Genomic DNA, 144,179 nt, shown 5'->3' with positions numbered 1-144,179 from the left:
AATTAAACAGTTTACAGAACTCCTTCATCACTTTAGACATAAATGGGGGCTGTGGAAATGAGTTGTTGGGGCGGTTTTTTGACAGGTCAGGCAACACTTACTAATTTCCCTAACTCCTACATTTCCTGATATACTCCAGGCCACAAAAACTCCTGCGAAACCAGTTCCTGAGTTTTAACAGCCCTGAGGTGTCCCCCCCCCCCCCCCCCTATCAAGGACATAAGCATGAGCCAACTTTAACACTTTGGGGCTGACAGGCAGGGGTTCCATCAGTAGTTCAATCAATTTATTGTTTTCTTTGGTTACTCTGTAAAGCAAATCAGGTTTTACAGCGAAATGGGGGAATCCACATATCCGTTCCAGGTTGCGGTGGCTCACCATTTAGCTCTGTGACCTGTTCCCTAGTGTTTTTTTTTAGCTGAGCACAAAGAAAATCTTCCTGAAGCCCTCGAGATCTGACAGGCCTGGCTCAGAGAACAGATTCCCAGCTTCCAATCCTGCAAACACCTCCAGGGAACCTGGGTCAGTTTCTGCAAGTTCACATACTGTATCTTCTGACACATATCATTCTTATTGATAATCTTGGGGTATGGTATTCGCTACCTGACCCAAGAGTTCCTCCATTTTAGGGGAGGCACCTGGACCCTTCAGCTTCTGTTCATACAAGTCCCAAAATATGGGACAGTCTTGCCCAATCAACTAACTATGTAGAAATTGCGGGATCATCCTAGCTTTCAATGTTCCTACTGGGATGGACAAGGTTACACAGGCCACCGGACAGTCTTTGACGTCACCGTACACAAAGATGACACCAACCTGTTCTCCTGGTATCAGATTTCCCTGAAACCTGTCTGATTGGAGCAGGGGACCACACTCTCTGAGTCAAGGAGTGCCACAACCTCTTGTCCATTGACCAGTATCACACACTCATGCCAGTGATGTATTTAGGTTTTGTGCTGCCCTAGGCCTGACTAAACTCCCGCACCCCCAATTTAAATATGACCCCCCTCTTCCTGTCAAGGACACACCCATTCCTATTTAAGATCTGCCCTGTTATCTGCAAACCACACCCCTTTCTCTTTGCATTAAAAGTGGGTACCAAATCCCTACTTGTATATTTTGTTGTTTTGTATACCAGCCCTCACCAGTGCCCATCAATGCAGCCTCACTTACTTGCCCATCAGCACAGCCCCATCAGTGCCCATAAATGCAGCCTGATCAGTGTCCATCAGCGCAGCCTCATAAGTGCCCATCAATGCAACCTCATCAATGACTATCAGCACAGCCTCATCAGTGCTTATCAATGCAGCTTCACCAGTTCCCATCAATGCAGCTTCTCTAATGCCCATCAATGCAACCTCATCAGTGCCTATCAGCACAGCCTCACCAGTGCCCATCAGCGCAGCCTCACCAGTGCCCATCAATGCAGCCTCACCACTGCCCATCAGCGCAGCCTCAACAGTGCCCATCAGTGTTGGCCCATCAGTGCCCCTCAATGCAGCCTTATCAGTGCCCGTCAATGCAGCATCACCAGTGCCCAAAAAGGGTCTCCAATTGCATTCTAATCGTACCTGGCCTGGGGGTTCCCACTTGTCCTCGTCCTCCTCTCTCCTATTGACACAGAGCCCAGGTTGGGAAGAAGTTGTGATATATAAGGATGCCGCAGAGGAGGATAAGTGGAGTATTAGGCCCCGCCTCTGCCCTGTGCAAGTTAAGTGCGGCCAATCTGGCCAGTCACCGGCTGCTTTATGGAGGCGCCAGTCCCTGCCCCCCCCCCCCGGCCCAGTCTGCCCCATAATAACACTGCCACTACAGCAAGCCACTGCCCCCCCCCCCCCAAGGGGTGGGCATTTTTTCATGCCACCCTGGGCCTGGGCCTTGTTGGCCTTGGCAAAGACACAGCACTGACTCATGCAGATGCAGACTTTGCACCGCACATACTAGATAAGCATACATAGAGAGCTAGTATTTCTTTTAGCCGTTTATAATCTTGTGTCGACCCCGGGGCCAATTCACAGTATGCCTGTTGAAGATCTGCAGGAAAGGGGCTAGCACATCCGCCCAATCTTTCTCAGGCAGCCCTTCTCTTATTGCAACCCACTCACAAAGGGCCAAATAAGCTTTAATTTTATCTGTGGATGTCATCTTTTTTAGAGTCGGCTGCACAACCTTCCGCACGTCCCCTTTCGTAGCAGAGCTGTCTCTCATCCTTTTAGCCTCCTGGGTCACTGCTTCTGTAGACCGGCTAAATGTTCAACCAATAGGTGGTCTGTCTCTTTTTGAGCAGCAACTACCTGTGCCATGACCTGGTCATGGTGGGCCTGTGCCTGCGTATTAGCCAGTGCTAATTGCGTAATCAGTTCCTCCACAGTTTTTTGAATTCTTTCATAGCCTGTGTGACTTTAACGCGAGACATAGGACTGGCCTGTACCCATCACACTGCCCACTGTACAGGGAGTGCAGAATTATTAGGCAAATTAGTATTTTGACCACATCATCCTCTTTATGCATGTTGTCTTACTCCAAGCTGTATAGGCTCGAAAGCCTACTACCAATTAAGCATATTAGGTGATGTGCATCTCTGTAATGAGAAGGGGTGTGGTCTAATGACATCAACACCCTATATCAGGTGTGCATAATTATTAGGCAACTTCCTTTCCTTGGGCAAAATGGGTCAAAAGAAGGACTTGACAGGCTCAGAAAAGTCAAAAATAGTGAGATATCTTGCAGAGGGATGCAGCACTCTTAAAATTGCAAAGCTTCTGAAGCGTGATCATCGAACAATCAAGCATTTCATTCAAAATAGTCAACAGGGTCGCAAGAAGCGTGTGGAAAAACCAAGGCGCAAAATAACAGCCCATGAACTGAGAAAAGTCAAGCGTGCAGCAGCCAAGATGCCACTTGCCACCAGTTTGGCCATATTTCAGAGCTGCAACATCACTGGAGTGCCCAAAAGCACAAGGTGTGCAATACTCAGAGACATGGCCAAGGTAAGAAAGGCTGAAAGAGTGAAAAGAGCGAAGAAGTAGGGGGTGAGTAAGGGCCCATTCACACCAAAATGCAGTGTGGGAAAGCCACGTTTCTGTGCAGCTGCCCTTGCGATCTGCTGTAGGGGTCAGTTCAAGTTAACGACACCCCAAAAGCAGGTCACAAATGCAATGACTTTGCCTGCACCGGATGGCATGGTACAAAAGTACTATGCGATACGGTTGTTGCACATTTCAAAATTAAGTGCATGCACTACTTTTAGTGCAGTGCGATTTCAGGCCCAATCAAAATTAATGGGCCTGAAATCGCACTGCACTGAACTGCATGTGAAGCGCACAGGAACATTCAGCGTGACACCATGCTCCATCCAGCAAGATCCCATGGGAGAAAGAGCAGCCCAATCTTGCAAGAGGCATCTCTTACCCTGGACTGTTGTGTCTTTTTATAAGATGTAAGGTAATCATTGTTCCCCAGAAATTTCCATGGAGGGATAGTAACATCACTCCCTGTGATGCAGAAGGGGGCTGGTAAGTATATAATCCAAATTTTTAAGGTACATCTTTGCAATACCACGAGACAGCAATGAGGTTGGAAAAAAGAGGGTGGGTGTAGTGTATTAACACAGACAAGCTGTACAGGTTGCTTGCACATCACTGCACATCAGCATGCAACTAACTTCAGCCACACCCAGCTCCCAGACATATACATAATTGTAACATCTTGCAGACAGCAACTTAACCCGTTGCTTACCATACTACATTCCCTCCTCTCTTTGAATAAAACATAACATGCACAACGTATTAATAAGATTAACAAAATGCATGGATGAACAACTAAAAATGTAACCTATAAACTCCTGACTATACACATAGTCCTTAAGGTAGGCCGGTGGATTTGTTGCTCGTTTTTCTCTTGGCCATTCCGATGTGGATGGTTGTGGATTGAAGTCTGGATCACTGGCAGTATCATCACTACTCTTTGCCTGTTCGCCATCTTCCGATACTTGACCTTCTGACTCAATAAATTTCTTCACAAATGAGGAATTACGCACTTTTGTGTGTCCATCTAAATCCTCTAAAACCACTTGAGTACCTCTTTTCTCCTTTACAACATAAGGCTCAGGTTCAAAGGACGGAGCCAGTTTGTTAAACCAATCACTTTGAAGCAACACCTTATCACCCTGTTGAAGGCCACTAGGTTGACAATGGCGGCGGTGGTTTGCATACTGTTCAGCCCGGATCTTCCTTTCCTCATCAATATGCCGAAAAGGTTTCTGACTTGTAGGAGGACCCCCAATGTCTGGCAATTTTGTCCTGAATTTGCGACCACAAAGAAGTTCCGCAGGACTAACGCCAGTGACAGTATGCGGAGTTGTGCGATAAGCCAAAAGAAAACGCCACAGTTCCTTTTTCCAGTCTCTTCTCTCTAAATGAGCAATCCGCAAAGCTTTCAGCAAGGTTCGATTCTGGCGTTCCACTTCCCCGTTAGCCTGTGGCCAGTATGGAGTTGTACGATGATGTTCAATAGCATTTGATTTCAGATAATCCTGAAATTCCTGAGAAGTAAATTGGGCACCATTATCACTCACAATCCGTTTAGGCAACCCATGAGATGCAAAAATGCTCTCCAACCCCTCAATTACAGTTGATGATGTAGCTTTAGTGAGAACTACCACCTCTTGCCACCTTGAATAATAGTCCACAACAACTAAAAGATGGTGTCCAGATGGAATGTCGCACAGATCAATGGCTAAATCTTCCCATGGTCCCTCAGGTAGAACAGTGTTAGTTACTGGTTCTGGTTTAGGTTTGCTGCCCACCAACTGACATGCTCGACATGAAGAAACCAAACGTTCCACATCCTTGTCAATTCCTGGCCACCAGACTTTCTCACGTAATCTTTGTTTGGTGCGTACAATGCCTTGATGGCCCTCATGGGCTAAATGTAATGTACGTTTCCGTAAATCTTTAGGCATCACAATACGATTGCCACGTAGAACTAGTTGTCCTGCAATACTCAGCTCTTGTTTGATTCTGTGATAGCTTGGGTCACAATCCACCCAAACCCCTTGTCTTACACATTTTCTCAACCGAGCAATTTCCGGATCCACAGATGACAATTCTTCAACCTCCCGCGGTGTCAATGCCTGAGGCATGGCGTTAGTAGCCACAAAACGAATGTACTCTTCTGCCAGGTTATGAACAGGTGCAGAAGACTGAGGCAATCTGGAAAGTGCATCTGCCGCATTAGTCGGTCCAGGTCTGTACCGCACTGTAAAGCGATATGGTAACAATCTGAGAACCCATCTCTCAATTCTGGCGGATGGTTTTGAGCGTGGCGAATATATCACTTCCAGAGGCTTGTGGTCTGTGATGATTTCAAAATCAAGGCCGTAGAGATAGGTGTGAAACCTTTCACATCCCCAAACAACAGCCAAAGCTTCTTTCTCGGTCTGAGAATAACGTCTCTCTACATCAGTGAGGGATCTGCTTGCATACTGAATAGGCCTGTAATCGCCTGTGCATTGTCTCTGAACCAAGATGGCGCCTAACCCCACAGGGCTAGCATCGACAATAACTTGGGTGTGTGCAGTAGGATTGAAATAAGCCAAAGTTGTGGCGCAAGTCAGCCGTTTCTTAAGTTCATCAAATGCACCTTGTTCCAAAAAGCCCCACTTCCACGGGACTGCTTTGTGAGTCAACACTCTCAAAGGTTCACTGACAGTCGCCATATCTGGAATAAACTTGGCACAGTAATTCACTAGCCCAAGAAAACTGCGTACTTCTGCAGGGTTTTCAGGATTTCTGGCATCAGACACAGCTTTAATTTTACAGTCCTCCGGACCAATGCCCCTGTCAGACAGCACATGGCCCATAAAAGTCATTTTATTCATTTGAAATGTGCATTTCTTCTCATTTAATGTTAACCCTTTCTCCTTCAAGCGATTTAGCACTGCACGGAGACGTTCGTCGTGCTCCTGTGTGTTTGTTCCCCACACAATTATATCATCAGAAATGTTATGCGTGCCTTCACAACCATGTAGCACTTGCTGAATCACATGTTGATAGGCCTCCGGTGCGGACGATACGCCAAACATCAACCTCTTGTATCTAAAAAGACCTTTATGGCTTGCAAATGTAGTGATGACTCTAGATGCTGGGGTCAATTCAATCTGATGATAACCCCATTTCAAATCCAGTTTACTGAAGACACTTGTCCCATTCATTGCATGCAGAACATCTTCAATAGTGGGAATTGGATGTCTCTCTCTCTGCACAGCTTGGTTAGCACATCTCATGTCCACACAAATCCGAATATCTGTGCCCTTTGGTACAACAACTAACGGCGATACCCACGGAGTGGGCCCTTCCACAGGTTCAATAATGTCAAGGTCTAGCAGCTCTGCCAGTTTGTGCTCAACAGGTGATCTCAGGCTATAAGGAAGTCTGCGTACTGGCTGTGCAATAGGCTTTACATGTGGATCAATGTGAAGCTCCAACTGAAAATCCTTTAATTTTCCAAACCCAGAGAAGCAATCTTTAAATTCCTCTTTCAATGCAGAAATAGCAGGAGACACCATATTCACTCTTGCGCTGCCTACATCACGGCCAATCTGTAACACCCCTAGTGCCATTGCGGTTTGACGACCAAGCAGAGGCGACCCTGTGCCATCTACAACATAGAATTCGGTCTGCAATGGAGGACCAGTCTCATGTGTTTGAACAGAGGTATAAAATTTGCCTTTAAGTTGCAGTGGTGTACTGGAGCCATAAGTATAAATCTGTTTAGTGGTGTTACACAATTTAAGGTGATTTTCTCTGCCATTAAGACTGTGCCAAGAAGCCAAGTCCATAACATTGCATGTAGCTCCAGAGTCAATCAACACTGACACATCTGTATTTCCAATCTTAATGGTTAATGTCCCGGCTTGCAGAGAACACAGGGAGAATATAAATTCACAGTCAGGAGCACTCTCTTTATCCTCAGCTATAACATTTACTTGTGCAGATTGTCCTTTGGTTTTGTTATCTCTGGTTGTACTTCTACACACAGCTGCAAAATGACCTGTCTTTCCACAAGCATAGCACATTTTATTCTGTACCACAGTGCAGTCCTGACTTGTGTGTCCCGCCCTGCCACATTTATTGCAGGTGATATGTAAAGTCCTCTTTGGAAAACTCTCTTTCCTACTCCAGATATTCCTATTATTATAGGTAGGTTTGGAGACTGTATTGACAGATGCAGTGTTCTTGGTTTCAATATGCAGAGCCTGGAGCTCAGACAGTTCAATGGCTCTTGCAATCTCCTGCAGACTAGTAAGTGTGAGACTAGGTTCTCTCAATAATCTCCTCCTGAGGTGCACAGATGTGCATTTCTCTATGACCTGATCTCTGATTATCTCCTTAGTTACAGTCCCAAAATCACAAGACTTTGCCAGATATTTCAGCCTAGTCACATAACTGTCTGTGGTTTCTCCCAGTTCTTGCACAGCCTGCCTAAACTTATATCTTTCATAGGGAATATTTTTCTTTGGCTCAAAGTACTCACTCAGTCTATTCATGGCTGTCTCATAGTCTGAATCTTCCCCTGTTGCTCCCAGGGTTTCAAAAATGTCCTGAACTTGAGGTCCAGCTAGATGCAGCAGCATGGCTCTCTTCTGAGCAGGTGCAGTCACTCCTGTGGCTATAACATAGAGCTGAAATCCCTTCTTCCACTTGTCCCAGCGCTGTGAGAGACTAGTGTGGTCTCCAGACACATCAAACGGTCCGATAGCCGGTAAATCCAGAAAGCTAGCCATCCTCGTCGCCAAAATGTAGTGTATTAACACAGACAAGCTGTACAGGTTGCTTCTTTATTCACTGCACATCAGCATGCAACTAACTTCAGCCACACCCAGCTCCCAGACATATACATAATTGTAACATTTTGCAGACAACAACTTAACCCGTTGCTTACCATACTACATTCGGTCAGACCAAATAGGCAGACCTTGTATTGTTCTGCAGAGTCTGCTTTGAACATGAACTCCGGGAAGATATAAGTATATCTATATCACTTTAGACATAAAAAAAAATTAACTCATCCCTAAATGCATTTTTTTATTCAAAATACAAGCAATGCAAGTACCTAAATTGACTTAATATCAGTCTACATCAGTCCCTGTATGGCAAAGCTCAGACTGGGAGAAGGAGAAGCAGTACATGGGGCCAATCAGTTGTTCTGTGGTACACGGAACATGTTCATAGCAGGCTGATGAGGTCCTTCAGTGCACTGCTTCTACTTTCACTGTCCTGACACAGGGTGGGGGTTGGGAGAAGACCAGTAAGTGGGGCCAATCAGTTGTTCTGTGGTACACGGAACATGTTCATAGCAGGCTGATGAGGTCCTTCAGTGCGCTGCTTCTACTTTCACTGTCCTGACACAGGGTGGGGGTTGGGAGAAGACCAGTAAGTGCAAGAGCTCTTTCACACGGCCACTCAGTTTTTTTTTTCCGCTCCGGTGTTTTTTTTTTTGCACGGACACGTATGACACTTGTGTCATCCGCTCCGTATGTCCGCATATCATCCCATCCGTTTGTGGATGATATACGGACATAATTTATGTCTATGGGCATTGCGGATGTCAGCGGATGACACCGCTGACATCCGATTTTGCATCCGCTGACATCCGCAATCCCATAGACATTCATTATGTCTGTAAATCACCCGCAAACTGATGGGGTGATTTACAGACATACGGAACGAGCCCTTAAAGTGATATTAAAGCGGAGTTCTACTCATTTTTGTGTTTAAAATTAAAGTCAGCAGCTACAAAATGTGTAGCTCCTGACTTTTAATAAATACACACCCACCTGTCGCACAGTCCAACGATGCGGCCACCCGAAGCTTCACTCCTCTCCCTCTCCTCTCCATGGTGCTGACATTGCAAGTGTGGGCCCCGGCTGCAAAGCTGAGTGCGCACTGCGCATGCAAGAGCCACGCAGTGCCTTCCCATTGGTCGGGCAATCTTCTGGGACCTCTGACGTGTCCCAGAAGATGGAGCAGGTACCGGTCAAAACTAGGTACCTGTCCCCCCACAAAACAGACATGCCAAATATGGCATATTTGGAGGAGAGGAGTGCTTAAAGTGGAACTTCCCCTTTAGGGTGGAGCTCCACTTTAAAAGCATACTTACCTGCTCTGTGCAGTTGTTTTGCACAGAGCAGCCCCGATCCTCCTCTTCTCAGGTGGGCAGGAAGTCGAGTGAGAGCAACAAGGCCCCCACTCAACTCTTTGCCCCTGGAGGACCGGAGCGACATCAAATGCCACTTCCGCCCATCGGCCTTAAAGCGCCAATTTTTTTTAATGGCAAAAGTAAAATTAATGTAGCATCCTACTGGTAGGTTCTAGGTAAATGTATAGTGGGCCTTGTCTGCCTAACAGCAGGGCTGTGATTTGTTCAGTTAGGGTGTCATGGTTTTCAGTTGTGCCTGCTGAGAGGGAAGTCTCCCCACTGGCTCCTGTGAGAGGCTTCTCATAGGGCAGTGGAGGAAGCCCAATCAGGGGGCACATCCAAGCATGTAACTACCCCAGAAGGCAGATTATGCTGCAAAGGATTCTGGGAGTGGGTATAAGTTTGGGGGAAGTGCATGGCATGGTGTCTTTGGTGGGAGCAGTGTCCCAGGAAGGAGAGTGTGACGGTCTCTCCTCCTGTCTGAGGAAGCCGATATCTCGGGGTGTTGCCTGAGTATCCAGGGAGTGCTGAGATGAGCTGAGGGGATCCGGTGTGCCGAGAGCCTGCGGAGAGCGAGAGGGGTCCAGTCCCAGGGAAGCCTACACAGGTCGAGAGTACTGAGGATTGCCCCTGGGGGTCTGCCTAGAGTCAGAGGGGACCACTCCGGAAGAGGTTCTGGGATCCAGTGTCAGCTAGCTGCAAAGGGGGTACCTAGGTTGAGGACCCTGAAGTTACAGAGGGGGTACATAGTCAGTGAACCCCGAAGAGCTCAAGGTTAAAGGGGGCACCTGTATTTGGGCCCTGAATTGTACAGTTTGTCAGTTAAAGTTACAGTATTCAGTGACTTATGCAGTACAACAGTGTCAGCAGTTCTACAGTTCTCATTCCTGGATCTTCTGGACTATAAGTCAAGGATTCAGCGCTTCTTTTGCTCTACAGAGTGTTCTCAGTGTTAGTGAGCGTTGGCTGGTGCCGGCTGGCGTCAAGGAAGCGCAAACGGGCATTATCCAGAAGTAAAGTCCCAAGTGTAATTAGTTCAAGCCTCAAGGAGTATCCCACTCATTCCCTTCTCCCATTCCCTTAAACTACAATAAAAACCACAAACAAAGATGCCGGAGTCGTCGCTGCTTCAGTTATCACACCCAGGGTCGCAGCTCACATGGGCCGGAGAGATTACCAGTACTAATGGCAGACCCACATCAGGCCACAGGCCTGGAAACCTTGCTACATTCAATTTTTTTTTTGCTTTTACGTGTAAATGAGAGGTCTTTTTGACCCCAGTCCTCTCATTAAAGAAGACCTTTAATTCTTATTTCTATTTCAATAGGAATAAAAGTGATCAAAAAAATTGGATTTTTGACTTACCGTAAAATCCATTTCTCTGATGTTCATTAACAGATACATCTCCTGATATTCATAACCATTGGGTTATACTGCCCCCTACAGAAGTAGGACACTAGGCAGAAAATAATTCTGGCTACACCAATGGGCAGTCCCAGGGGGTAAACACCCTCTCTCTGCTATAGCCACTCAGTTTTGTTACAAGCAGCGTCCTCTTAAACAGCAGCCTGCAAAACCTTGCGGCCAAAAGAAGCATCCGCAGATGCCAACACATCCCCTTTATAAAACTTTGTAAAAGTGTGCACCAACCAGGTGGCCGCCTTGCAAACCTGCATCACTGGCGCCTGATGACAGAAAGCCCAGATGCACTAAGCGCCCTAGTAGAGTGTGCCTTGACAGGAAAAGGAGGAACCTGACCCCTGATGGAAAAGACCTGAACCACCGTCTGTCTGATCCATCTGGAAATGGTCGCAGAGGAAGCAGACACCCCTTTCTGAGGTCCGTCCGTGAGCACAAATAGAGAATGACTTCCTAAAAGAGTCCGTAGCTGCCAGGTACACCCTAATTGCTCGGACCACATCCAAGGTATGCAAGGCAATTTCCTTAGGATTTTTAGGCCTGGGACACAGGGAAGGCAACACAATGTCTTCATTTAAATGAAAATCAGAGACAATCTTTGGAAGTAAGGACGGTGTAAGAAGAGGTTTGCTATTCAAAGACGTTTTCCTGTTAAATCCCGCAGGGACTTGGCAAATGCGCATGCGCAAACGCGTGCAATCGCAAGCACGCGACGTGCGATAGATGCTGGCGCCAAATAGGCTATTTAAACCCAGTCTTTGCTCAGCTCCAGTAAAAAAACAGGGAATGGAGAGAACAAGAATCCCCCCAGAGAAGGAGTCAACTGGGGACACCGTTATGCAAGTAAACAAAAATAAACTTTATTAGGCACATGTGCCAGTGCAAGGTAGCAAAATCAGTGCAATAAGGTGTGACATAACATGAATAAAATCAGATTAAAAACACAGTATCATCCAAATAAAAAACATCAACCCGGGTTGGATAAATGAGCTCCAGTGCTGCTTTGTCTTCAGCCTTGGTTGACCTGTACCTGGAAACCTGTATCCTGTTTCCCAGTTGCAGACCCAGCTTGTCCTGACCATCCTCTGCTCTCCGCCTGCACCGACCCATGCTATTCCTTTGACCTTAGCTCCAGTCTGCTCCTTCTGGCTCCTGCATTACCGATTGGCTTCTGACCCGGCTTGTCTCACTACACTCCTGTCTTCTTCCAATCTGATCATCTGGCCAGTGAGGGTTCCGTCAGCCTACCCTGCTATCCTGACTCCTGCCTCCAGCACATGTTTCATTTAGCGCCTTGAGGTCCAGAATTGGATGTACCTTGCCTTCCTTCCAGGAAACTGTTAACAGGTTTGAGTAAAACTCCTGAAAACATTCCAAAGCCAGAAACGGTACAATCATCCCTTGAAGTAACAAGACCGCCGAAAAGAGACCCCGTAAGCGATCTGGAGACAAGCGCAGGTTGGAAAGGAAGAACCTTTTGGGGGGATAAGACCGAACTCGATCTTGTGGCCAGACTGACTGACTTTGTGGACCCATTTGTCTTTTACCAGAGAGGTCCACAAATCTGGAAACCAGCGAAGACGTCTCCCCACCCCAGATACAGGTGAGGGCTCCCCTTCATACAGAGAAAGCCTTGTCCGCAGGTCTGGAAGAGCCCGCTCGTGACTTGCAAGACCAGATCCTCCTGGAACCTCCGGTGGAGGCACTGAAGGGCTTAAATCGCTTGTCTTGAGACCCTGAGGGACGAAAAGGCCTCTTATGAGCCAAAAAGAAAGGTCCCCCTCTACGATGGGGCTCCTTGCCCTTGGAAGACTGCAGAAGAGTACTCTTCCCCCCTGTGAGGCCTTTAATGATGTCATCCAAGGAAGCTCCAAACAGGCAATCCCCCACAAATGGGAGATCAGCTAAGGCCTTCTTAGAAGTCTGATCCACAGACCAGCATTTCAGCCAGATAATACGCCGAAGGACCACTGCTGAGACAGACAGTCTGGAAATCAAGGGAGCCGCATCCAAAGAGGCATCACAGACACAGACAAACTGTAGCCCCTGGACCAATTGAACCGCCAGCTCTGCAAAGGCAGGGGGAAGCTGTTCCCCCTCCAGGTGCCGGCGTAAAAGTTTTGCACACTCGATCAAAGTCTGCGACACCAGGGCAATAGTAAATACCGGCCTAAGTGCTGAACCAGCCACAGTAAATATATGGGGTGTCAGAGCCTCTGGCCGCCTATTAGCCGGATCTTTAAAAGCCGGGGACTCCTCAGCCGGAATTAAGGTGGCTTTATTTAACCTAGAAACTGGCGAGTCCACTACAGCTGGGACCGTCCAGTTCTTAAGAAAGGAATCCTCATAAGGATATCGCATTGCAAAATGATGCGTTTTGGAGAACCCCACTGTTTAGTGACAATATTATCAAAGTAGTTGAGAAAGGGGAACACCCTCACCGCCTTGGAGGGCCTGTGGGTGCCAAAAGGGTGCCTCAGGTGCAGCATCAGCCGCATATTCCATCTTTAAAGTTCCACGCACTGACACAATCAGCGCATCCACTAGCGCCTTTTCATGCGCGGCTAGAGGAGTAGAGGAATCATTGTCACTGAGCATGCAGGGTGCTTGGACGCAGACCCAGAAGGGTAACTCGCATCCGCGGTGGCCGAATCAGATCAAGGATCTGATGAGACAGATGAAGCAGGTGAAGGCGGGGGGACACTTTTTTCTAGCCCATTTTCGCAGGACCAAATCCACTTTGGACACTAAGGACTCCAGGACTGCCATCAGTGCAGTCAGGGATAGATGGGACACGGAGGGCCCGGCAGCCTCTGAGAGGGGATCAGGTGGGGAAATGTGCTCCAGGGACTCCATTAGTGAAGAGGGGGACACACACAAAAAAGTGTATAACACTGCTAGGGATACCCCACACTGGCAGTACCACAGGGCCCAGCACAGGGCACTACCACTGCTATAGCAGAGAGAGGGAGAGAAAACACCACAAAAAGACTCACCACCACTGAGCAGTCACTTGCAGCACCAGGCTAACTGCACACCATCACTGGAAGAGATCTTCTTCCCTGACCTTGTCTTCCTGGGTAAATTCAATTTATATTATGCTCATGAAGGAGATGCAAGCTAGAGAACTTGACAAATGGGATAGGTTTGCCAAGCTTCGGCAGGTATGGATGCACTACGTCGCATCACAGAAGCTGTCAAACAGAATTCATTGATAATCCCAATCCTGTATTAATATAGAAGTTTATGAGAACCTGTCCTTAATATCTTTATTTTCCTCTTCCCTCTTTCACTTCTTCCTTCCCTTTACTTCTCTTTTCAGTTCATACCCCTACTTTTTACTCTGTGATTATAGCCACGAGCATAGTTTTGTATATGGTGTATACGTTTTTTCCCTTTTACACTGTGTGTATACTTTAACTAATACTACCTACATGACATTTTCGGTAGTAAGTTAACTAATGTAACAGCAGTACTCAAGTACACTTGTTCCATATCCTTTTCTCATGAATTGTTTTGTATTTCTACAATATACTCAACCGTAACTGCACACCATGTGGCGATCAGGAAGAGAAAGCACCAGGAGTCAGCACTAGGGGATGAGGAGGGGCTCCCACCACGAATCACCATCCATATAGCTTACAAAACATGACCACCGCTATTTTCAATGAGAAACCCTCATTAAGGCTAGGCTACACAAACATGGCTGCCGATCACAGCACAAAAAGGCCTCAAGAAAATGGCGGCACCCAAGAGCACCAAACACAATCCTAGCAGGAAGAGGGGCCCTGGCAGGAGCCCCCACCAGGTACAGCCCCCTCCCAAAAGTTGATCGTCCAGTCCCCGGGGGTGCGCCCCCCCACCCCCATTGCCAGCTCAATACCCCAGACCGACCTAGAAGGTTTGGCCACCCCATGGGAGGGGGGGTGTGGGCAGATGGGAGTTAACAAGTCCACAGGGGACCACGAGAAGGGGGGAATGCTGCCTGGGAAGGAGGGGAACCCGAGGGTCTGACCGTCCCAGGGAGGGGCCCATGTCCACCCCAAAAACCTCCAGCGTTAGAGGGGTGACAGCTACTTACAATAACAGGAACAGGGTGGGCATCGCTCCCGACAAACCACCACTCCATCGGAATAGGGGTGACTGTCGGCCAGGAGAAACACTGTGACTCAGGCCGAGCCCAGGTCGTATGCAATCTCGCAAGACTTTTAACTCACAGGCCAGCCCCTGTCCAGTGGGGCTATGTTGCGGTTGACCCAGCGTGGAGCTGTGGCCTGAGTGTGCTCGCTGTCCAGATTGGTGGGGACACTCTGGATCTAGATTATCCAGTCCGTCGCCCAGTCTGGCAGTTGATAGTAGATTCTCACAGGAACAAAATAACAAAGATAGAAAAAAAAAATCAACTTAAAAGGAAAAAATTGCCAGGACCAGAGATCCCAGCAAGGAACTAGGTACTTACTCCTTACTAGGCAGAAAAAAAACGGAGTGCCTATAGCTTAGAGTTGGAGTATACCCCCTGGGACTGCCCCATAGGCGTAGTCAAGCTTTTTCCTGCCTAGTGTCCTATTCCTGTAGGGGGCAGCATAACCCAACTTTCAAGAAGATAAGGAGCTGTGTCTGTCAATGAACTAAAGAGAAACAGACTTGGTCCTTAAAGCGGAGTTCCACTCAAAAATTGAACTTCCGCTATTTTGCTTCCTCCATTCCTCCGGTGCCACATTTGGCACCTTTCAGGGGGGAGGGGGGAACGGGTACCCGTTTTTGCAAGGTACCGGAAGTTCGGCCCCCTCCTCCTTCCCCCGCCGCCGAGCCAACAGAAATGTGCAGCGTGCTTCGCCCCGCAAGGCTTCACTTTTGGGTTCCCTTACTGGCAATGGCGGCAGCAGCACCCGACAGGTAAGTGCCGACATTGCTGGACTCCAGGACAGGTAAGTGTCCTAATATTAAAAGTCAGCAGCTACAGTATGTGTAGCTGCTGACTTTTAACTTTTGGAGGGGAAGGCGGAACTCCACTATAAGTGGTTAACCAATCTCATTCCAATATGAAAATAAAACTAGCTTTAGACATATTTCTTACTATTGTGCACCTACTGACACCTAGTGGTCGAATTGAAGTAGTGCTTCTGCTGTGGACAAACTCCTGATATTTCTCTACAATGATAAGACATAACAATGAGGCGGAGTCATTGTTCGCCATAAATAGTGCACAATAAGCCTGAACTAAACTCAATGAGCCCTGACCCTATTATGCCATCATAGTACGTATAGCTAGTACACGTTATGCTTAGAGAACGTCACACAGACAAGCCGGGTGAATTTATACCACGTAGAGTTCTCTATATCGCCTTAGTGTCTGCATCCCTTCTCCTCAGGCTTTGAAACTCCGACCCCGCCCCCTCACAACACTGATTGGCCGAGCTGTTCTCTGACTGACATCTCCACCTGGAACAGTCGTGAAGCTTCTCCTTAGCCCGCCCCCTCACAGCACTGATTGGCCGAGCCGTTCTTTGATTGACATCTCCACCTGGAACAGTCGTGAAGCTTCTCCTTAGCCCGCCCCCTCACAGCACTGATTGGCCGAGCCGTTCTTTGATTGACATCTCCACCTGGAACAGTCGTGAAGCTTCTCCTTAGCCCGCCCCCTCACAACACTGATTGGCCGAGCTGTTGTGTGACGGACAGCTCCCTCTGGGACGCTCGCGAAGCTTCTCCTTTCCTATTGACGTAATTGACACACCCGCTGCCTCTGATTGGACAGAGCTCTCTGGGGCTGGAAGCCTCGGGAAAGTTCTGCGGTTTGGGTCCTCACGATTGGCTGGCTGTACGTGGAACGCTCAGGAAACCTCGGGAAAGTTGCTAAGCGACGCAATAAGCATCGAGGACCGCTCTGCGATTGGCTGGAAGCGGCGTGACGTCCCGTACAGGAGAGGAATATATAGAAGTTTTGTAGACCGGTGTGATAATCTCTACAGAGTCCAATAGCAGCCATAGACTGGAGAGAAGAGAGCGGTTACACAGCGATCATATCACAGCCTGTGATCACTGAGAAGAATCCAGCAGAGAGAGTCCAGCAGCAGTCCAGCTTCTTCACTGCAAGACTTCATTATTACTTCCAGAGACATGGCACCTAAAGGAGTGGCGATTGGCATTGACCTGGGCACCACCTACTCCTGTGTGGGGGTTTTCCAGCATGGCAAGGTGGAGATCATCGCCAATGACCAGGGGAACCGCACCACCCCCAGCTACGTGGCCTTCACTGACACCGAGAGACTGATCGGAGATGCTGCCAAGAACCAGGTGGCTCTGAACCCCCAGAACACCGTCTTTGATGCCAAGAGGCTGATTGGCCGGAAGTTTGATGATCCCATAGTGCAGTCTGACATGAAGCACTGGCCCTTCCAGGTGGTGAGCGATGGAGGAAAGCCCAAGGTCAAGGTGGACTATAAGGGAGAGATGAAGACCTTCTACCCTGAGGAGATTTCCTCTATGGTTCTGGTGAAGATGAAGGAGACAGCAGAGGCGTACCTGGGCCACCCGGTCACCAACGCCGTCATCACCGTTCCAGCCTACTTCAATGACTCTCAGCGCCAGGCCACCAAGGATGCCGGGGTAATCGCTGGACTCAATGTGCTGAGAATCATCAATGAGCCAACAGCAGCAGCCATCGCCTATGGCCTGGACAAAGGGGGCCGTGGAGAGCGCAACATCCTCATCTTCGACCTGGGAGGTGGCACCTTCGATGTCTCCATCCTCACCATCGATGATGGCATCTTTGAGGTAAAAGCCACAGCGGGTGACACTCATCTGGGTGGGGAGGACTTTGATAACCGCATGGTTAACCATTTTGTTGAGGAGTTTAAGCGCAAGCACAAAAAGGACATTAGTCAAAACAAGAGGGCCCTGAGGAGGCTGAGAACAGCTTGTGAGAGAGCCAAGCGCACCCTGTCCTCCAGCACCCAGGCAAGCATTGAGATTGATTCTCTCTATGAGGGCATTGACTTTTACACCTCCATCACCAGAGCCCGCTTTGAGGAACTGTGCGCTGATCTCTTCCGTGGTACCCTGGAACCCGTTGAGAAGGCCCTGAGAGATTCCAAGCTGGACATATCACAGATTCATGAAATTGTCCTGGTTGGGGGCTCTACACGTATTCCCAAAGTACAAAAACTGTTGCAGGACTTCTTCAACGGAAGAGAACTTAACAAGAGCATCAACCCAGATGAAGCTGTGGCCTATGGGGCTGCTGTTCAAGCTGCTATCCTGATGGGAGATAAGTCAGAGAATGTGCAGGACCTGCTGCTACTAGATGTGGCTCCTCTTTCCTTGGGCCTGGAGACAGCTGGTGGGGTCATGACTGTCCTCATCAAACGTAATACAACCATTCCTACCAAGCAGACTCAGGTCTTCACCACTTATTCTGACAACCAGCCCGGTGTCCTCATCCAGGTATATGAAGGAGAGCGAGCTATGACCAAAGACAACAACCTTCTAGGCAAATTTGAACTGAGTGGCATCCCTCCCGCTCCCCGAGGAGTGCCACAGATTGAAGTCACCTTTGATATTGATGCCAATGGCATCCTCAATGTATCGGCTGTGGACAAGAGTACCGGCAAACAAAACAAGATAACAATTACCAATGACAAAGGTCGTCTGAGCAAAGAGGAAATTGAGAAGATGGTGCAAGATGCTGAGAAATACAAATCTGATGATGATGCACAACGAGAGAAAATTGCTGCCAAGAACTCTCTAGAATCCTATGCTTTTAACATTAAGAGTACAGTGGAAGATGAGAACATGAAAGGCAAGATAAGTGAGGAGGAGAAAAAGCTAATCTCTGAGAAGTGTAAAGAGACCATTGCCTGGCTGGAGAACAACCAACTGGCAGAGAAAGATGAGTACACCCATAAGCAGAAGGAGCTGGAAAAGGTGTGCCAACCCATCATTACCAAGCTGTACCAGGGAGGCATGCCAGGTGGAATGCCAGGCTCTAGCTGTGGTGCTCAAGCCAGGCAAGGCACCAGCAGCTCAGGACCTACAATTGAAGAAGTAGATTAAAAAGGACACTGTAATAAATAGACTGAACTGTTACTGCACTATAGTTATGTGTGCCAGGCAAGGCAGCATCCAGGACATATCATTGATTGGGTGGATTAGGAACTTTAATGGCACACTTTTTTTACCACCTACAGAGAATAACAAGGGCAAAGACGAGCTATTTACAGCTTTAAAGTGGTTTGAACTTCTTACCTGAAACCACTGACATTATTGTTCAGAAAGCTTGCATAAAAAAATGTAACCCCTTGTGGACTACAAAAAACTAAACCCTGATTTTTTTTTTTTGGCATTACATCAGATGCCCACACGGTATTTTGTACGGCAATTTGCATTTATTATACCAAATTTCAAGTGACTGTTCACTTTATTTTGAATGTAAATAATATTTTACAGAACATTTGAACTGTAAGTTATTTCATTTTTTTTTCACTTCAATAAACTGATTTTCCTAAATTATGCTTCTTTTACTCTTTTACATTTAAAAAATGTTAATGTGTGTGTAATTTAAAGTATAAATGCAATAGAAACATCAACAGGAAGCAATAGGATGTTTTTCTAACATAAGGGATTATTGCCTCTTAGGCTAACCATACACACCACAATCTGATCGTACAAACTCCATACTGACAAAGTATGTAGTGCCAAGGTTCCCTTGGTTGTATACAGGTTGATTGGATAGATTAGCTAGGTCCTCATATTACACGGTTTTGTTAAATCTAAAGTTGATTATACAGAGATATTGTATGTGTGTATGGTGAACCTCAGACAATGTCATGGAGAAAAGTGTCCTCCTTAAAAGGTTTAACCTCTATTCTTGTTCTGGTGGTAACCTCTATTCTTGTTCTGGTGGTAACCTCTATTCTTGTTCTGGTGGGAACCTCTACTCTTGTTCTGGTGGTAACCTCTATTCATGTTCTGGTGGTAACCTCTATTCTTCTTCTGGTGGTAACCTCTACTCTTGTTCTGGTGGTAACCTCTATTCTTGTTCTGGTGGTAACCTCTATTCTTGTTCTGGTGGTAACCTCTACTCTTGTTCTGGTGGTAAGTCAAACGTTAGGTTTGACCTCCTTTTCATTTCCTATGATATAAATATTCAGAGCAAAAGGACGAACACAAACTGAGACGTTATATGAGGTGTGACCAGCTAAAGAGTAGTATTGTGTATACATTAATGAAAGGAAAAACAAATGAATATATAAAAAATCGTCTGTTTATTGAAAAATCTAAAGACCAATACTAATCAAAACCAATATTTCTGGATAAAGGCATGTAACCCATGAAATTGGGATGAACATAAATGATACACATGTAAATATAAATAGTATAATAAAACCATAGCAATGGTACAAAGTAATACAGTATTATCCTGGTAATAAATATTGGTATAGTACATAATTGGAAAATTGATGAGATCATCACAGGATAATACTGTATTACCTTGACCCCGCCCCCTGAAGAGGCGAGAAGGCGCGGGTGCAGCGTACCCTGTGCTTCCAGAGCATGGACTGCTCCAACTTCCTCTTTGCTCTAACGTGAGGCCTGGAGCCGGAGGACAGGCTGACTGGGGGCACAAAGGTGTGACACAAGACGGGCAGGAGGCGCAGGCTGCTGCGGGAGCGGCTGGAAGTGGATGAAGATCAAGGAGACAGACTGGCATCATGGCATGGAAGGTACTGTCTGTCATCATACACAGACCTGGCCTGCAGATCTGCAAACGGACACTCTGGGACAACGGGGAGGGACTGCAGCTAGGGACAGGGCTAATAGTCTCTCTCATCTCACTCCCCTCTCCCAGCTCTCCATCTCTCAGTCCTCCCTCTTCCAGCCCCCTCCCCCCTACTCTCAGCCCCCCCTTTCTCAGCTCCCCTCCCCCCTCTCGCAGCCCCCTCCCTCTCTGCCCCGCCTCTTTCTCTGGCCCCCCCTCTTAGCCCCCCTCTCGCAGCCCCCTCCCTCTCTGTCCCCCCTGCTCCCTCTCTCATTCCTCCTTCTCCCTCTCTCTCAGCCCTCCTTCTCCCTCTCTCAGCCCTCCTTCTCCCTCTCTCTCAGCCCTCCTTCTCTCTCTCTCAGCCCTCCTTCTCCCTCTCTCAGCCCTCCCTCTCTCAGCCCTCCTTCTCCCTCTCTCTCAGCCCTCCTCCCTCTCTTAGCCCTCCTTTTCTGTCTCTCTCAGTCCTCCTTCTCTCTCTCTCTCAGCCCTCCTTCTCCCTCTCTCTCAGCCCCCTCTCTCTCTCAGCCCTCCTTCTCCCTCTCTCTCAGCCCTCCTCCCTCTCTTAGCCCTCCTTTTCTGTCTCTCTCAGCCCTCCTTTTCTCTCTCTCTCAGCCCTCCTTTTCCCTCTCTCTCAGCCCTCTCTCTCTCTCAGCCCTCCTTTTCTCTCTCTCTCAGCCCTCCTTTTCTCTCTCTCTCAGCCCTTCTTCTTTCTCTATCTCAGCCCTTCTTTCTCTATCTCAGCCCTCCTTCTCTCTCTATCTCAGCCCTCCTTCTCTCTAAACCCCCCCACTTCCCCCCTCCTCTTTCAGCCCTCTCTCTCAGCAGTACCGTCCAGCATTACCTGCCAGCAGTAACTGCCAGCACTACCCGCCAGCACTACCTACCAGCAGTAACCGCCAGCACTACCCACCAGCAGTAGTCGCCAGCATTACCCACCAGCAGTAACTGCCAGCATTACCCACCAGTAGTACACACCAGCAGTAACCACCAGCATTACACTCTAGCAGTAACCGCCCCAGCAGTACACGCCAGCAGTCTGCAAATTAAGTAGAAAGGTATGTGCATTAGCGTGTGTAAATTGTTGCAATGTGTTTTTTAATAACTAGTTGTGTTGTGTCATCATAATATGTCATGTCCTTGTTCATACATGTATGAATAAGGACATGACATTTTCTGGCTGCCTACGTCATATGTGCTAGGGGTGCTACTAGCCCCCAGCACATAACTGTAAATATCCCAGCATGTGCAGTGTTTCTGACTCCTACCACAATGACCACTTCAAATCACTAAAGTGGTCATGGTGGTTAGAGTGTTCCTTTAATATCTTTCAGAAGAAGTAAACCTCTGTATACTGATTCCATTTCATTTCATCATCCTCTAGTTGTGTTAAATTAGTGCGGGGGGGGGGGGGGGGCGCGGCAGCATTTTATTACTTATATACCTTAACCATAGTATAGATTTTATATGCGGCCCGAGAAAATTTCTCTACACTCAATGTGGCCCAGAGAAGCCAAAAGGTTGGACACTCATGCTTTAAATCATTTAGGGTCCACAATGCAGATATCTTTTACAATGTCTTCCTGTGTAACTGTGCAGTAAAACCTTGGTTTGAGAGCGCTTTGCAAGACAAGCACATTTTTTAAATAAATTTTCACTTGATATACAAGCGATGTCTTGATATACAAGTAGTGTCATGTATAAAAAAGAAGAGAGGAGCCTCTAAAGTGTAGCAATATGGTTACATTTAATGAAGGTTCAATATTTAGCAACTCACATGGTCGATGATTAAAACAGGCACATCTAAGTATGCAGGCATCTGGGGTAAAGCTGTCCACATAGACCATCCTCTGCACAGCCATCTTCATCATCCCTTCCCCGCTGCACTCCACGAGTGATTCAAAGCCTCATTTTCAGATCACTCTACTGCAGGCTATTCTTCCCGGTCATGATTGCAGACTGACAGTGGTGAGAGCCGGTGGTTCAGATGATGGTCTAAGGGGACAGCTTTACCCTGGATGCCTGCATACTTAGGTGTGCCTATTTTAATCATCAACCATGTGAGTTGCTAAATGTTGAACCTTCATTAAATGTAACCATATTGCTACACTTAGAGGCGCCTCTCATCTCTCTTATATTCTGTAGTTCTGCTAGATTTTGCTTCTAATCCCCTTGGGAAGGCTGCCATTTGTGGATGGACATTTTATGGTTACACAACCTATCACATTGCTATAATCTTTGTATATAGACTATAAACTGAAGGACTTGTGGAACAAATCATCTGAGTTTCCATTATTTCTTATGGGGAAATTCGCTTTGATATAAGAGTGCTTTGGTTTACAAGCATGTTTCCAGAACGAATTATGCTCACAATCCAAGGTTTTACTGTATATACATAATGCATTAAATTAGTTAGAATGCTTTCACACTGGGGCGGTGAAAAAATCCTGCAAGCAGCATGTTTGGAGCGCTAAATAAAGTGCCTCAAAAATGCCCCTCTCCATTGAAATCTATTCAGTCGAAAGGATTGCATGAGGACTCGAGGGCATACAATGCGATTAGAGGAGAAGCGTTTTAACCTCAGGCAATGCAGGGGGTTCTTTACTGTTAGGGCTACAAGATTGTGGAATTCTCTACCACAAGTGGTGGTTTCTGCGGTTAGTATGGTGGCTTTCAAAAGACTTAGACTTACATCTCAAGAATCAGAACATTCAGGGCTATGTGAGATGATTACAGCCACACACACCTACACAGGTTGAACTGGATGGACTATTGTTTTTATTCAACCTCAACTACTATGTAACTATGAAATGAATGGAAAGTGTCTGAAAAGCTCTTCAAAAGCTCCTGAAAAGCACTCAGTGTTTTACTGGCAGTTTAGAAGTGCCTCATTGTGAAAGGGCCTTTAGGCCCCTTTCAATCTAAGGCCCTTTCGTGCTAAAAAAAGCGCCTGAAAAGCTCATGAATACCAATGTCCATTAAAATCACACAGTGCCTTTCACACTAAGGCACTGCGCTGGCAGGTCGGTAAAAAAACTCCTGCAAGCAGCATCTTTGGAGCATGTTTGAAGCGCTAAAATAAGCGTCTACTCTATTGAAATAAATGGAAAGCGCCTCAAAACCACACGAAAAACGCTTCAAAAGCGCCTAAAAATGGTTCCTTTGAGTCACATGACCTTCAAAAAAAGCGCACCGCTAACGCCTTAAAAGCCCTTGAAAAGTGCCCGGCATTTTATGGGTAGTTTCAAGCACCTTAGTATGAAAGTAGCCTTAGTGTAAATTTTATAATTTGCAAGAAGGAAGGTTTTTTTTTTTATTATTATTGCAGAAGAGACATACTGAAATGCTACTTTTACACTGAGGCACTTGAAATCTGCCCAAAAAATGCCAGGCGTTTTTGAGGCGTTAGCGGTGAACTTTTTTGAAGGCCACGTGACTCAAAAGAACCATTTTGAAGCGCTTTTGTGTGCTTTTGAGGCGCTTACCATTCGTTCATCATACCAGGCCACATGCCCACGACATGAAGGGGTAGATTGCCAGGGGGAGACCCCCTTGGCAAAGCACCTTGTCCCCATGTTGATGAGGACAAGGGCCTCTTCCCCACAACCCTATCTTGATTGTGGAGGTGGGAGGATGACTTAATAGAATCTGGAAGCCTCTTTAACAAGGGGGCCCCCAGATCCTTGCCCCCCTCAAGTGAATAAGTATGGTGTACATAGTACCCCTATTCATCCACAAAAAATGACAAGTGTAGACAAACATACAACACATTTGTGTTGACGTCATCCAGTAATGTATGACCATGTCAATCAGGATGAATTGCAGCACCTAATGACATGATTGGTTCTCCCCACCGCTAAAGTAAACAAAGGGTTGGGGTCACCCAATGATGTCACCAGGTGGCCCCAACTCAAGTTGCCACCTCATCCCTTTAAACAGGACACACATTATTTACACAGGTTCTGTGGCTGATTAAGGTTGTAATTAAATAGGCTTAGTGCCTTTTGTGCCTCAGAACCCGTGTAATTAATATGCGTCCTGGTTTAAAGGGATGAGGTGGCAGACCTAGCTCCAACCCCTTATGATGCCATGTGTGTTTCTGGCCAGTCCAGGCCTGGGGTCTGGACAACACAAACAAAAAAGGAATAGACACAGGAAGGGGCATCCATATTCTGATGCAGGCTCCAAGGTCTATGCACCATTACAATTTTGAAATCCTGGAGGGTGAGTGATTCTGGAGTTCTTGTCTTAATTTTGTGCATGCCATGAAGGGTCGGCCCAACAATAAGTAGCAGAGTGTCTCCAGAGCCCATTTTAATGCCAGGTGTTTTATCAGAATCCTGCTACCCATCAGATTGTGCAACAGAAGTGACATGTGGACCAAAAACACTTACTGCGCATGCGCGATGACGGGTAGCGGTAATCTGATAGAAGACCCATATGGACATCTTACTACATCCAGCTATGTCTTTCATTTCAAAGTAATTTTAGCAAGAATATGTGCGGTGTGGAACGCATGGTGGAATGCATAGCTCATGCGCAGTAAGTGTGTTTTGGTCCAAACTTCACTTCCGTTGCACAATCTAATGGGTAGTGGCATTGTGATAGAACACCAGACACCCCCTTCCCACAATGGAATAATTCTTCTCAGCCGGTGTGAGCTTCCGGTTCAGTTACACAATCACAGGGTGCTCATCTCCTACAACCTCCTTGGATAAGACTGCACCCAAAGCCTGCTTTAAAGAATAAGTTTGAACCAGGAACTCTTTCTGAAAATCTGGGGCTATAATGACTGGTTCCTGGCATAAAGCTTGCTTCAAACAGCAGAACGTCGACTCTGCCTCAGGACTCCAATGAACAACAGTGGAGTTTCTCCCCTTCGTGGGGTCTGTCAAGCACACTGCCAGGCTGGCAAAGTTAGAGATAAACTTCCTATAATACACCACAATACCAAGAAAGGAATGCACCTCCTTTTTTGTTAGTGAATGGGGCCACTTCTGGATGGCCTTCACCTTGTTCAGTTGGGGTTTGATCATGCCATGGCTTACAGCATAGCCCAAAATGCAGGCCTCCTTTAATCACTTACCCACTGGGTTAAACCTTCCTAACCAGACCAGTTTTCAGCTTTCAGTGCTCTCACATTTTGAATGACAATTACTCAGTCATGCAACACTGTACCCATATGAAACGTTCATTCTTTTTTCCCACACAAACAGAGCTTCCTTTTGGTGGTATTTAATCATCATTGGGTTTTTTATTTTTGTAAAAAAAATGCATTTTTCTTTGTTTCAGTTTTAAAATGTAGCAATTTTTCCTCATAAATTTTGGCCACAATTTATACTGCCACATATCTTTAAAAAAAACCAAATAAGTATATTTTATTTGGCCTTTGTGAAGGTTATAGAGTCTACAAGCTATGGTGCCAATCATTGAAAATTGATCACACCCGATGTACTGACGGCCTATCACATTTCTTGAGATCCTAACAAGCCAGGACAGTACAAATATCCCCCAAATTACCCCTTTTTGGAAGGCAGACATTCCAATGTATTTAGTAAGAGGCATGGTGAGTTTTTTGAAGTTGTAATTTTTTCCCACAAATCTTTGCAAAATTAAGATTTTCTTTTTCTTTTTTCACAAAATTGTCATATTACCAAATTATTTCTCACACAGTATAGGCATACTTGAGACTACACCCTAAAATACATTCTGCTACTCCTCCTGATAACCACATGTGTGGGACTTTTTCACAGCCTGACCACATACAGAGGCCCAACATCCAAGTAGCACCATCAGGCGTTCTAGGAGCATAAATTACACATATCATTTCCTGACAACCTATCATGCTTTTGAAGGCCCTGGAGCACCAGTACAATGGAAACGCCCACAAAATGACCCCATGTTGGAAAGCAAACACCCCAACACATAATCTAGGAGACACTTTTACACAGCCTAGCCACATACAGAGGTCCAACATGCAGGGAGCACCGTCATTTCCTGACTTCCCATTACAAATTTGTGAGGCACTGTAGGGCACTGATAAGCACTGTAGTGGGACTGATGTGGCATGGATGAGCACTGATGTGGCACGGATACTGCACGGATGAGCACTGATGTGGCACAGATGAGCACTGATGTGGCACGGATGAGCACTGACGTGGCATGGATGTGGAGCAGATGAGCACTGACGTGGCATGGATGTGGCATAGATGAGTACTAACGTGGCATGGATGTGGCATGGATGAGCACTGATGTGGCATGAATGTGGCACGGATGAGCACTGATGTGGCATGGATGAGCACTGACGTGGCATAGATGTGGCATGGATGAGCACTGATGTGCCATGGATGTGTCACGGATGAGCACTGATGTGGCATGGATGAGCACTGACGTGGAAGGGATGAGCACTGACGTGGCATGGCTGAGGCACGGATGACCACTGACATGGCATGGATGTGGCATGGATGACCACTGACGTGGCACGGATGAGTACTGACATGGCACGGATGACCACTTATGTGGCATGGATTTAGTATGGATGAGCACTGATGTGGCATGGATGTGGCACTGATGTGGTATGGATGAGCACTGACGTGGCATGGATGTGGCATGGATGAGCACTGAGGTGGCATTGATGAGCACTGACATGGCATGGATGCCGCACAGATGAGTACTGATATTGCATGGATGAGCACGGATGTGGCATGGATGAGCATGGATGTGGCATGGATGAAAACTGAGGTGGCATGGGTGGGAACAGATGAGGCATGGATATGGCATGGATGAGGCATGGATGAGGCATGGACGAGGCACGGATGTGGCATGGATGTGGCATGAATGAGGCATGGATGTGGCACGGATGGGCATAATTCAGGTATGGAGGAGGCAGAGGATGAGTGCAGCTTCGGTTTCTCTCCTCTCATCGCATGCTGTACCGATCACTGTGTACAGCGTGCGAGGAGAGGAGAGAAATGAACTGGACATACGCCGGTTTGTTGACAAGTGATCGCTCCGTCATTGGACGGAGTGATCACGCGGTAAAGGGCCGCTGTCATTGGCCCTTTACCCCAATCCATGATGCGCCATGTCCCCGGGACCCGGCGAGCACAGACACTTCCATGTGTGTGCCCCAGGGGGCATGCGGGAAGCGCAGTTCTGGGAGGACGTCATTGTACGTCCTCCCAGAATAAGCCGACCGCGCTGTAGCCGTCATTCGGCTATGGCCCAGGTGGTCAAGTGGTTAACTAAATTATGATTTTTTTTCTGGGTTCATTGTGAACCCTGCCTTTTTGGAGAGCATGCAAAACTAACTGGACTTTTCTATAAATGACTTTCCCAGGTCATCAAAGTAAACTGTGAACTCCTTCATGGAGTCTCAGGACTTTGTCCATCGCTCACTTAAAAGTTGCTGGGACCCCATGCTATACAAATGGCATTTTGTCATACTGCCATAACCCCTTTTGTGTGGCAAAGACAGTTTTCTCTTTTGCTTCTTGGGAGAGTAAAATCTGGTGGTAAACTTTTGTCAAATTAAGAGTAGCAATGTAACCGGTCTGGTCCTAATCTTTCAATTAATTCATCCACCTGGGGCACTGGAAATGTGTCCAGTTTGGAGACTTTATTTAATTTACGAAAATCATTACAAAACCACCATGTTCTATTTGACTTGGGCATTAGGACTATCAGACTTCACCAACAACTCGAGGATTCCTCTATGATCTCAAGATCCAACATATTTTTAAGCTCTACTGACACAATCTCATGTTGAGGTTCGAGTATGCGGAAGAGTTTATTGTGTAACTGGACGCCAAGCTCTGTAATAATATCATATTTAATTACATGAATCCTCCCCAGCAGGTTTGAAAATATGCCATGATTTTTCTGTAAAAATTCCCAGGACTCCTGGTTTACAGCAGGGGAAAGGGTCTCAGTAATCCCCACTTTTCTAATCTGAGACTCTGTGCATCTGGGCCTTCCTGAATTTTCTGTCTGTCAAAATGTATCTTTCCTTCCAGGGACTGATCAGATTAAAATGATAGATCCTGTAAGGTTTTCTCATTGTGGGCAGTAGACCTCAGAGTTAACCTTTTCCTACTTCTTCAAATATCTGCCATTTTGCAAGGAACTTGCTCTTGACGGTAGGCACTAACACAAGAACCCAATTTCTAGGATGTAAACTCCCTGACTCTGGCTGACTGGTTGTACAATCAACTCTGGGACTTTTGTACAGCCTGCAAATGTTCTGTAACTAGAGAAATGACTTTTGTCATTCAGCCCTGCATTTGTTCAATGTATTCCACAATACTCTGATAAGGAGAAGTGTCTTGTTCCCATGTCTCTTTCACTACATCAATCAGTCCATGTTGGCGTTTCCCATAAACTAACTCGAAGGGCAGAAATCCCATGGAGGCCTGGGGTACTTCTCATATGGCAAACAATAACGGAAGCAGTAAACAATCACAGTCACGACCATCTTTTTCAACCACTTTCTTAAGCATCCCTTTAAAGGTTTTTATTAAATCCTTCCACTAACCTATTGGTTTGTGGACGATACACTGATGTTCCTAAGTGCTTAAAATTAAACAGTTTAAAGAACTCTTTCATCACTTTAGACATAAATGGGGTACCTTGATCAGTCAAAATCTCGGATAGGAGCACCTTCCTCGTGAACATCTGAAAAAACTCCCATGCATTGACCTTGAATGGGTTGTTTCCTAAAGGGACTGCCTTCGGGTTCCAGGAGGCTGTGAAAATGAGTTGTTGGGGCGGTTTTTTGACAGGTCAGGCAGCACTTACTAATTTCCCTAACTCCTAAATTTCCTGATATACTCCAGGCCACAAAAACTGCTGCAAAACTGGTTCCTGAGTTTTAACAGCCCTGAGGTGTCCCCCCCCCCCCTATCAAGGACATAAACATGAGCCAACTTTAACACTTTGGGGCTGACAGGCAGGGGTTCCATCAGTAGTTCAATCAATTTATTGTTTGCTTTGGTTACTCTGTAAAGCAAATCATGTTTTACAGCGAAATTGGGAATCCATATATCTGTTCCAGGTTGCTGTGGCTCGCCATTTAGCTCTGTGACCTGTTCCCTAGTGTTTTTTTTTAGCTGAGCACAAAGAAAATCTTCCTGAAGCCCTCGAGATCTGACAGGCCTGGCTCAGAGAACAGATTCCCGGCTTCCAATCCCGCAAACACCTCCAGGGAACCTGGGTCAGTTTCTGCAAGTTGACATACTGTATCTTCTGACACATATCATTCTTATTGATAATCTTGGGGTATGGTATTCGCTACCTGACCCAAGAGTTCCTCCATTTTAGGGGGAAAGGGGTGTATATGACCAGTGTTCAAATGTGCCACATCCCTAAAACAGTACAAAAAAGAGGGGTTCCCCTAAGTGGGACTTTAAAGGCACAGAAAGATATAATGACATAATGTCTAATAATGATTTTAACAATGATGATAATTTTATTAGATGTATATAAACACAAAAAAAAAGTTAAAAACATATACAAGCTATACCAGATGACACCAATTACAACCAATAACTAGAACTTTGACCCGACATGTTTCGAAGCTAGTGACTTTCTCTTCTTCTTCAGGGGAAGCTCAAGTAAGTGTTCTATTAACAGAAAAATATATATGAATAAATATTATGTTATTGTAATATATGAAACATATTCAAAGATGCTTAATTGGTAACACTTACAAGGTTGAAAGTGTCTGGACTTAAATGGCTTGTATAGAGGATTAAAACCAAAGAAGCTGGGTTTTGATCTGGCTGGCGGTATAGACTGCTGATGTAAGTATGCAGTTTAAGATGGTATAGCAGGGTAGGTTAAACTTGGGACTCCCACTGTGGGCATCTGAAGTCCATCAAGAGTAGGACGCCAAAGAAGGTGCCAAAACTTGAACCTCTCTGCTTATGATGTTTAAATCGCACAACTGTCAAAGAAAGTCACATAAAGGAATACTAAGTTTGGGATTGTGAAAAATATATAATAAATAATTAAGCAAGGGGTGAGTAGACATGGAGAGTACTCAGACTCTAGCTGTTCGTAAGGAATAATTGAAAAAATAAATAAAAAGTGACTTGTACCTTTAAGAGTATGTGGCTACACCGACCGATCCTCTCCAGCGAGCAGACAGCAAGCACTGTGCTGTCCGAACGCTGGGAGGGAGTCTATAAAGGGCCACAATGATTAGGGGAAGAGGCAACAGCTGGCGTCCAGGAATGGGCTTCCTGGATCGCCAGGGCCGGGCCCGCCCCCATCCGACGTATACGCCGCATCGCGGCATGACGCGGGGTGGGCGGGGCCGGCGCTTGCGTTCCACCGGCACGGCATCCGAAAACCGGAAGTTCAGAAGAACATCCGGTCTTCGGTTGGTGCATACAAACCCAGAGGGAAGTGCAGCACCAATGGGAGACACCGCACTGGAGCGATGTGTCTCCCCCGTGTCGGGATGTCCACAGAGGGAGATCCCAGAACCGACCTGCATGAAAAAAGGGGATCTGAAAACAAGAACAAGGATGTTTGAATAAAAAAATCTCTATGCATGGAAAACATTATATCAGCTGGTGTGATTAAGCCTTTCAATGTATATATATATAAAAAGTGAATATATAAAAAAATACCGCTAGAGATCAAGACCACAGACCAGGGTGTTGTAACTAATCGCTGTATATATATTCACAAATGAAACACAAATAGCACAACAATATAATTACATAGCAGACATAAAAGGTGAACATTGACATCGTAGGAAAAATAATAGACATTGGGTATAAAGTGGCAAAAATGATGGCATCAATGGAAGAGGACAAAAAGTACTAGAGTTTGTTACATGTTGCGTCCTAATATGTGGTGCAGCATAGTACATATATATATATATATATATATATATATATATATAGGCACAGTCCTCTATATTTTTTCTTTTTCTATTCCTCCTGACTCAAAGCCTTCCAGGAATGGCTTGAAGGATAACATGCCATTTAACCCTGGTGGCTCAGTGGCCTTGAGGGAATAGATCCACCTCAACTCAAGTTGGAGGAGACTTTTGTTCCAGTCTCCTCCACTTGGGCTGGGGTGGATCCGATCAAGGATTAAGAACTTAATTTTGGGGAATCTCCCCCCATGGACTCTGCCTACATGGCGTCCGAGTGGGAGATCTGGGTCGGGCTTCCTCATGCTGAGGATGTGACGGTAAGCCCGTCGCCAGAACTCTAACTTTGTTTTGCCAACATAAAAACATTGGCAATCGCATACCAGTAGGTAAACTACCCCCACCGTACGACAGTTGGCGAAATGTCTGGCTTTAAAGGTAAAGCCGTTAGGCAAAACGGGATTCTTCTGTGTCATCATGTAGCTGCAATAATTGCAGCTACCACACATAAAGGTCCCTTTATATTTACAACAAACAGTGGAGGACTCATCCATAAACTCGCTTCGGACCAACCTATCTTTGAGCGCAGGGGCCCTTTTGAAAGTGAATTTGGGAGTATCTGAAAGATATTGACCCAGAATCGGATCGGATGACAGAAGGTGCCAATGTTTGGTCACAATCTGTCTAATTTTGGAATGTTGGTGCATATATGGAGTTATGATTCTGGGTTCGTCACTGTTGCTGTCTATATTAGGGACCTTCTGGGGGGCTAATAAAGCTTTCCTATCACTAAGAAGAGCACGCTTGTAAGCATGTTTGAGTGATTTTTTGGAGTAGCCTCTCCTTAGTAATCTATCCCGCAGTCCGTCGGCTGCAGATTGAAATGAGGATAGATCAGAGCAGTTGCGCCTCAGTCGTAGGTATTGACTCACTGGGATAGAACGAAGGAGGGGTTCCGGATGGAAACTGGAACCATGGAGGATCGTGTTCCCCGCAGTGGGCTTTCGAAAAAGTCCACTGTGTAGGGTACCTCCTTCCTCTCTCGTAATAGTTACGTCAAGAAAGGTGACACAATTAGGGTCTGCGTGCATGGTGAACGATAAATTGAAATCGTTTTTATTCATTCTAGTGAGGCAGGCTTGAAGGGATTCCATGGGACCGTCCCAGATCAAAAACACATCATCTATATATCTGACCCATAGATTGATGTGGTCAGTATATATAGATAGTGCTTCATCATTCAAAAAGAACTCCTCCCACTCCCCCAGGTACAGGTTGGCGTAGGATGGCGCACAACAAGTGCCCATCGCTACTCCCTGTACCTGGAGGTAGTGGGAGCCATCGAAGGTAAAGACATTGTGAGTTAAGATGTATTGGAGAAGATCCAAAATGAAAGCGCTATAAGGGCCTTCCTGTCCATGACGAGATATGATATGCCTTACAGCCGCGATACCCTTGTGGTGGGGTATCGAGCTGTAAAGGGCCTCTACGTCAATAGTGACTAGTATTGCTGTGGGAGAGATCCACAGGTTTTCAATTCTATTTAAGAAATGGATCGTATCTTTTATGTATGACGGTAGGTCTTGGACAAATGGCTGGAGAAAGGCATCTATTAATTTGCTCGCATTTTCAGAAATGGATCCCCTACCTGATATGATGGGTCCCAACGGGGGATTGTTAGCGTCTTTGTGTATCTTGGGGAGCCCGTAGAATGTTGGGGTTTTAGGGAACTTGGTCTGAATGTATTCCCAGGTGTGCTTTGGGAAGATATTATTCAAATAGGCAGAGTCCACTAACTGATAAAACTCTTGATGGAATTTTGAGATGATATCAGAGGTAATGCGCCTATACCAATTTGGGTTTTTGAGTATGTGGGTGCACATAAGTGTATATTGGGCATTGTCCATGACCACGATGTTGCCACCTTTATCTGCTTGTTTTATGGTGATTGATTTATTAGCAGATAAATTGTTGATGGCTTCTCTTTGTATTGAAGTGATATTGGAATGGGGAATGGGTCGAATTTGTAGTTTTTCTATTTCACTAGAGACAATTTTCAAAAATGCATTCAAGTTTGCGTTTTGAATGGCAGGGTATGCATCGGATTTCTTTCGGAGATCACTCATTGGTGTTTTTTTCTCCGTTGAATCCGTGCAGATACCAGCAAGTAGGGAATCTAAATCCACCCGATCTATGAGATTTTCATTTTCTTCAAGGAGAGAAATGAGAGTATCCAAGATCGGATCTTTTTCATCAGTCTTTTTGTTTTCTTTATGGAAAACGCATTTGAAATTCAACTTTCGTGCGAACAGGTGGAGGTCTTTGATGATATCAAATTTCTTAATATTAGTAGTTGGGCAAAAGCTAAGACCCTTTTGAAGTACGGATAATTCATCTTCAGAAAGAGTATAGCTGGACAAATTAATGATGGAAAAATCAGATGCATTGGAACAAGGAGGGAGGGGAGGGGGGAGAGGGGGAGAGGAAGAGGGGGGAGGGAGCAATGAAAAATCTGGCATTAAGTTTGTGAGGGGGGCGGGAGTGATTTTTCCATCATTAATTTGTCCAGCTATACTCTTTCTGAAGACGAATTATCCGTACTTCAAAAGGGTCTTAGCTTTTGCCCAACTACTAATATTAAGAAATTTGATATCATCAAAGACCTCCACCTGTTCGCACGAAAGTTGAATTTCAAATGCGTTTTCCATAAAGAAAACAAAAAGACTGATGAAAAAGATCTGATCTTGGATACTCTCATTTCTCTCCTTGAAGAAAATGAAAATCTCATAGATCGGGTGGATTTAGATTCCCTACTTGCTGGTATCTGCACGGATTCAACGGAGAAAAAAACACCAATGAGTGATCTCCGAAAGAAATCCGATGCATACCCTGCCATTCAAAACGCAAACTTGAATGCATTTTTGAAAATTGTCTCTAGTGAAATAGAAAAACTACAAATTCGACCCATTCCCCATTCCAATATCACTTCAATACAAAGAGAAGCCATCAACAATTTATCTGCTAATAAATCAATCACCATAAAACAAGCAGATAAAGGTGGCAACATCGTGGTTATGGACAATGCCCAATATACACTTATGTGCACCCACATACTCAAAAACCCAAATTGGTATAGGCGCATTACCTCTGATATCATCTCAAAATTCCATCAAGAGTTTTATCAGTTAGTGGACTCTGCCTATTTGAATAATATCTTCCCAAAGCACACCTGGGAATACATTCGGACCAAGTTCCCTAAAACCCCAACATTCTACGGGCTCCCCAAGATACACAAAGACGCTAACAATCCCCCGGGGAGACCCATCATATCGGGTAGGGGATCCATTTCTGAAAATGCGAGCAAATGAATAGATGCCTTTCTCCAGCCATTTGTCCAAGACCTACCGTCATACATAAAAGATATGATCCATTTCTTAAATAGAATTGAAAACCTGTGGATCTCTCCCACAGCAATACTAGTCACTATTGACGTAGAGGCCCTTTACAGCTCGATACCCCACCACAAGGGTATCGCGGCTGTAAGGCATATCATATCTCGTCATGGACAGGAAGGCCCTTATAGCGCTTTCATTTTGGATCTTCTCCAATACATCTTAACTCACAATGTCTTCACCTTCGATGGCTCCCACTACCTCCAGGTACAGGGAGTAGCGATGGGCACTTGTTGTGCGCCATCCTACGCCAACCTGTACCTGGGGGAGTGGGAGGAGTTCTTTTTGAAGGATGAAGCACTATCTATATATACTGACCACATCAATCTATGGGTCAGATATATAGATGATGTGTTTTTGATCTGGGACGGTCCCATGGAATCCCTTCAAGCCTGCCTCACTAGAATGAATAAAAACAATTTCAATTTATCGTTCACCATGCACGCAGACCCTAATTGTGTCACCTTTCTTGACGTAACTATTACAAGAGAGGAAGGAGGTACCCTACACAGTGGACTTTTTCGAAAGCCCACTGCGGGGAACACGATCCTCCATGGTTCCAGTTTCCATCCGGAACCCCTCCTTCGTTCTATCCCAGTGAGTCAATACCTACGACTGAGGCGCAACTGCTCTGATCTATCCTCATTTCAATCTGCAGCCGACAGACTGCGGGATAGATTACTAAGGAGAGGCTACTCCAAAAAAATCACTCAAACATGCTTACAAGCGTGCTCTTCTTAGTGATAGGAAAGCTTTATTAGCCCCCCAGAAGGTCCCTAATATAGACAGCAACAGTGACGAACCCAGAATCATAACTCCATATATGCACCAACATTCCAAAATTAGACAGATTGTGACCAAACATTGGCACCTTCTGTCATCCGATCCGATTCTGGGTCAATATCTTTCAGATACTCCCAAATTCACTTTCAAAAGGGCCCCTGCGCTCAAAGATAGGTTGGTCCGAAGCGAGTTTATGGATGAGTCCTCCACTGTTTGTTGTAAATATAAAGGGACCTTTATGTGTGGTAGCTGCAATTATTGCAGCTACATGATGACACAGAAGAATCCCGTTTTGCCTAACGGCTTTACCTTTAAAGCCAGACATTTCGCCAACTGTCGTACGGTGGGGGTAGTTTACCTACTGGTATGCGATTGCCAATGTTTTTATTTTGGACAAAACAAAGTTAGAGTTCTGGCGACGGGTTTACCGTCACATCCTCAGCATGAGGAAGCCCGACCCAGATCTCCCACTCGGACGCCATGTAGGCAGAGTCCATGGGGGGAGATTCCCCAAAATTAAGTTCTTAATCCTTGATCGGATCCACCCCAGCCCAAGAGGAGGAGACTGGAACAAAAGTCTCCTCCAACTTGAGTTGAGGTGGATCTATTCCCTCAAGGCCACTGAGCCACCAGGGTTAAATGGCATGTTATCCTTCAAGCCATTCCTGGAAGGCTTTGAGTCAGGAGGAATAGAAAAAAGAAAAAATATAGAGGACTGTGCCTATATATATATATATATATGTACTATGCTGCACCACATATTAGGACACAACATGTAACAAACTCTAGTACTTTTTGTCCTCTTCCATTGATGCCATCATTTTTGCCACTTTATACCCAATGTCTATTATTTTTCCTACAATGTCAATGTTCACCTTTTATGTCTGCTATGTAATTATATTGTTGTGCTATTTGTGTTTCATTTGTGAATATATATACAGCGATTAGTTACAACACCCTGGTCTGTGGTCTTGATCTCTAGCGGTATTTTTTTATATATTCACTTTTTATATATATATATATATACATATAAAGGCTTAATCACACCAGCTGATATAATGTTTTCCATGCATAGAGATTTTTTTATTCAAACATCCTTGTTCTTGTTTTCAGATCCCCTTTTTTCATGCAGGTCGGTTCTGGGATCTCCCTCTGTGGACATCCCGGCACGGGGGAGACACATCGCTCCAGTGCGATGTCTCCCATTGGTGCTGCACTTCCCTCTGGGTTTGTATGCACCAACCGAAGACTGGATGTTCTTCTGAACTTCCGGTTTTCGGATGCCGTGCCGGTGGAACGCAAGCGCCGGCCCCGCCCACCCCGCGTCATGCCGCGATGCGGCGTATACGTCGGATGGGGGCGGGCCCGGCCCTGGCGATCCAGGAAGCCCATTCCTGGACGCCAGCTGTTGCCTCTTCCCCTAATCATTGTGGCCCTTTATAGACTCCCTCCCAGCGTTCGGACAGCACAGTGCTTGCTGTCTGCTCGCTGGAGAGGATCGGTCGGTGTAGCCACATACTCTTAAAGGTACAAGTCACTTTTTATTTATTTTTTCAATTATTCCTTACGAACAGCTAGAGTCTGAGTACTCTCCATGTCTACTCACCCCTTGCTTAATTATTTATTATATATTTTTCACAATCCCAAACTTAGTATTCCTTTATGTGACTTTCTTTGACAGTTGTGCAATTTAAACATCATAAGCAGAGAGGTTCAAGTTTTGGCACCTTCTTTGGCGTCCTACTCTTGATGGACTTCAGATGCCCACAGTGGGAGTCCCAAGTTTAACCTACCCTGCTATACCATCTTAAACTGCATACTTACATCAGCAGTCTATACCGCCAGCCAGATCAAAACCCAGCTTCTTTGGTTTTAATCCTCTATACAAGCCATTTAAGTCCAGACACTTTCAACCTTGTAAGTGTTACCAATTAAGCATCTTTGAATATGTTTCTTATATTCCAATAACATAATATTTATTCATATATATTTTTCTGTTAATAGAACACTTACTTGAGCTTCCCCTGAAGAAGAAGAGAAAGTCACTAGCTTCGAAACATGTCGGGTCAAAGTTCTAGTTATTGGTTGTAATTGGTGTCATCTGGTATAGCTTGTATATGTTTTTAACTTTTTTTTTGTGTTTATATACATCTAATAAAATTATCATCATTGTTAAAATCATTATTAGACATTATGTCATTATATCTTTCTGTGCCTTTAAAGTCCCACTTAGGGGAACCCCTCTTTTTTGTACTCCATTTTAGGGGAGGCACCTGGACCCTTCAGCTTCTGTTCATACAAGTCCCAAAATATGGGACAGTCTTGTCCAATCAACGAACTATGTAGAAATCGCAGGATCATCCTAGCTTTCAATGTTCCTACTGGGATGGACAAGGTTACACAGGCCACCGGACAGTCTTTGATGTCACCGTACACAAAGATGACACCAACCTGTTCTCCTAGTATGAGATTTCCCTGAAACCTGTCTGATTGGGGCAGGGGGGCCACACTCTCTGAGTCAAGGAGTGCCACAACCTCTTGTCCATTGACCAGTATCACACACTCATGCCAGTGATGTATTTAGGTTTTTTGCTGCCCTAGGCCTGACTAAACTCCCGCACCCCCAATTTAAATATGACCCCCCTCTTCCTGTCAAGGACACACCCATTCCTATTTAAGATCTGCCCTGTTATCTGCAAACCACACCCCTTTCTCTTTACATTAAAAGTGGGTACCAAATCCCTACTTGTATATTTTGTTGTTTTGTATACCAGCCCTCACCAGTGCCCATCAATGCAGCCTCACTTACTTGTCCATCAGCACAGCCCCATCAGTGCCCATAAATGCAGCCTCATCAGTGTCCATCAGCGCAGCCTCATCGGTGCCCATCAGCGCAGCCTCATAAGTGCCCATCAATGCAACCTCATCGATGACTATCAGCACAGCCTCATCAGTGCTTATCAATGCAGCTTCACCAGTTCCCATCAATGCAGCTTCTCTAATGCCCATCAATGCAACCCCATCAGTGCCTATCAGCACAGCCTCACCAGTGCCCATCAGCGCAGCCTCACCAGTGCACATCAATGCAGTCTCATTATTGCCCATCAATGCAGCCTCACCACTGCCCATCAGCACAGCCTCAACAGTGCCCATCAGTGTTGGCCCATCAGTGCCCCTCAATGCAGCCTTATCAGTGCCCGTCAATGCAGCATCACCAGTGCCCAAAAAGGGTCTCCAATTGCATTCTAATCGTACCTGGCCTGGGGGTTCCCACTTGTTCTCGTCCTCCTCTCTCCTATTGACACAGAGCCCAGGTTGGGAAGAAGTTGTGATATATAAGGATGCCGCAGAGGAGGATAAGTGGAGTATTAGGCCCCGCCTCTGCCCTGTGCAAGTTAAGTACGGCCAATCTGGCCAGTCACCGGCTGCTTTATGGAGGCGCCAGTCCCTGCCCCCCCCCGGCCCAGTCTGCCCCATAATAACACTGCCACTACAGCAAGCCACTGCCCCCCCCCCCCCAAGGGGTGGGCATTTTTTCATGCCACCCTGGGCCTGGGCCTTGTTGGTCTTGGCAAAGACACAGCACTGACTCATGCAGATGCAGACTTTGCACCGCACATACTAGATAAGCATACATAGAGAGCTAGTATTTCTTTTAGCCGTTTATATTCTTGTGTCGACTCCGGGGCCAATTCACAGTTTGCCTGTTGAAGATCTGCAGGAAAGGGGCTAGCACATCCGCCCAATCTTTCTCAGGCAGCCCTTCTCTTATTGCAACCCACTCACAAAGGGCCAAATAAGCTTTAATTTTATCTGTGGATGTCATCTTTTTTAGAGTCGGCTGCACAACCTTCCGCGTGTCCCCTTTCGTAGCAGAGCTGTCTCTCATCCTTTTAGCCTCCTGGGTCACTGCTTCTGTAGACCGGCTAAATGTTCAACCAATAGGTGGTCTGTCTCTTTTTGAGCAGCAACTACCTGTGCCATGACCTGGTCATGGTGGGCCTGTGCCTGCGTATTAGCCAGTGCTAATTGCGTAATCAGTTCCTCCACAGTTTTTTTAATTCTTTCATAGCCTGTGTGACTTTAACGCGAGACATAGGACTGGCCTGTACCCATCACACTGCCCACTGTATGCTCCACCAGTTGTCAGAATCAGAGGGGAAAACAGGAGCTTGTCAGACAAGGTTGATTTACTGAAAAAGGAGAGTGCAAAATCTGATGCAGCTGTGCATGTTAACCAATCAGCTTCTATCTTCAATGAAGCTTTGTCAATAAAACCTGGAAGCCAATTGTTTTTTTGCAGACCTGCACCAGATTTTGCACTCATTTTATTAAATCAACCCACAGTTCTGTAAATGTAAAGTCCGCTTTATTTGTCAGCCAACAGAAACAGGCTTTGTCTTCAAATTCAGCTCAAACAAGTCACAGCTTCCATCAGTGCAAAATCCAGCCCTAATACAATAATGCAAGCATGCTTAGCTTCAGCACACACAGTATTCAAAGTCCCACTAAAAGCCAGGCTCACCCAGACAATCGACTCTTTCTAGACTGCATGCAGGTCACGTCTGTAGACACCAAAAACCAACAACCCTCTGTTCAGCTGTTTAATAAGCAGGGCTAAAGGGGAAGTACCTGCCCTCTATAATTATCCTCCTCTTTACCCTGCCCCAGAATGCTTATCCACACTAAGCATAAAGATCTGAAACCACTATAAAGCCTGGCACCTTCTACTGGGTGCAGATAGTGGCAATACTCCAGCTTTATAAAGACCTGTTAGTAGCACCACTGATAAGGATGTACAGCTGGTCCTCCTGTACCAGGTCCGGGCCCCACCAGTTCAAAAAGGGGACCTGGGCACCAGCCGAGCAGGAAGGCCAGCTGTACTGCCTTATGGTTCACACCGTGCCTCCCTCTGCAGCACTTCCGGCTTCCTCCTTCTACTCCCTCTGGCTGTGCTGCAGAGGGAAAAATCTGTGCCCCCACCCCCATCACTCTGATCACTTTCACCCCCACTCTCTTGATGTTTGCCCCCCCCCCCCCCCGTGTGTGCTATTTTTCCCCCAGCACTACCAACTTCCCTCCTCTCTAACCCCTTCCTTTCCTGAATGAACACAGTGAGCAATTGGTACCAATCGCTCCTATGTCCATTCATAACTCTTTTACTGTGCTTCAGTTTGTGAATGAACAGAAAATCTCAGAGCACTTCCTATTCATTCATTTCTGGAGCTCAGGCTGCAGAGAAAGGGACTGATAAATCTCCCTTCTCATTCCCTTTCTCTGTCTCAAATGTGAGAATCAGAGGTCTGTTTAGATTCCTAATATTTCATCATTTCGTTTCGGTTACTGCCCCCCGCGTCATCACGTTCATGCGGCCGGCCCGCCCTCCAGTGACGCTTCCGCTGCCTGTGATTGGTTTGTTATCTCCCGGCTGTTATTGCTGCTGCTGGCCAGTCACAGTGTCTCCAGGCAAACCGCGGCTGGCCCTCCCCGCTGCCTGATTGGTTCACGATCATCTCCTCGGCTGCTGCTGGCCAGTGACAGCGCGGACCCGGAAGGCGAAGTAAATAGTATGTGGCACTGGCAATAAAATAACATTAGGGAATAAAATAATACATTAAAATAATTAAGCATCCGCTCCTCGCTCCTCCACAGTAAATAATTCCATGACTTTTCCAAAACCTTAGGGTGTTTCCTAAGTTTCCATGACCTTTCCAGGCCTGGAAAGTGTCATCTACAAATTCCAAAACTTTTCCAGGACCGTACGAACCCTGCCCATAGGCGTAGTCAAGCTTTTTCCTGTCTAGTGTCCTACTCCTGTAGGGGGCAGCATAACCCAACTTTCAAGAAGATATGGAGCTGTGTACGTCAATGAACTAAAGAGAAATAGACTTGGTCCTTAAAGCAGAGTTCCACCCAAAAATGGAACTTCCGCTATTTTGCTCCCCCCCCCCCCCCTCTGGTGCCACAATTGGCACCTTTCAGGGGGCAGGGGGGGAACGGGTACCCATTTTTTACAGGTACCCCTTCCCCACACCCGGGACATGGCGCTGCGGCCATCCATCCCTGAAGTTCGGCCCCCTTCTCCTTCCCCCGCCACTGAGCCAATAGAAATGCGCAGTGCGCTTCGCTCCGCAAGGCTTCAGTGCTGGGTTCCCTTACCGGCAATGGTGGCGGCAGCACCCAACATCGCTGGACTCCAGGACAGGTAAGTGTCCTAATTTGGAGGGGAAGGCAGAACTCCATTTTAAGTGGTTAACCAATATCATTCCAATATGAAAATAGAACTAGCTTTAGATATATTTCTTACCATTGTGCATCTACTGACACCTAGTGGTCGAATTGAAGTAGTGCTTCTGCTGTGGACAAACTCCTGATATTTCTCTACAATGATAAGACATAACAATGAGGCGGAGTCATTGTATACCGAGAACTAATCATACACATACATACGTCATTTGTTCGCCATAAATAGTGCACAATACGCCTGAACTAAACTCAATGAGCCCTGACTCTATATAGTATTATACCATCATAGTACGTATAGCCAGTACACGTTATGCTTAGAGAACGTCACACAGACAAGCCGGGTGAATTTATACCACGTAGAGTTCTCTATATCGCCTCAGTGTCTGCATCCCTTCTCCTCCAGCTTTGAAGTCCGACCCCGCCCCCTCACAACACTGATTGGCCGAGCTGTTCTCTGACTGACATCTCCATCTGGCACAGTCGTGAAGCTTCTCCTTAGCCCGCCCCCTCACAGCACTGATTGGCCGAGCCGTACTCTGACTGACATCTCCATCTTCTCCTTAGCCCGCCCCCTCACAACACTGATTGGCCGAGCTGTTCTGTGACTGACGTCTCCATCTGGAACAGTCGTGAAGCTTCTGCTTAGCCCGCCCCCTCACAACACTGATTGGCCGAGCTGCTGTTTGACGGACAGCTCCCTCTGGAACGCTCGCGAAGCTTCTCCTTTCCTATTGACGTAATTGACACACCCGCCGCCTCTGATTGGACAGAGCTCTCTGGGGCTGGAAGCCTCGGGAAAGTTCTGCTGTTTGGATGCCTCATGATTGGCTGGTTGTGCGTGGAACGCTCAGGAAACTTCGGGAAAGTTGCTAAGCGACGTAATAAGCATCGAGGACCGCTCTGCGATTGGCTGGAAGCGGCGTGACGTCCCGTACAGGAGAGGAATATATAGAAGTTTTGTAGACCGGTGTGATAATCTCTACAGAGTCCAATAGCAGCCATAGATTGGAGAGAAGAGAGCGGATACACAGCGATCATATCACAGCCTGTGATCACTGAGAAGAATCCAGCAGAGAGAGTCCAGCAGCAGTCCAGCTTCTTCACTGCAAGACTTCATTATTACTTCCAGAGACATGGCACCTAAAGGAGTGGCGATTGGCATTGACCTGGGCACCACCTACTCCTGTGTGGGGGTTTTCCAGCATGGCAAGGTGGAGATCATCGCCAATGACCAGGGGAACCGCACCACCCCCAGCTACGTGGCCTTCACTGACACCGAGAGACTGATCGGAGATGCTGCCAAGAACCAGGTGGCTCTGAACCCCCAGAACACCGTCTTTGATGCCAAGAGGCTGATTGGCCGGAAGTTTGATGATCCCATAGTGCAGTCTGACATGAAGCACTGGCCCTTCCAGGTGGTGAGCGATGGAGGAAAGCCCAAGGTCAAGGTGGACTATAAGGGAGAGATGAAGACCTTCTACCCTGAGGAGATTTCCTCTATGGTTCTGGTGAAGATGAAGGAGACAGCAGAGGCGTACCTGGGCCACCCGGTCACCAACGCCGTCATCACCGTTCCAGCCTACTTCAATGACTCTCAGCGCCAGGCCACCAAGGATGCCGGGGTAATCGCTGGACTCAATGTGCTGAGAATCATCAATGAGCCAACAGCAGCAGCCATCGCCTATGGCCTGGACAAAGGGGGCCGTGCAGAGCGCAACATCCTCATCTTCGACCTGGGAGGTGGCACCTTCGATGTCTCCATCCTCACCATCGATGATGGCATCTTTGAGGTAAAAGCCACAGCGGGTGACACTCATCTGGGTGGGGAGGACTTTGATAACCGCATGGTTAACCATTTTGTTGAGGAGTTCAAGCGCAAGCACAAAAAGGACATTAGTCAAAACAAGAGGGCCCTGAGGAGGCTGAGAACAGCTTGTGAGAGAGCCAAGCGCACCCTGTCCTCCAGCACCCAGGCAAGCATTGAGATTGATTCTCTCTATGAGGGCATTGACTTTTACACCTCCATCACCAGAGCCCGCTTTGAGGAACTGTGCGCTGATCTCTTCCGTGGTACCCTGGAGCCCGTTGAGAAGGCCCTGAGAGATTCCAAGCTGGACAAATCACAGATTCATGAAATTGTCCTGGTTGGGGGCTCTACACGTATTCCCAAAGTACAAAAACTGTTGCAGGACTTCTTCAATGGAAGAGAACTTAACAAGAGCATCAACCCAGATGAAGCCGTGGCTTATGGGGCTGCTGTTCAAGCTGCTATCCTGATGGGAGATAAGTCAGAGAATGTGCAGGACCTGCTCCTACTAGATGTGGCTCCTCTTTCCTTGGGCCTGGAGACAGCTGGTGGGGTCATGACTGTCCTCATCAAACGTAATACAACCATTCCTACCAAGCAGACTCAGGTCTTCACCACTTATTCTGACAACCAGCCCGGTGTCCTCATCCAGGTGTATGAAGGAGAGCGAGCTATGACCAAAGACAACAACCTTCTAGGCAAATTTGAACTGAGTGGCATCCCTCCCGCTCCCCGAGGAGTGCCACAGATTGAAGTCACCTTTGATATTGATGCCAATGGCATCCTCAATGTATCGGCTGTGGACAAGAGTACCGGCAAACAAAACAAGATAACAATTACCAATGACAAAGGTCGTCTGAGCAAAGAGGAAATTGAGAAGATGGTGCAAGATGCAGAGAAATACAAATCTGATGATGATGTGCAACGAGAGAAAATTGCTGCCAAGAACTCTCTAGAATCTTATGCTTTTAACATTAAGAGTACAGTGGAAGATGAGAACATGAAAGGCAAGATAAGTGAGGAGGAGAAAAAGCTAATCTCTGAGAAGTGCAAAGAGACCATTGCCTGGCTGGAGAACAACCAACTGGCAGAGAAAGATGAGTACACCCATAAGCAGAAGGAGCTGGAAAAGGTGTGCCAACCCATCATTACCAAGCTGTACCAGGGAGGCATGCCAGGTGGAATGCCAGGCTCTAGCTGTGGTGCTCAAGCCAGGCAAGGAACCAGCTCAGGACCTACAATTGAAGAAGTCGATTAAAAAGGACACTGTAATAAATAGACTGGACTGTTACTGCACTGTAGTTCTGTGTGCCAGTAATATAAGCTAAGTACTTTTGATACATTTATAAAGACTTTTCCCAGATGTAGATATTCGTTTTTTATGTTTACAGTTTTTATTTCTATTCTTGTTTTTCACCTTTTTTTTGTGATACTGACATGTGTGCATGAATAGGAAAATGGCACACAAGTCACATGAAAGTGTTTAATGGATGTATGTATGTGTATATATATATATATATATATATATATATATATATTATTTTTTTAAGCTTTGTTATTTAATAAACGTTTTTTAAAATATATATAACTTCTGATGTGTTGTTTGTATAAGTTGTTTATAGTGTTCACATAAATACAAAACCCTTTGCCCCTGTTCACACTGGGGCGACCTGTCAGGCAACCTGGTCGCCTGACAGTCGCCCGCCATACAGAAGCTATGGACCCGTTCTAATAGGAGCGACACAAGTCGCTCCGACTTAGAAAAAGGGTCCGGAGCTTCTTTGGGGCGACCTGCATAGACTTCAATGTTATGAAGTCCGTGCCGGCCGCTCCTGTGAGGTCGCCCGGCGAAGTAGCGTCGCCCCAGTGTGAACGGGGGCTTTTAGTTCGGGTGGGGAGGAACACCTATCCTGTTATTTTCTTCTCACTTGTTGACAAGAAGTGATGAGAAATTTCTCCAATCGGCAAAAAGGGAAAACAATAAAATATTTTATAAAAAAAAAAAAAATATATATATATATATATATATATGAAATGCATATACAATACATACAGAGTGGGAAGGGGTTGAAAGCTTTTGGTTAGGTTTCACTGCTGTCTGTGCTGCACTGTACCAGTGTCTTTATTACTTTTCTTTAAAATCTTAGCGTCAGTGGGATAAAAGGTAAAGAAAATCACCACAGAGGAGCTCCAGACAGCAGTAAAATCCTTTAAAATTAGGGAAAAAATGTATTGGTTGAAGGTAAAGTGTATTTTCTGTTTTTTTGTCTAAGGCCGCAGGTTCGTGCCCGGGGGTCTGGTGCGTTCAACTGGTTCAGTTGTGAATCAGGTCCAAATTTTTGCCTGAATCTGACCCAAAGACGCACAGGACTTTTTGAATGCGGACCATGGCCACCTCGGATCTGAGTGAACTGCCTCCGTTGAGAGCCGGTCACACTCGCCTGTCATACGAATTGGATTTTGAGAAATCCGCGTCCAATTCGCATTTGTGTGAGCCCAGCCAAAGGCTTCATGCACACTGGAAATTTTTATTGTGGCTGTTAGCAGTGGCTGTTTTTTTTTCTACCTCCAAATGCCTCCGCATGTTACATTATGTATCCTTGCACACATAGGCGTTTAGAGGCAGAAAGAAAAACCCACAGCCAGCACTTCAAGGAGCAGAGACATTTTGGCAGAGAAAATGCTTTATGCATTCAAATGCACATTAATGCGAGGTGTGTTGAGCGTAAATTTGTTTCAATGGCCAGAATAAAGTATTATTCTGGCCATTGAATTTAATTACCGCCCAACTGATTAATGCGCATGAATGCATTTACAAGCATCAAGCTTTTTTTTCTGCCAAAATACTGCGGCCCCTAAGAAAGGTGTCCAGGAGAGATAGCAAAACATCTAGTGTGCATGAGGCCTAAAAGAGAAGTGTGGAATTTCATCATAACAAACATACATACTCATCTAAGTGGATGCAGCTATTGTCCAATTTTGCATCTGTCCCCCACCACCTCTAAGGCATTACACAATTTTCTTGTACAATTTTCCAAAACCATATAATATGAGGTCAAAGCTAAACACTTGTACATAGTTAAAGGTAACTCTAAAGGAAATTGAACAAGAAAATTGTATAATGAATGGACGACAACTGAGCAATCAAAGACCGCTGATCGCTCGGTTCTCGGTCTTCAGGGAGTAGAAAGTCTTTGACTGTCAGTCACCACTGTGTGCTCTGCCCTCCAGCGCTCACTGGAGAGCTGGGCTGTGGAGGGGCCGGGAGTGGCTGGCTCAGTCTCCCAGTAGCTCACTGAGAGGCTAAGCTAGCTGCCGGTCCAGGCATCTGAGTGTCAGGAGCCCTCCGCAGGCTGGACCAGCTGAGTAACATCAACAGCAGAATTGAACCCACTGTTGGCTGAATCTGGGTCACAGAAGTGCAGAACTAAGTGCAATCCTGCATTCAACAGAGCCTTGGGCCCTACTACTTCTTTAGTAAACTATCAAAAGCACTTTCTTATATTTGTTAAATATGTGCTAAATAGAAAAAAATAAAGATCCTTCCAGAATTCCAGTGCTGTTCTGTGCATTCTGTGGTGTTATCAGCCCTTCCTGGGTTAACTGTATGAACAGCAGAAATTCTCCCCCTTATATTATGGAAAGGGGAAGGTGTCCTGTAGTCCTGACACACTTCACGTCCTGTCCTACGGTGACAACACTACTCCACAGTACAGTAAACTGAGTGTTGCCACTCTATGAGAGGAACTGTATGACTGCCAAGCTGATCAGGTAAAAAACAAAGGACAAGTGAAAACAAATGCAGCCACCACATCTAAGGACTGGTGAGCTGAAATATATTACATTTCTGCTATTTGGTTTACAGTTATAATCTGTAGTACTTGTTTTTCCCCTCCCCCTGCTCTTTAACATTTGGCACTTTGTTTTTTAGGGGGGGGGGGGGGGGAGTGGGTACTTGGTTTTGACAGGTACCCGCTTTACCCGCTTCCACTTCCACCAGGATCTCCTAGGTGATTCAAGCAGAATTTCACCCACCCCTCTTCACCTGCAACCTTCTGGGATACACCACATGTCTCAGAAGACTGCGGACCTTTCATAAAGTGCAGCGCGTCTCAAGTATGCGCAGTGGGAAACCTTGCGGCTCCCTTAGTTAAAGCAAGGCTCCACCCAAAAGGGGAAGCTCCACTTGTTCACACCCTCCCCCCCTCCACTGCCACATTTGGCACTTTTTGGGAGGAATCAGGTACCTGGTATTGACAGGTACCTGCTCTCACTTCTAGGTAAGATCGCCGCAGCGATCTCAGAGTATTTCCGGCCCCTCCTTCTTGCCCATGCACCCCCTGTACCCCCCCCCCCCCCCCCATCCCCTGCCTTTTGGAACACACACAGATCCCAGAAGACGGCGGGACCATTCAGTAGGAAACCGATTATGAAGGCTGAAGGCCGGTTGTCAGTTTCCCTAAGTGAAGATGCTGGCACCTGCACCCAAAGCCGATTGAAGAATCCGCTCAGGGTGCTGACATCGCTGGATCCCTGGACAGGTAAGTTTTCTAATATTAAAAGTAACTGCTGACTTTAAGTTTTTTCGCCCAGACTGGAGCTCCTCTTTAAGATGCCAGCAGAAGGGCTCTGAAGCCCAGTGAAGAACTGGCTTGGGGGAGGACAGAGCTGGACCCCTGGACAGGTAAGTTTCTTTTTATAATAATAGTCAACAGCTACAGTATTTGTAGCTGCTGACTTTAAATTTTTTGGGGGGAGACTGAAGATCGTTTTTAATGCTCACCTCCCCAGCAGCATACAGTATATTTACCTTTACTTCGAACACCCACATGTGGGCAGGGGCAGGCTTACAGGGTGGTTCGTCACATCCTCCTCCATACTTTCCCATTAATTCCTTGGGCGCCAAGTCTTGGTCACATGAGAGGACTACCCCGGAGTGGGTTCTTCTGGGCTACACTAGGCCCCTGTAACAGGATCATTTTCCTTTACACATGGGGTACCTTTACTTTTGTGCCATTTTCATTAATGCCCTGGGACAAGGCTGAGGCTGCCATGAAAGAATACTCAACCTCATGGCAGGACTCTGTTGTTAGAGAACAGCACACTGTGTTCTCCAGTTAACTCTCGGATCCCCGTGACAATGTACACCTTCTCTGTAACTTGCATTTAGGAGAGACATGCTAAACCTTGTTCACAACCACCTGTCCAGCATTTTCCACTACTACTCCCTAGTAGTGGGCTCCGCCGTACACCTTGGACGGGCTCCACACATGCATTCATTTTTACACTTGAAGTTCTGCACCTCTATACAGGGTGAGATCCTCTGCAGCGCAAATCCGCTCCCATTGCTTTGGAGGACAGGTGGCTGGTGGAAGGAGTGCTGTCAACATCTCTCTTGCTGCAAGAAGTTATTCCACCAGAAGAAGGTACCCACTACCGATAGGCTGCTTATTAGACCTACATTACACTGGTGTGTTCACACTACATTACTTCCATACTGATCTCTTCATACCTTAAGTACCTTAGTGACCTGAATACCAGGATGGTGCCAGTTACTTGCATTACACCCCTTTAGTAACTTCAGACCAGACGGGAACAAAGTTTCAAAAAAAGTGCAAAAGACTTTACAAAGTTCAGCATTCAAAGACATAGTTCTTCCCTAACCCTAACTCAGGCTATGTGCTGACCCGGCATACCTGCAAAGGTAGTGTTCATGTAAATATAAAGTCCATCAGAGGTATTCTCCAGCAGCTGGTACCTTCTGGGCAAACCCCAAGTTCTACAGACTTTACATCCAGGTAGTAGTGAGCGACTTTCTTCTGCTCCTCATGGGGGTTGTTGTCTGTCTCTCTTCCTTACGGGCACATTCTCAGCTCTCTCTCGGGCCTATCAGAGGCCCTGGAACCCCCTTTGGGACTCTCGGCTCTCTCCCTCCTTCCCTTCACGTTTTTCTCCTTTGTAGCTCTGGACCGCAGTACCTTATATATCACACAGGAATAGTGGGTGGGACCCAGAAAAACCCCGCCAAAAAGACCAAAGAACCGGGAAAAGGATTAAAGCGTTTGTTACCCCAACATTTCATATTCCTGATGTGGTTGCTGTACCATGTGCTTGTATGAGAACTTTTCCTGTTCTCTTTGTATTGCTTCCTTTATGTGAAATCCCTGGTGTTCCTGCCAGTCCCTCTGCATTCCTATTAAAAAAACTGACCACACTAAGCAGGAGAGCACATCGTGGTCAGTTCTCTAGCTATGCTGGAAACTCAGTGTGCTCTCCTCAAATGACCAGATTTGCCCTGACATGCCCCCACTGTACAGCCATTTACTGGGAAACTCAGTGTGCTGCTGCTTCTCCTCTCACCAGCTCTTATGCAGCTGAGAACAGAGGGAATGTGACCACTTATAAAAAGGAAAAAAATGTATTTATGTTTTTCTTTTTTTTATATCTATATGCAAATGTTTTGCGTTTTCATTTCTATTTCAAATTGAATGGGTTGTTTTACAAGGTGATCGTTTACAATCACTTTAACTTCTACCATCTGTCTACTTCTACCATGCTGTCTATTCCAGGACTGCACCTAACAAGCTAGCAGCTTGAAGTCTAGGAAGACAGCCCTATTTAACCCCTTTTCTACCAGGCTACGGCAGATCAGTGGTCTATTGTTTACCCAGTGCTGTTTTGAATTGCACTAGATAAACAGCCTTTAGGCTGCGGCAATCCTGCTCTGAGCTGTTATTAGACAGCTCGGAACACAGAGACTCGGTATGCAGCCGATCTGAGGGTCTGGGTACCATGTGATCACTGTGATTGACCATCACAGCAATCACATGCTACCGTTCACAGTACTAATTCCTCCCCACCCCTTCCCTTACAAGAGGCAGAGGAGAGAGATGAAGTACTTATCAATGGGGACAGAATGAATGGATCAGCAGCTGCAGATTGATTCATTTTGTTGCAGTGACAGAGGGATCTTTTTTAACCCTTTTATTTCCCCTCCTATTCTACCCATGCTATCCCCAATGCTAGATCTCATGACCTGTAAAATAACCCCTCACACCCTTATCCTGCTCATTTGAACATTAACCCCTTCATCTACATCCTGCCACTGTATGTAACCACTACAAAAACTCCATCACTGCGTCCTTCTTCTGTGTATGGCCTGTACATCTGTATCCAGTGCGCCATTCTTAAAAGAGTTGTAAAGTCTCAAGGTTTTTCACCTTAATGCATTCTATGCATTAGGGTGAAAAACCTTCTTGGTTGCAGCTGCCCCCCAGATCCCCCGTTATTCTTACCTGAACCAAATGTTTCAGCGATGAGCCCTAGCTCATCGGTTCCAGCCGCTGTCTCGGGTCCTCATTGAATAGATAACAGCAGCAGCCATTGGCTCCCACTGTTGTCAATCAAAATCCAGTGACATGAGAGCGGGGACGGGGCTGAGGCCTGCTGTCTGTGTCAATGGACGCAGCAGCAGGACTCGGGAGCGCGCCAGCATGGGTGCCCCCATGGAAAGCGTCTCTCCATTGGGGCACCCGATAAAGAGGAGGAACCAGAATGGAGGCTGGGGCACCCCAGAAGAGGAGGATCGGGGCTGCTCACAGAGCAGATAAGGGTAACATGTTTGTTATTAAAAAAAAAAAAAAAAAAAAGAGAGAACAACCGTTACAATTAAACCCCCTAAGTAAACAAGCATGTTTCTTCATTTCCCAAAAATTGTGGCAAAAAATTAGATGTCAGTTTTCCAAAAGAGGGTAATTTCTGGTATTTTCGTATTATTCTGGCATTTTTATTCTAACAGATCGGAAAGCCCATGTGAAAAGGCCCTTTGACACTTTTACAAGCGTCAGTTATTTATTTCTGCAAAAAGGCTGCTGGCTTCTAGGAGAGTTAAATAAACGTCCTGTGTGCATGAGGCCTTAGTGTCACTTTAATGCAAACCCAAAGCTTGCTGTTATTTCACCACCAGAACTGTTTTTGCATTTTTTTCACATTTAAAAAAATTATAATTTTAGGCCTAAAGATTACCTAAAACCCCTAAAAACATTATATATTTTTGAAAGCATAGAGTTTGGAGAATTAAATGGTAGTAAGTTACATTTTTATGTCAGGCAATATCAAAAAAGTTGTAAACACTAAAAAAAAAAAAGAATGAAAAAAATAAAACCCTGTAAGACAAAGGCATAATGAGCTAGAATGCATTGCATACTAGCTTATTATGTAATACTTACCTTAGAATGAAGCCCCGCTGACATTTTCGCCGGAGTTACTTCTGGGTTAGTGGGCTCAGGCGTTGTGACTGAGCTGCGATGATGTCACTCCTGTGCATTCGCTCGGGAGCCGCCATTACGGCACAGGGTTCAGAAGGAACAGCACCTTTGGCCGTTCCTTCAGATTGCATGCGCCAATGATGTCACTGGCTTCATGTCATGCAAGTATCTCCTAAACAGTACACGTTTAGGAGATATTTACATAACCAATAGGTAAGCCTTATTATAGGCTTACCTAAAGGTGAATGTTTGCAGAGGAAGTTTACTTCCTCTTTAACAAAATGTATATTGAATAATCCTGCACCTATCCCGCTACCTCGCAATAGTAATTAAACAATTTTAACAAAACAATTGTCACGACAAATGTGACCAAGTCACCAAGTGAGTCCGAACACAAGGCTCACAAAGAACTAGATTAAGTAAAAATGGTGCGCTCCTCAAATAATCACGATTAAATTAAAACATAAAATACCCCGAAATCATCAAAACAAGATTTAGTATAAAATCCAAAATCAAGTCAATAAATAAAACCTAAAAATAGCCCTTTAAAAAAAGGAAAGTTCGTAAGTGACACTTCATGTGTAAATGTTTAACCACTTTACAACCGGAGGATTTTGCTGTCTTCCGTCCAGGCCACTTTTTGCGATTCGGCGCTGTGCGACTTCAACTGACAATTGCGCGGTCGTGCGACGCCGTACCCAAACGAAATTTACGTCCTTTTTCTCCCACAAACAGAGCTTTCTTTTGGTGGTATTTGATCACCTGTGCGATTTTTACTTTTTGCGCTATAAACAAAAAAAGAGCGTTTATTTTGAAAAAATAACAATATTTTTCACATTTTTTTATATGAAATTCCCCCCAAAAAAGATGTAAAAACCAATTTTTTTAAAAGTTTTTGGCCAATTTGTTTTATGCTACATATGTTTGGTAAAAAAAATCGCAATAAGCGTATTTTGATTGGTTTGCGCAAAAGTTATTGCGTTTACTAACAAAGGGAAAGATTTCTGTCATTTTTGGTGTTTTTTTTTTAACGCGTAATGGCGGCGATCTGCGATTTTTTTTGCGGGACTGCGACATTGCGGCGGACAGACCGGACCCCTGACTGACATTTTTGACACTTTTGGGGGTACCAGTGACATTACTGCAGTAATCAGTGCTATATATATGCACTGTTACTGTAAAAATGACACTGGCAGGGAAGGGGTTAATTTTATTGGAGAGGGAGGGGTTAATGTATGCCTGGTGCTTACTGACGTGTAGGGGGGGAGGTGACTATGTGATTCATGGACAGATCGGATGTCCAGCTATGCTGAACAGTCCGATCTGTCACTCCCTGTCACTATGGAGATCCGCCCGCTGTGTTTACACACAGCGGGCGGATCTCCAGACTCGATCCCCGACGATCGGGTAAGAGCAGCGGCAATCGCCGCTGCTCCTCCCCTGGCCCGACTCCCGCTGTGAATGAAAACAGCGGGAGCGAGCCTCCGGCGGCGCGCAAGCGCCGCCCAGAAGGGGAGGAGTCCAGTCACGTTAATACTACGTGACTGGACGGGAACGAGCCACTCTGCCGCAGTAGTATTACCGTGAGCGGTAGTAGAGTGGTTAAACAAACGTCCGATCCTATAAGAAATATCCAGTGTGTGTCTGTGTCATAGACCAAACATGACAAACGGTGCTCAAATGAATGCCTTCACCACATGTAGTGCACGCCTCTTACCAGACATATCTGATCTCAAATTTTAGAGATCACTCTCGTGTATGATATATCTGAAAGGATTCAGCAGCCAGATAGATGGCTTTCCATTCCACTAGTGATCACACTGACAATCCCAAGGTATCAGATAATAGGAGGTCAGCTGATAATCACTCCCCACATATGCAGAGAAAGAGGAAAAAGTTAAAAAGACCTAAAACCAGTGAAGCAACCACACTAACACACACGGCAGCGGTCATCATCAGCTTAATCGTGCAGAATGACGTCACAGAAAGGGCTTCACCCTACGCGTTTCCCTGTAACAGGCGTCAGCTGGGAAAATACTTTATCCAGTGAAAATTTTCAGTAAACAATACACTAAAATTAATTTTAGCGTACACAAACACAGAATATCACCTAATTTTTGGTAGGATATAAAAGATGAGGTTGTGCCAAATAAATAGAAATCCTACATGTCAAGCCTTAAAATTGCATACACCTGTGAAACAGCGACAAACTTTGGTAGCCTAAATTTCATAGCAATGTTTTTAAAGCCCCTACAGGTCATAGAGTTAACCATGAATATTTGCCCTAGAATTATTGCTTCTCTCCAATGTGCACAGCAACATGGAACGTGTAGTGCAGTCAACATTTTCATACATAGGTGCCCTTGATATTTGTTTTACACTCGTGTGGAGGTGCTCAAAATTACTTTGGAGGGTTTTTAAGCACATTGGTGTAAATTTTATTATTTTACACTTTTTTTTTTACTAAAGTTTATTGTCACAAAGGGGACCAAAAGTCCCCTATGTCATTTGGCCGTGACAGATTTTCTCTAATGAAACCCCTGATGTCTCATCTGCCCTCCAATACAGCTGCCCAATCTCTTCTGCCTGAAAACTGACAGTTAGCTTGTCAGATTTATACCAGAGAAATGTTTGGAAAACCCCCCTCTGCTGCCTATGTAAGGCATACATCGGTGGCAGTGAAAGAGAAAGGGAAGCTACTAACTTTAATATTCTCAATGGAGGTCAGTATTGGAGGCCTCCCCTATGGTATGGTATGGCAGGTTCCCTTTAAAGTGATATTGCGTAGAACCGGGACTGATCTGGCTGTTTGTGCCCGGGTTCCATTCCCAGGCTTCATTCCACTCCAGACAATGACTAAGCCGTGAACCAGTTTTTTTTTGTGGTTTTTATTTTTTGGTATGAACTGGGATAGGGTGAGCCCAGGGATACTCCAATGAACTTCAAACTAGTAGCAGAGGACACTAATGCTGAACTTTTACGTCAGGCTAAGGACACCCCCTGTGAAGTGAAGACAAAGTGGTACTAAACAGGCACTCCTCAACAGGTATACAATCCTGAATGTACTGTAAGAAGAGTAACTCTCCCAAAATAGGCCAAAGAAGGTCTCTAAGTTCAGCAGCCTTGTACTCATTGTGTCCTAAACACTGTGTAGCCACCTGCAGTATCAGTCATTTTCTGTACTCCATCTGTCTGTGTCCTGGATCTTTAGGTAACTTTCTGCAAATGCTTCAGGAGGAAAGACCAGAGGTCCACCAGCCAAACAGTAGCAGGGACCCCTTAAAAGATTCTTGCAGTTGCAGGTGGATTTCCCAGGGGTGCCACAGCCCTAAGGCTGGGTCTTACTCCCCCAGGAACAAGAGAGCTATGCTTTGGGTTTCAGCCCCATGCTGGTCACTCACAACCCTGACCAGGGATTGGCTAGAGAGGCATTCATTTGCTAGGATTTGTGCTCTTCCACCCTCTACGTTTCAGCTCCCTGGGATACAGGGGGAAGAAACCGAGCACACACCAGCAGTGACTACAGGGAGGCCAAAAACTAAATGTAAACACTAGTAGCGTAGCCCAGCCTATTTCAACCAGGGTGCCCAGGCACCCTGGGGTGCCTTGAGGTTTCTTCAGGGGTGCCTTGGCAGAATGCCTAAAAATTGCCCCAAAATTATATACAAGCCGGTTGGTGGATAAAGCCTGCCTTTTAGTTACACAAAGCCACAACCTTCTAGCTGCCAACCTCCTAACGACCAATGACATCATCAGTTGATAAGGAGGATGTCCATTTCCTACATCCTCCTTGTTTGACCCACCCTTGCCTCTCACCATCAGCTTTGGGGTCTCATTAGCTAAGTGATGGAGAAAAGAAACACTGGAATACTAGTCAGTACCAGTTTGCAAAAGTATATTTGTTTTGGAAGAATAAATCACCTTTAAAGCTGGGTGTCCTACATTTATTGATGTTGCTGCATTATGTAAAACTATCAGAATAGTTTTTTACATTTTAGAATGGGGCGCCTTAAGACTATCCATAATTTTGGAGGGTTCCTTGACTGAAAAAAGGTTGAGAAATACTGGCGTAGCCTAATAGGGCGCTACAGTGATACAGAGTGAAATGTAGCAATCACGTGGGCACACATCCACCTGTAATAAGCCATCTGTATAAAATAACCACTGAATGACCAGGCCTATTTCTGACACTTGTTGTTTACAAGCTAAAATCTGTATTTTTTGCTAGAAAATTATTTAGAACCCCCAAATATCATATATTTTTTTTAGCAGAGAGCCTAGAGAATAAAATGGAGATTGTTGCAATACTTTATGTCACACCATATTTGCGCAGCAGTCTTACAAACTCAATTTATTTTAAAAAAATACACCTTTTTTAATTTAAAATAAAAAAACAGTAAAGTTAGATGATTTTTTCTACAATGTGAAAGATAATGTTACGCCAAGTAAATTGATACCTAAAATGTCATGCTTTAAAATTGTGCATGCTCGTGGAATGGCGACAAACTTTGGTACTTAAAAATCTCCATAGACCAAGCTTTAAATATTTCCACAGGTTTCTAGTTTAGAGTTACAAAGAAGGTCCAGTGCTGGAATTATTGCTCTCGCTACAACAATCACGGCGATACCTCACATATGTGGTTTGAACACGTTTACATATGTGGGCACAACATGCGTATGAGTTCGCTTCTGCGCACGAGATCAGAGGGATGGGCGCTTTCATTTTTTTTTTATTCTTATTTACTTTACTTTTTATTTTTACACTGTCCCTTTATGTTTTTGATCACTTCTATTCCTATTACAAGGAATGTAAACATCCCTTGTAATAGAAATAAGCAGGACAAGGCCTCTTTAATGTGAGATCTGGGGTCAAAAAGACCTCACATCTCACATTTACATTTAAAAGCAATAAAAAAAAAAGTGGGCCCTTTAAGGCAGGAGGGCAGAAGTGACGTTTGACGTCGCTCTGGTCCTATAAGGGAATAGAGTAGAGTGGGGGCTATCTTGCCTTCACTCGACTTCCTGGCCATCTGCACAGAGGATCGGATCATATTTTCTGCTACCATCGGCTCTGGTAAGCGGGTGTAGCACCCTCCTAGGTAGGTGCTAGAGAAAGAGTATAGTTTGGGTCTTTCTGCTTACCAGAGAGATTGCCATGCGGCCTCAGGTGGTCGACCTGAGGGCCTGAAAATGACAGAGGAGCTGAACCCAAAGGTCCTGCAGAGCTGACTGGGAGAAAGACACTGGAGAGTGTCTGATTCTGCCTACAGTAAGTAAAGATCTGTGTCTTGGGGCCTGTTTTGAGAGGGACAACCCTCCTGCCAGAAGAGTCAGTGGACAGGTGTCAGTCAAGGGGATGCTAGAGGGTATCCTGAAAATAATGTACTGTAGTTGCAGCAAGTCTGCTGCTATAGAGATCAAAAGAACTTAAAGCGGAGTTCCGGTCACAAAATCGACATAGTCGATTTTGGGCCATCCGCTTGCTTTTGGTCACCTGATAAAATAAATGGGTAGTTACAATTTTTTTTTTTGTTTACTTACCTTGTTATTGAAGAAAAATATACTCACCTTTCTTCCACTTCCTCCCTCTGCGGCCGCGGCCTGCGCCATCACTTCCTCTTTGCATTGATTCCTGGGAGCTGAACGTCATCGCTCCCAGGAATCAATGCGCCTGCACCGGCCCCGCTCGTCAGTTCCGGTGCGGGTGCGTCATTCCCTGCTAAACAGCTTCTGGGCATGCCCAGAAGCTGTGGAGGGATGACACGCCCGCACCGGAAGTGAAGAGCAGAGCCCGTGCAGGCGCATTCTGGGAGAAGAGGACACGGAAGAGGACGCAGAAGAGGACGAGCTGGCTTCAGCTGCCCACATCTGAGATGGCAGCGCTGGAGAAGAAATTTTTAAGGTAAGTATTTCTTCTAAAAGGTAAGTGCGACCCGTGACAGTACAGAGGCTATCCATTGTGGAATGTACTAGCCTTGACTGTCCTGGGGGTATTTTTATTGAAAAAAAGATTTTGTGGCCGGAACTCCGCTTTAATCCTTCCATTCAAGTGGCAGTATGGTTAAATCAGCGTGTCTGCTTCCACAAATAACGTAGGTCGCAAATGACGTAGGTTGCCGCTGCATCCTTAAACAGAACTGGGAGCGGGTACCTGTGTTTGAACAGATATCTGTTCCCCCCCGAAAGGTACCAAATGTGGCACCGGAGGGGGGGGGGGGAAGCAGATAAGTGGAGCATCCACTTTTGAGTGGAACTCCACTTTAAGTTGTCATTGCTGACCTTCTCCTAAAATTGCTTCCACTGTAGAGCAACTCATGCTGGCAGATCAAAGGTTTATGTGGCAGATCTGGATGGTAGCAGCCAGGGATTAATCCAAATGAATAGATACTATTACATATGACTATAACTTTTTTTATATCTTGTGATAGCCTAACCTGCTTAATGTACAATATATAACACAGTAATGTATTGATCAGGCATTTAAGTATTCTTTTAAAACAATATGGCATAACACATCATTTTCTTTCAGTCAAATTGGTATCAAGACCCTCTTTAATATCCAGCCACGTAGATACCAGATTGTGCAATCAACAGCTATGTGTCTAGCCCTAGGCCAGCAACCATAATCAATACACTTTATTACCTTGTGATGACTTCCAACAGGTGATATTAAGCATGTGCAATGGCAGGCACAATTTTGGCCCATAATATCGTTTTCCTTTTATGTCACTTAGTTATACACAAGCACATATCCAAAATGTTCTGACTGAAAATAAAGACCCCGTCTCCTATGATACTGTTTGTAGGATGATACCTTTCATATTTATTTTTCCCAAAATGCCAGTACTGTATGTGGTGGAGGTATTGTTCTTTGCTAAATGTATCAAAAAATGTATTAGACGTGCTATATGGTCCTGACCAAGATGAGGACTTTGTTCCTGTAGGGGTGTATCCACGCTAGGTACGTTGTCTGAGTAAGATTACCCCCCCCCCCCCCCACACACACACACACACACACACACACACACACTTGCAGTAAATCATGCAGCATGCATAAAAAGACTTTTACATAGGCAGCAAAGGTTAAGGGAAGAGTTTGCAGTTTTCCTTGTCAACTAAAATGCACGTTTCCCCCATACTCTTTTCCTCCAGATGTAAAGAGTGCCCCCTTGTCCTCTGTGATGACCTTAAAGTGACTAACGCAACACCAAGTTCACTATATGGACCACTTATGTATTTATACATTTTGATCATATCACCCTTAATCTTCTCTTCTCAAGAGAAAATAAATTATGTTTCTCTAATCTTTCTTCATAGCTGAGCTCCTCCATGCCTATTTTTGTGAACTGGTGCCCAAAACTGAACCGCATATTCCAGATGAGGTCTTACTAATGATTTGTACAGGGCCAAAATTATATCTCTCTCTCTCTAGTGTCCATAGCACTTTAAGTGCCGGTTCACAATAGGTCGCTAAAATGAATGTCTATGCAAGTCGCCTCCAGGTCGCCCCAAAGTAGTATAGGACCCTTTTTCTAAGTCGGAGCGATAGATAATAGATAAAAACACCGGTCCTCCTGCAGGTTTAACCAATTAATGACTTTACTATTGCTTTAGGCCTGGTTCACATGTATGCGGGTTGGGGGCCCACATTTGCACAGGCATAGCAGCCCATTGATGTGAATGGGCTTGAGCTGCTATGCCTGCGTTTTCAGCTGAAAAAAGGTGCATGCAGAATTTAAAAAAATGCAGTGGCCATGAAATCCATCCTTCTTTTGCACCATGCGACTTACCTGCCGTTGCTGCACACGCAAACTGTTTTTAAATGCCGTGCCCACGTATACAAAAAATGCAGAAAGCTTGCCAGAGCAGGAACTGCAGGTTAGTCGCATGGTGCAAAAGCAGGATGGATTTCAAGGCCACTGAATTTTAAAAAAATGCTGCATGCACCTTTTTTCTGCGGAAAATGAGGGCATAGCAGCCCGTTCAAATCAATGGGCTGCTATGCCTGTGCAAATGTGGGCCGCCAACCCGCATACATGTGAACCGCCAACCTGCATACATGTGAACCACCAACCCGCATACATGTGAACCAGGCCTAAAGCAATAGTAAAGTCATTAATAGATAAAAACACCGGTCCTCCTGCAGGTTTAACCACTTCTGGATCGCAAGGATTTGCCCCTTTAAAGACCAGGCCATCGGATCAGAGCGCCAGGACCAGTCATCACCAGGTAGGCCAGACACTGCTTGATGGCTATAAAATAATGTAATGTGGGCTGCTATGCGTGTGTGTGTGTATATATATATATATAAATATATATATTAGAGCTGCACGATTCTGGCCAAAATGAGAATCACGGTTTTTAGCTTGGAATAAAGATCACGATTCTCTGTGTAACAAAAAGAAAAATTGGGATAACTTTACTGTTACGTTTTTTTTTTTTTTTAATTCATTAAAGTCTATTAATTGCGTTTGAAAGACTGCTGCGCAAATACAGTGTGACATAAAATATTACAACAATCGCCATTTTTTTTCTGTAGGGTCTCTGCTAAAAAAAATATATAAAATGTTTGGGGGTTCTAAGTACTTTTCTAGCAAAAAAAAAACTGATTTTAACTTGCAAGCAACAAGTGTCAGAAAAAAGGTCCAGTCTTTAAGAGGTTAAACTTCCTTTCTCCCTGGCAGAGGGAAGGAAACGATACAATGTAATCATTTTTGTTTATACTTACTGGGAGACTTATGCTGAAAGGTGTTAGCTGTGTGAGTGAATGAGTCATCCAGCTCACTGAAATGTATCAATTCACAAGTCAGACCCAGGAGCAGAGAAACTCGGTATTTTAAAAATGCCACAATAACAATACCGTGGCTATGCAATACCGCGATATATCGAATTACCGAAAACCAGCATATGTCTAACCAGAACACCCAGATCCTTTTCCACCATTGATTCCCCCATTTTTACTCCCCCCAGTATGTATGATGCATGCATATTCTTAGCCCCCAAGTGCATACCTTCACATTTATCAACATTAAACCTCATTTGCCACATAGTTGCCCAATTAAACAGTGCATTGAGGTCAGCTTGCAGTTGCAGTGGATGCGGTGGCTCAGTGGGGTCAGTAGAACCTGATCTACATTTTTCCCCCTCAGAAACTCCTTCCTCGTCTACTCCACAGGATTGAGATTGGGGGAACTTCAGTGATTGTCATTGCAATGGACTAGCTCAAGTGGATGTGGTATCCCAACCTCATTAGACTTTTAGGAGTCACCTCAGTGGACTCTTTCAGATCCCCTGGATCTTCTGTCCTAGGGACCAATCTACCATTGCTCATGGAAACCATGTTTGGCTTGGTAAGAGACAGGAACATTTCATTCCAGAACTTTCTACCATCTGGACTTTCTAGCATCTGGTCTGGATCAACATTTGGCATAGGTGAGTCCCATCAAGGGGTACATCTCAGACCTTGTGATCTTGCTCTAAAGATCACATGCCTCTTATTCCTTGGTAAAGTCTTTGGTTCAAGATGTCACTCATATAATCTCACCTGTACAACCATCAGTGACTCCATGGTGTTGGAACCTAGTTCTCTCAGCTCTTTATTTTTTGAACTTATTATGGATATTCCCCTGTCAACTCACACTCAGAAGGTTGCATTCCTTATTGCAATCAATTCAGCAAGACATGTTTCAGGGTTAGCGACCTTCTTGTTTTGTAAAAAAAAATCTTTTTTTATTTTACACAAAGAAAAGGTTGACTTTTGAAACCAGAGCCCCCTTTCTCCCTAAGGTGGTTTCTACGTTTCACCCTACAATCAGGACAATGTGCATCCCAAGGAGATTTTTTTCTAAATGTGGTTAGAGCTACCTATGTTTATCTTGCAGCTTAAACTTCTTTTAGAAAGACTGAAGTAAGGAACAAACTCCTCCTCATTTCGCCATTTCTCCCACAGATACTCATACAAGGTGAGTATGCCAGACAAGTGATTCATTAGCGTTACGGTTTTGTTTAGGGGTAAAGTTCAGGTTTTAGGAATAGGTATAAGGGGAAGGTTAAATCTGAGCAGATATAAAAAAAATACAGATACTGAAAATGTGCATTCATAAAGAAATCATAAAACGTGTTTTTAAAAGTAAGCATTAGTACCCTCTAATCCACTATGCAGCACTCAGACAGGAGAAGAAGGGTTAGCACTAGGAAGCATTCAGGTGTGCAAAGCAGAGAACAAAATGACGGCTTCATCAGGTTGCTGCTGCTCTTTCACAGTTCGGTCATGGGCTCGGGGGACAGAATTGACCAAGCTGTACTGTAGGAGTCACAGGATTACTGTCCAGGTCTTCCCCATAGGCTTTGCCCCACAGCCAGGCACACCGGCTAGGGTTGCCACCTCACCCCTTTAAAACCAAACACATAATTATTACACAGGTTCTGTGGCTGATTAAGGTGGTAATTAAACTCACTTAGTGCCTTACCTGCGTTAAATGAGCCTCAGAACCTGTGTAAATAATATGTGTTAGGTTTTAAAGGAATGAGGTGACAACCCTAACACAGGCTCATTCACACGTTTCTTCGAATGACCAGTCTAGGGGTGTTGTTTTTGTGTTTCTTTTATTTCTGTAGAACTTGGTAAGGGTTGAGGGAATTAGTTGGGATATTCCAAAAGCAAAAAAATATGTACATTTGAGAACTTAGGTACTCTTCGGCACTGGCTATTTTAAAGTCTGTGCTTATAGCAAACAGTAGACTTCAGCTTTAAGGTAGCAGTAGTAGTTAACTCTAAATTCCTTTCTTACAGCCACAAGAGCGGAGTCCCTTAAAGTAGAAGATTAGCTGGACAAAGCTCTTCTGGACATCAGCTGGTGTCTCCTTTAAGTAGACCCAGAGCTGACTTTCTCTAGCAACTGAGGGGTAGCAAAAGCACAAAGGTACCCCAGATCTCTCAAGCATCTTTGCTCACACAAGGCCCAAGGACAGCTGGTTGCCTCCTTCCAACTTCCAAGCGACATCTTACTCCAGTGATAGCAGACCAGAGCTTCAGCAGACAGCCCTCCTCAGACAGCTTTCTTTTGTTCCAGGGTCTCAGTATCCAGGCCCTCAGATCGCCTTCCTGAGGCCTAAAGACAGCAGACATAACAGCAGCTTTGCCTGGGAGGGCAGCGCGCCCTCCAGGCTGGACTAATCTTTATAGAAAAAGGCCCTGAGCTCATTCTACTCACAGAATATATGGTCTTCCGGCATGCCATCAAAGCCTGCCTTTCTGGGATTGGCCAAGGCTGCATCAATATTCATGCTTCAATCTGCATAGCTCCACACCTATTATCCAGAAGCTTCTTAAGTTCCCTCGATACAGAAGAAGCTATCACATAAACTGTCAGCAGCTGAGCACACAGAGCAGACTTAACTAATTGATTACAGCTACACTGAGTACAGTGCGCAAACTAAGCTTTTAACTAACAAACATTAACAGCCACACTGACTTCAGTGTGGGAACTAAATTTACCTATCAAAACACACTCAAATTTTAACTAACTATCTAATTCCTAGCATCTATCTAGGAGGGTGCTACATGTTTAACCGCAGCAGCCAAAAGTCAGGTCACCAATGTGAATTGACAGAAATTCAATCCTTCTGCAGGGAAAGCAGCTCCTATATATGTATTTCTGCTGTGTATTAAGCTGTTTGCCTAGAGTTAAAGTCATTGTGAAGTCTCAGTTTCTTTTTCTATTAAGATAACAAACATACTTATACTTACCTACCCTGTGCAGTGGTTTTGCACAGAGCAGCCCGAATCCCCCTCTTTTCGGGGTCCCTCGCTGAAGCTCCTTGCTCCTCCCACCTTGCTTTGGGGGCATCTGAGCAAAGTTGCAGCTCCGTGTGTCCATCAGACCATTCAGTCCCTCTCCTTTTTGGCTAATTGAATTTGATTGACAGCACCAGGAGCCAATGGCACTGCTGCTGTGTCTCAGGCAGTCAGGAGAGTCCCAGATGGCCAAGGTGCCAAGGCCATGGCCAAGGCGCTCGTGGACATCGATAAATAGAGAGGGGGCTCTGGTAAGTATTAAGGGAACTGGGAGGGGGCTGCTGCACACAGAACACTTTTAATCTTATGTAGAACCCTCCTAGGTAGGTGCTAGTGAAAGTATAGTTTTGAGCTTTGTCTGCTTACCAGAGGGGCTGCAGGTAAATCTATATTGTTCTCTGCCTACCAGAGAGTGAGCGAGGTCTGCTTATTGTGCTCAGGTATGCGATTCATTCAGTCTGGAGAGTGTTTCACGCTTGTCCAGTAGGGAGGCATGTTGGACAGTGGGAGGAAACCTGACAAATGGGTGCGTACGCTTTGATACAGTCCAAATGATTGGCAGAGGGCAGGTCGTCTCGGTGCATGCTGGGATACAGTATAAAAAGCTGGGAGCGCATGTGCTCGGGGTCTTTTGTTGGAGAGCGGAGTCCCGGAGGGAGGGGCCGGCTGCCTCCTCCTCTGTAGAGGTGCCATGCGGACGCAAGAGGTCGTCCTGAGGGCTAGAGGAGCGGTTGAGAGGAGCTGAACCCAGAGGTCCAGGGAAGCTGACTGAGAGGGGAGACACTGGAGACCCTGTGGCTGCAGTATTGAGAGTACAGGGAATCGTGTCAAGGGGCCTGACCTGAGGGGGGCCACCCCTGCTCAAAGGATAGTCAGTGGACGGGTGCCAGCAGAGAGAGGATACTAGGGAGAGTGTCCTGAAGATAAGATAAGAGATTGTCCTCTTGAAGAAAAACAAGAGACTTAAAGCGGAGTTCCAGCCTAACCGCACACTCACCTGTCCCACGGTCCATCGATGCGCCGTCTTCTCCCTCTCTGCTCCGCGGCGCCGGCATCACTGATGTGGGCACCCGGCTGTGACAGTTTGCGGCTTCACAGCCGGGTACGCACTGCGCATGCGCGAGTTGCGCTACGCGTCGTGATTGGCCTGCAATCTTCTTGGAGCTCTGACATGTCCCAGAAGATTGCAGGGAGGGAGGGAGAGAGGAGAACTTCCGCTCAGGGCGCCGCGGCGCTCCGAGCAGAAGTGGGAGGGGGCACCTGTCAAAACTAGGTACCCGCTACCCCCCCCCAAAAATGACATGCCAAATTTGGCATGTCAGGGGGTTAGGACTATTTAAAGCGGAAGTTCCACTTTTGGGTGGAACTCCGCTTTAATCCCTATTCATCTAAAGTGGAAGGATGAATTAACAGCCTGGCTGTTCCACACCTAAACGTGAAGTAGAGAAGATAGAAGTCCTCAAATACTGTGAATAGTTAAATCGGAGTATCCCACTATTTCCTTCTCCTGTCCCCATTATAAAATAAACAACAAAACAACCAAATACCCCTGGACTGAATATTGAAGAGAGAGCCAATAGGATTAAGAAGAAAGAGGTAAGAAAGGTAAGAAAATTGCGTTGCTTATAGCCATGTGTTGGTAACCAGGGGGACCCGCAGAGTGGATATCTAGCAGTCCTTATGGGGGCAGTGCTACACTTAATACATAGAATGCATTAAGATAAAAAAACCTTCTGACTTTACAACTCCTTTAAGGACTCATTTTAGAGGTTAAATGTTCAAAGAAAGGGTTAAGTGATAGGACGTTCCGTATTACCGTGAACATTTACTACTTAGTGACACTTGTGGCATCTTTAGTATTGTTACTTGCTTTTAGCACAGAGAACCTTGCACAAAAAACGAAAGTGCCAGACACAAACAAATGTATTGTTTGATTGTCCACATTGTACAATAAAATGGCCTTCTAACGCTTGCCCCATTAGTCTTCCATTTCTATAATTATCCCAAAAAAAGAACATTTCTTTGTGACTAAAATCTATTTATGTATTTGTCTTCCTACAGCATTTAACATTGGGGTTAGCAGTTAACAAAGCTATAAAGGATTTGAGCCCCCACCTGAAGACTCAGGTCTTTACAGCCTATCTACGGCTCTCCTATTGGCCTGTCTGTTGGATGACACAAGTCTCTGTGCACACAGACACACAGCACCCTCCCACACACTGCTCCATTCATAAAAGACAGAGCAGTGCGCAGTGCCTGCTATACACAAACATACCTCAACAGGACTGCAATAGAGAGCATCAGCCACACACACAGAGGAGGATGAGAAAACCACTCAGGGGAGACGCAAGAAAATTAGACTGACACTCACAGAGTACACACTTACCAACCAACAAAAAAAAGTGAACAATTTAGGCGAAGTAGAAGTAGGAAGTACTGTTTGTGTAATCTACGTTTGCGCTCACTTTTTTGTTGCTTTTTATGCATGTGATTTGCACTGTAATCAATCTGCAATCTCGATTGTTAAAAAAAAGCAAATCATTTTAGCAACTCTAATTAGGTTTGTAAATAACCAATTATAGTGCACATCTATTTGCTGCTATTTGACACATACACAATGTTGTACTAAAGCCTTCCTAGGTAATTAGTGTTTTTGGGTACTTATAGAAATAGCTTGCAGAATGGTGGTATGTGTATTTTTAGTGGGTATACATTGCAGTTGGAAATTTAAGTAGATTAAGATAGCTGTGTGACTTCATAGTAGGGGTCATAGTAACTGGACATTCACAGGTTAATGTAGATGGATCATTGATGTAACATCTGCATCGCATTAGTGAAAAGGATAGGGTCGTTTAATGCGTTAGGACAGGATGGTGGTCGCTGGCGTTATCGTTCTTCTTGTGGCAGTAACAGGTAAGACGGTGTTTTATACTGATTTTGGGTGTGGGGATTTCACAGTACCTGTTTGCTGTCTCTTGCTCTCTCTCCATCTCCTCCTCCTCTTCTGACCCCACTCTCTATTTCCTGTATCCAGACTCTGTTGCTGTTGCCACGGAAACGCAAACACGTCATTCATGCAGAATCTAATAAGTTAAAGTCCATTTTTCTTTATTGCATGTTATATGTTATTTAAATGCGTTGTTTTGTGTGTGGCTTATATCAGCAGGTGGTCAAGCTCCATGGAAACCTGTAAAAGTATATTTCCTATAATGTAAAAAGCTAATTGACATTGTGAATGACAAGAACATGTGATAACTTTGTCCCAAAATGGCACAGCTTTTTGTGACATCATTTACAGTCAAGGCCAGATTTATGTAGTTGGAACTTGTGCTTTGAAATCAGACGGTGCTCCTAATTACAGTAAACCTAGTTGGCGAAGAATAATGTAATTCTAGGCGCCTTGGTTGCTGCCAAGGTTGGAGAAGGCTGAGCCCCACCCTACCATGTCTGAGAACAACAACCTCCCCTCCATACCCTATTAACTTTTAAAACATATAAATTCCCTAAAACAAAAATATAATATATTGCATCTCAGCAGCCCTATGATTTAGTTGTGAGTGGGGGTCTACTGCACCTGTTCATCTAGGGTACTTTTTGCGCAGAGCGTGCTCATTAATGCGGTCATGTGAAAAACCAAACATTAAAGTGGAGTTCCACCCAAAAGTGGAAGCTCCTCTTATCTGCTTCTTCCCCCTCTCCGGTGCCACATTTGACACCTTTCGGGGGGGGGGGGGGGAGCAGATACCTGAAAAAATCAGGTACCCACTCCCACTTCCGTGTAAGGGCACCACTGCGACCTACATCATTTGCGGCCCCTTCTTCTTCCCCCCCACTGCCTTCTGGGAGACACACACAGGTCCCAGAAGACAGCCAGACCATTCAGAAAGTGCAGCATGGTTCGCTCATGCGCAGTAAGAAACAGGCTGTGAAGCCACAAGGCTTCACTTGCTGTTTCTCTTAAGCCCCGTACACACGCAACGATTATCGGCCGACCGATCGTCCGTCTTTTGTCCAGAGTTGTGTTTTGTTGGTTGGAATGTGCCTAGACTGCACACGAATTTTCTCGCCCAACAAAATTCTACTTCAGAAGTGATGTCATGTGTTGGGTTGCTTTCTTTGTGTTCTTTCTTCTCTGAGCATGCCCAGACTTGCTCATCAGATTTTTCCCTGTCGAAATCTGTACTGACTGCACGAAAATCGGCCGTTGTGTTGACGGCCAACAAAAATTTTATAGTCTGCACAGTTGGAGTTGGTTGTCGGAAGCATCATACTAACAAGTGGAAAATCGGCAGATCGGTCGTCGGAAGAAAATTCCCTGCCAATTTTCGACGCATGTGTACGGGGCTTTAGTAAGGATGCCGGCACCTGCACCCGGGAACAGATGGATGGGTCGGCTTCGGGTGCCGACATTGCGGGCTCCCTGTCCCTGGACAGGTAAGTGTTCTTTTATTAAAAGTCAGCAGCTACAGTATTTGTAGCTTCTGACTTTTAATTTTTTTTTAATACAGGTTGGAATTCCTCTTTAAGGCAGTTCCCCCCACTCAGAGATGAGCCTCCACTGTGTGTAGTAATCAGGGATTTTATTCTCAGAAAATAGGTGCAGGAACTTAACCACGGAAAAACACAGGAAGCCATACCTCTGTGTTTATGAGTGTTAGTGGTGAGCAGAGGGCCTGAGCCAAAGGTGGTGGAACTGAGTTTCAGAATGGGATTCCACCTAGCACCCAGCGTGGACCTCATAAAAGGAAACATTACCATAACATCTTGATAAAAAAAAAGTGTTCTTTAGCAAGGACCATACATTCTATATTATTAATTATGCTCCCAAAATCAGTGTGTGTTGTAAATTGCCTCCAGCATTTCTTCTGTTTCCTCTTGCTGGGGGCCGCCATTTTGCTGAAGCCCAGAGCCACTGAACAACAGTATATCATAAAGCAGAACTAAACCCATTGATTTAACGGTTTCAAAAAACAGTTACATTCCTGGAATTTGCTTGTATCCTCAATCAAAGTGTCAAACCATCAAATGGCTGGTATCATAACTGATCACATGTGCAGCACCATGGCAACTGCAGATCAAGCAGAAGCATCTTTCTTGGCTGTAAAGAATAGAGGGTTTCATTCTGCTTTAAGGCTGTCAGCAGTTCGTCCTCTACAACTTGACAGTGCCTAAAAATGCCTAAAATGGGAGAGCAACTGAGCATGTGCAGAGCAGGTTGAAACAGTGTATTACTGGATGTTAAACACTATAGATACCTATTTTTAATGTTTTACATATCTATAACTGAAAAATGGGCCAGCCTGAAGTGATCGAGCAGGAGTTTATTTTTAGACTAAAGCTCCACTTTAACTTTTTCCGTCCCGTTCCACGTGACCAGGCCTTATATCTGTGTAACACTAGTCTGCTCCCGGTTGCTATAGGAGGTGGACCACTAAGGAGGGAGCCAGAACACTTACTCTCTCTCTACCGGAGAAAATGTCACCCTACCAGGCACCATGCCTACCGTCTGGTTGCTTGTAGCTTGTTCCTTTACTATGTTACCCACAGCAACTACACTTCTCTTACCCGTCTTGCTGAGTGAAACTTTTGTAGCATTGTTACTCTTATCCCCTAGTGCAATTACAGACCCAGGTTTTTTGGCATATGCCAGAACCAGCATGCACCCCTTTGAATGTCTTCAGCTCAGGCTTAGAGAACAGTTAACATAACTTTACTGAAGAAAGGCATTGTGACAATAAAACATGAATAAAGTCCTGTTACTAAGCCTAATTAAAATAGCATAGTGGCCCAGACATACCTCCTTGAAGTGAGAGTCCATGTAGGCATTGTTCTTGATTTGGATGTTGTCCGTGACTCTCGGTATCTTCAGCACCGTCCTAGCACTCACAGGTGGGTCTCTATAACTTCGGCCCACCTACTCCACTTCGACTTCTGGCTTTTGCTCTCAGCCATGCCCGGTCTTAGTGGTCCCCTTCTTTAATTAACAGGTGGGCCCGCTAAAATCAAAAGCCCGGGACCTGAACCCAAAAAGATTAACCCCTTCTCCAGCCTGGACTAGCTGCTTGACAAACTACACACCTGTCTACATATTGACTGTATTTGTTTTCTTTTTTCAAGCTCTTTTTCCGTTTATTTTCACCTGGTGATTCTGCCAATACCAGGAAGTTTTCCACCACAATGTGGAAGTTTTCCATTTAGCGGCCAGTCACCAGGCTGAGTCCAGTCACTTCTGTGTACATTTTTGTCAGAGCTAGCCCTGCATTAATTCCGATCAGACCAAATTACAGCTTAGGGCTAGGCCACACTAGCAATCCTGTTGCTAGTGGCAACTTGCAAGCAACTAGGTTGCTAAAAAAGCACTGACCTGCTTCTATAGGGTCAGGTGAATATTGTTTTTATTGATCCTATTAGCAAAAGGATCACTAATGGCCTTCACACAGAACTTTTCCCTATTTACGAGAATCTTGTAAACAGGAAGACAAAGAGCTAAAGTAAGTGACAGCAGAGAGGGGGAGTTAAGGCCCGTACACACGTACCGATTGTCGGCCGAAAATAGTCGGCCGCCGAACGATCGGCCGATTTTCGGCTTGTTAGTATGATGCTTCCGACAGCCGACAGCGCACTTTCGGCCGAAAAGAATCTGTCGTGCAAGCATTAAAATTTTTGTTGGCCAACACCAGAACAGCCGATTGTTCGCCAGTCAGTACAGAATTCGGCCGACAGACAGCAAATTTGCAAGACTGGGCATGCTCAGAAAAGAAAAAAAACCAGGAAAGTTAACCATCACATGACATCACTTCTGCAGTCGGCTGTTGTTTGCGGACAAAATTCGTGTGCAGTCTTTTGCAGTTTTCAACAGACAAGACAGCCCTCGGACAAAAGGCGGCCGATCGTTCGGCCGACGATCGGTACGTGTGTACGGGGCTTAAGGCTCTGTTCACATGTAGGCGTTTTGGGGCGTTTTGGGGGCATTTTTTTGCTCTAGGATCAGCTCTCAAAACGCCCAAGAAGACAAATCCTATTCATTTCAATGGCCCCTGTTCACATCTGAGCGTTTTGACGCCGTGAGCAAAACGCCCAACGATCAAAAAAGTACATGAGCTTCTTTTTGGGCAGATTACGTTTTCCATTGGTCTCTAGTCAATCTAAAAACGCCTGCACAAAAAACGCCTGAAAAAACGCCCATAAAAACGCCTGTAATAGCAATGCCAAGATGTGAACGTAGCCTTAGACATTGGATGAGCCTGTTACTTAGCCAATTCCGGTTCACTTTAAAGTGGAGCTCTGCTTTAAGTGCTCCTCCCCTGTCACAATTGACATGTCACTTTTTTTTTGGGGGGGGCGGTAAGTGTCCTTTTATTAAAAGTCAGCAGTTACAGGATTTGTAGCTGCTGACTTTTAATTTTTTTTTCCAGAGTGAACTTCCTCCTAATGTTGAACTGCAGAGTGACACAAATTAACGCAGCTCTGTCATGTAGACGTGCATCTAAATCTCCCTTTTGTCTGAAGCCAGCTCTGCATTTGGATCGTGCTTTAGAGGCTACTTGACAGGTGGTGAGGATGCGATATGAATCCTCCTCACCGCCTGTGCTAACCCCAGTTTTGCTGAAAATACATGCATTGAAGGCTTTTGCAGGGCATATTGGCGCTTCCCCATTTGCTCAAATGTGTAGCGTTCAGCGGGTTTATAGCCTGACAATTGCTTTATGTTGCATAACATTTGCTGTGGGTGCGAAGCATTGCAACACCCTTGTCCGCTGCTTATTGCAGCTTAATGGGGGTCAGTTGGGGGGGGGGGGTGGCAAAACCACTGCTCAAATGCACATTTTTGCCACCTTCCCAACCGCAAAACTAAATGAAGCCTAAAAACCTATACATCATTAAATTTATTTTTTTAAGTGCAAGCAGAGTACATCTCTTGCAACTCCCTGTATAGCAGAGCTCAGTGTGAGCCCATCAGCTGTGCTACAGTGGTCCTATGCTCATAAAGGACGCGCTAATAGGATGAGTGTCAGAGAGATGAGCTCAGTGGTCTGCTGCTTTTCTTTCATGGTATTATCACAGACAGGAGCAGAAACAAGAACTAATTATATTAATTACTTAAAGGAGAACAATACTCATCTCCACTCCAGCCTTGCCGTGTTCCAGAGCTCCCCTACCAGCCACTGACATCTTTGGCCAGTTTTCTTCTGGGTTTTCATCTTGGGTTGTTTTAGTTGGCCAGGCCAAGTGACGTCACTGCGCAGGAGTACATTCATTGTAGGCAGATGACAAAATTGTACACTGAGCTGAACGTGTGCAGCTCGGTGTACCGTGTGGACTGACGGGTAAACATTTTTTTTTTTTAATTAAACTGCATTACAGAACATAAATACAAATATATTGGCATATAAAACAGATACCATATGTGTTTGATCTGTGTGTTAGGTTTTTTTGCAGAGATGAAATTGTATTTCCACTTTTGAAGTCAAATTTGAGAATATGTTTGTTATGTGTTCCCATTCACCAAGCATACCTAAAAATAATGTTTTTTTTAAGCAGGCCTCGATTAGATCCCAAGCCACCCTAAACAATTTGAAATTAGAGGAAACTAATCTATCCCACTGACCAAGGCTGTCCATACACGGTTCGAATCTCGACCGGTTCAGCAGGAACCGACCAAGATTCAAAACGTTAATGGGCAGGCTGAATGTACCAAGTTAACTGATCGATCAACTTGGGTACAACCAGCCTGCTGGATTCTTTTGCAATTATCACTAGCGGCTCCCACCTGCCCCTGCGTCCCCACCACCGGGAAAAGACAATTACTGATGCCCCTGTGCAGCACTGTCTGTGTTGATGGGGGAATCGTGGTTGCAAGAACGAAATTGGCACCGTGTATGGCCAGCCTAAGCCATACACTATACAATTTTCTTATTCAATTTTCTTTAGATTTGCCTTCCTATGTAGTGCAAGGGCCTGTCTGACTGCATACACATTGAAAGTGTTTAGGTTTCACCTCATATTATATGGTTTTGGTAAATCTAAAGGAAAATTGGACAAGAGAATTGTATAATGTATGGCCAGCCTAAGGATTTCCCTCATTATACATACAATGAAGCAGCCCAGCTTCTAGATCTTTAACCCTTTGTTAGGGCAGATAGAGGTCAAATCTAGTTTACAACTGGTGAGATCTGCCAGCACAGTATAGAAATGATCAAAAACATTAACCCCTCAGCCCCTTCTGTATAGCAAAGGAAAACACACAGTGAAACTAAAGGCATAAAGATCCGAGGACCCCAAGCTCCCTTGCCAGCCCTGGCATTTTTTCCCAGATTTTTTTTTTGTACTGGTCTACTGCTGTCTTGATTGGCCAGAGTGGGATGATGTCACTACCATGCATACACAGGAGTACAGCAGTGTTGCCAACCCCCCGGAGTGAAATTTACTGGCAGAACGCCAAAATTTACGGACGGCACCAATTTTTTACTGGCACTGCAAAAAATGTACATAAAATAGCCGTTTTCAGTGCTAAACCGTGCAAATATGAATAATTAAACTATAAACATGTAGATAGTGCTATTAGCAATGTGTTTAAGTTAAACAAAAGTCATAAACCATATTTCTCCATTTACATGAAGGTCAGATTAATATAACCCAGCCAGCACAGAGTTACCCTATATATCAGTGTGTGCAGGATTCCCCCTTACAGTGTAACTGACATAAAGAGGAATGCTGCAGATCTTGATTTAAGGGGGAACTCTGATGTAAGCGGGTGCTCTGGTGACCAGAAACCACCTTATATCAGAGTCCACTGCATTCCCTTTTACATCAGAGTTCCCTTTTACATCAGGGTCTGCAGCATTGCCCTTTACATCAGAGCTCCCTTTTACATCAGGGTCCACAGAGTTCCCCCTTGCACTGTTGACTGCAGACATGGCACAGGAGGTGGTCAGAGAATGCGGTCATGGTACAGGAGGTGGTCAGAGAATGCGGTCATGGCACAGGAGGTGGTCAGAGAATGCGGACATGGCACAGGAGGTGGTCAGAGACTGCGGACATGGCACAGGAGGTGGTCAGAGACTGCGGACATGGCACAGGAGGTGGTCAGAGACTGCGGTCATGGCACAGGGGGTGGTCAGAGAATGCGGTCATGGTACAGGGGGTGGTCAGAGACTGCGGTCATGGTACAGGGGGTGGTCAGAGCCTGCGTGGACAATGGAAGTGCCCTCCTCACCCCCTCACAGTAGTTTCTTCCTCTGTCCCCCCTTAGCTCTCCACATCAGTGTCCTCCTCCTAAGTCCCCTTCACCTCTCCATAGCCATATCAGTGACATTACTGCAGAGTAAAGCTGTGTGACTCTGCCTGTGGAGAGGTGAAGGGGGCACAGGAGCTGGACACTGATGTCCTCTGCCCCCTGACTCATCTGTCTACTACTTCAGTGACAGTCTGCGCTGCTAGCTGAGTGTCGGAGGCTCGAAACCCCACTCACCAGACCAGTCCTCTGCTCTTCTGTGTGCTCTCTCTGCCTCTGCTGTCACAGCCTATCTGCTCTGTCCACTCCACCATCCATCCATCCGTCCGTCGCGTCCGTCCAGCAGCATTTTCTAGTTCTTGTCCACAGCTGCAGCACAGACTCCACTCCACACTGGCGCGGCGCCTGGCGGGAAAATTTAAATGACGGCGGGGGCGGAGGCAGGGGCGGGCCGTGGCACTCGTCCGGCGACGATCATCATCTAGTGCGAGTCTGCATCTCTCTGCGAGTGCGAGAGAGCTCGGGGATCTCCGGAACTGCGCGCCGCGCACGCGCAGTTCTGACAGTGCCGCTGCCATAGATTTACTGGCACATTTCTCCTGCTACGGGCATTTACGGGCAGGAGAAAAGTGCCCTGTTTTTACGGGCTGTCCGTAAATCTATGGGCGGTTGGCAACACTGGAGTACAGGCTTCCTGGCAGGCAGACAGTGGGTCGGAATGTATATCAAGCTGTGCATGCGCAGCTCAGCCCATATTCTACAGCTGATTGCAAGCAGACAGGTAAGTGTGTTTTATTGCAGAAAAAACATTGCATGTCTCTTCTGCAATAAGGCAATCTGTTCGCAAGTTAAAATTTTGTGCCTTCAGTTCTGCTTTAGGTTTTTGAAGTTTTCAGTCCACAGCAAGTAAAATGAAAGCAACAATTTTAAAGCTTTAGTTATGCTATGTGAATGAGAAAATTTAAAAAATATAAAGTAGGTGTTATCCCAATTTGGTTGCAAAAGTAGAAATACATTTTAAGGCTAGTGTGTTCCTAGCTACACTGGAAATTGTCCAGGTTCCTTTTCCCAATGATTGCCTCGTAGCCAGGCACATGTTCACAGTTACTCTTCGGCTCAATAAGAAATCTAGGAGTGTTCTTTTTGGTGTTTCTATTTTTTGGGTAACTTGGGTAGGGTTGGGGAATTAAGTGGGATACACCAAAAAGGACTATATAAGGGATGAGGACAGTCAACTTCCTTCTGTAGAACTAAGGCAAAAGTCCATCCAAAATAAACTTCTTTGTAGTAAAAGCAGTTAAAAAGCACAAAAGCATCTTCTTTAATGCAATCAGAGCAGAGTCCCATTAGAAAGAATGAGATTGTCTAAAGGGGACCTGCCCCTCATTCTAACACACACCTGACTCTCTAGCGCCAGAGGGGTGGCAGCAGCCCAAAAGTCTCTAAGATCTCTCACAGCAGTCTGTACTCTCAAATGTCCTAGGAATGTTGGTTGCCTCATTCCAACACCTTTCTCCAGTGATATCAGACTAGATCTTCAGATGACGGCCCCTCAGTCATCTCTCTGTAACTTCAGCATTCAGGCCCCTAATCCAGCCCAGCTGAGGCCTCAAGAACAGCAAGCGTATGGCAGGGCTGCCTAGAGGGCAACATGCCCTCCAGGCTGGACTTCTTCTCTGCAGGATAAGATCACACTGCTTTGTGTCTTAGAGTATTTATACAGACTCCCAGCAGCCTTCAGGTCCACCCTCCCTGGGATTGGCCAGGGCTGTATAAATATTAATGCTGCTATCTGCATTGCTCCACACCTATGTTCCAGAGAGTTCTACTGTTCTCTAGAAAGCAGAGGAAGCAATCAAACCAGCAGCAGCTGAAACATTGAACAGACTCAACTAATCACATGCAGCTGCACTGATTACAGTGAGCTAAGATAAATTTACCTAACAACTAAAATACAGCCCCACTGAGCACAGAACTAAATCTACCTAATCATAGCAGCTATCTAGGAGGGTGCAACACTGAAATATGCCCAATTTTTAGAAAAAGTTTCATACCTTACATCGGCATATACTCTGCCCTTCTAGGAATGCCAAGTTAGAGGTGGTCTTATTTACTTCCAGTCTTTTTATCTATGAACTATTTTTGAATTTAGTGCAGCCATAGCTTTACTTTGTAAATGTGGAGCTATTAGGAACTAGCTGAATGGGGGGGGGGGGGGGGAATCTAACCTGTCTGATCTGGGGGTGCAGTAAAAAACATCAGGATGACATAATGACAGCACTGTGCATGAGACACTGACAATCTGTCAAACAGTGTGACAGTCTTGCAGGGGAAGAGTAATCCCTGTTCACTCTGCTCTCGTTTGTACCACAAGTCACAACCTGGAAGTAACAACTAATAGGTTGTACAGAGTCAGTAAAGGAGTTAGCAACACCAGTATGTATTAGGTAATTATATTGGAACGATTAAATAGAACCTGTGCCCCCTTATATCAGTTGTCCCTCCTTAAATCACAAGTCCTCATCAGAGTCCCCCTTTACATCATGGTCCCCATCAGAGTACCCCCTTACATCAGGTGTCCCCCATATGAATGTCCCCTTACATCAGCTGTCCTCATCAGCAGGGCCGCTGATAGGGGGGGACCACCAGCCCTCTTGTAGGGGGCCCGAGCACACAGGGGGGCCCACACAGAGAGGCGGATTAGTAATGGACAACAAATACAGAAACCTTCCTCCAGCACCTGAATCTGATCTGTCCCTCTCCCTGCTATCAGCTTTTATCTGTTGAGAAAGAGACAGTTGTCCCTCACTAATCCCCCTCCCTTGTGTGTGTCCCCCCTCCCAGCACTTATCTCTGCTCAGGAGTTTATTTGTAAATTGTAACTTTGTTTCTCTCTCTCTGTCTCTCTGATCACTGAGCTCCAACTGCCCAGCCTGTATATTTTTCTCATCTCATCTTCTTTTTTATTTAACATAGTTTTTTTTTTAGATTTAGCAGGAATTATGCGAGTTATGTTATATTTGTGTCTGCTAATAGTGATTTTGTTGTAATTTTAGCTAAATATATCTTTAATATTTTCTTGGGGGGGCCCTGCTCATCAGAGTTCCCCCTTACATCAACTGCCACATCAGAGTGGCCCCATACATTAACTGTCTGCATCAGAGTGTTCCCTTACATCATCTGGTCCTATCTGAATGCTCCTTTACACCAATTGTCCCCATCAGAGTTTCCTCTATCAACTGCCCCCATCAGAGTGCCTCCTTACATTAACTGCCTTCATCATAGTGCTCCCGTTACTTCAAATATTGCCCCCTTATTTCAATGTCCCAATCTGAATGGCTTACGAATTAGTCGATGCACTCTCAGAGACCTGGAGGGGTGCAACTAAAACTGGGGAGGGCAAAGGGAGGGCACAACCCACCCCAGCACTCCCCTAGATCCGGGCCTGAGCTGAATCTGCCGAAATTGATGATAGAGGCACTAAAACTTGTGGTGGGAATTTTTGAATCTAGCACAGACCATTTTAAAGGGGTTGAATCACCAAAAATATGCCATAAGTGCTTTAATAAATTCTCTCCCTTAACTCTGGTCTGTACCTATCCTCCTTTGATTTATCCTTACAGCCGAACTTTACCCTAAAAGGGAAGTTACACTTTTTTTGAAATCCTCCCCTCATCTTTAAATTTTTTTGGATTTTTTTTTTTTTTTTTTGGGGGGGGGGGGGGGATAAGGAGTGTGCACCTTTTTCTGTCAGGTACCCATTCCCACCTCTACTTGAACAAGGAGCAGCAGTTTGCCCCCCTCTTCCTGCTCACAACCTCCTAGGACACGCCACAGGTCCCAGGATGCTGCAGGTCAATTCACAAAGTGCAGGGCGACTTACGTATGCGCAGTGGGAAGCCAGCTGTGAAGCCGCAGGGAGCCACAGCTGGCTTCCTACATCCAAGAGGGCAACATCAAGGACCCAAATACCAGCGAAGAACTGGCTTGGGTGGGGATAGCTATGGATCCCTGGACATGTAAGTGTCCTTTTATTAAAAGTCAGCAGCTACAATCGCTTCACGGCCTTTTGGCTAAGATCAAGTGTAGTAACTGTTCACATCAGTTTAATTTCTGATTTGTCCCCTATCTGTGGACCATATATTAAATGGATTTTTAGAACAGGGAGATAGAAGAAGAGCTTGCTCTGTCCACTCCACGCATCGACCTGTATTGCAGTACCTCCAGGGCCGGTGCACGAAAAACAAAAAAACTAAAAAGTCAGCAGCTACAGTATTTGTTTTAGCATTTTTTTTAGTGGCTGAAGAAACTCTTTAAATATATAATCTGAAAAAATCTTCTATCCTTGGCAAAACAGATGATACATCTGTATATTCTAATGTGTTGTCTTGTTGCTAATGGCAACTAATATGCTCTTTTGTTTCATTGTCCTAGAAAAGTATAAGAGTGAAAGAATTGGGTTTCTATGACAACACAACTTTTCTGAACATACAATGAGATATGATAACCATTGTTGCTAGCATGAACAGTGAACTACTGATAGAATTCCAAACATATTTATTCAAGCATTGAAAGGTGCAGTGACCCATAGCAACCATATATCATCTTTTCATTGTCTTCATTACAGCCAGGGCCGGTGCTTCCACTAGGCAAACTAGGCAGCCGCCTAGGGCGCATTGCCACCTAGGGGCTCAGCCATGTCTCTGCACTCTCCATCATGAATGATCCTTGTGAGCTGAGGGGAGGGGCGGCTGTGGGGGAGGAAGAAGGGGCAGTGGAAGGTGCCAGGTGTCTTGGGCAGTGCGTAACTACTAGGCCCTGGCTTTTCACCACTGTTAGGGGGCCCAAAGAGGCAGGAAGTGAGTCCACCAGCGTGCTGCCTGAATGATAATCCTCTTCGGCTGGAGCTAAGCGGCCTTAACCCCCGAACAGGAAGTGAGTCTCTGCACTGAGCGGATGGGCAGCTGTTTATTTCCCTGGGTCGGTATTAAGCAGGGAGCTGAGGAGAGCTGAACCTGAGCCAGAAATCGGCACTGGAGGGCGGAACCATTACTGGAGCAGAAGCGACGAGGCACCGGAAGGATCTGAGGAGGTTGGCGATGAAATAAGTGTGGAGCTCTCTGACTGCTGCTTTTCCCTCCACCAGGAGCCAGTTGGAGCTGTGGTGAGCACTGTGGTCCAGGAGAGGAGTGTCCTGGGAGAAGGAATGAGCAGGATCACAGTGAAGGAGGGCAGAGTGCGGGCCACTCTCTTAATACCGCCCAGTGAGTGTGCCCAGAACAAGGGATCGGAGTCCCTGGGTGTTACATGGAGCATCCCTGGTATGAAAGGGAATCGGGGTCATCAGGTGTGCCATGGGGAATCGGAGTCACCAGGTGTGACATGGGGGATAGGGGTCACCGGGTGTAACAGGGGTTCGGGGTCACCAGGTGAGCCATGAGGAATTGGGGTCCCTGGGTGTGCCACGGGGGAATTGGGTCCCCAGATGGGACACAGAGAAACATTAGGGTCCCCAGGTGTGACATGGATGAACATCAGGGTCCCCAGGTTTGACATGGATGAACATCAGGGTCCCCAGGTGTGACATGGAGGAACATCAGGGTCTGACATAGAGGAACATTGGGGTCACTGGGTATGACAGCATGACATGGAGGAACACGGGGTCCCTGGGTGTGACATGGAGGAACATTGGGGTCAGTGGGTATCACAGCATGACATGGAGGAATATTGGGGTACCAGGGTGTGACATGGAAAAACATCAGGGTCTCTGGATGTGACATGGAGGGACATCAGGATCCCCGAGTGTGACATGGAGGAATATGGGGGTCACTAGGTATGAGAGCATAACATGGAGGAAGCATCAGATCAGGGTCACTGGGTATGACATAGAGGAGTTTTTAACCATTTCCCTTTTTTTTTCTTTTTTTTTTTTGGGGGGGCGCAAGTAGCTGGTCTTGCCTAGGGCGTAAAATAGTCTAGCACCGTCCCTGATTACAGCATACTAAAATATCATTGATTGCTAAGAATAACTACACTATTTGTGTTACTCATATAAGCTATTATGATTTCCCATTTATTAATGTCGATTTTAAAAATGAATGAACCATTGACTCTTCAAAAAAATATTCCCACATACGTCTGCTGTTTGCTGTTGGTGTGAAAAGAAGTGTGCACGCTTCTTCACATATTCTGTTTGTGTGACAAACTCAGAGGCTTTTGGTCCCAGGTGAGAACCATAATCAAACAACTGACGGATTGCGATCTACGTGAAGATCCAGCAAGATATCTGCTACATTTATTGCATCTCCCAGGCATAGGTATAAGAAAACTATGATGGTCTATCTCAGTGATGGCGAACCTTGGCACCCCAGATGTTTTGGAACCACATTTCCCATTATGCTCAACTACACTGCAGAGTGAAAGAGCATCATGGGAAATGTAGTTCCAAAACATCTGGGGTGCCAAGGTTTGCCATCACTGGTCTATCTCTTGAACACAACAAAGGTGTACATTCCTGCCATTTGGAAACTGGTACTCCCCCCGACGATCACACTGTGTTTCTCTAAGATTACTGAGCTCCAGGGGCGTAACTACAGGGGTTGCAGAGGTTGCAATTGCAACCGGGCCCCATTATCAAGGGGGCCTGTGTGGCTCCCCTGTACACCTGGATAGGAGGGGCAGCGGGGGCAGCATGTAGAGAAATCACTGTCCTCCTTTTTCCTCCTGTAGATGCAGGAGAAAAATGGAGGAGATTGGTTAATCTGTATGCTGCCCCCGCCACTCCTCCTATCCGGTTCACTTGTGTTCTGCTGTCTCTGGGCCCCTGTGTGCTCCCCTGGTCCTCCCTCCTACTGTGTTGCCCCCCCCCCCCCCCACTGTGCTCCCTCCCTTCTCCTGTCGGCTGCTGCAGGGTAATTGTCACAATAGAGTACCAGGAAGGGGTCGGTAAATATGTAATTTACCAGCTCCTTCCTCTTCTGAAAGGACAGAGTCATAGTCAGTGACATTGTAAAAAAAAATTATAAAATGATAACAAATAATACAATAAAAATACCAAAAAAATAAAAACTACTGACACCAGTGGGTGAACTTCCAGGATCACAAAGGTCACACTTGCAACTGGACCCTGGCATTCCACCACCAAGGTAGTCCCCAAGATGGCAGGAAGGGGGCCCACTGCAGAACTTGTGAAAGGGTCCCTCTGCGGGACTGTAATAAAGGGCCCTGCAACGAGAGTAAAAGGCCCCAGGATAATTGGGAAGATCCCCAGGCTTGAAGGGAAGGGCCCCGGCCAGGTGTCCAGGGGGGGCCCTTTATGGTTTCTTGCACCGGGACCCTGAAGGTTCTAGTTACGCCTCTGCTGAGCTCCAAATATCATGGCTACTCTGAAAGGGAAGGAGTAAAAGTTCAGGCGAGCATGGTTTCACTGGACAATATTTACATATTCTTGGTAAAATTACATGATCCTGGCAAGTGAGGACTGAGCCACCCAGACCCTCTCCCGTTAATCTGGAATGTAGTGCAGCGAGTGACATGCCGTGAAACCATTTACCCCTATCTATTTCATATCCTAATTCCTCTTGTCTCCGTTTATTTCTTCCTTTTACCCTTCTTTTTCCTTCTCTATTTTGCTCTTTTCTTCTTGGTCTTTCTTCTTCTTCTACCTTACAATGGAATGGGTGGGAGTCAACCCTCCAACCAGCCTATTGCTGATGGCCCCTGTATGCAGGTAGCAATGTTATATGCTTTAGGCCTGTACTGTCTTTCTTGAAATACTCTATGCACATTTGGATTTTTCCTTACCTGTATGCTCATTTTATGTTTGGTAGTTATTTACGTACTATCCTGTCCTGCTAAAAATTGTATAAATAAATAAGTAATAATTAAAAAAAAAAAAAAAGTGAGTGACATTTAGTTTGCTAAAGTGCTTTGTATTATAAGCAGTTACCTTTTTTTTAAATAAAATACTTGTTTACCCCATTTGTTGCATCTCAGTTCTGCTGATAATCTACTGCATCCAAGTCTTAGTCTATAGGGTTCGGTATTAAGTTGGCCCACCCTTTGCAGCTATAACACCTTCAACTCTTCTGGGAAGGCTGTCCACAAGGTTTAGGAGTGTGACTATGGAAACGCTTAAAACATTTTCAGCCGAACAAAAGGAAAAAAATGAAATGGAACACTATTCCATTAAAAAAGCATGTACAAGTGTATATAGAAAGGCACACTGAAAGCAGGGATTAGGGTGTGAACTAGCCCTTAGAAATAAAATACCGTACCCTACAGCAGGAAGTGCCTGAACAAGGATCTTCTTGATTAAAGTGGAGCTCCACCCGAAAGGGGAAGCTACACCTGTCTGCCCCCCCCCCACCTCCACTGCCACATTTGGCACCCTTTGGGGGGGGAGTAGGGAGCGAGTACTTGGTTTTGACAGGTACCAGCTCCCACTTCCGGCTCAGTTTGCCGCGCCAACCTGAGCTAGAAGTTTGCCCCCCCCTTCTTCCCCTGCAGCCTTCTGGGACACTTCACAAGTACCAGGTGACTGTGGCCTATTCACAAAGCGCAGCGTGCTTCGCACATGTGCAGTAGGTACCTGGCTGTGAAGCTGCAAGGCTTCACTGCCTATTTCCCTTAGTCAGGATGGCGGCACCAGCACCCGATAGCCGACTAAAGAATCGGCTGGGGTGAGGACGCGATAAGTGTCCTAATATTAAAAGCCATCAGCTACAGTATTTGTAGCTGCTGACTTTGAATTTGTTTGGAGGGGAGCCTGGAGCTCCTCTTTAAAATTTCCCAGGAATATTTTTAATGGAAGCTGCAGATTAACAAAAAAATGAAAATTACTTTTGAAATTACAGTGAAATATTAGGCCTCATGCACAGTATTTTCAATGTTGGTGCTGCGCTGGCGGATACCAGCTAGTAAGTAATTAAGAAAAAAAAGGGGTTATTTAAATCTTAGATATGCATACGACAAAATGTGTAATTAATCCGCTGTGCAAATCAACTGTGAAAAAATATCAAAATAACATGTGTTTCCCACTAAATAAGATAAAGTGATCCGAATATAAGTGACTAATAAACATGGTACAATGAATCAATGATCCTATTAGCAAAATTCAACTATGTATGGTAACTGATAAACAAAAGAAGTGATCAATATGAGTCCCATACGAAAAATAATTAATATAAGTCAATAAAAATAAAAACCAAAACACAAAAAAGGGGAATCAGTTTGAGATCCCATCAATAACCAAAAATAATGAATATACAGTAAGTCCATAAAAATAAAATCCAAAACGCAAAAATGTGAATAAGTGTGAGATCCCTTTACCATGCAAGATATAAAGAAAGTGACTGGTATCTTTTCTATCCAGTGCAGTGACACCTGCGTGTGTGCTAGTCTCTCACCTTAGGCTCCGTTCACATATTGGCGTCTTGGATCGTGCCCTCGATCTTGAATCATTGCAAATCAGGGGACGCCCATGCGATTCCCGTGACTTGCAATGGCACCCCAAATGCATTGTAAATTTTCTGCGTTTGCCACGATTGCTGCTGGCCGAATCGCAGTAAAATCGTGCAAACAGAGTCGCGTCCCGCGATTCTGTTTGCGTGATTTTACTGCGATTAGTCGGACGACAATCACGGCAAAATCGCGCCGTGCATGGGGTGCCATTGCAAGTCAGAGGAATCGCACGGGCATCCCGCATATTGCAATTCTGCCCGCGATCCGAGGCGCCAATATGTGAATGGAGCCTTACAGCTGTAAGGTTTCAGTATTAATGGCAGACATGGGAGTAAGTCACACATGTGCAAGTCACAAGCAAGTCTCAAGTCTTAACCTTCAAGTCTCAAGCAAGTCCCAAGTTACTGTGGCGAAAAGCAAGCAAGTCAAGTTGAGTCCCTGCTAGAAGTCAAGCAAGTCAAGTCATTGATTTTGGTCAAGTCACAAATCAAGTCAAAATACTGATCTACCCCAATTTTCACCTTTAAATCGGTTAAAAGTCAGTGGTTAGGAAAGGTATTGTTTTATTTTCAACATTAACAAAACTGCTTAGTGCTTTTTTCTTGGCATATTAAAGAAACACTTTAAATGCCCAAACAGCTCAAAATCCTTCGTCCGGTCATGTTTAACATCACAGTCACTAAAACCATGTTAAGTATTTCCATTGTTAAACAGCCAGTGTCCTAAAAATCAGAACACACTGAGGTGTTTTAAGCGACTGTGGTGTTAGAAACATAACAGGCACATTAATTTTTCTTTAACACATCTTGAGAAAATGCAAATATTTAATAACTTAAAAAAGTTAAGTAATTTCGAGTCATATGTCTCAAGTCAAACTCAAGTCTCAGGTCATGAATACCAAGTCAAAGTCAAGTCGAGTATTTTATTAATTTTAGTCAAGCAAGTCTCAAGTTCTCAAACTGGTGACTTAAGTCTGACTTAAGTCAAGTCATGTGATTCAAGTCCCCCACCGCTGATTAATGGGTATCTATCGCTGAATGATTCTATGCTTCTATGCTTCGGGCTGCCTGCAGGGGTCCTCCTATGGCGGGCTCAGCTGGTAGTTTTATATGGTGGATAACATCTCATCTATGGTGGTCAGATGGGCTCTCCAGGTATGTCCTCAGTATGAGTGATATCGGTGGGAAAGAAGGCTCCAGATAGTATAATATTATTAAGTATTAATATTATTATTAACTAAAACGGCTAGTTAACTCACTTGCTAAATGGTTAAACCAAACAAGTCATTCACGAGCAGCGAGCTTTTCCTCCAGCAACACTTCCGGTTTGCCTATCGCTCAGTCCGCCATAGGAGGACCCCTGAGGCAGCTGGAAGCATAGGATCATTCAGCGATAGATACCCATTCATGCAGTAACCTTACAGCTGTAATGTGAGAGACTAGTACACACGCAGGTGTCACTGCACTGGATAGAAAAGACACCAGTCACTTTCTTTATATCTTGCATGTTGAATGGATCTCACACTGGTTCCCCTTTTTTGTGTTTTGGATTTTATTTTTATTGACTTATATTAATTATTTTTCGTTATGGACTCATATTGATCACTTCTTTTGTTTATCAGTCACCATACATGGTTGAATTTTGCTAATAGGATCATTGATTAATTGTAACCTGTTGATTAGTCGCTAATATTTCGAATCACTTTAACTTATTTAGTGTGATCAACATGTTATGTTGATATTTTTACACAGTTGATTTGCACAGCGAATTCATTACACATTTTGTTGTATGCATATCTAAGATTTATATCACCCCTTTTTCTTTCTTATTTTATTACTTACTAGCCAGAGTCCGACAGCGCAGCACCAACATTGCTGATCGGTGCTTGCGGCAAGCGGTCATTTGACCATTCTTAAAGTGATAGCGCGGGAGTATCTTTGCATATTATTTTCATGCACACTATTGCTGTTAGACTCAAGTTTTTGTGAGTTCAGGCATTTTTTTTTATGCCCTTGAACTCCCCTTATGTTTTGCAAATGTCCATGCACACATGGACATTTTTAGCAGTTAAGTAGCAAGGGAAGTTTAGAGGGTGTTTTCTTAACGCTCTAAAATTGCGTTCAGGAGAAGGAATTTTGAGCACAAAAAACGCTGAACAATGTTGAACACGTGTAAATCATGGCAAATGAAATAAGTAAACGCCAAAACTCCAAACACTGCTAAACTGTGCTAAACTCTCCTAAACTGGATTGAAAAAATGCAGCTTAGGTGAGTTTATAATGCTTATTTTCTCCTGTCTCCTGTCACTAAGGCACATAGAAGGCAGGAAGGATAACTTTGGCCCATAGAAGGCAGGAAGGATCACTATGGTACATGGGAGGCAGGAAGGATCACTATGGTACATGGGAGGCAGGAAGGATCACTATGGTACATGGAAGGCAGGAAGGATCACTAAGGTACATGGAAGGCAGGAGGGATCACTAAGGTACATAGATGGCAGCAAGGAATAATCACTAAGGCACATGCAAGGCAGGAAGGATCATTAAGGCACATGGAAGGCAAGAAAAAGGATCACTATGGCGAATAGAAGGCAGGAAGAATCACTAAGGCACATGGAAGGCAGGAAGGAAGGTTCACTATGGCACATGGAAGAAGGGAAGAGAGAGAGAGGGGAGAGTTCACTCACCAGAAGCTGGCTGTTCTCCTGAGGCTCAGGCAGTGACAACGTGTGCACGGCTTCAAAATTTCCACCCACACAACTCCTTCATAGCCACAGGATTGGCTGCATGCTGGGGGTTGTGGGCAGACACAGGGGGTCATAGGAAGGAGGTGGAGCAGATCTAGCCTCCCTCCTTTACTATTCTGTAGAGCGCGTGGGTGAGTGGGAAGAGAGGCAAGGGGACTGTGCGGCACACACTGACAGGCAGAGTCAAGTTACGGCACTAGGCTTCACTGCAGGATTTAGTCCGGATTTGCGGGACACTGGGATTTACTTGAAATCCAGGGATGGTCCCAGCGAATCTGGGATGGTTGGGAGGTATGCTAATCGGACATCTGTGGGCGCAGATGTGGGTGCAGGTGCACAGCCCTTCACGGGTGTATGATTATGTATGTCCTATGTGAACAAGGCTTAAGATGCTAGATGTTGCACACATCAAGGACTGATTAAATTTGTAAGTGGAGCTTTCCAAAAGGTATCAAGTTACGGTATATCAAAGTTATTGAAAGTCAGTATGTACTTAACACAGGAGCTTCTTCGACAACACTCACAACACTCACTGGACTCTGCTACATGTTTACTTTGAAGGGGCTGAAGCTTGCCATACAAGCAGAAATTTGATTGAGCAATCAAATGTTTAATGTTATTTTTGTCCAAATTGCAAAACGATCAAAAACATTACAATGATTTGGAAATCCTGCAAGAAGATGGGATCAGAATTGCCCCAATTGAACACAACAAAAAAGAAAAACAAATTGCTGTTGATAAAATTGCCATTGTTTTTCTTGTTCAATTTCTTTTCAGTTTGATCTTTCAAAAAACTTTATTGAAGCTGCTAATTTGTTGTCCAGTTTTGACGTTGCAATCAACCAAATTCTTTTAATCAATCGATCTTGTGGGTGGTAGATTGCTTTGTTGCAATTATTTGTGACCATATTTGCAAATCCTTGTCAACCAAAAGTTGTTAAACTGGGCTGAAATCTGCTACGTGTACAGTATGGCTAGTTTAAAGTGTATGTAAACCTTGACAATTTACTTTCTTTTATGTTCCCTTTAATCGATTAAAAGTACCATTGAAATTGTTTTATTAAAGTGGAGTTCCACCCAAAAGTGGAACCTCTACTTATCTGATTCCATCCCCCCCCCCCCTCTTCTGGTGCCACACGTGGCACCTTTTGGAGGGGAGGGAGGAGGGGGGAACAGGTACCTGTTTTCGACAGGTGCTTGTCTCCACTTCCTTTGCGATGTCCATCAGAAGTATGTGTAGCTGCTGACTCTGCTTTAAATCTGTTTTATACATTTTTTTCTTATTTTATAAATGCAACAAAAAAACTTGATCTTGTTGAACTTCGTTGCGTTTGGTCCTCTCTGCCTGGGTTATCTCAAAGAGTCTATTTACACTTTTATCTTGGCACTACAAGTCAGTTAGTGACTAGGCCTTGCAAATGAAGACAGTGGGATTGATTGAGTAGTTGAGCAAAAGAAAACTGGGCAGGGCTGGCACCATTCGAAATGCTGTGTGTTGTGCATTTCTGGCAGATTAACAGGTATTTTTCTGTACTTGCAGAATCTATGGGATAAAACATAGGGAAATGTGCATGATTGCAGAGATATACTACGTATTTTTTTATTCTGCCTTGACATTTGTTTTAAGGCTGCAGGGGAATTAATATTTTTTTAGTCAGAAGGACAAGTGTCACCAATGCCAAAGTACCAGTATGTAAAATAAAAAAATTAAAATTAAAAATATATGGTGCAGATAATAATATAATACAAATTACCTTTTTTTAGACTGCATTACAAATTGAAGAATGCATACAGATTCCATTCAGAATACCTTGTGTGCCAGAGGCAGTGATTGCATATTAATTGAGTCTTTTACAAAAGGAGCTGAGAATATTCACACAATATTCAGTCAGGTGTAGATAAAATAGGAAAACAGGGATTCGCTTATCATATGATTAGCCAATTGAAGTGAATATTCTCACACTTCATTGTAATAATATAATTTTCAATTCTTTTAATAAAAAAGCGTCATTACATGCAGCATTATGTATCTTCCCTTAGTGTACTGTAACCCGTAACTACAGTTTTAATCTTCTTATATCTTCATTTTCTCCAGTGGACAGCCGTTGTCCAAGTAACTTGGACTGTGTCTTGCAGAAGAGAGAACTTTGTGCTCCAGGCAGTAATGTTTGCGGCCCCTGCAGATACCTGTTTGAGGAAACAATGACTGGCCATTGTGTATTCAAAGGTAAGCTTGATTGGCAATAACTAAAGCAGGTTGAATGAAAAAGATTTACCAGATTCCCCCATCCACACACTTGAGGCAGGTGAAGGATTTCTTCCCGCTGAGCTATTATATTCTAACAGCAGGGAGACTTCCCTGCCATCAGAATACACTGATCAGCATTGGAGGCTATAGCCCTGCCCATACATGGATCGAAATTCGTCCAGTCCCTGCTTGTAGGCAGATGCAGTCTACATTCTCTACTGCAGAAGCTGAGGAAGTCAAGAGGAACATGGTTCCCTGGGTCACTGGCAAAGTTATCTGGTTAGATACTGCCATCCCATGTGACTCTGGTGACCATCTTGGGTCAGGCAAAGTCTATTTAAGACCCTGGCTCCCGGGCTTGGCATGTATTTTGTGTGTGGGTAGTAGAGGGACAGGTCACCTGTCTGTAGAGACAGTATTAACAGTTCCAGATGAGTAGGGAAAGAGTAGGGACATGCTATCTTTCCTGGAAACCTCGTTTGGGCACAGACTGGCTAGGCCGCATTCCATTTCTTGAGACAGGTGCTGTTGGTGCAACTGAGTTCGGCTGCTACACTGTTCGCTGCAACATATTGTGAGTGCGCCTGGTCAGGTTGACTTCCCACCGGGTAGTTGTACTGATTTAATCCACATTTAAAATACAGTTATTTTACTGAATCTGGACTGGAATGAGTGTTTACTGCCGCCACACCACGCTGCACCTCCCCACATGCTGATCCAGCCAAATTTTGATCCATGTATGACCGACCTAAATTGTTATGAATGGTGAATGGTAATGACTAGGTATAGAAGTTGGTTCCCTCTCAAAAGGTTTTTGTTTAACTGAGCATTTTTATTTTTTTATTTTTACGTCCACTCAAAATTGATATCTCAGTTTTTGGTAGCTGTAATGCTGGGACTAGGTCCTCTGACACCCAGGGTGAGGTTGCCAAAGTGCACATTAATGCTATTTAGTACAGTGCCCCATAAATAATACCATCACAAAGCGCAATGGTTCCAGCTCTGTAGCTTTTTTTTTTTTTAGGCTCTAACGCAGGGGTCCCCAATCTTTTCAGTACATAAGCCATTTTACAAATATTTGTAGGCTAAAAAAAATAGTTTTATAAATGAATGATTAAAATTTAAGGCCTATTTCTCTCAAATATTGTTCACAAATCTGTCTAAATCTGTGTTAGTGAGTGCACGTCTCCTTTACCGAGATAATCCATCCACCTGACAGGTGTGGCATATCAAGATGCTGATTAGACAGCCTGATTATTGCACAGGTGTGCCTTAGGCTGGCCACAATAAAAGGCCACTCTAAAATGTGCAGTTTTATCACTCAGAACAATGCCACAGATGTTGCAAGTTTTGAGGGAGCGTACAATTGGTTGACTGCAGGAACGTCCACCAGAGCTGTTGCCCGTGAATTGAATGTTCATTTCTCTACCATAAGCTGTCTTTAAAGGGGTTTCAGAGAATTTTTCAGTACATCCATCCAGCCTCACAACTGCAGACCACGTGTAACCACACCAACCCAGGACCTCCACCATCCAGCATCTTCACCTCCAAGATCATCTGAGACCAGCTACTGCACAAATCGGTTTGTATAACTAAAGAATTTCTGCACAAACAGTCAGAAATCGTCTCAGGGAAGCTCATCTGCATACTCGTCGTTCTCATCAGGGTCTCGACCTGACTGCAGTTCGCCCTCGTAACCGACTTGAGTGGGCAAATGCTCACATTCCATGGCGTCTGGCACTTTGGAGAGGTGTTCTCTTCACGGATGAATCCCGGTTTTCACTGTACAAGGCAGATATCAGACAGTGTGTATGGCATTGTGTGGGTGAGCGGTTTGCTGATGTCAATGTTGTGGATCGAGTGGCCCATGGTGGCGGTGGGGCTATGGTACGGGCAGGCATATGTTACAGACAGACAATGAACACAGGTGCATTTTATTAATGGCATTTTGAATGCACAGAGATAATGTGACGAGATCCTGAGGCCCATTGTTGTGCAATTAATCCACGACCATCACCTAATGTTACAGCAGGATAATGCATGGCCCCGTGTTGCAAGGATCTGTACACAATTCCTGAAAGCTGAAAACATCCCAGTTCTTGCATGGCCAGCAAACTCACCAGATATGTCACCCATTGAGCATGTTTGGGATGCTCTGGATCGGTGTATACGACAGCGTGTTCCAGGTCCTGCCATTATCCAGCAACTTTGCTCAGCCATTGAAGAGGATTGTCCAACATTCCACAGGCCACAATCAATAAGCTGATCAACTCTATACGAAGGAGATGTGTTGCGCTGCGTGAGGCAAATGGTGGTCACACCAGATCCTGACTGTTTTTTGGACCCCCCCCCCCCCCCAATGCAGTAAAACTGCACATTTTAGAGTGGTCTTTATTGTGACCAGCCTAAGGCACACCTGTGCAATAAACATGCTGTCTAATCAGCATCTTGATATGCCACACCTGTGAGGTGGATGGATTATCTCGGCAAAGGAGAAGTGCTCACTAACACAGATTTAGACAGATTTGTGAACAATATTTGAGAGAAATAGGCCTTTTGTGTACATAGAAAGAGTCTTATATCTTTGAGTTCAGCTCATGAAAAATGGTGGCAAAAACAAAAGTGTTGCGTTTATAATTTTGTTCAGTGTAGTTGCCAATAGCCTATATAGCCGCTATGTCTCGTTTTTGACTCAGGCTCCCAAATAAGATAGCAAAAGCAATCCGTTATAGATAACATGAAACAAAAGAAACACCATATAGTGCATTACCGTTTTAAAGAATAATTTCATGCAAAAGGGTTACACTTACATTGAAAGATCACAAGCAAGCATGGAAGCATCAGATGTAGTACTTTTTCCGGAGCCTACAATCAGTTGCGCATGCATAGTAATGTGTGTAGGTGGCTCCTCCTTACGAAGTTCATCACATATTATGTCATCAGGGGCATCATTGTGCAGCAGCGCTACGCTCTCTTTCCCCACAGGACATGGAGGCAGCAGCAGGAGCCATTGGCTCCTGTTGCTATCAATCAAATCCTGTGTGGAGAGAGAGGGGGGCGGTACTGAGCTGTGCGTGTCAATAGACCTAGACAGCCCAGTTCAGGATTGAGCCCACACAAGTGCCCGCATAGTAAGCGGCTTGCTTTGGGGGCATTTGGAGAAGAAGAAGAGTTGGGAGCTCTGGCGGGGGATCCCAGAATAGGAGGTTCAGGGCTGCTCTGTGGAAAACCATTGCAGCTAATTATAACATGTTTATTATTTTTAAAAAAATTATAACTTTACAATCACTTTAATATTTTTAATAACAGAGTTTTTTAATCATGCAATTGATGTGAATTTGTAAAACTAGACATAATAAAGTGTCAGATCTTGTTTTTACAGCCGGAAGCAGAACAAAGTTTACAGGACCTGATTCAATGATCGACATTATTCAGGAATACAGGCTGACCAAAGGCCACAGAATAATATCTACAGGCATTGGTATGTGAAAAAGGTTAAAGAGGGTTTATAAACACTTTTTATTCAAATATCGTACAAATGTATTCAAACATTACTTTGAAAATGTTTTCATAATAGATATGGTGATCATTGAGCTTTCAACAATTCAAACTCCAGCTGAAACTTTTTGTTTGGTTTGGTATAGAGCCAGGGCCGGGACAAGGGGTGGCCAGGAGGAACAGTTGCCCTGGGCGCAATGGTTTATTGCAGGAATGGAGGCACCCTAACCCTAAGGGAAAGGGGGGGACACAGTTTGGCATCTTTGCCCTGGGCACTGGATGACCTTGTCTTGGCAATGAATAGAGCAGAGAGGGGTGAGAACCCCTGTCAGGTTTGTATTGCTATCTTTGCTCCGTTTGGGAGATTTTTCTTTAATTGGGACACATACAGAAACAAAAGGTAAAATAAGGAAGGCTTACTACTTTTTCTCTTCAGTATTTTAATTGCTGTCTGTGCCTTCCTGCCCTGGTGACAGGCCCACCCCCATTTCTTGGGTCGCAGACAGAAATAGAAAGCCAAGACATAATTTTAATACAAACATGCAAGGATAATTTTTTAAAAAAACAGGTTTTTACATGCACCTGATTGGTTGATTAAAGTCAGCACAACTACACTTCATTTGCTAAAGTTAGCCATACATGAGCCATCACTCATCTCACCCATGTACGCTAAACAGTGCAGATGAAGGAATTTCTCCTGATAGCTATTGTTTTCAAGCAACTGCAATACCCGAAGCTGCATTAATACCCAAACAGTAACTATATCTGATTTAATGCAGTCATGGTTGTTTGACAATTTTCTGCCCACCTCCTTAATTTTTTTTATATCAAAGTTTTTAGAAGTGTGTGGATGGTGCCAACAGGGCCACCCACTGCTTCAATGTTGCTGATCCAAGAAATTTTTTTAAAAAATCCAAGAAAGATTTTTAATTTTTCCTTGCACATGACTGGCAATGCAAAGTGAAATTTCACTTTTGTAAATATGTAAAGAGAACATGATGAAAATTAATTTGTCAATGTAGATGAAAGAAGGCCGGCTAAGGCTACATGCTGAAACGCGTAAATCCTGTATTATTTTGTACCACACCTGGATTAATAAATGTATTCTTTGTGGAAGATCAAGCTTCCGGCTTTCTTTCATCCATGTTTGCTTGGGTGCTAGGAGGACACTACAAGCCAGTGTATCCACCGCTCACCACCTCGTTACTACAGGTGTTTTCTACTATATATAAATTTGTCACTGTGGTTGAGACCTGGGTCTGTTTTTGAATAACACACAATATGTAACCTACAGTATACCAGTACTCCCAAACTGATGCACACTAGAAACTTGTAAATATGTTTTGGCTTCAGATAAACTGTAATTTCTATATAAATAGGGCAATGGCGGTGACGGTTAAAGCATATGTATAGACCAAAAAAACATATGTATCACATCTCTGCAATACATGTACATTTTTCTGTGTTTTATCTCATTACACAAGATGCAAGTACAGAAAGAGACGCCTGAGGGGGGACATGATAGCAATTTTTAAATATCTCAATGGGGATCTCAGCTTAGAAAAAAAGCTGTTCAGTCGAAGGGATTGCATGAGGACTCGAGGGCATACAATGCGATTAGAGAAGCGTTTTAACCTCAGGCAACGTGGGGGGTACTTTACTGTTAGGGCTACAAGATTGTGGAATTCTCTACCACAAGAGGTGGTTTCTGCGGGTAGTATGGTAGCTTTCAAAAGACTCTTAGACGTACATCTCAAGGATCAGAACATTCAGGGCTATGTGAGATGATTACAGCCACACACACCTACACAGGTTGAACTGGATGGACTATTGTCTTTATTCAACCCCACCTACTATGTAACTATGCAACTATGCGAGAAAAATGACTGTTGATGTGCCAGAAGTACTGTATAGTGTGCTCCTAACTTTATTTTTGGCATGACAACACAGCTATGAATTCCTAAGGCAGACCATACATGGTGCAAATTTCTTTCCTACAACAAGTTTATTGATCAAGTTGACCTACCCTTTAAGGTAAAGTAGCAATGTTGCACCTAGGAAAGCCACTGATCAGGCTGCTCAGGAACTCACCTCTAGGACATCAGCTCCAGATTTTATACATGATACAATGCAAGGCTGTAACCAAAAGTCTTCTCTTTTCTGTGCAGCTTCTGTCGCCACCACAAACACCGCTGCCTCAGCACAGGCTACATCTCAAGGGATTAAATCCCCAAATCTCTATAATGTCACACCAACAAGAAGCCCTTCCCCAGCTGCCCCAACCTTTTCCCCCCAGCTGAAAGTGAAGAACATAGGCAGGAGGAGGAAGTCGGAAATGAACCAGTCCATGTCACTAGGTAATGTCTGCTCTATACAATCTTATTTATTATTACAATGAGTGTTACAATAAATAACAGCTTCTGTATTAAAAAATGGAGTATGGGAAAATGGGGCTGTGTGGCCTACAATGACCAATAGGATAATAATGTATTTTGTTGACCTGTTTAATATATACATTTTTATTAAAGCTGAGCTTTGTCAGGAATAAAAGGCACAAATGAATACAGTTCTGTGTTCATTCAGGCTAAATTCACACTTTTGCTTGAAGTTGACAAGTATGAACCCTTCCCCTGTTTCCAAAGCTGGTCACCTGGGATCTCTCACCCCTTTACTCACAGACCAACCCTCTCACCTGGCCTCATGCTCCATTATTGTTGCTTATCTCAACAAAGTAGGACCTTTCACCACTCCCTGCATGGCGATCCCCACATTTATGGTGGATTTCTAGGGTTTCTACACGCCTTGCCCTGACTCACAGGCATGGTTCATGTATACTTTTAGTGACCGTGCATCGATTTGTGTTATTATCCTATATTACATATCCCCTCTTCTGTGCTTTGTTTTGTACTGCAAACTTTAAATAAATGTCCATTCTCTTTCAGCTCTGACTGTGATCTGTAGTCTCACCGCGGTGTCTGGACTCCTTGTGGCAGCTCTGTGTTGGTATAGGTACGTTATATTGTGTAGTTTATTATAGAGTAACAAAATGGCAGCCTAATTTCACTTGGATGCAGGATGTTGTATTTGATACCAGAAAACATAGATCATTTTTTCCCCTCCTAATTCTCTTGTCTTTCTGGACATACAATTTTCAGCATGCCATCTCAGATGTAGGATACAAGCCTTCTTTATGCCAAACACAATGCTTAAAGCACATATCAAGGCAAAAAAAAAAAAAAAATATGCAATACTTATTTTTTCTAACTTTTTTCCAAGACCCTGCAAGTACAGAAAAATACCCATTAATCTGCCAGAAATGCATTTGGCTCTCAATTTCCAACTACAGGCTGACAACACTTAGCATTTTTGGACTGATTAGTGTCAACCTTCCTAAAATACTTACCACCCCTCCTGTCTTCATGTTCAAAAGCATCAAAGTAAAGGCACTTTAGTCCTAAAATAAGGGGTCAATAGAATATTTGAAATACCACTGGCAGAGAGCGCAGGACAAATGATGGCTTTACATTTCTTACAAGACCAGCTGTTTTTTTTTAAATTTGTAAAATGGATACAAAAACAATGCATCAAATGGTAAAGTATATGTAGCCGACGAAGGGAGAAAAAAAAAAAAAAAAATTGTACTCACCGTAAAATACTTTTCTACAATCCATTGGAGGACCAAAAAAAATGTAGATCAGCCCAGTATATCACCTCTCCTTAGTATTCATAGACCATGAGTTATAGGCTGATACCTTCAGGTGATTGGGCAATGGGAAGCTTTTGAGGACACGCCCCCCTCAGTATCCCTCCTATAACCCTACCCCTCTCCAAGAGTCTTCAATTTTTTGATAGTATTTTATAGTAATAGATCTCTTTTGTCTTACCTCTGTATTATTATATTAGATAGGGCAGAAATGGTCCACCTGAAAAAACAGAGAAGATAGAACATGAGAACAGAAAACGAAAGTACAAAATTCAGCCTAGCGCTCACTCCGAAGGGGAAGACTGGCGTGCTGCTCTCCTCAGGCAGGGAACTCCAACATGGGTACATAAAAAAAAGAGAGAAAGGAGGCGCAAACACTTAGTGCATTACCCGTGGTCACTGTTTACAAAATTTTAATAAAATGCCAAATGCATACTCACAGACATAAAGATGATAAAATCGTGTTACAAGCATCCACCATATGTGAACTGGAACAAGTCCTTCGATCAGGACCGCTAACGCGTTTCGGGGGTCAAGCCCCCTTCTTCAGAGCTCTCTCATCTTTATGTCTGTGAGTATGCATTTGGCATTTTATTAAAATTTTGTATTAAAATTTTGTAAACAGTGACCACGGGTAATGCACTAGGTGTTTGCGCCTCCTTTCTCTCTTTTTCTATGAGAACAGAAAACCAGGTGGCAGCCTTGCATATTTGGGAAATTGGCTAGATGCCAAAAAACCCAAGAGGCGCTCAATGCTCTAGTGGAGTGAGCCTTAACTGGCAAGGGGGGTACCTGATCCTTGAGACCATCAGCTTGAACAATGGTCATTCTGAACCACTGAGAAATGTTGGAAGATTTTACATGTTAATTACAATCAAGAAACATTACTAGTTCTGGTAGCAGAGAACTGGACACGAAAACAGATGCCAGAAACAAATATCAAAAGTCCTGTCCCTCGTCTTAACACTGTAAAAATAACAAAATTTGTAACAAGAAATAATAAACAATCGACTGAGTCATCAAAAAGGAGGCTTACTCATTGAAGACTACTCCTCCGTAAGGTAGTATAATATAAATACTGTGAGATTTCAAAACCCTAGAGCAGTTCTATATCCAGTAAAGAAAGTATAAATCCTGTGAGATTTCAAAACCCCAGAGCAGTCATATATTCAGTAAAGAAAGAATAGAAGAGGAAAATGGAAAAGAAGAGAGAGAGGAAAAAAAGAAAAGGGGGTTAGAATGAAAGAGAATAGATTAAAAGTAAAGAAAGATGGTCCAACGCGGAGACGGTAAGAGCAATGTGTTCCCCATTGATCTAGCTGTAGAATGAAGTCTAATGCTCTAGGGAGACATGCATGTATATTCAGCCCATGGTTCCCATATTCATTGAAATGTGTGGACCGTGTCTTTCAGGATACTAACAATATTCTCATGTACCATGATCCATGTAATTTTTCTCTTTGCCTGAGCCAGAGATATTGTAGATTGTTTCCAGGATTTAGCTACCATCATCTTAGCCCCCAGGACAATAAAGAAAATCAGACGTTGTAAGCATTTAGGTAGACCAGGAACCTGGGCATTAAACAGAGCTATTCGTGGAGTGGAGGGCACCAATCATCCCGTCACCTTCTGGATCAGAGAGAAAATGCCGTTCCAAAAGCTACAGATCCTGGGACACTCCCACTAAACATGGCACATTGTCCCTGACATCTGACAGCCTTTAAAACACAAGGGTGACACTGAGGGGTACATTTTGGCTAGCCGAGTCGGCACCAAGTACCAGCGGGTGAGCACCTTTAAATTTGCCTCTATCAGGGCTTTGTTCATAATGCCCCTATATGATCTCAGGAAACAGGTGTTCCACGACTCGGTGTCTCTATCCTCACCCAGGTCCAATTCTCAGTCCATCATATAGGGGAACTTAGGAGGGAGACCCAGTAGCAGCCCATAAATAAGAGAGATTCCCTCCTGCCGATCTGCATCTTGTGTACACCACTTTTCGTAGGGGGTCAATTGATAGTGATCCGGCTTAACCAGCCAGAGAGAATTTAGAAAATGCGAAATTTGTAAAAAACGAAAACGCTCTGATTCGGGCATTTCAAGGATATCCCTACAATGGATAAGTGCAAAAGATCCTCTATGGGTAATCAACTGTCCAATTCTGTATAGTACCTTGTCCAGCCACTACTTAAATGCCACAATATCTAGCCCTGGAGGAAAACCTGGGTTATTAAACAGACGAGCTAGCGGTTTAAATGGGGAGACCAGGGAACTGTTAGAGCGCAATTTGTCCCACAGCCCCACCGAAAAAGACAAAGTTGGTGCCAAGATGGGAGGTCTACGTTTTGGGTGGCACCACAAAAGGTAATCTAATGTAAAGCCTTGGGTCGCCATTCTCTCCATGTACACCCAATCTGGTTTAACATATCGTGAATAAACTACTGATAATTGTGTGAGATGGGCCGCTTGATAGTATCTAAGCCACCCTTCTTTTGAATGACAAAACGGTAATCAGTCTTCCTATAAAAAGCAGTGGATGAAACTTGTACAGCCCTAACCTCATCCAGGCAATAAACACATTTTTTTTTTTCGGTGTGCTGGTGCTGGGCAGAGAAAGGCAGAAGAACAATGTTCTGGCTAAGGTGGAAGGCAGAGACTACCTTGGAAAAAAGTCCTGGGTCTCAACACAAACTTGTTTTTATGCAAAACCAAAAAGAGTTCTTTGCAGAATAACACTGCCAGTTCAACTCATGCTTTGTACTCTTGGATATACCTTCTGTATATTTATTTTGTGCTCATACCCTCCTTTGGTGTGTATCCTCATGTAATAATTTGATTTTGTCCATTGGACGGATTTGTATTCTATTATGCGTTTTACTTTTCCTTTCAATAAAATATTTGAACAAGGAAAACTACCATTTCAGACACTCACCTTGCCAAGGTGATTGCCACAAGAAATAGAACCTTGTGGTTCAAAGTAGAGAAAGGAATATCCCTAATAGGTTTAAACAGGGACTTCTAAATATACCAGAGAAAGATACGGCCGCACTCCACAGCTGAGATAGGATTATGAAGTTTCTTTATTCATCCTCAATCCAGACAGACAGGGGACAGGTAGACAGCTTAACGTTTCACACGACACACCGTGCTTGTTCACAGTGTTATCTGGACTGACAATGAATAAAGGAACTTCATAATCTTATCTCAGCTGTGGTGTGCGGCTGTATCTTTCTTTATGGTCTATGGTGGTGAGCCAAGGCGAGCACCTGCAACGGCAGAGGCGGCTCTCTAATTAGGCAGTTTAGGCGGCCGCCGAAGGCCTCGCGCTAAGAGGGGCCTCGCGGCCGCCTAATCCATGTAGTCAGGGCCGGCGCAGCGCTGCCTCTGTTTGCTCCCGCTAAGAGGGAGCCTGCCCGCGTCCTGCCCATCCGTTCCGCCGCTTGGAGGGGGCACAAAATTACTGTCTGTGTGATGGAGCATGGAGGGGGAGAGACGCTGTTCTCCGCTCGTTGCAGAGCGGAGGGCGGAGGCTAGCAGAGTGTCACTGCGAAGTGCGGACCGCCCCGCCTATCCTCCGCCCATAGAGAATCTGGAGGAGAAAGTCAGCTGACGCCCATTGCCAATAGAGTGAGGCGGGAGGAGCTCTGGCTGGCTCTGCAAGGAGACCCCATGACGAAAAGGCAACCAGGAAGTCTGAAGAGGCAGAAGCGCTGAGGCTGAACATCTGTCTGAAGCTGAGGGAGAAATCGACTGACAAAGTAAGTAATTGCCAGTGCAATTGATTGGTAATTGGTGCCGTTCTCCCCCACCATCCCCACTGCCTCTTTCTGATCCCATCCCCTCACAAGCTTCACAGATCTCATCCCTGATTGGGGGGGGGGGATTAGTAAGAGGTGGTGGGGGAGGATTGCACCCCCCCCATTACCACTACAGCTGCCACTGATCCCAGCCCCCATCACCACCGCTGCCACTCAATCCACCCCCCATCACCACCGCTGCCACTCAATCCACCCCCCCATCACCACCCACCGCTGCCACTCAATCCACCCCCCCATCACCACCGCTGCCACTCAATCCACCCCCCCATCACCACCGCTGCCACTCAATCCACCCCCCATCACCACAGCTGCCACTCAATCCACCCCCCATCACCACCGCTACCACTCATCCCACCCCCCATCACCACAGCTGCCACTCAATCCACCCCCCCCATCACCACAGCTGCCACTCAATCCACCCCCCCATCACCACCGCTGCCACTCAATCCACCCCCCCATCACCACCGCTGCCACTCAATCCACCCCCCATCACCACAGCTGCCACTCAATCCACCCCCCATCACCACCGCTGCCACTCATCCCACCCCCCATCACCACAGCTGCCACTCAATCCACCCCCCCCCATCACCACCGCTGCCACTCAATCCACCCCCCCATCACCACCGCTGCCACTCAATCCACCCCCCCATCACCACCGCTGCCACTCAATCCACCCCCCATCACCACCGCTGCCACTCATCCCACCCCCCCATCACCACCGCTGCCACTCAATCCACCCCCCATCACCACCGCTGCCACTCAATCCACCCCCCATCACCACCGCTGCCACTCATCCCACCCCCCATCACCACCGCTGCCACTCATCCCACCCCCCATCACCACCGCTGCCACTCATCCCACCCCCATCACCACCGCTGCCACTCATCCCACCCCCCCATCACCACCGCTGCCACTCATCCCACCCCCCATCACCACCGCTGCCACTCATCCCACCCCCACATCACCACCGCTGCCACTCATCCCACCCCCACATCACCACCGCTGCCACTCATCCCACCCCCACATCACCACCGCTGCTACTCATCCCACCCCCACATTACCATCGCTGCCACTTATCCCACCCCCCATCACCACTGCTGCCACTCATCCCACCCCCCCATCACCACGCCTGCCACTCATCCCACCCCCCATCACCACCGCTGCCACTCATCCCACCCCCCATCACCACGGCTGCCACAATATGCAGTTCATTTTAATATCGCCTGCTTATTTATTTCTTTTATCGTGTGTGGGGGGCCTCCTACATGATTTTCGCCTAAGGCCTCAAAAAGTCTAGAGCCGCCTCTGTGCAACGGATATGTTGTACTTTCCCCTTTTGGCCTGAGCAGTGTATGTATGTTTGCGGGACTTCTAAATGCCTAGAGAACCAGATTCAATTTCCACTAAATGCAGAACTGGACTGGGGAACCCACCAGGGAAACACCCATCACCAAGGACTTGATTAGAAAGTGGGAAGCCAAGGGTCTTGGGAACAGAATAGAAAGAGCAGAAACTTGGCCCATTGGTCCAGACCTAACTGCAGGAAAGAAAGAATTCTTCCTCCACAGAAACACATGGGATGAAAGTCTCTAGACTGACAGCAAGCAAAGTACACACCTTCCACGTTCAAAGGTAGACCTTGTAGGAAGGGGACTAAATAGCTTTGAGCATTGTAGAAATCACACACTCAGAGGTGACCCTGTCCCTTTGAACGTGAGCTTTAGCAGACATGCCAAGTAATGCAGTGACCAAGAAGTAGGATGGCAAATTAGTCCCTGGGACAGCAGATTTCAACATTCTGGCAGAGCCCACAGTGTCTGCACCAGTGGATCCCTGAAACTGAATACAAACCTGTCTAGTCTGTTGTTAAACCTGGAAACTAGGAGATATAAATCCAGCATCCCCCACCATTGACACGGTCCAGAGACCACTCCCCTGAGTCCAGGCGCTGCCGGCTGAGGAAATGTGCCTGTTGATAGTCCACACTGGGAATGTAAAGGGCTGATGGAGCTGGATCACAAAGTTACTGCCTAAGACAGGATCTGCTTGACCTCTCTTGCCACAGTGAGCCTTTCTGTTCCTCCCTGATAATTGATCTATGCCACTGTCCGACTGGATCCACATAAGATGGTCCTCCAACAGGTTAGTCCAATGCTGAAAGGACAGCCGGATTGTTTGAAACTCAAACATGTTGGCCAGGAGAAGAGACTCCTCTGACAACCAAGTTCCCTACACCAACAAGATGCCCAGATTTTCCTTCCTTCCCAGCACAGCAGGCTTGCACTTGCTGTTGCACCTTCATGTCAAGAGCATGGTAGTGGATTTGTCAGTGCCATACCTTGCGGGTAGACAGAGAAGTACCCTTGGGGGAGTTTGAAGTGGAAGGTGGGGGCAAATTTAAAGCGAAATAAAGCTGCTTGGCAGGAACAGATAAAGATTACTTGGCAGTCTTCTCCTTCGGCTTCTTCTTTTGCTAAGGAAGACGAGTGCTTTTGCCCCTGGTAGCACCTTTGATGATGACATCTTGAGTCAGTCCAAAGAGAGGTTGTATCTTGAAGGCCATGATCAGGCGCTTCTTGCAAAAACGGTGCAGTCCAACAACAGCCGTATATGTACTGACAAGAGACTAATGCGAAAAGGCAGCCTTGAGGCTTCTATCAGGCCATGGTAGTTTAATTTTAACCCCACAGACATCTCTCCCACATTCATAATGAGCACAGGGTCAAAAGCAGCAGAGGATAATGACATGAGTGAATGACATTTAGGAATCTGTTTATAAAGCAGAAGTACCTACCGCTAGTTAAAAAAAAAATAAATAAAATATGCACACATTTATAAAGCACATTTGGTTACAAAGACGTATTTCCTATGCTTCTTAGCTCTATCTAGTGGCCATACTGCGGTATTTCAATATTGCCCATAAAAAAAATTAAAGCTTCACTCTCTTCTGAATTCATTTATTATGGATAGTAGTAAAATAACACATTATGGACACTAGATGGACCTGAGGAGTATAGGAGATACATCTGTAACGTAATGTGCTTTATAAATGTGCGTGTATTTTTATTTTGTAACAAGACAAATTATGAAACAATTCTAGAGAATGCTAGAGGAAATTAGCATAAAATAAATAAGTAAGCAATGTCTACATTTACTTGTTAATTCACCCTAGTGTTCTCTAGATGTATTACATCATATCTCTAGTTACAAAGACATACTGTATGTATTTCCTATGATCCTTAGCTCTATCTAGTGACCAAAAAGCAATATTATACTACTGCCCATAAAAAAGGACAAAAGGCTAAACAACTTTAGTTTTTGGACCAATTTGCATAGAACAAATGTACTTGCAGATTCACTAAATGCATTATTTTGCAAACTTTTCATAAATAGACCCTTTTGACTTCCTGTGTTCTTCAATGGATGAGAAAGAAGAGTTTACATACACTATAAATACATACACAAACACATACAACATACATATAAACATATAAACAAAGAGCTAACCTTAGATGTAAACAGTAAGGCTATGCTCACATCTTGGCATTGCTATTTACAGGTGTTTTTTCAGGCGTTTTGCGTTTTACAGGCGTTTTTGTGCAGGCGTTTTTAGGTTGACTAGTGGCCAATGGAAAAAAAAAACGCCTGTAATCTGCCCAAAAAGAAGCTCATGTACTTTTTGAGCGTTGGGCGTTTTGCTTAAAATGTCAAAACGCTCTGATGTGAACAGGGGCCATTGAAATGAATAGGATTTGTCTTGTTGGGCGTTTTTTGAGCTGATCCTAGAGCAGAAAACCTGCCCAAAAACTCCTAGATGTGAACTTAGCCTTAAGAAATGACATTTAAGGGTCCGTTTTTTTAAGCAGCAGTTTGGCATTATTGTAGTCATACCACTAGTAATAAAACAAAAAAGAAAAAATATATACATACGCATTTATAAAGCACAGAATTGTGCATTACAAATATGCATTGCACCAACCTACTTCAGGGCTCCGGTGCAAATGGTGCCCAATCTAACTGGATAAGGAAATAAAAAAAAAAAAAAAGCCAAGAGAGCTTAGTCTTGTGCATGTGAACTTTAGCAGGTCTTTAAATGAGTAGTTCCTCAGTCCATATAAAAATCTTATAATTAGCTAGGTGATGGTGACTATTTTGTCTTCACATTTTCCTAGGTTACAGAAAGAGGTGAGACTGGCTCAGGAGATGGCATACAAGGGGAACCATCACCACCCCTGCAAGAGGGTAAGACAGCAAACTCACCCAGCCATAACTGCACATGAAACATAAATTGCTCACAGCACAGTTTTGTTTTTTTGGTACAAAGGTTTCAAAACATATTTGTTTGATTGGGCAGTGTAAATGAATCAAATTATCTAATGAGCAAAGTCAACTAGCAGGGCTAGAACCTTTAACAATTGCATAAACCAGAGCTGCACTCTGCGGGAAGGGGCTCTGAATGAGCTACAAGAAAATTTGTGATTGCTCCATATTTTCATATGTACTCCAAATTAGGAGGAGAAATACATTTTCTACAGTACACCCACAAAATGAAATGTATACAGGAGTACTGGAATACAGATGCACAGGGTCCCCAAAATAAAGAACTGGTCCACTTTTTACTCTATAGCATCTATAATACATCCAGACATATCAAGCAAGTTTACAAATATTACTGTTCATCTTTTTTCTTCACCTTGTTTTTTTTAGTTCTTTGGGATCTGTAAATAAAGGGTGACATAAAAATGACATAAAAACACACTTGACATCCCTATAATTGTAATGCTACATATGGCCCTTATTTTCCCATAGGGTGACACAGAGGCGTAACTAGAACCTTCAGGGCCCCGGTGCAAGAAACCATGAAGGGCCCCTCAGACCCCTGGCCGGGGGGCCCTTCCCTTCAAGCCTGGGCTCTTCCCACTGATCCTGGGGTGCTTTACTCATGTTGCGGGGCCCTTTATTACAGTCCCGCAGCGGGACCCTTTCACAAATTCTACAGTGGGCCCCTTTCTTTCCATCTTGGGGCCTGCAGCTACAGGAGAAAAAAGGAGGAGTACAGTGATTTCTCTACATGCTGCCCCTCCTATCCAGGTGTACAGGGGAGCTGCACAGGCCCCCTGGAGCATGGGGCCCGGTTGCGATTGCAACCCCTGCAACCCCTGTAGTTACGCCCCTGGGGTGACATAAAAATGACATAAAAACACCCTTGACATCCCTATAATTGTAATGCTTCATATGGCCCTTATTTTCCCATAGGGTGACATAAAAATGACATAAAAACACCCTTGACATCCCTATAATTGTAATGCTACATATGGCCCTTATTTTCCTATCAGGGATGAGCAAACACATTAGATGGATGGTGATGGTGCTGTTCTTCACACAGTAACAGAAATTTAAGCATTTACGCTTATAAAAGTAAAGTTGTCCTTTAACTCTTATCACAAAGTTGCACTCAATCATTGAGGTAATGTGAACCTTCATAGAGCTATCAGTTCAGGACTTCATTTCATTTGAATGCACTAGTGAATGGTGCACTAAACTCTGTACACCCAGTAATGGTTTCATTTCCTTTATCTTAGTCTACGGCTCACATGTCTCATTACGTCCAGCAGTACAGCAGTCAGAAGAAGCAGTTCATGGCAAAGGAGAGGTGAGTAAGAGGTGTGCATGGTTCATTTAGACTAGAGTAAAATAGTATTAAAAACTATTGGGTATTTCTGAAGGCTCCACCTGAGGAACAGAGCGCTAGGTAAGTATGGCAAAGGTGAGGATGTTTGTGTGGGGTTTGCGGGCATTCAAGAGAACCTGCCAATTAAAGAGGTTGTAAACCCGTTTTTTTTTTCCCACCCTGCAAGAGAAAGACATAATGAGCTAGTATGCATCAAATACTAGCTCATTATGCAATACTTACCTTAGAACGAGCCCCCGCCGTGCCACTCACTCACCTCTATGACGGGCGACATGTCCAGTCGCCCGTCTTCCGGGATCGCGGCATCCGGCCATCTGATTGGCCGGAGCCGCGGTGACGTCACTCCCGCGCACGCGCGCGAGAGCCAACAGTCACGGCACGGGACTCTGAAGGAATGGCACGAGCGGCCGTTCCTTCAGAGCGCATGCGCCAGTGATGTCACTGGCTGCATGTAAGGTAAATATCTCCTAAACGGTACATGTTTAGGAGATATTTACAGTACCTATAGGTAAGCCTTATCATAGGCTTACCTATAGGTACAAGTTGTAGAGGAGGGTTTACTTCCTCTTTAACATAATGCTCTTCTTCAAGTGTTTTAGTTTGTCTTAACCTATGACTGTCAGCATGTGAATATGGAGAAAAATATACCCAAATGAATGCTAAAAAAAAGTAATGTAGACACTGAAGGCTACCACTGCATAAATATTTCACATTGTTATATCACAATTTGTAATCATATATTTTGAAGTATTTTTTCATTATTTCATACAAATTTTAAATATAAGCAATTTCATTCCAGCTGATTGATGGCCAATGATATGATCCAATTTTGACCTGCGGTAGTCATTTTCTTATCCCCCATATACAGTGGACTTGTTGGCTGGCATTAACTGAATTTCTGTTCTTTACCATGCATGTGGGCATCTTTTCTAGCCATAATCTATACCAGCCTTTTTCAACCTTTTCAACACAGAGGAACCCTTGAAATAAATTTCTGGTCTCGGGGAAATCCTGCTAAAAATGAAAAATCTATAACTCATGACACATTAGTGTGACAGTCAGATGGAAGAATGCTTCTTACTCTGGTCATCATTGGGAAGAATAACCCCCTTACAGATAGCTAACCACTTAAGCCACGGAGGATTTTCCTTCTCAAAGACCAGGGCCTATTTTGCGATTCGGCACTGAGTGACTTTAACGGACAATTGCGCGGTCGTGCGACGCTGTACCCAAATGAAATTCTTTTGGTGGTATTTGATCACGGTTTTTATTTTTTGCGCTATAAACAAAAAAAGAGCGTAAATTTTGAAAAAATAACAATATTTTTCAAATTTTTTTATATGAAATTCACAAAAAATGTATTAACATTTTAGGCCAATTTGTTTTCTGCTATATATTTTTGGTAAAAAAAAAAAATCGCAATAAGCGTATTTTAATTGGTTTGCGCAAAACTTATTGCGTTTACTAACTAAGGGAAAGATTTATCTCATTTTTATTGTTTTTCTTTTTTTTAACTAGTAATGGCGGCAATCTGCGATTTTTTTTTTGGGACTGCGACATTGCGGCGGACAGATCGGACCCTTGACTAACATTTTTGACACTTTTGGGAGTACCAGTGACATTACTACAGTAATCAGTGCTATACATATGCACTGTTACTGTAAAAAAGACACTGGCAGGGAAGGGGTTCTTTATTAGAGATCCAGGGGTTAAGTGTGTCCCTAGGGGCGTGCTTCTAACTGTCAAGGGGCGTGGCTTTTGATGTAACCACAGAGACATACGATCCTACATAGCAGGATCGTATGATCTCTGCAGTTACACTAGGGAGAATGACAGGCGGCTTTGTTTACATTAGCCGCCTGCTTTTCTCCCTCTCCAGCGGGAGATCGCGAGTGACCGGCGGACATCGGAGCCACCGGTCACTTGCGCGGGGATGTCAGTGAACGACCAGGGGCGGGAGCTCGCCCCCTACAGGCTCCTGGGTGTGCGACGTAGTACTACATCGCTTTGCCCAGGAGGGGCTGACTGCCACAGTAAATGTACTTGCAGCGGTCGGCAAGCGGCTAAAGGGAACAATGGTGTCATTGGAAACTTATCTGAGAGGCAGAAATTTCCCATTACTTAAGGAACCCCTAGCAACCTCAGGAGGAACAATAGGGTTCCATGGAACCCTGGTTGAGAAACCCTGATCTATACAATTTACAATATATATTTTACATTATTATATTATAATTTGTAATAATATATTTTGAAATCGTTTCATGTTAATTCATACAAAATTTTAATGTAAGCAATTTCATTCCAGCTGGTTGATGGCTAATGATATGATCCAATATTGACCTGTGGTAATCATTTTCTTATCCCCCCTATACAGTGGACTTGTTGGCGGGAATAAGCTGAATTTCTGTTCTATACCATGCACTGCATGTGGGCATCTTTTCTAGTCACTCAAATCCTAGATTCTGAAGCCAAGATAAAGATTGTCTTCAGTTTTTTTACTTGTCAAAGCAAAAGGAAAATGACTAGGGACAAACTGGCACACACCAACCATATGGAAAGATCGTATCCCCCAGTAGGCCTGGAATCCTCCAAGACTTTCCTAATGAATGAATTTTTTGTAATTTTCTACCAGTTTTCAGTAGCATAAATACCTAAGTGGATCAAGGCAACTGACTCAATAAAAATATATAATTGTACAGCGCTGACAGATTGTGCTGGTGTTAAGTTGCATTCATCCATTTGCTCATTTTTGCAGGTAAATGTGGCTGAAATTGCCTTGTGTGGGTGCTCAGCATTAGTATAGGCTTGTCTTCCCAACTACCAGTCACCTGGATTCATAAATTAGTCACTGAACCGGAATAAGAATGAATGCATGTATCCAAACACTTCACTTCTTGAATACATACTTGTTCCAGGTCAGAAACTCATTACGCAGTTAAGAAAAAATAAAGAGCACAGATCGCAACTTGAAATGCAAGGCAATGTCCCCTTCCATATTTTTCAGTGTGCAAAATGGCTTGGTACAAATGCAAATGCTTTGTGTGTTGTGGTGTGCTGCATTTTGAAATGTAATAAAGAATCTCTAAGATGAAAGAGCCAGCAACATAAATGTTTCCTCTTTACAAAACTTTATTCCAGCACTTTACAGAAATCACAACATCTTTAAATGTTAATGCTTTTCGGCCAGAGCCTTCCTCAATGCTATGAGGAAGGCTATGGCAGAAACGGGTTAGCATTTCAAGATGTCATTGCTGTAAAGTGCTGGAATAAAGTTTTGTAAAGAAGAAGCATTCGTGTTGCTGGCTCTTTGATCTTATGGATGCATATTGGACGTGAGAGCCTGAGCACTGACACTCTCCGCCTTGTACTGCGGTAGAGCTTGGGTGAGTTTCTGTGTACTTCAAATAAAGAATCTCTAGTTTTGTTTGTGGCGATGCGCCTACCCAAAATGAAGGGGGCTGTCCAATGTGCCTCAATGAACATATATATGCATGCACAAACAGCATGCATTGTAATGTGATTGGATCCTTATAAATCTATTACATGAAAATTAGTACAGATTTCACCAGCTATAGTTTTGAAAAATGTGGTCCATGTTAATAGCCATTCCTAGAGGGTCAATGTAGAAATTTTAATGTAAGTGTCAAGGTATGAGTTACTCAACTTATATTGTTTATTTCTCGATTCAGTCCAGAAAAGAAGCCTTGTCAGCAACTTTCCACAGACTCTGAGGCGGATATTGAGGAATTTGCAATCTATGAGTGTCCTGGACTGGCACCGGTATGTATAATCAGTGCGCATGGGCCAAAGGTACCTCTACACATTTGAGGTGGTTGTGATTGTGACAGCGCGGCGCCTCCTCTCTGACGCGTTTCCTCCCTATATGGGCATCCACGGAGATAGGAGCCACTGTATGATGGTATTTTGCCCCATCCATTTTTCTTCTATCCTGAGAAGTGCTCCAGTCCCTCTTGCAGAGAAACACCCCCTAACAGGATATTACCACTTCCATGCTTTACTGTAGGAATGGTATTATTTGGTTGGTGAGTTGTATTGGTTTTCCGCCAGACAAATAGTTTGGTGGTGAGGCAAAATAATTACATTTTAGTCCCATCTTACCGCCTTAAATTCACCTTGAAGATTCTGAGGTCACGTGGAAAAAGGTGTTATTGTCAGATGAGACTAAAATGTAATTATTTGGCCTCAACACCAAACGATATGTCTGGCGGAAATCCAATACAGCTCACCATCCAAATGTAGCACTGCCCCCTTGGGGGTTGCTTGTAGTTGCATGTTCTATGCCGCTTTGACCCTGTGAACTGTCCAGCCCTCTTGACACTCTAGGTTCAGACATGTAGTGTATACCTTTAAAGGACACACTGACACAATTCAAATCTATTTTAACTCTTTAGATTTACTTTACTCAAAAGGCAGGCTTAAAGAAGGTATTAATAAACTAGGTAATCCATAAAAAAAGATCAGGCGCCCAATAAAGAGGTACTGGTGGAATTTTAAGCCCTGAGATCCATAGCTGCTCATACAAATCTCCTGGGAAGGAGAGCCACCAAAGAACAGAAAGAGTTTATAGTCTGGCTTGTAAAAAGATAAAAATAAATAATCTGTGTACCACAGATCAATGTGAGATCTTCACACTTCGCACCAAGATGTATGGTAAAACTGAAGTCTTTATTCAACACAGATAGACATAAAAACACTGAAAAACTTTGAAACAGGGCTATTACAACCCTGAAGCACTGACTGGATGGAAGGACAACACATTGTGGCTGTGCCTGTCTACTTGCCCAACAGATGAAGATGTCCACAGGGAGGTTACCATATGCCACAGCCTAAGCTGGAGCTCCGTGCAGAAAGCCACTGGATCTCCCTGAGAGAGCGGGTGGCAATACAGGTGAAGAAGCCAGGTAAGGGAGGTGCAGCGGTGTCCGGAGGCTGTGGATGGGAACCGGAAGACAGCTTCTGTGGGTGGCCGGTGATGATGTCACTCACCGCGCCAGGAAGATGTGAGGTTGAGGGCAAGCCAATTCTGAATGGTCCTGTCCCCATGATAACATGTTTCATACGCCTTGTCAAGTCATGTGACGGGATGGACCAACCAGACATTTTATGGCAGAAAGGGGAGGGTAGCGGCCGGGACAAACGCCAAGGGGGTGGAATGTAATTAGTGCACATCTGCTGTGAACACCTTCATCTGCAACAAAGGAGATGTTTTGCCTAATAAAAATACACCAGTAAACTCAATATAAAGAAACACTTAAGATATAAAAACAGAAAAACAACAATGCAGATTGCAAACTGAATATAAGGACACAGTTCAAGATATCTATAAAAACAAAAAAAACACTTCAGGGACTACTGGTTCCTACTAGTCTTTCGTTCCTCTTTTCTGTATTTTGCATATGTAAGGGACCACCAACCAGCAGAAAAGAGGGAACCCCATGCCGGCCTATAATACATGTATCCTAATGAGAGCAGTAATCTCTAGATACCAGTAGCATGTCCCCTTTAAAAACAATAAAATAGCAATGTTCAGAATGCAAGGTCTTGCTATTATCTTCACCAGCAGTTGGAGCTTAAAGAACAAATGATTCCCAGCAGGTGCTCTCTCACCAATCCTGATGACCCTCTTATAAGAGCAAGCAAAGTCAACTCTCCACGCTGTGAGACACTGAGATGGGGGTGCTCTGCTGATTCAGTGAGACCCAATGACTCCAACACGATTAGTGATGCTTCAGGGATGTCCACGTTGTAGTGTGTGTCGTCCGTTCTGCCTGGGCTGAGTCTGCAGATGGCTGGGTGGAGTGCAGTAGGCCGCAGTCCTCTCCTTCTCTGTGGTGGACTGATGCACACACAATGGATCCCAGGAAGCAAGAGAGCATGGGCCTGGTCAGCAGATCCCTTTATAGTCTCTCCCCCAATTCTCCCCTGTAGCGAATAGCTTGCTGGGAGGTGCAGTCCACAAACAGTTCAGCAGTTCAGTAATATCTTTCACAAGACTACAGTTACCACAATGTTCTCTTCCAGTCTCAGGAGTATGATGCGTGAAGATCCGAGACAAATACTAAGGGAGTACAGAGACAGTCAGAGAGCAGAGAATAAGTATGCAGAGTCAAAAACTGTAGTCTGCTCCTGGCTACATCCTCCCTCCACTTGAAAGTCTTTGGTCCCCGAAGCCAGAATATGACTTCATTAAAGTAGTTATTAGGTAATATGTCAAAAAGAATTGGAAATAATTCTGCTAACCAGAACCTAGAGTAGCAAATAGCTGACTAACAGAGGGATTTTCCAGCAGTAAACTATACAAGTCATCAGACAAAGTTAAAGCCCGGTGAGGCCAGACTGGAGCCACTAGGATCACTGGAATCCCTTCCGCCTCGATCCTGCGCAGAAGTCTCGGCAGAAGCTTGAGAGGAGGAAAGGCATATATCAGATGATTCTCAATCCAGGGAGCCACCAAGGCGTCTGTGGCGTCGGATAGAGGATACCAAAACTGTGCCTCAAACCTCTGTACTTTCCTGTTGAGGCAAGAGGCCAACAGATCCACCTCAGCAGTCCTCCACTGGAGACACAACTGATGTAACACCTCCGGATGAAGTGACAATTCTCCTTAGTCTAACGCCTGTCGACTGAGTCCACCTGCCAATTTTTCACTCCTGGAATGTGCACAGCAGAGAGGGCTGGAATGAACCGTTCTGCCCACCTCAGAATGCCGGCAACTTCCCGAGCCGCTAGAACGCTTCTTGTGCCCGCTTAGTGATTAACATAGGCCACGGCTGTGGCATTGTCCGATTCCGGACCCCTGGAGACGACTTGTCCAATGATCCAGACAAAGCCTGATCACTCAGAGCTCCAGTACATTGATTGGTGGCCTGGACTCTTCCAGAGTCCAGACCCCCTGAGCACACTCTGTGTCGAGGACGCCTCCCCACCCAGATAGGCTTGCATCATGGTAACAACCGTCCAGTACAGAGGAAAAAATGATTTTTCCTTGAAGAAGTGCCGGAGAATGAAGCCACCAAACCAGGGATCCTCTCATGCTCCGGTTCAACAGGATCAGATTGTCCAGAGACTGAGGATCCTTGTTCCATTTCACCAGAATCTCCTTTTGCAGAGATCTTGTGTGGAACTGTGCAAATGGAACCGCCTCGAAGGTAGACACCATCAGGCCCAGCACCCTCATGCAAGCCCGCAGAGATGACCGTCTGCTGGATAATAGAAGCTGAATTGCCTCTTGCAACTTTTGAAGTTTTTCCAGAGGAAGAAACACTCTGGCCGAGACCAAGTCCGAGTCCAGAGTCAGACCCAGATAGACCAGGTTTGTGGAAGGGACCAGAGCAGGCTTCTGAAAATTCAGGATCCAACCGAACTCCCTCAGCCTTTGCAGAGTAATCTCCAAGTTTTCCAACAGAGCAGTAGAAGAGCAGGTTGTCCAGGAACCCCAGTATCGAAACCCCAGCTGACACAGTAATGCTAGAACCGGGGCCAACACTTTTGTGAAGACCCGAGAAGCAGAAGCGAGACCAAAGGGTAATGCCACAAATTGATAATGTTCCTCACTCATGACAAAGCGGATGGGAAGCGCTGATGGGCGACACATATGGGGATGTGAAGGTAGGGGTCCTTGATGTCGATGGGGGGTGAGAAAATCCCCCTGATGTAGGGACGCCACCATCGCGCAAATGGATTCCATTCCGAACTTCTGTACCCGCGCAAAGCATTTAAGCGCCTTGAAGTCCAGAATTGGATGCGCCTTGCCCTCCTTCCTGGGAACCGTAAACAGGTTTGAGTAGAAACCTTGAAAACGTTCGATGTCGGTACTGGAGCAGTCACCCCTTAAAGTAACAAGTTTTGCACTGCCCCATAGAGATCCTTTAAGCGATCTGGGGATAAGTGCAGGTTGGAAGGGAAGAACCTTTCCGGAGGATATGATCGAAACTCGATCTTGTTGCCTGAGCGACTTGTGACTTTGTGGACCCTGGTTTAGGAAGGTCCACAGGTCCGGAAAACAGCAAACACGCCCCCACCCCTGATACTGGTGAGGGCACCTCTTCAAGTGGAGGAATTTTTGTCTGCAGGTCTGGCAGAACCCGCTCTTGGTTTGCCCAACCAAGACCTCTTGGAACCCCCAGTAGAGGCCCTAAAGGGTTTTGATCCCTTGCCTGAGGGACAAAAAGGCCACTTGTGAGCCGAAAAGGAAGGTCCCCATCTGCGACTGGACTCCTTATGTAAGTCTGAAGAAGAAGAGTACTCTTTCCACCCGTGAGGCCTTTGATGACATCCAAGGAAGCTCCAAACAGGCGACTCCCCACAAATGGAAGATCGGACAAAGTCTTCTTAGAAGCCTGGTCCGCAGACCAGCATTTCAGCCAGACAATGCGCCGCAGGACCACTGCTTGGACAAATAGTCAAGAAATCAGGGGACCGGCGCCCAAAGAGGCATCACAGACAAACTGTAACCCTTGGACCAACTGATCCTCCAGTTCCACAAAGGCAGGGGGGAGCTGTTTCTCCTCAAAGTCCCAGCGTAAAATTTTGGTCTATTCAGTCATAGCTTGTGACACCAGGGTGATAGTAAACATTGGCCTAAGTGCCGACCCAGCCACAGTGAACATATTGTGGGTCAAGGCCTCTGACCTCCTATCAGCTGGATCAGAGAAGACCGGGGACTCTTCAACTGGTATTACAGTGGCTTTATTCAACCAGGAAACTGAGGAGTTCACTACAGGAGGTACTGTCCATTTTTTAAGGCGGGACACCTCATAAGAGTACCGCATTGTGAAACGCTTAGGGATTGCAAAGGTATGTTTTGGGGACCCCCACTGTTTTGAGACAATATCATCAAAGAAGGTGTGAAAGGGGAACGCCCTTGCCACTTTGGAGGACCTGTGGGTGCCAAAAGGTGACCCGCGCCTCTGATGCTGCATTAGTCGCATCTTCCATATGTAAGATTTCCCACACAAATACAATCTATGCATCCACTAGTGCCTTTTCATGAGCGGCTAGAGGAACAGAGGAATCATCCTCACTATCTGAGCATGCAGGGTGCAGACCACGAAGGAAGCAGGTGAAGGCGGGGGGACGTTTTTTGCCAGCCAGTTTGCCCAGGACCAAACTTACTTTGGACACCAAGGACTCCAGGACCGCCATCAGTGCAGTCAGTTGTGGGGCCCCGGAGGGCCCGACAGCCTCTGAGAGGGGATCAGGTGGTGAAACATGCTTCAGGGACTCCATGAATGGAGAGGGGAACCCGCACAAAAAAGTGTAAAAACACTGCAAGGGACACCCCACTGCGCTGTCAGCACAACAAGGCACAGTACAAAACTACCGCTGTAATAGCAGAAAGAGGGAGAAAAAAACCCACAAGGCACTCACCACCGCCGGAGAGCTCACAATCTCAAACTATCTGCACACCATGTGGCGATCAGGAAGAGCGATATCGCTGTATCAGGAAGGGCTTCCCACCGCTGAATCACTGCCCATCTGATGTCCAAAAATATGGCCGCCCCTATTGCAATGGAAAACCATAAGAAAATGGCCACGAGGCTACACAAACACGGCCGCTGATCTGTAACACACAAGGCTACAAGAAAATAGCGGCCCTGTACAGGCCCCAGATCCGAAAAAAATGATCCCAACAGGGAGGGGAGCCCTGGCAGGCGCCCCCGCCAGGCTCATCCCCCACCAGAGGAGCGATCGGTTGGTCACTGGCGGCGTGCTCCCCCCCACCCCCATCGCCAGTGCAGCACCCAATTCAGCCTAAAAAGGTATATCTGCCCCGGGGGTGGGGGGGGGGGGTGGGGAGATGGGGGCACAGGCCACAATAGACCACTGAGATGGGGGGGGAGACGCGAACTGGGAAGGAGGGAGCCCGAGGGTCCGACCATCTCACGTCCACCCCAAAACCCTCCAGGGGTAGAGGGAGGGGCAGCTACTTACCACACAGGAATAATGTGGGCACCGCTCCAGACAGGACACTGCTCCATCGTAATGTGGGTGCTTTCGGCCAGGAGGAAACGCTGCGACTCAGGCCGAAGCCAGTTCATATGCCCCCTCACGGGACGTTTAACTCGCAGGCCAGCCCCCGTCCAGTGGGGCTATGTCACGGCTGACCTAGCGCGGAGCTGCGGTCTATGCGGGCTCACTGGCCGGTCTGGGGGGATCCTAAAAATATAGATTATCCAGTTCGTCGCCCAGTCCGGCACTTGATTGCAGATTCTCACAGGAACAAAATAATAAAAGGAGAAAAAATTCCATTTAAAAAGAAAATAATTGCCAGGACCAGAGATCCCAGCATTGAACTAGGTCCTTACTCCTGACTAGGCAGAAAAAAAAACGAAATACCTATAGCAGGAAGTGTGAGTATACCCCCAGGGACTGCCCCATAGGCATGCTCAAGCTTTTTTTCTGCCTAGTGTCCTACTCCTGTAGGGGGCAGCATAACCCTGCGATCATAAAGATGGAGAGCTGTGTCTGTCAATGAACGAAAGAGAAAGTGCGATTGAAACGTTCTGGTTGCGGATCCCCTTGAGGATAAGGGTTGGTTCTGGACTTTTGAATGCTTAGCAGTTTACACAGCCATTTTCTAATTTACTCTCAAAATCCTGACCTTGATCCGAATTAAGATGCTGGGGCAGGCCATAATGAATGAAGAACTTCTCCACCAGAGTCTTGGCAACTGTACTGGATTGTTGATCCTTGGTCGGGAAAGCTTGAGCATAAGGGGTGAAATGATCTATCATCCATGGTGAGAGAGTCCTTTTCTTAATTCGTGTAAGAGAGGTGCAATAACCTCTTGTGTTTTTCCCCCCTAACCTGGGCGACTAATTTTTAAATACAAGCGAAGAGGTAGGAGGACAAGCAGAAGACTTTGTCCTCTACATTTTCTTCAATACTTTTCTGACTCTGGAGCTCTGTTTGATCTCAGGATGCTAAATTGGCTCCTTCACTGAGGTCCCCGGAAGTTTCGAAAAAGTTTTGGAAAAAGTATCTTCTGTAAGGCTTTCAACACTTCTGCCAGCAACTCTGGGCTGGCTTCCTTCTTGTGGCATTAAGCCTTGAAATGCCCAACTTCTTCACTTTCAAAACATCTCCTTTCTGTGGTTGGAAACAGCCCTAATCCTCCAGGATTTAATCTTTGTTTCTGCGTTTTCCCTTGGGTCTCCATCACTCGCATCAGAGCCTTATATATCCAAGTTTGAACTTGAGTGACTTTTATCATCAATTCTGCCGATTTCAGGGAGCCAGCTGATTTCTTGTTGTCTGGGCTTTCGCACCCTTCCTGGTCTGCTTCGGTCTCACTATCCTCATCCGAGAAACAAGTTCTGCATGGAGAACACGGACTGAAGCTTTCTCCTTCTTCCCCAACCCCCCCCCCCCCCCCACTACCAGCTCTCCCGCTCCTTGACACTTATCTTCCAACAAACCTTCCTCCTCCCTTACTTCTCTCATCAGTTCAGGGAAAGTAGGACCGTCTGTGCTCCTTTCAGCAGTAACTTCAACACAATAGGATGATTTGGACGGGCCCCCTGCAAGACCCGATCTAGTCGAGCCTGGTCAGCATCCTTGGGGTCTATGCCTCTCTTGAGGATGATCTGGTGTAACATCCTATCAACTCGAAATTCTCTCTTCTATTTGTTGGTGGGTATGGTTGAACTTGTACAAAAGATCCGGGGACTTCTCTACCCTTCCAAAAACAGCCTACAAAGCGTCTATGTAACCTATAGCTACACAGTCCTTCTTTCCCCTCTACAAATTACAGATCACTTTGGCCGCTGGACCTCTGAGGCTCTCACTAAGCTGTTGTCTCTTCACAGCATCTGGCACGCTCCATTATTCTACTGCCTGAGTGGCTTGACTCATCCATGTCTCAAACTCCTCTTTTTCAGCCAAAGTCAGCAATTGCCCCGAGAAGAACCGGAGTTTCCTTTATCCTTGGTTTGCATTGCCAGAACCATTCTTCACCAAACTCTCAACTAGCCGGCTCATGTCCTTATAGAATGAAACGGGGAGGGGAGGGCACTGGCCCCACAGGAGTCTGTACCAACTGGTTCAGTTATCCCCACACTGGATTGAGGTGGCGATAGTCCCTCTGTGGTCTCTTCCCTCTTTTTTTCAGTGGGACCACCCGAGCAATCGCCCTCTGCTCTGGCACTATAGTCCTCACCCACTGTCCGATCTCCTTCTCTGTACACTTACTTCCTGAGATCTCTAAAACAGTGCTTCACTCCATCCAAGCTCCTTGAGCCCTCCCCCAGGTGGCTGCAGCAACTGGGTCCATCTCCTCTCTCAATGGATCATGATTGGGCTGACTGGGGCCTGTAGCAGCAAAGAACATCCTGGACGAGTCCCCAAATGTAGCACTACCTCCTTGGGGGTTGCTTGTAGTTGCAAGTTCTTCTGTGCCACTATGACCCTGTGAACTGTTCAGCCCCCCTGACACTCTAGGTTCAGACATGTTGTGTAAACCTTTAAATGACACACTAACACAATGCAAATCTGTTTTAACTCTTTAGATTTACTTTACTCAAAAGAAAGTCTTAAAGGAGGTATTAATCAACTAGGCCCTAGTTAAACCACCAGGACTCAGTTGAAATAATCCTAAGAGAACAGTTAAATAACAAGTTATAGTAACAAGCAAATAACATGAATATACACAGTATCAGACAATAAGTGAATGAATTTCTCAGAAAACTATGAATTGCTATATGAAATACTCTTACTAAAGGGGAACCCCAGGCTGGTCTATTATACCTGTATCCTAATGAGAGATGAGGTATTCTAGATACCAGTAGTGTGTCCCCTTTAAAAGCAATACAATAGCAATGTTTAGAATGCAAGGCCTTGCTATTATCTTCACTGGCAGTTGGAGCTCAAAGAACAAATTATTTCCAAGTGTAGCACAGCGTGAGACAGGCAAGGCAAGATAGCTGGTTCTGAATAATGACGATCCACTAACTGATCCAAATGTAGGGTGTCTGTAAACAGTGTTCAAGAGATGCTGTAGCAATTGATAAACTGGACTTTCGAGCAGGTGCTCTCTCACCAATCCTGATAATCTTTTTAAAACCCCTTGAACAACAAGCAAAGTCAACTCTTCACGCTGGGAGTCGTCTGTCCCCCCTGGTCTGCAGATGGCTGGGTGAAGTGCAGTAGGCCGCAGTCCTCTCTCTCTCTCTGCGCCAGACCGAGGCACACACGATGGATCCTGGGAAACAAGAGAGCGTAGGCCTGGTCATCAGATCCCTTTTATAGTCTCTCCCACAATTCTCCCCTGGAGCGAATGGCCTGCTGGTAGGTGCAGTCAACAAACAGTACAGCAGTGCAGTAATATCTTTCAGAAGACTACAGTTCCCACAATGCTCTCTTCCAGTCTCTGGAGTATGCATGAATATCTGGGACCAAAACTAGGGGAGCACAGAGACAGAGAGCAGAGAATAAAGCCTCGTACACACACAACGAATTTCCGCCGACCAGTCGTTCGTCTTTTGTCCAGAGTGGTGTCTGTTGGTTGGAATGTGCTCTAGACTGCACACGAATTCTACTTCAGAAGTGATGTCATGTGTTGGATTGCTTTCTTTGTGTTCTTTCATCTCTGAGCATGCCCAGTCTTGCTCATAAGATTTTTCCCTGTAGAAATCTGTACTGACTGCATGAAAATCGGACGTGTTTTGACGGTGGACAAAAATTTTATAAAACAAAAAATAGTGCAGCGCTATCTGATATGGTGTAACCCATAAATCAAAGTGAAACATTAAATGACATAAATAACACAGTGAACAAAAGAGTCCATGAAGTGTGTTCCAACAATTAATAGTGAGTGGTGGTAAAAAGTCCCAGAGAGGTAATGATAGACCCGAAGACTTGGAATCCAAAAGGTAAAGGCAGGGGTACACCCGTGAGTAGGCTCAGATTTTCATGCTGCGATTAAGTGATTAAGGTTTTGCCACGGTATACGGTATTATCACGGTATTCTATTAAATTTCTACCTCACTTGAATTTCATTGCTGAATTTAGGGGCTTTGGTTCACTTATGCACATTATTATATAGTCAGTCAGTACAGACTCTGTGAACCAGGCCTAAAATAGGTCATCAAGCAGTGTCTGGCCTAACTGGTGATAACTGGTCCTGGCGCTCGGCTCCGATCCGATGGCCTGGTCATTAAGAGGGCAAATCCTTGTGGTCAAGAAGTGGTTAAACCTGAAGGAGGTGTTGTTTATAAATTACTTTACTATTGCTTTAGGCCTGGTTCACATGTATGCGGGTTTGTGGTTCACATGTATGCGGGTTGGCGGTTCACATGTATGCGGGTTGGCGGCCCACATTTGCACAGGCATAGCAGCCCATTGATTTGAACGGGCTGCTATGACCTCATTTTCCGCAGAAAAAAGGTGCATGCAGCATTTTTTTAAAATTCAGTGGCCTTGAAATCCATCCTGCTTTTGCACCATGCGACTAACCTGCAGTTCCTGCTCTGGCAAGCTTTCTGCATTTTTTGTATACGTGGGCACGGCATTTAAAAACAGTTTGCGTGTGCAGCAACGGCAGGTAAGTCGCATGGTGCAAAAGAAGGATGGATTTCATGGCCACTGCATTTTTTTAAATTCTGCATGCACCTTTTTTCAGCTGAAAACGCAGGCATAGCAGCTCAAGCCAATTCACATCAATGGGCTGCTATGCCTGTGCAAATGTGAACCACCAACCCGCATACATGTGAACCAGGCCTAAAGCAATAGTAAAGTCATTAATAGATAAAAACACCGGTCCTCCTGCAGGTTTAACCACTTCTGGATCGCAAGGATTTGCCCCTTTAAAGACCAGGCCATCGGATCAGAGCGCCAGGACCAGTCATTACCAGGTAGGCCAGACACTGCTTGATGGCTATATAATGTAATGTGGGCTGCTATGCGTGTGTGTATATATATATATATATATATATATTATATATATTAGAGCTGCACGATTCTGGCCAAAATGAGAATCACGATTTTTTAGCTTGGAATAAAGATCACGATTCTCTGTGTAACAAAAAAAAAAAAATTGGGATAACTTTACTGTTACGTTTTTTTTTTTTTATTCATTAAAGTCTATTAATTGCGTTTGAAAGACTGCTGCGCAAATACAGTGTGACATAAAATATTACAACAATCGCCATTTTTTTCTGTAGGGTCTCTGCTAAAAAAATATATAAAATGTTTGGGGGTTCTAAGTACTTTTCTAGCAAAAAAAAAAAACGGATTTTAACTTGCAAGCAACAAGTGTCAGAAAAAGATCCAGTCTTTAAGAGGTTAAGGCCTCATGCACACTGGACGTTTTTACAGCTGCTGTTAGCAGCGTCAGACGTTTTTTTTTGCAGCTGCAGAACGCCCATCCATGTTATTCTATGGCCTCATGCACACATAGAGCTTTTAGGAGCTCCAAGTGGCATAGGCGTTTTACAGCTCCAAAAAAAACCCAGGAACTGTGGGTTCAGGAGCTCCAGCGTCAAGCTGCAAAAAACGTCTGACGCTGCTAAAGGCTCCATAAGGCTTCATAACGTTGCTTAACGTGCGTTAAGCCACGTTATACGTTTTTTTTCTTCCATTCAAAATCAATGGTTCCATATGGGAGCCTATTGATTTGAATGGAAGTCACACCGCAGGTCGGATCAAGGTGATCCGACTTGCGGTGCGACCTGCACTGTGAGAATCTTGAGGGGGAACTCCACGCCAAAATGGGGAAAAAAACGGCGTGGGGTTCCCCCCCAGGTTCCAAACCAGGCCCTTGGGGTCTGGTATGGAATTTGAGGGTAGCCCCGCGCCGAAAAAACGGCGTGGGGTCCCCCCCAAAATCCATACCAGACTCTTATCCGAGCATGCAGTCCGGTGTTCCGTGAGAATTACCTACCCGTGAGAAAAACCTACCCCTCGTCACTTCCGGTTCACGGCACTGTATGGAATGCAGCGCTTACATTAAAACAGCGGGGCTGCAATACGAATCATCTCCGCTCGTGTGCCTGTCACTTCCCTGATCTCGGCAACTAAATATAAAAGCGGCGGCGGGTGTATGTAAACATAAATCACGGAGACGCCAGCCGCTTTTATTTTTACTTGCCGAGATCAGGGAAGTGACAGGCACACGAGCGGAGATGATTCGTATTGCAGCCCCGCTGTTTTATTTCACCGCCGCGTGGGTAGGTTTTTTCAACGGTACACTGTGCCATTTCCATACTAGTGCGCATGCGCACTAGTCTGCTCCTCTGTTGTTCCTTTAGGTATCCGGCCCTGTGAGCATGCGCACTGCTGCGCTGCTCAGCTGTTCCTGGCCGGAAGTGACGAGGGGTAGGTAATTCTCACGGGGTAGGTAATTCTCACGGAACACCGGCATGCCAGGAAAGGGGAGGGGACGAGCGAGCGGCCCCACCCCCCCTGGATCATACCAGGCCACACGCCCTCAACATGGGGGGGGTGTGGGTGCTTTGGGGCAGGGGGGGCTCTGCACCCCGCACCTCAAAGCACCTTGCCCCCATGTTGATGAGGACAAGGGCCTCATCCCCACAACCCTGGCCGGTGGTTGTGGGGGTCTGCGGGCAGGGGGCTCATCGGAATCTGGAAGCCCCCTTTAACAAGGGGGCCCCCCCAGATCCCGGACCCCCTCCCTATGTGAATGGGTATGGGGTACACTGTACCCCTACTCATTCACCCCATAAAATGCAGTGTATGGAAATAACGACAGGAGACGTTTTGGAAAATTTATTAAAAATCTTCATCCGGCTCTTGTCCTCTCCGGGGGTCTTCTCCTCTCCGAGGGTCTTCTGCTCTTTTGCTGTCCGCCCTTCTTGTCTTCTCTCCGGGGGTCTTCTGCTGTCTTCTCCTCTCCGAGGGTCTTCTGCTCTTTTGCTGTCCGCCCTTCTTGTCTTCTCCTCTCTGGGGGTCTTCTGCTGTCTTCTCCTCTCCGGGGGTCTTCTGCTGTCCGCCCTTCTTGTCTTCTCCTCTCCGAGGGTCTTCTGCTGTCCGCCCTTCTGCTATCCAATCTTCTTGTCTTCTCCTCTCCGGTCTTCTGCTCTTTTGCTGTCGGCTGTCGGCTGTCCTTCTTCCTCCGGTCCTCCTCCGACGACGTCTTCAGCGATTATGCCGGCCTCTGGTCTCCGCAGCTTATTGAATAGCCATTAGGGGCGTGGCCGCCAGATGACGTCATCGGGAGACCACGCCCCCTTGTGTCACAGATGACGTCATCTGTGACACAAGGCGGCGTGGTCTCCCGATGACGTCATCTGGCAGCCACGCCCCTAATGGCTATATAATAAGCTGCGGAGACCAGAGGCCGGCATAATCGCTGAAGACGTCGTCGTCGGAGGACCGGAGGAAGAAGGACAGCCGACAGCCGACAGCAAAAGAGCAGAAGACCGGAGAGGAGAAGACAAGAAGATTGGATAGCAGAAGGGCGGACAGCAGAAGACCCTCGGAGAGGAGAAGACAAGAAGGGCGGACAGCAGAAGACCCCCGGAGAGGAGAAGACAGCAGAAGACCCCCAGAGAGGAGAAGACAAGAAGGGCGGACAGCAAAAGAGCAGAAGACCCTCGGAGAGGAGAAGACAGCAGAAGACCCCCGGAGAGAAGACAAGAAGGGCGGACAGCAAAAGAGCAGAAGACCCTTGGAGAGGAGAAGACCCCCGGAGAGGACAAGAGCCGGATGAAGATTTTTAATAAATTTTCCAAAACGTCTCCTGTCGTTATTTCCATACACTGCATTTTATGGGGTGAATGAGTAGGGGTACAGTGTACCCCATACCCATTCACATAGGGAGGGGGTCCGGGATCTGGGGGGGCCCCCTTGTTAAAGGGGGCTTCCAGATTCCGATGAGCCCCCTGCCCGCAGACCCCCACAACCACCGGCCAGGGTTGTGGGGATGAGGCCCTTGTCCTCATCAACATGGGGGCAAGGTGCTTTGAGGTGCGGGGTGCAGAGCCCCCCCTGCCCCAAAGCACCCACACCCCCCCCATGTTGAGGGCGTGTGGCCTGGTATGATCCAGGGGGGGTGGGGCCGCTCGCTCGTCCCCTCCCCTTTCCTGGCATGCCGGACTGCATGCTCGGATAAGAGTCTGGTATGGATTTTGGGGGGGACCCCACGCCGTTTTTTCGGCGCGGGGCTACCCTCAAATTCCATACCAGACCCCAAGGGCCTGGTTTGGAACCTGGGGGGGAACCCCACGCCGTTTTTTTCCCCATTTTGGCGTGGAGTTCCCCCTCAAGATTCTCACAGTGCAGGTCGCACCGCAAGTCGGATCACCTTGATCCGACCTGCGGTGTGACTTCCATTCAAATCAATAGGCTCCCATAGGGAACCATTGATTTTGAATGGAGGCAGAAAAAACGCTGCTAACAGCTACTGTGGCCAAACGTGCAATAACGCTAGTAGAAAAAGCTACTGAAAGCACGTTTTTACAGCTGCTGTTTCCCGGCGTTATGTAAACAGCTTTGGAGCACGTTTTTATGACGCCCTGTGTGCATGGAGCCTAAACTTCCTTTCTCCCTGGCAGAGGGAAGGAAAAGATACAAATGTAATCATTTTTGTTTATAGTTACTGGGAGACTAAGGCTCCGTTCACATGTAGGCGTTTTGGGGCGTTTTTGGGGCGTTTTTCTGCTCTAGGATCAGCTCTCAAAACGCCCAACAAGACAAATCCTATTCATTTCAATGGCCCCTGTTCACATCTGAGCGTTTTGAAGCTGTATACAAAACGCCCAACGCTCAAAAAAGTACATGAGCTTCTTTTTGGGCAGATTACAGGCGTTTTCCATTGATCTCTATTGAATCTAAAAACGCCTGCACAAAAATCGCGGTAAAAATCGCGGTAAAATCGCAGTAAAAATCGCCGCAAAAATCGCGGTAAAATCGCGGTAAAAAACGCGCCAAAAACCCTACGCTCAGGTGTGAATGTAGCCTTAATGCTGAAAGGCGTTAGCTGTGTGAGTGAATGAGTCATCCAGCTCACTGAAATGTATCAATTCACAAGTCAGACCCAGGAGCAGAGAAACTCGGTATTTTAAAAATGCAACAACAACAATACCGTGGCTATGCAATACCGCGATATATCGAATTACCGAAAACCGGCATATGTCTACCCGTGAGATGTAAATAGCAAATTGGCATCTTACCAGAAGCTCAGGCCTCCAACTTAATGAAATGGCCACATGCGCTAAAACAATAATTCCAAATGGATCACCTCCTCCAGGGACCAGGTATCCAGGTAAATTCCTCTATATAAGAGTTCCACACATGGTACCACAAAATATGGAAGGAAATAAACAGCACATAGCGTAATTCCGTAAAGTTAGCATAGGGTTTTATTTAGATTGCACTTACATGAAAAGCTTGGTATACAGGCACATCAAGAAAAACTTCCAAAGCCGATGCATAGGATCGCGGCGTCCCGCGTGTATGCGAGCCGGCGTCTAGGGGGCGTGACAGTTGTGCGTCCAGTACCGCCCAACCGGTTTCGTCACACTTATAGCCTGCACACCAGAATTTTTTCGGCTGAAAAGTCGGAGTCGGTTGTCGAGAGCACCATACTAACAAGCCGAAAATCGACAGATCGGTCGTCGGACGAAAATTCCCGGCCAAATTTCGACTCGTGTGTACGGGCCTTAAGTCTGCAGTGTCATATAACGGCAACTCAGTGATTCTGTTGTTGAATGTTTTATTTTTTTCTTACTTGTTGGTGTTATATCTTGGATGTTATAAAGTTGCACTAGTTAGTATAGACTGGATAAAACAAAAAAAAAAACTATCTGTCTTCATTTCAGGCTGCAAAGCAAAAAAATGTGATTATTTTAAAGAGAGGCGATTATTTTCTATACCCAATGTAAATGGCAAAACAACGGGGTTTTAATCATTCTTTTCTATTCCCAAGCTGAAGAATAAAAAAAGTTTTGGCTTTAGATACTTTAACTTGATTTTATAGAAAGTTGATAAACACATAAGCAGCTTGCGGAGATCTTCTGTTAAGCAGTATACAATTTTTGGTCAAAAAGGTACCTATCAGATAGATATCTTAGATTACCAATCTATCACCCCTACAGAACTAACCAACGTTTTACTCTTTCAGACCGGAGAGATGGAAGTCCACAACCCTCTGTTTGACCCATCGAGGACCAAGCAGTGAAGAAATATGCCACTGAAAAATCTCTGTATCTTATATTCTATATTTATTATAGCTGTATATCTAAGAGTATCCTGTGTGGTTGTTGTGCATTAAACTTTTGAGCTAGCTGCGCTGTAAGTGAGCACTGTCTATTAAGAGAGGCTTGCAGATGGCCTTTGACTTTGGTTTTGACTAGCATCAGCATGGTGCTTTTCACAGGAGCAATTGTTTAAATAAGCGGAGTTCCTGCGCACCAAACTCAAACAGTGTCTTTATGAAGCTGGCTTTGTACACAGAGGCAGTCATGCTAGAACAGAAAGGGCCTTTCCTAAACTTTTGCCACAATGTTAGAAGCTCACAATTATGAACAAATTCTTTGTATGTGGTAACATTAAAGCTGAACCAGCTTTACTTTTAGTCTTGCGCAGTTTTACAGTCTCCTCTCCTATACAGAAACTGGTAACTCAGATTTTGCTAAACACTGTGAGCTTCCCATAGTGTGCTTTAGAACCTGCAGCAAGGCAGATAGAGCCCACCTTGTTTTCTTGCTAAAGGGCAAGCAGCATCATCTACCTCTTTTCTCCTCAGCCTGACTGTCCTTGGCCTGCCCGTTTATTTTATTTCAGTTCTCAGTATCACATGCAGATATTACCTAGAACAGCTAGTATGCAAATATAGCCTACCTTGGAATGCCCTCTCCTCTAGATTGACACCTGCCCATCAGGGCTTTTTTTTAATTATTCTACAGAACTCCTCCCAAAAGCCATCCTACTGCTTGCATCAGGGCAGAGGGCTATTGAAGAGTGCTGTGATGTTTTTAGGAAAAAACAGTATATAAAAGCACGCTAATGGCCTCCTCCACCAGCCATGATCTACTCACTTTGGATTTACCAAAAAAAAAAAAAAAAAAAATGACATAGAAATTTACTAAGTAATTTAGAAAGAAACAAGGGGTGGCAAAGCAGGTTAAAGCTTCAGTTTCAAGTGCCGGTTCACATTGGGGCGATGCGGGAAAATCCACTGCGGGTTCCCGCATCACACCCGACTCACAGGCAGTTCACACTGCCCTAGGCGCACTACCGGGAATATCAATACAAAGTTAATGACATAACCAGATTAGTTTGCATATCGCAGTGCGAACTGTCGATCCGGAAAGCAATCGGATTGCATAGGTGTGAACACCCATGAGATCTGATTCTGGTGCAGACCAAAAAAAGGGTCCTCCACGACTTTGGTCCGAATGCGATGCAAATTTAGCCATACAATCTGTATGGCTGAATTTGCATCGCACAGACATTGCATGTGATTTGCAGAGCAGTGCAGTGCGAATCACATGTGATGTCTGACAGCACTATAGTTTGAACCGGCACTAAAGGTATCTTTTTATTAAAAAACTCCAAAATGTAAACTGGAAACCTCTTAAAAAAGGAGAGAGAGAGAGGGGTGTTGGAACTTCCATATCTGAAAGCTGTCAACGGAACAGGTGTCCCTATGACAAAAGTGATTATAAACCTCCACAAGGACACAGCAGCAGTAAAAAGCTTGGCAGAGCTTCTAACCCTCCCACGTTCCATCAAAATCTAGAATATAGTTTTGTCTAGACTTCTATTTTCGTACAATGAATGTGTAAACTAAACCCGTTGCCCACTGCCACAACCAATCTCAAACTTGCAATCCACAAAATGAGTACCCAATGGTAAATGCCATAGAATTGTGGCCATATTCAAAGCTAAACTTTATTTCCCCATAATTTCTGAAATTCCTAATGCAGAACTAAACCATCTTATCTTTTACAACTAAGTATGCTGCCATCATACTTCTGCTTGATCTGCAGTTGTCATGGTATTGAACACGTAATCAGTTATGACACCAGCCATCTGATGGCTTGACAGCCTAATACACACGGGCAGAATGCCGGGTGACATCGGTCAGTTTAAAAGAAATTGGATTTTTGTCTTACCACAAAATCCTTTTCTCTGATGTTCATTGACAGACACAGCTCCTGAACTTCTTGACCATTGGGTTATGCTGCCTCCTACAGAAGTAGGACACTAGACAGGAAAAAAACAGTCCCAGGGGGTATACTCCCACTTCCTGCTGTAGGCATTCAGTTTTGTTGCAAGCAGCGTCAGAAGAAAAATAACCCAACTCAATAGAGGGGTGGGTGCTGTGTCTGTCAATGAACATCAGAGAAAAGGATTTTACGGTAAGAAATCCAATTTTCTCTTTCGTTCATTGACGGACATAGCTCCAGAATCTTCTTGACCATTGGATTGTCCCAAAGCAGTGTCAAACATGAGGGGTGGGAAAAAACACAGTAGAAAAAATTCCCAAAGGCTAAACCTAGCCAACCAGGTAACATGGAGCTCAACCAGGAACAACTGGAGCTCACCTGAAAACAATACGCCCTCAAAGAGGACCAAGTCCTCTTAAACAGCGGCCTGCAAAACCTTGCGGTCAAAAGCAGCATCCGCAGATGCCAACACATCTACTTTGTAAAATTTTGTGAAAGTGTGCACAGATGACCAAGTGGCCGCCTTGCAAACCTGCATCACTGACGCCTGATGGTGGAAGGCCCAGGAGGCACTAAGCACCCACGTAGAATGCACCTTATCAGGGAAAGGAGGAACCTGACCCTTGATTGAATAGGGCTGCACTACTGTCGGTCTGATCCATCTGGAAATGGTCGGGGCAGACGCAGCCAACCCCTTGTGAGGTCCATCCGTAAGGACAAAAAGTGAGTCTGATTTCCTAAACAACTTGGTTGCTGCCAGGAATACCCTGATCGCCCGAACCACATCCAGAGAATGCAAGGTAATCTCCTTAGGATGCTTACGCTTAGGACACATGGAAGGCCACTTCCTGAGCCACTTGAACACTTTTTGTGCCCCCTTGGTGATTAACATATGCCAAGGCCGTGGTATTGTCTTATTGAATGCGTACCTGACATCCTGAAGACGAACCGTCCAATGGGCCAGACAAAGTCTGATCGCCTGAAGTTCAGGTACGATGATATGTAGCCTGAACTCCTCCAGAGTCCAAACCCCCTGAGCACAGTCCTTGCCCAAAACTCCTCGCCACCCGGACAGGCTGGCATCCGTGGTGACCACCTTCCAGTACAGGGGAAGGAAGGTTTTTCCCTGTCGAAGAGCCGGAGAGCGAAGCCACCAAATCAGGAACCCTTTCGTACCCCGGCTCAACAGGATCAGATTGTCTAGAGACTGTGGATTTTTGTCCCATGTGGCAAGAATCTCTCTCTGCAGAGATCTTGTGTGGAACTGTGCAAAACGGACCCGCCTCAAAAAGGTAGACACCATCAGGCCCAGCACCCGCATGCAATTCCTGAGAGACGACCGACTGCTGGACAACAGAAGTTGACTGGCATCCTGCAGCTTCTGGAGCTTGTCCAATGTGAGAAACACCCTGGCTGAGGCTGAGTCCAGAGTCAGACCCGATAGTCTAAACTTGGTGGACGGAACCAGAGCAGACTTCTAGAAATTCAGAGTCCACCCGAACTCCTGCAGAGTCGGCACAGTGATGTCCAGGTTGTCCTGTAGAGCAGTCGGAGACTCTGCTCGTAGAAGAAGATCGTTCAGGTACCCCAGCACCACAATCCCCTGCTGTCGCAACAATGCTAACACCGGGGCCAACACTTTTGTGAACACCCGAGGAGCTGAGGCGAGACCAAAGGGTAATGCCACTAATTGATAATGCTCCTCGCCCAAGGCAAAGTGGAGAAAGCGCTGATGTCCGACATGTTGGGATATGGAGGTAAGCGTCCTTGATATCAATAGAGGCCAGAAGATCCTCTTGATGAAGGGATGCCACTACCGAACAGATGGACTCCATTCAAAACTTCTGTACCCGCACAAAGCGGTTCAGGGATTTGAGATCCAGGATTGGACGAACTTTGCATTCCTTCCTGGGAACTGTTCCTGGGAGGTTTAAATAAAAATCTCCATAACGTTCTGATTTTGGAACCGGTACAATCACCCCTTGCAGTAGGTCCACGGGTCTGGAAAAAAACGAAGACCCCACCCCAGATATGGGTGAGAGCGCCTCTTCAGGCAGAAGAGGGTTCGTCTGCAGGTCTGGAAGGACCTGCACTCGGCTTACCAGGCCAGGGCCTCTTGGATCCTCCGGAGACATTCCAAACGGATTTGGATCCTTTGTCTTGAGACCTAGAGGGACAAAAAAAAAAAAAAAAAAAAAAAAATCGCTTATGAGCCAAGAAAAAAGGACCACGTCTGCGACGAGACTCCTTGCCCCTGGAAGCCTGTGGGAGGAGAGTACTCTTCCCTCCTGTGACTCCCTTAATGATTTCATCCAGGGAAGACCCAAACAGGTGATCCCCCCCAAAGGGGAAATCCGCTAAGGCCTTCTTGGAAGCTATGTCCGCAGACCAGCATTTAAGCCATATCATGCGCCGAAGGACCACTGCTATCACAGACAGCCTAGAAACTAAGGGATCCGCATCCAGAGAGGCATCGTAGAGAAACTGCAACCACTGGAGCAACTGGTCCGCCAGCTCCGCAAAGGCAGGGGGAAGCCATTCCCCCTCCAGATCCTGGTGCAAAAGCTTAGCCCACTCCCTCAAGTTCTGGGACACCAAGGCAATGGTGAACACCGGCCTAAGGACTAGTGGGGCTATCCACTTTTTGTAACAGGGAGTCTTCAAAGGGGTACCTTCTAGTGAAACTCTTTGGAACCACTTAGGGTAACCTCATGCGCGGCTGTAGTAGAAAAGGAATCATCCTCACTATCAGAGGACTCAGGGTGTGTGGACGCAGACCCAGCAGGGTTACTCGCATCCGCCGCAGCCAGATCAGACTTATAATCTGAGGAGACAGAGGAGCCAGGGGAGGGCTGTGGACGCTTCTTGCTGGTTCTTTTTTGAAGGACCAAATCAACCTTGTACACTAATGACTCCAGAGCCACCGCCATTGTAGACAAGGTGGACTGGGACCCAGAAGGACCTGCCGCCTCCGAGATGGGATCAGGTGGTGAATTTTGCTCAAGGGACTCCATGTTAAGCAAGGAACCACACAAGCAATCTAGGAAAAAACAGTGCCAAGTGACCCCCCCCCCCCACGCCGTTCTAGCGGCACTACAAGTTCCAGCCAAGCTGAATCGCCACTATAGTACAAAGAGGGACATCTGCTTAGGGCACCCACAATAACTCACCATCACCGGTCAACACAGAGCAGAGTTCTGGATGCTGTATATCATGCGGCGATCAGAGCGAAAAAGAGGGAGTCCAGGAGTCAGCAGTAGAGGTCCACCGCTACAGTCACCAAACGCAAGGTTCCAAAAACATGACCGCCGCTTTAGTCAAAGGGGAAACCACCAAAAAAATGGCATAAATACACAAACATGTCGTATATACAGCCAGCCATCCATGACAAAATAGTGGCTACACGCGGCTCCCAGGACACACAGGGGACACTAAGGTACATTTTCACAGTAAAGGGGGGCCCTGGCAGAAGCCCCCATCAGGACAACTCCCCCTTAAACCGCGCGTTCGGCTGCTGCATGCCCCGCCCTGGCCCCCATTGCCCGCTCAACACCACACAGGTGATCCTGGACAGGTATAGCCACTCCCTAGAGGGGGTAGCTGGGTGTGGGTATATGGGGGTGGTCCACGGGAGACCCCGACAGAGGGGGGGCACCGTGTGGGAAGGAGGGGAACCTGGGGGTCCGACCATCCTAGGGAGGGGCCCATGTCCACCCTGATTAGGCCACCAGGGGAGGGGGGACACTACTTACCATACCATGGAACCAGGTGGGCACCACTCAAGACAGACCACCTCTCCATTAGAATGGGGGTGCTGTGGCCACAGCAGGCACACTACGACTCAGATCTGGACCAGGTCGTATGCGCCCTCGCGTGACGTTTAACTTGCAGACCAACCCCATCCAGTGGGGCTATGTCGCGCCAAACCTAGCGCGGAGCTGAGGTCTGCACGCACTCACTGGCCGGACTGGGGATATTGTAAGGATCTAGAATATCCAGTCCATCGCCAGTCTAGCAGTTGATTGGAGTTCTCACAGGAATAGAAAAAACAAAAAAAAGAGGAAAAAAAAAATCTGTTTTAAAAAGAAAAAAATTCTAGAAAAAGAAATCCCAGCAAGAAAAAAACTGAATGCCTATAGCAGGAAGTAGGAGTATACCCCCTGGGACTGCCCCATAGGTGTGGTAATATTTTTTTTTCTGCCTAGTGTCCTACTCCTGTGGGGGGCAGCATAACCCAATGGTCAAGAAGATTCTGGAGCTGTGTCCGTCAATGAATGAAAGGGAAAAAGAAAAATATGGCTGACATTCAGCCCGTATGTATGGCAGCTGGTCTGACAGAAACCGGCCGTTGGGCAGGCTTCTGTGGGATGAGCATGCTGGGAAACCAACAGCCAACTGGCTCTCGATCAATGCTTTCAACCAATGGCTGAGAGTGCTGATCGGAGTATTCTGGCAGGGGAGTTTCCCCCGTCCACAATAGCACAGCAAGGGGAGATCACTGTACTGTAAGATTATTAGCACAACGCCTCAGATCTGAGCTGTCAGTATATATTTTTCTTTCAACCCACGAAGTTGAACAAAAAAAAAAAAACCTGATAAGAGTGTCCCAGGCTTTAGGGATATAGCAAGCCCCTAGCCAGGTTTCTCTCACCATTCACCAATATCCTTGATGCAAGATTTATTACTGGGCTCTCCTTGTTCCTCATTGCCGGGTGTTGTAGTGGAATGTGGGGGTCTTCATTTCCTTCTTGGCCTCCTGGCTCATTTCCACTTGGGCCTTTGGAACTGAAGAAGTGTCCTGGGTCAGTCACTTGAATGTGACCAACTACAACTAGTTGGATAAATCAGAAACCCTACAGACAAAACAAATACAAAGTATAATGCCAGGAAGGACTACACACTGATTAAGGCAAGTATTTAACTATGCTGCCTAGGCCATGGAGTTTATTTAAAGAACAACGTTACTAAAAGTTAGAGATATTAAACCCAAAACCAAAAATGAAATATATTGCATCTTACCAATAACTAGATGTGGTGGCTGCATTCATTCTCTTTTCTCCCTTTGCTTTCACCTGGTGATCTGACCAGTAACACACCTCCTGTATTTCTAAGACAACTCTGGAGGAATGAGCATAAGAGGCACAGCAGACAAATAGCATTATCAGTCCTGGGGGGGAGGGGTTAAAATGTATTTGCAGATTTAGAACAATCAACAAAATTAAGCCAGACTCCAGCTCACACTTTATAAGCAGTTACAGCAAACTGTTTGACTCATCAATATAAACTGATACACTCTGCTGGAAAATGTGAGCTTCTGAAAAACAACAGACTGGCTGGCTGAATTACCAGATGAAAATAAAAGAAAGCAAGCCTAAAATAAGAAAATGAATACAGCAATCACATCTAAGAATTGGTAAGCTGCAATATAACAAATGTTCTCTTTTGGGTTTTATAATGCTTTACGTTTTTCATAGGCCACCTGTCAAAAGAATGATACGGAATGCTCTGGTGCTCTCAACTTTACTACCTACCAAGTCACTGATCAGGAACAAGCATGCAACCAGTGAACTCTTTACCTGCTACTTGTTTAAGGTCACTGACCTAATAAATAGTAAAGAAAAATATTAGAATTGAACTCCACAATTTCCACCTTTAGAAAACATAAATCGCTGGCCACTCCAATATTTATATCGTAACAGAGTCCTTTTATACGCTGCTCAAATAAATTGAAGGAACACATTGAAAACACATTAGATCTCAATGCAGAAAAAGTTAATGCTGGATATTTATACTGCTATGGACTGGGTTATGTGTTAGGATTAGCCCATTTTGCTGAATTTCATTGCAGCAACTCAAAATGGTACTCAGTAGTTTGTATGGCCCCCACGTGCTTGTATGCAATGCATCCCTGAAAATGTCAGGGCATGCTGCTAATGAGACGACGGATGGTGTCCTGGGGTATTTCCTCCCAGATCTAGAACAGACTGAGGTGCAATCTGGCGGTGTCGGATGGACCGAAACATAACGTCCTAGAGGTGTTCTACTGGATTTAGGTCAGGCAACCGTGGGGGCTAGTCAATTATATCAAATTCTTCATGCTCCAGGAACTGGCTGCATACTCTGGCCACATGAGGGCATTGTCGTGCACCAGGAGGAACCTAGGACCCACTGTCCCATCGTAGGATCTGACAATGGGTCCAAGGACTTCATCCCGATACCTAATGGCAGTCAGGGTGCCATTGTCTAGCCTATGGAGGTCTGTGCGTCTCTCTATGGATATGGCTCCCCAGACCATTCACTGACCCACCACCAAACCGGTCATGCTGAACGATGTTACAGGCAGCTTAACATCTTCAGACCATTTCACGACTGTCAAATGTGCTCAGGGTGAACCTGCTCTCATCTGTGAAAAGAACATGGTGTCAGTAGTGGACCTGCCAATTCTGGTGTTTAAAAGGCAAATGCAAATTGAGCTCCACGGTTCTGGGCAGAGAGCACACGAACCACTTGAGGATGTCAAGCCCTCAGGCCACCCTCATGAAGTCAGTTTCCGATTTGTTGGTCAGACATGCACACCGGTGGCCTGCTGAAGGTAATTTTGTAGGGCTCTGGCAGTGCTCATTCTGTTCTTCCTTGCACAAAGGAGCAGATACTGGTCCTGCTAATTGGTTAAGGCCCTTCTATTGTCCTGTGCAGCTCTCCTTGAGTAACTGCCTACCTCCTGGAATCCCCTCCATGCTTTTGAGACTGTGCTGGGAGACACAGCAAACCTTCTGGCAATGGCCCATATTAATGTTCCATCCTGGAGGAGTTGGACTGCCTGTGCAACCTCTATAGGGTCCAGGTTTCATCTCATGCTACCAGTAGTGACTCTGACCCTAGTCAAATGCAAAACTAGTGAAAAACAAAACCGTATAGCTGGATACACACTATACAACTTTTGTTGTTAGATTTCCTTTAGATTTACCTTCAACTATGTAGTGCAAGGGTGTGCTTGATTGCATACAAATTGAAAGTGTTTAGGTTTGACCTCATATTATATGGTTTTGGTAAATCTAAAGGAAAACGTCTAAAGAAAATTGTATAGTGTGTATGGCCCATTAGAAAAGATGAGTAGGGAAAAAAGAAATGTCATTAGTCTCAACCTGCAAAACCATTCGTTTTGGAGGTCGTCTCATTGTTGCCCATCTAGTGCACCTGTTTATTTCATTAAGACCAAAGCAGCTGAAACTGATTAATAACCCTCTCTGCTACTCAACTGGCCAGATCAATATCCCAAGAGTTTAATTGACTTGATGCTATACTCTGTTTAAAATGTGTTCCTTTAAATTTTTTGAGCAGTGTAGTTACCAAGGCTGCCACTGCTATCCTCCATGAGAAAATACAGTGTCTGGACATTACCCCTGGCTTTAAATTGGAAAAAAATAACTGGATTTTTGACTTACCGTAAAATCCTTTTCTCTTAGGTTCCTTGACGGATGCAGTCCTGTGATGCATATCAGTAGGGTAATACCACCCCCTACAGGAGTAGAACACTAGGCAGAAAGAATTTCTGGCTATGCCTATGGGCATTCCCTGGGGGTATACCCTCTCTCTTCCTGTATAGGATGCAAGTTTTTGTATTAAAGCAGTGTCAGAGAAAAACAACACACCAACCCACTCAAACAGAGTACAGTTCATACTTATTCCACAGGCTCCTTCTACAATGGATAACTGGTCCACCAGCAATACTGCTCATCACACAATACAGGACCAGTGGTCCTGACTTGTATATGATGACTTTAAATGCCCATCTATATTGTGGTTAGGAGCGGAGTAAACCAGAGCGCTGGCTGCCACAGTGTGTAGGTGTAAGTATTTGTCTCTTATTAAACCCCTAGACAAAACAAGCAGTATATTATGTATACAGTATGCGGAGGGTGGGGGCAACAAACATTTATTTTTCAGCTTAAAGAACAGAATTTGGCTTTAATATGGTGTCACTGGTCAAAAGTCCATTTTGACTGTGGGGTCAAGGCATATGACCCACTGATAACACATCAGCTCTGACTCATGAATCAAATACTCATACAAACCAGCATTTTTCAAAGTTCCCATTACCTGAATAAGATCCAAAGACTCAGAAATCAATCATTTTAAAAGAACTTGTTTATTAAACTTTAATGCATACAAAATTCACAATGTAAGAAGTGCTGTCCTTTTTCACTCAAGTTTTTCTCATAATACAGGTTTTTTTTTTTCCTTTGAGCAAGGAGCACAAAATGCTGCAGCCTTTATATCTGATTTAGGAGACCAACAGCACCATAGCCAGATAATTAAAAACACATAACCTTTTCATGCATCGGTGTGTAACTTCAGATGCCACATTTTGATTGTGAGTGTTGTTCCTTTTTAAAGTAAATCTGTCACTTTTAAATATTGGAGCTGAAAATAATACAATAGTTTTGAGGACAGTTGTCCTAGGTGCCCTTACACAGAAGGGTAGAAAAAGGTTTTTAACAGTTGCACTCCTCCATTGGAAAATGGTCAGTGGACCTCCATTTGGCTCCATGGTAAAGATGGGTACTGTCGGACAAACTGCATGCCAGCACAGACTGCACCTCAGCTGGCAAAAAACACATACAGCTGCATTTTTGGTTTATTAGCATGTAGAACTGCCTGGCATGCAATGTGCCCTGTAGTACCTTTTATTCCCTTAAATGGAGGTCCACTAGCAACGGTCAAAGTCAACAGATGGAAGAAAATGTGAAGATTTAAGATCGTCAGACTCCGTTCACACCTGGGCGATTAGAATCGTGGGCAGAAGTGCTGCAACTCTGCTTGCAATTCCAAATCATGGCAAATTGTGGGACGTGTGCCGCGATAAATCACAATATGCAACAATTGTCGCTTAAAAAAGGAGCAGAAGCTTCTTTGCGTGACAGTCACGATTTATCACAGCAAAATTGTGGCACGATTGGGGTGCCATTAAGAAGTAATGACATCACACACACAAAAGAAGTCGCGGCACTTCCGCCCAAGATTAAAATCGCCCAGGTGTTAACGGAGTCTCAAGCCTAAGGCTCCATTTACACCTGAATGTAGCGCAGAGACAGCTGCTGCAGTGTTTTGTTTAGCGTTTTTGTGTTTAGTGGAGCAGCACCTATCATCTCAATTTGCCTCTCTCCACTCCAAAGCTCATGTACCAAACCTTGGCACAGAGCCAGGAGCGCTTGGCTTTGCGATTTCTGCCACAATTGTAGCACATTGTTGCTCGACAATCGTTTGGGGTGCCATTCAGAAATAATGGCATCACAAACGCGTCCTGTGTTTTGCCTCGATTCTAGAAGCGCGGCGTATCCACCAGTAATCTGGCTCTCTCAGGTGTGAACAGAGCAAAGAAGAAGAAAATATAGCTGGGTGCAGGGGAAGTTTTCTGCCTGAATAATTAAGGACAACCTTTATTCTTGCTTTCAATTACCCGATTCTTCTGTTCTCATTTTCAGTGCAGAAGAATAAACCCAGGAAAATCAGTTACTTGATATGTTCAGTAATTTCCTGACACTTATTGGTTTGATGATTAAAGTGGTTGTAAACCTCAGGCATGAAATCTGAGCAAAGTACATATTCCTAAAGCATTTAATTGCCTCTCTACAAAGCTCTAAGGGCTTGTTCACATGTGCACCGGTACCCTGCGTTTATGTACATGGCATGTTTTCAGCATTTTTAAAGCCTCGTACCCACCCTAAAATGCCTGCCTTAAATATTACAATGGGCACCACACAGGAGTGGTAGCGTTGTGGTAAAAGTTAAGCAGCATGTCGCTTTCATGAGGCATTGATGCTTGTCAGCCACCTCCATTGATTACAATGGTAATGCTCTCTAACAGCACCTAAGGTATTTATGGCGTGTTAGTGAAGCATTTATCCAGTGTTAGCTGGGCACTGGGGAAGAGACAGTGGAGGTTCCTGTATCCCAGAATGCACTAGTAAATATCAGAGAACTAGGACAGGGCAGCTCCAGACACTTCCTGTTTGTACAGAACAGTGGCATGGGAATATACATTTCCTACTGTCTGAAGGCAAAAGCATAAACCAGCCAGCAATACTGACAGTACCAGGTAGGAATAGAGGCATTAAACAGTCAGTGACAAAGATTTTAGTTTCAGCAAAGATAAGCTGGACCAAGCCCAGTGTTTAGGAGATTAAAGTATACATCAGCTCATCTGCCAGTTTTTACCTTTTGTATCACTTAACCCTCCCCCTTTTAGATTGTAAGCTCTAACGAGCTCCGATTCCTCTTGAATTGTAACTGTCCTGTTTGCACAGCGCTTTTCAACGTTAGGGCAAACTATTAGCGCTATACAAATCCTGTAAAATGTTATTACTACAAATATACAAATCTATCCTTGCAGATAAATCACAAAAACATCTGCTATCACACTACAACCTAATCAAGCCTGAAAGTAGATAATTTCCTCTACATCACTTCCCACTAGAAAGCAACCCCTTCCATGGGCATTTATCAAGCTTTCTGGAAGCTTTTTTTAATGCTTCATAAAAACACAAGAAAGGCACACCATGAATGCTATCGGTGCGTTAATGAGCATCGCTTAGTTTTTCATAATCAACACTTGTGAACGAGTCCAAACTAATTTCTCTCTGTGGTCTTCTTCCTTTGCTATCAGCATGGGTCACTACTGCAAAGTTTTCCTCACACCAGAGCTAAAAGGGTGACAGGAGGGATCTCCAGCACACAGCCTGTGATTTACAGCCTTAACTGTTACTGCAGGAAGGGGGGGGGGTGGGCTAGTGTCCCTTTCCTCCAATCAGATCTCTTGTACAGTGTTAAGTGTAGCTCTGTGCCCTCTTCTTTCCGAGTGTGAAAAACCCTTTTTATCACTGTTTTTTTACAAGGATGTACAGGTCAAATGGCTGCAGCTAAACACATAAAACTGATGGAGGATTTGCTTCATCTCGGTGTATCTTCTGAGGCCAGCCACTGGGTATATGTAAAGGTTTACAACCACTTTAATTATCCCTGCCTCATTTAGGAAATAACTGTTCTAGAAAAACAAAGGTGGGTTCTGATTGGATCACAAAAATAGTAAACCCCACCCCTTTTATTTGTAACCAATTTTAAAAATCTACCACATGGATTACATGAATAAATGTACCCGAAGCACTGTTTGTCATCTTTGCAACCAACCAGATTTTTTTGGTCCATATATTTAATGTAGTATAAGAATTATGTTGCTAAAGAAAAAAAAAAAAAAAAAAAAAAAAAAAAAAAAAAAAAAAAAAAGACGCGAGACTGAAAGGTTCATGAGCAAGTTTATACAGGCCCTTTTAAGGCCTCAAGCACACTGGAGGTTAGAAGAACACCAGTAACTTTAGCTGTAAAATGTAATGTTAAAAACACAAGTTTTGCCTTTTATTTTTAAGTAAAACTATACCCCCACAAAAGCTTGTGGCTTTTTCCAGCTGAAAAACTCCTCTTCAAACCCACTAGTTCTGTCCCCCCCCCCCCCCCAGCCACAAAACGCTGATAAAAGCCTATGTGTGCATGGACACATAGGATAACATGCTGGGGGAGATTACTGGCTGCAGAAAGGAACACCTGTAGCCAAAAACAGCAACTGTAAAACGTCCAGTGTGAATGAGGCCTAAGGGTCCACACCGATCAGATCCACCTAAAAAAAACTGACAGGCGGATCTGATCGGATGCCCCATTCAGCCCTATGGAGCAGCGGATGTCAGCAGTGACCTGTCCGCTGCCATCCGCATCCGATCCTGTCTGTGAAATCCGGACGGATAGAAACCATATTTTCTATCCGTCCACGGGATCGGATGAGAGCGGACAGGCAGTCCGCTCTCATCCCTCTTCCCATAAAGAGCAGCGGGGCTCTGACACCTCCCTCTCCGCACTGTGTGCGAAGACGGAGCTGTCATCTGCAGGCTCAGCGGGGATCGGCGGATCGATCCTCGCTGAGCAGAGCACAGTCCGCAACGGAATGCGGACCGTGTGAAAGAGGCTTAAGGCCTCTAAAAAAATGCAGCTATTCTGCATGTTGAGCCATAAGATTTTGGGGTAAAGTTTTGTTTTAAAAAAAAAGAAAAAAACAAACAGTGGCAAAACTTGTGTTTTTAACACAGCATTCTAAAGCTACTGCCGTTTTTATACAGTCCAGTGTGCATGAGGCCTAAGGATGCAGAGACATCAAGGTACTGGAAAGACATGAAAAAGAGTGAGAGGTCTTTTCAGTCATAATGAAGAGCTCATAGTGTTTGGATGATAATTCTACTTTAACCACTTCAGCTCCAGGTTTTACCTCCTTCCTGACCAGGCCATTTTTTGCAATACGGCACTGCATTGCTTTAACTGACAATTGTGCGGTCATGCAACGCTGTACCCAAAAAAACAAACACAATGTCACTGTATAAATAACACTGGCAGGGAAGGGGTTAACATCAGGGGTGATCAATGGGTTAAGTGCACTCCTAGGGAGTGCTTTCTAAAGGTGGGGGAAATGGATGCACTAGAGCAGTGGTCCTCAACCCTGGCCTACAGGGCCCACTAACAGGCCAGATTTTCAAGATAACTGAAATACATCCCAGGTGATATCATTTGCTGCTCAGTGATTGCAGTACTCTAGTCTGCATCTCCCCAAGGTAATACCTAAAATCTGGCCCGTTAGTGGGCCCTGTAGGCCAGGGTTGAGGACCACTGCACTAGAGGAAAACAGATCTGGGTTTCTGCTTAGCAGAAACACAAGTTCTCCATTTTCCTTTGTGACAGAACAGCAGTCTGTCTTGTGTACATAGGCAAACCGGGGTTCTGCCTCTTCAAGTTTGGTAGGTCCTGGCAGCCATCACGGCTGCCGGACCCTCTGATTGGGTCCCGCTGTGTCCAATCACAGCAGGAGCAGGGTTACCGCGGTGCGTGCGTGCCCCAGATTATGTGCACAAGACCACATACACGTACGCGATTTTGCACAGCTTGGCCACCCTGCCGCAGTATACATGCGGCCCGGAAGTGGTTAAAGAGCCTCATTAATCCTAGATACAGCAGGACAGCTCCAAATTTCTACAAAATAATTTAAAGGTACTCCGCGAATTCTCTGGACAATAAGCTGCATCGTGAAGAAATGTAGTCAACTATAAAACACGCTCAAGTTTATTGCCACTCTAGGGTGGCTGTAAAATAGGAAAAGCAAAAAACAATAATCAATGCTCTTATGTAGATTAGTGCAGTAATCTGTTAAAGGTGATTATGGGGTCTGTACATCTATATGAAGAAGCCCTAGATTCAGGCCAAGTAACAGGTTAAATAATGCAGGGTATTGAAGGTAATGCAACTTTCTTACAGTGTTAATTTAAAATAGCTTTTTCATTTAGGAGAGTGCACTATTAGCGTTAATCACCCCAACAGCTTTCTGTATTTCTCAAAGGCTCCAGAGGTAATATTTCCTTGCCAAAGTGGGTGAGTAAATCCCTGCAAAGCCAAAACTTGCACCAGGAAAAATATTACAGCGGTTGTGGCTGCCCTTTTCTAAAAATACCAGCTGCCTGACTGGTATGGTGAGCCAATAGCTGAATACTTTGTCACCTGAAACATCTGCAGACCAGGTGTTCGCCTTCACTGGCTTCATACTTGTTCCCAGGTTAGTGATTCTAATTGTTTTGCATGTACCACTCCATAAGGTGCAAAGAACTGCTTCGGATCATTTCTCTGCATTTCTGATTGTTCACAAGACTAAACAGAATGGTAACGTATTGACCAGGGAAAGTCATATAGGAGATTCTGGTACTAAAAGCAGGAGGAAAAACTGGCATTCTTTTAAAACATCAAAGGCAACCTAAACATTTCCTATTCAATAATGTCCCTTAGGGTCCTCTGCAGACCTTTGGAGTCTGTCGTATTAAGGCAGTTCATTTATTGGAAATAAACCACCAATACACCTCAATAGCGTAAAGGAAATAAACCACCAATACACCTCAATAGCGTAAAAAAGTTTATAACCCTTTACAGAATACATTGCATCGCAAGGCACATAGGGGTTGATTTACTAAAACTGGAGAGTGCAAAATCTGCTGCAGCTCTGCATAGAAACCAATCAGCTTCCAGCTTTTATTGTCTAAGCTTATTTGAACAAAGTGGAGTTAGAAGTCAATTGGCTACCCTGTTCAGCTGTGCCAGATTTCGCACTCCGGTTTCAGTAAATCAACCCCAGGGTCTGTATTGTAATACACCACAGCATGAGGGACCTGGGGTACCATGCTAAATATTTTTACTGCAATACACTGCATTCACATCCACATGTTATTGTCCATTGTTGATTGCATGAGAAAATGTATTACTGCAATGGATTGGTTCCTTCATCATGCCTCAGCACAATTTCACAAATAGATGCATTGTTTTATGAACTCTTGAGGGATGAGGGAAGGGGATGAATGTAAAAAAAAAAAAAAAAGTACCAGAAAATGGAATTTCAATATGCCTGCATAATTAGTGCGTCCTGCGTCAGATTACTACAACTGGCATATGCCAAACTGATGCAGAATGGTGTGCCAAATTTACATGCACTTAAGCCCAATACACAAAATTTTGTCAAAAAACCTGAAGTCATGTTCACTACAGTATTTACACCACTGTGGTAATGGTATATATAACAGTTTTAAATTAGAACATTGGCATAAGTATGTCATTTGGCACATGATCATTTATAGAAACGCGCATAGCACTTAAGATTTGGCATGGCTGGTGCAACAGGGCATAAAACTCATCCTTTACCAATGTTAATTGGGGTACAGAAAATGCCGTTTACATCACAAAGCTGACATATTTCCCTTTCTTACTTCCCCCTGTGTCTAAGTCATACACACAAAAAAGGTTCTGATCCAATTTTTCACTTCAAGAAGCAAAAAAAGGTTCTTTAGTTTCAATAGCAATTTTAGAACTTCCTTTAAAATAACATTTTGCCTTTTAATTAGAGTACTTAAATTAAGGTAAATGAAAAAATCCAGAGACACTGGCCATAAAAATTAGGCAGCATTTAGGTGCAAAGAGCTTACCAACAGGGTCCCTGAGAGATAGTTTAAAAAAAAAAAAAAAAAAAAAACACTAAAAGGGAGATTTAAATCCTCTAGAATAAGTTATCAAATTTGGGTGAACTGGCCCTTTTAAAGAGGTTGTTTGGGAAAGATTCAATCCACACACCCCCTTATAAAAGTGGGTGTTTGGTGACATAAAGCAACCCATCACATAAACATGGAAGCTGCCATTGCTGGCCCCTTTCTGGCAGGTACCTGGGTGGGTTTGACTTCAAATATCAGACCTGCACCAAGCATTTTATAAATGTCAGACATAATGGAACACTTTATCTCTATATACACTTTCCAAATCAAAGCCGGAGGTCAGCAATGGCAGCCTCTATAAAACACCCCATGTCAGTAGCAATGTAAAGTGTATTTCCACATTTGCAGAGAATTGGGATAGCACCTACTTCATAATTTGTTACAGGTTTCCATTCACAAAAACATAATTTAAAGGGTATATAAGCCCTAACAATAAAATTCTCTTATTTGCTACATTTTGGTCTGTTAAATATTGAAAGTATCTGTTTGAAACGCCAAATTAAGGCAATTCAGCAATCTTGTTAGCCGATCGCATCCCTGTGCTTCTGGACCATCAACAGCGAGCATTGTTTCCGGATTTCTCTGTGGACTATAAAACACCTCTTGTTATGGAAAAGAGAAGGAGGTGTTCGAGAGACCGAACACATGCTCCTCAGGTGAAAAGGCTGCTCAGTACTGTGGTCACCCTAGGAAGAAAGGAAGGGTGCTGAAGCAAGGATTAGCAGGTTAAAATAAATAGGGGGGGGGGGGGGGGACTAAATGCAGCCCTACATCCAATGACCAGTAAGTGGTGCAATACAATCAATTTTTATTCATGGGTTTGGATACACTTTAACAAATGTTTACAAATTGCTGCTTATGTTTTACTTGCTCTTTTCAGAAAACACAGTTAACTTCCTCTTGTAAGAAAATGTTAAAGCGGAGTCCACCCAAACGTGGAACTTCAGCTCATTTGCTTCCTCCCCCCTCTCCGGTGCCACATTTGGCACCTTTCAGGGGGGAGGGTACCCATTTTTGACAGGTACCCTTCCCCACTTCCGGGAGACAGCGCTGTCCCTCAGAAGTTTGGCCCCCTCCTTCTCCTTCCCCCGCCGCCGAGCCAATCCGAATGCCCATACCCATTAGGGACCCGCCCGTGAAGCCACAAGGCTTGACTGCCGGGCTCCCTCACCGGCAATGGCGGCAGCATCCGACAGCCGATGGAAACATCAGCTGTGGTGCCGACATCGCTGGACTCCAGGACAGGTAAGGGTCCTAATATTAAGCTGCTGATTTAATTTTTGGAGGGGGAGAGGGGAGGCTAAAAACACCACTTTAAGAAAAAGGGTGGGGAGTTATGATTTACCAAAACGAATACTGTCTGTACTTTGCTGGCAGATCTTATTAGGAGTTGTAAACTAGATCTAAACATGGTCTGTCCTAACAAAAGGTTACAAAGCCTAAAGCTGGATACACACTATACAATTTTCTTTAGATTTACCAAAACCTTATAATAGGAGGTCAAACCTAAACACTTTCAATTTGTATGCAATCAGGCAGGTCCTTGCACTACATAGTTGAAGGTAAATCTACCAACAAAATTGTATAGTGTGTATCCAGCTTAAGTCTTGGATCTGCATTGTAGTGCTCAAAGGTTTGCTTCAAAACTACTAAAGAGGTAAGAAACATTTTTTTAAAAATACATTATGCTGTCTGAATGAAAACACAAACAAAGCGGGGATTTCTCAAACATGACTGCAAATGTGGAAATACATTTTAAGGTTCTTGCTCCATTTCTATGGGGGATTAAAGGCAACATGTAAGGTATGGACTAGGCTCTGAATCCACAACTGCTGCAAACATTAGGTTAGGTTTTGTCATGTATACTAACAGAACTGACTAGAGGACCATTGCAATA

The 144,179-nt window shown here is 45.2% G+C and overlaps 3 protein-coding genes across 4 annotated transcripts; all 3 read left to right on the top strand.

The window, feature by feature from the left end:
* The first annotated feature begins 16,609 nt into the window (after positions 1-16,609).
* Positions 16,610-18,680, top strand: LOC309560192 (heat shock 70 kDa protein-like). Its single transcript, XM_082263765.1, has one exon. It carries the CDS (start codon positions 16,741-16,743, stop codon positions 18,673-18,675), a length of 1,935 nt encoding a protein of 644 aa, XP_082119891.1. The 5' UTR covers positions 16,610-16,740; the 3' UTR covers positions 18,676-18,680.
* A 24,196-nt stretch (positions 18,681-42,876) lies between these two features.
* LOC309560507 (heat shock 70 kDa protein-like) lies at positions 42,877-44,808 on the top strand (the record flags this gene model as incomplete). Its single annotated transcript, XM_082264138.1, has 1 exon — positions 42,877-44,808. The coding sequence occupies one exon, from the start codon at positions 42,877-42,879 to the stop codon at positions 44,806-44,808; it is 1,932 nt and encodes a 643-aa protein (XP_082120264.1).
* A 21,038-nt stretch (positions 44,809-65,846) lies between these two features.
* On the top strand, positions 65,847-125,280 carry LOC309559387 (neural proliferation differentiation and control protein 1-like). Of its 2 annotated transcripts, none has more exons than XM_082262647.1 (9): positions 65,847-66,527; positions 88,152-88,283; positions 91,687-91,785; positions 93,971-94,159; positions 94,745-94,811; positions 103,496-103,565; positions 104,906-104,976; positions 108,705-108,795; positions 125,117-125,280. In XM_082262647.1, exons 1-9 carry the CDS (start codon positions 66,485-66,487, stop codon positions 125,171-125,173), a joined length of 819 nt encoding a protein of 272 aa, XP_082118773.1. In that variant the 5' UTR covers positions 65,847-66,484; the 3' UTR covers positions 125,174-125,280. The 2 variants fall into 2 exon arrangements, with proteins under 2 accessions (XP_082118773.1, XP_082118774.1); XM_082262648.1 differs by lacking the exon at positions 65,847-66,527 and adding an exon at positions 87,476-87,576.
* Positions 125,281-144,179: the final 18,899 nt, after the last annotated feature.

This window comes from Pelophylax lessonae, assembly GCF_965119305.1.
Source record: "Pelophylax lessonae genome assembly, chromosome: 7".
Taxonomy (NCBI): Eukaryota; Metazoa; Chordata; class Amphibia; order Anura; family Ranidae; genus Pelophylax; species Pelophylax lessonae.
Note: the sequence above shows the minus strand (reverse complement) of the source record. Positions and strands in the feature narration are given on the sequence as shown.

Coding starts and splice junctions, on each gene's coding strand:
- LOC309560192 (XM_082263765.1), top strand. CDS start 16,741: ATGGCACCTAAAGGAGTGGCGATTGGCATTGACCTGGGCACCACCTAC.
- LOC309559387 (XM_082262647.1), top strand. CDS start 66,485: ATGGTGGTCGCTGGCGTTATCGTTCTTCTTGTGGCAGTAACAG. Junction 66,528..88,151: donor TCTTCTTGTGGCAGTAACAG/GTAAGACGGTGT, acceptor CATTTTCTCCAG/TGGACAGCCGTTGTCCAAGT. Junction 91,786..93,970: donor AATAATATCTACAGGCATTG/GTATGTGAAAAA, acceptor TTTTCTGTGCAG/CTTCTGTCGCCACCACAAAC.